Raw genomic sequence first — 118,140 nt, 5'->3', positions numbered from 1 at the left:
TTACTACCCTACCTTTGCTGGCCCAGTGAAGGCACTATGGGTTTTCTTCCCCACCTGCTAACGCAACTATTTGTAACTGCTATACAGAAGCGTGCTTGATGAAGTATTTGCTGCTCTCTGTTATTATTTTAAGCTATATTACATTAATCATTTCCTTTGCAGGCATTTTTGCTAAATTATGCTGAAAATTAGGTTAAGAAATTTAATTTCTCCTTAAAGCATAGATATTCATAGAATTATGAATAAAATAGGAAAATGAGCTAAATTATCATGAACTGTGCTTGTGTGATGGTTTAGAGGGGGTTGCATTCAGAGTAGGCCTCCTGTATGAAAAGGCTGCTCCTCTACCTTCTGAACTTGCCCCGTAGAGGATCAGAAGAACCACAGGAGAGGTCTGGTACGGAATTCACTTCTTAACTAATCTTGCCTTTGCAGTCTTAAGCAACTGGTGCTAGGACTGTGCATCAGTCTTGTCATTTTATATATATATATTTTTTTTTTTTATATATATGTATATGTAAGCCTTGCTGCAAGCATCAGAGGGCTTGAGAGGTTAATCTGGCCAGTAGGAAGGGCACAGGAGGGATCCGAATAATGGATCCTTCCAGAAATTTGGTGGTGCCAGGTCATTCTTCAGCACTTTAGACTACAAAGGGACAACTAATTCCAGATGGTCTAGGTAGCTAGAATCAGACTTCAGCCATAAGGTTTTGTTTAAGAAGGAGGTCTGGAGGGGTCATGCTCTGTTTTTTGAAGTTCTACACTTGAAATAGCAGTTAATTGACTTAAACTCAGCTGTTGTCTTACAGATGCTAGTAGGTGTTAAAGCTAGCAGCCTGGCCAAATTGCAGTCAAGTAGCTAAGTAACTAACTCCTGAAAGCATCTGTGCAACATTACTAGATGTATAGACTATCTGAAGGATGTATACAGTTGTGTTGTTCGTGCATGCTCTCAGAAGATGGTAAAGATGTATGCATGGGGATTCATGGCGGCACACGTTCTTTTTCTGGTAGCTGGGTGCTGAGCTGAGAAATGGCAGTCAGCAGAGCAAAGCAGCATTAAATGGCTTTTATCTAAACAAAGTGCTACAGGCAGCTGGGGTACATTGACTAATGAGAAATAAAGAAAAGGGCAGCACAAATGAGTGTTGCTCTGTGAAAGCTACTCTAAAAGTCACAGCAGCTTTTAACAGAGCTATTGTCAGCAGAGTTTTTACTCTTTCTGGGGGAGACAAGCCTTCTTGGGCCTTCTCTAGAACCTTAAAAAAAAAAAAAATCAAACTACTTCAGCTATTTCATAGCAGTTGCTATTAAATTTCAGGAGATGTGCACTTAGCACCCACTGAGCCACCTGCAGAGTGTATAGCCTTCACTACTGTAAAAGCCTGGGTTTCTTGTTATGGCTTTACGGGATTCATGACAGTGCTGAGAATGTGGCAAAAAAAGTCACCATCAGCTCTGTCAGAGAAAGCGCTTGGCTTGAATCTACTTTTGCTTCCTGAGCCCCAGCACATAGGGAATACATAGAACTCAGACTTAAAATGAGGATTTCTTTACACAGCCCTGCCTTACCCCTATGAGTTGGTGTGTAGCTGTTTATCTAAGTCTATAGGTGGTGCTAAAGCAGTAACAACCTCATTGGTGCCTCAGATATTTTGCAATTTCCTGGTCTGATTTTTTTTTTTACAAGTGTAGAGGCAGTGTGAAGAGAGGTAGGCTTTTTTTCCCTGTAGTCATTATAAGGTGACGTGTGCCAAGGTAAGCAAGATAAATTGTTGAACAAAGTGCGCCTGCAGTTGAATGCTGCTGATTTTCACCAAGGAGCAGGCTGGGGAGAGCACACTTGCAGGAGCCTTGATCTCTGGGGGTTCTGAAGGCTGGAAAAAGCACAAATACCAAAATTTTCACCATGAAGAATTCCAGAAATGTCTTCTATATTCTCTTCTTTCGTGCTGGTAAGTGCCCTCCAAAAACTTTTGCTGTGGCATGGTGTCTTTGGGGTTGACTTGTATGTGATGTGAGAGAGCAGAAGGAAACTACAACCATTTCAGAACAAATCTCATATGGCCAGGAAAAGGAATAGGAAGAAATAATAGAAAAAATAGAAAAGGAGTAGAAAAATCTGTATTGAACACCATGTATGTGTTTTCACTCATTGGTGTCAAATGTTGTATTTCCTCAGCACTGAATCTACTTCTTTTGGTTCAGTGGTGTCTGTTTCTCACAAGTGTGAACAGTTCTATGACACTTATTTTGTAAAAATAGAAATAATTGCCTTATTCCACTTATGTTCTGTGCGACATGTTGGCTTTCTCCTGGCACTCCCAAATTCTAATGGTGAATGCTTTTAATTTCACCGGAGGTGTAGATGCTGTTTCTGAAGCACTCCGCAGTTCTTCAAAAAGAAATGATCCTAGTATATTCTTTTTTTTTTTTTTTACACATTGTTTCTGTTGAAAGCCCTTGATAGTGTATTAATAGCTGTATTAATAGCCATTTGATAAGAAGTTACACAATGTAGTACTGTTACTTTCAGCAAAGGAGTTAACTGGATGGTTGCCAGTGATAAAGTTATATGTGTGTTTAGGACCTTGAGTGTATTTCAAATGGAAGTTGCCAGCTCCTGCCATTTCATGCTTTATGCATATCTACAGATATACAGAAGGGCCAAAATTGTGAATAAACTTGGGTTCAGAGACTGACCTGCTGTTTTAAGATGTTCTTGGTTGGCAATAGGAAGAGAGGCTAACTACAGACCTTGTCTGTGCTGAAGCCCACAAAAGGGTTAACTTGTAAGGAAGGAAATGGGAAATCACCCAGGATCTGGCTTTCCTGTAACAGCAAAGGTTAGCAGTTTGGAAGGGGACAAATTAATTACCTCTTTTAGATGAGTGAGGAAAAAACCCAACAGATTCATGCTGTTTCACTATTTTGGCTGAAATATGGAGCCAAATAAGCTTTGTTTCATGTTTCAGGTTTATATGGCTAATGATTTCTTCATAGCATTCATGTATTATCTCCTGTGGGTTTATATCTAAAACAAGAATGCTGAGGCTGAAGAATGGCACTTAGCCATACATACTGAGATGCTGAGACCCCAATTTAATTTCCATTTGCTTGTGTTTAGGAGAAGAAAAACCTGAACCCCTTTGTCAATGAAAACCTAGGTTCTTCCTCCTGCCCCAAGAAATTAGTGGTGAAAATTTCACCCAGGTAGATGAGGTAGACGTGTAAGTTTCCATGAGGTGCCTTTGTACCATGACCCTGTTGTGCCTTTCTTCTAACCGTCTTGGTTCTCAAAATTCCTGCAACTCGGAGGTGGGCAGTTGTTTCTCCCTCTACTAGCACATGCTGCCATGAAAACTTGCTGTAAGCCTTCCAAGTCTGACTTAATGTTTGTTGACAGCAGTAGAGCTGGCTCCCAGTTGTAGTGGAACAGCAAGCCAAATCCTCTGTTTCAGAATCGGGTGCAAAACAAGCTTTATGGCAACAATGATCTTGTTTAGTCTGCAGCCACTAGGTCAGAAAATGTGCGTGGCTACTATTGAGCACTAGTGGAGTAATTTTAACTTGCAAAGTTAGGTGTGGTATCTCAACTGCGTGGCAGTGGTGGGGAAGTAGAGGGCCAGCTGGAGTTTTTAGAAAACCACATGACAAATAACTTAGAGGAGACTCCAACTTAAAAATCGAAATTGTAGAAAAGCAATGGAATGTGGTGCCCCCTGCTTACAAAAATGATCTGTGCCTGTTTATCAGCATAAACCATACTTGCATATGCATTTTATGTACAGCTGCACCGTTTGCGCATGATGACATATCCTTACGGAAGCAACAACATATTTGTAGCTTTGGCACTAGAAGGGTAGCGTTTGGGCCTGCTTGAACGACACCTTTCTTCGCTGATTAATGGAATCTCCACTACTAAACTTGAGTCTTTTCATTCATGGAACTGCCCTCCCCTTTTCGTGACTGTGGAAACGGCCTCTTATGAAAGTGTGTTTTGAAGGGACAAGTTTATTTTTCTAGTTTTCATAATAAACCTAGTGGCAGGGCTCTTGAGCGCCTAAGATTGGGGTTGTTTTATTCAGACCAAAAAGGGCTGGGGCAGGACTCCAGGTATTAACTAGCAATGCTTGACAGAGTTGTCTTTGGACAGTCTCTTTGTTTTTGTAGCGTATCATTTTAAATAATCATTTTAAAGACTTTTGACTCGAGAAAAGATGATGTATTCTGCAAAGTTTTAAGAATAGTCTGGATGCCCTGACCTATTCCGTGGTACCCATATTTCTTATGTCAGAAACATGCCATCGGGTTTCAGTATCTGAGTCTGAGCCTATCCTGTTTCCAGTCCAAAAAATTTCAGTATTCATGTTAATCTGAATGAAAGTGGGAACCATCTCTAAAGACTCACTGTTGAAAGAGCCCTGATTTCTTTCCGTTTTGGGAGGAGGAACAGAATGAAAGGTTGGCTCTTCGGGAACCTTTAAATAGTAAGCTCTGTTACAAAGGCACCGATGCATTTTACAGTATTTTCTCTTGGTGTTGTGTTTGCAGCTCTCAGCCTGGAACGTATCCGGTGGTGCACCATCTCTGAGCAAGAACTTTCCAAGTGTAATAACATGAGTAAGGCCTTTGGTGGGGCTGGCATCCTTCCCCCTCTGGACTGTACAGAGGGGGGGTCAGCTGCTAACTGTACCCAGATGATTAAGGTGAGTTGTGAGTGACAGCAGTGTCATTGATTCGATATCTCCATGTGCCTAATAACAATCCAGTGGCAATGTACACAGCTCTGCAGTGAATGTCTTGATGATCCAGGCAGTTGACCGTATGCTTCCTGGCGTTCATGTCTCTGAAAAATCAAAGCATATATTTTTTTCAAAAAGACATAGAGGTGTACGTATGAATCTGAATGTCAGAATGGCCCTGTGTCATCTGTTTGGCTAGTCACAGGCGGCCAGTCATTAGGAACACAGCAAAGGTCTTAAATATTTCCTCCCAAATGCTAATCTTTGATTTGGGAATTGTGTCAGATTCATTTAGCAGATATTTAAGAAGGGATGGAGCTATAAGATGCAGACAGTAGTTAAAGCTGTGCTGCTGAGCCTATAAGTAGATTGTATTTCCATAAACTCTGGATCAAACTCTCATTTCAGGGTCCCATCATGGAAATTGCTGTATATACAGATGAGAGGTGTGTAAAGCCAAATCAAATCTCCCAGTACTGGAGTGCAAAAGAGAGACAAAGCAGCAAGTAGGGTGAGCAAAGGGCACGCAAACCCAGTTGTATTAGTTCAGCTGCCCAGAGTGTGCTCAGTTTCCAAAAGGCTCTGGGGAAGGTTTTAAAGGCTGTAAACATGTGGCTTTGCAAATTGATGGATGGAATAGAATTCCCTCCTTAGGAGGGGGTGGGAGTCAAGAAGTGGATATTGAATAAAATGTGGAGGCAGGTAATCGTGGTCATCTTCACTGGCAGAATGTGGGGGAAGGGGATGATGGCTGGCTGTGTTAATAAATAATATTCTTTGTGTATCCTGTGTAGACATGCCCAAAAGTCAAGGTTTTGTGGAGGAGATGCAGCTTGTCAAGGACAAGAGGTTCAGAGCCAGGAAATGAGGCCCGGCAGAGTAGTTTGAAGGGAGATGAGGCAGGTGGTTGTGTGGCCAGAAAAAAGGAACAAATTTCAGAAATTGGTATGTTGTAGTGTTTGTCAACAGAAGCAGAAGGGTTGCCTGACTACTAAAACTACCGCATTGCTTCTTGATAAATACTGTTCTTGAGTGAGGGAATCAAGACTGTATTGAAGAATGATAGGAGCAGATATCGATACATACATGGATCTTACCTTGGGATTAAACGGAAAATACTTTCTAATGTCAGATCTTCTTAAAACTGCTTGGCTTATTGCTGCATTCCACAGAGGGAGACCTGTTAGACTCTGCAAAGCAGGTTATTAAAAGGGCTGATGAGTGTCTGCTTCTGAAATACAGTGCACACAGAATTGCATTTGTAAGCCATTGCAAGCAGCAGGCACCTATCTAAAACCTTAGATTCCTATAAAACTTGATTAGCTGAACTCAGAAACCTGCAGGCAGATCGCGTGAGTAAGTAGCTGTCTGATAAAATGAATCTTCACTGTAAGGCTTCAGATGAGGCTTTGTCCTTGAGACCTCTTTTTTTTCTTGTGCTAATAATCTACTAAATGTTTAAGCCGGCCTGCTCTGTGTAGGACAGTGTGGATCCCCTGAGTCCGCATCCGCACTGATCTCTGCTCTTTGAGACCAAAAAGGGAGTGGGACGCAATGGCTGAAGAGGCAGAGATATGCTGTTTTATAACACTACATAACTTGGACTTAGTCCTGTGAATGTGTTAGCACATGGATAAAGCAAAAGAACCTTTTTCTTTGAAGGTGTTTAAAAATTGAGAAATGTCTAAATATTAAACTAGGGAACCTGACAATATTTAATGTGACCAGAGCTATTCTTCAGCAGGTCTTTAAACACTTCTGTAGGTAATTCTCAACCGTTGTGACACACAGAAATGAAGTCCCTCTGAAAATAATTAACAGGGTATTACCATCGCACATATACTTATCAAAAAATCATACGTGGAATAATCCCGTGCTTTTGCTAAATGTATTGGCAAATGCTTGCTACAAAAAAAATAAAATACCCACACTGTTGCTGATACGCCACCTCAGCAGTTGTATGCATTTAAAGGAGAGGTCTGCAGCCTGTAAACTACTTCACATTAAATACATTAAATAGGCATTTTTTCTGTCTTGTTCTGTAATTTATGCACTGTTACTTATACACAAGCTATTGATAGGAGGCTCTTCTGCTAAACAGAGCTCAAAGGCTCAACTTTCCAATCATAAAAGTGCTCTCTCACATGCACATATGTCCACATAATACAGTCCTTTTTTTCTGTGGCCAACCCTTGCCATTTTATCTGCTCTGTTTCCTGTCCACCACCAATTCTAGAGGCTCATTTTGTTCTCCCTGAGGGGTAAGGTCCTTCTAACTCCCACCTCCTCTTCTTCCTCTCACTGTCAGGTGCCCCTTCGAAACAACAGGCCATATTCCTAAACTGCCGTCCTGTGGTCTGACACTCACCGATGGAGAATCAGATCTGGTTATTCCAGAAAGATTGTGTCTGTTCTTGAAGATGCAAATATTTCCCAACCCCAACTCCTCTTCAGGTTCCCTTGGAGCTTTGTTCAGCTCTCATTCATGAGAAGCAACTCTCAGGACATCTATTGTTTCAGCTAATTAATGATTATCATCTTTTTTTCTCCCTTGAGCCAAATAAGTAAAATATTTCAAATTACATGGGAACTTGAAATCTGATTTAGGTATCAACATCAATGTATTACCTGTGCTCTCACATGACCCCTTAAAAAAATTTTCAAGCTTTTTATGTGGCTCAGCCTGTGGGAAATTGCTGTGGTATACTAGGCAGCATAGTCCTAGCCCTGCCCTAACCAGTGCTCAGCAAACTGCCAAGGGATGGGTAAACTAAATTACTCCCTCCAGTGCCAAACCAGAGGTTAAGCAAACTGGTAAGAAACTTGGAATCAGCTTAGAAATGCAAAATGTCAAGCTGCTGATTATTTTCTCAGCAGTATCTTGTCTCTCTGCAAGATGCCCTCTCCTGGCTTCCGCTAGGTTCAGTACACAGTGAGAGCCAGGTTCAGCTGATCAGAGGTGTGTATAGCAGTTCTCCAGTCCTTGCTGCTGTGGGAAATCCTATTCCATGCTATCCAGAGCAATCCTGCATCTGTAGCAGGATTCCAGACAGCATGGTGTTATGGTCAGCTGAAAAGATACGGTATAGTTGGATACCTTCCCAGCAGTGGATGCCCCGCATTTGTATTCTCCCACTTGGGACAGGCTTTTTAGATGCTTTCCACCTTCTCTGAAATGCACTGCCATCTGCTCCCCCTCTCCCAAAATGTGTGGCTGAGGTACAAGCTAAGGTTGCTTTTGAGTACACTTTGGCATTCAGATTTTGCACCCCCAGAAGGCATTACTTCAAACTATCTGTGTATGACCTCAACAATATATTTACTTTATTTAAATCTTCAAGCTTTGGGGCACTAGCTATAGACATGAATGAAACTCCAAATTGGTGGGCCTTAAGATTCATCACAGAGCTGCAGGATCCGTTTCTAAGATTCCTTTGGACTATGAAGACTAGCGAGGCCATCACGGTCCAGGGCTGGTTTCTGCATTATTTCTGAAGGAAGGCGGTTCTGAAGTTCTCAAATCCCTCTTGGTAGTTGTTTTTCAGAAATTTGAGTGCCTGTAAAAGAACTTTTTAGAGAAAAGAAAACTCACAAATGCAGATTAAGGGGTCTCTTCTCTTAAATTCATGGGTACTCTGCCTCTGGCTTTTGAGAAATACTGATAATTAAGCTTCAACATGTATTCTGCCCTTGTGTCTGCACAGGATGATTTGGCAGATGCAGTGACACTGGATGGCCGTTTGATTTACCAGGCTGGAAAGGAGCATGGTCTGAAACCTGTGGCTGGGGAAGTATATGATCAAGGTATATTCTGACTAAATAACTTCTAGATTACTTAATACGAGCTTTTTCTTACGCATTTTTACTGTTTCCATTTTATTTTGGGGTCCTCCTCTTGAAGACTCTGGACAGTAGGTAATGGTCAGGTTCCCTCTTGGATGTTCCTGCCCGTAACAGAATGTGTGAGGGAAACAGGAGATGCAGGGCTGTGGCAGAGTCTGTCCTGAAGCAGTTAGGTCAAAATAGCTGTTCATGTAATAGGTTTGTTGGGTTGGTTTTTGTTTTGGTGTTTTGTTTTGGTTTGGTGGTGTTCTTTGTTTTTTGGTTTTTTTACTGTCTCACTGTTTACTGTCTTCTCTGTTCCGTACTTTGCAGATAAGTTAATGAATTGCAAAGCATAAACTGCTATTAGGTTTATCTCTCAATCCCATAAATTAGAATAATTTGATTTTATTTTTAATAGTGTATATGATCACCTGCTGGAAGAAAGGAAGTGATAGATTCTGCTCCTTCTCTGGGTGTCCTTAAGCTTTGAGTTTCTTTCAGGACAGAGACAGTAATCCAGTGGTGATTTGTCATCCTGACTGAGGGCTCAGCATCAACATGTTTGTGTAGTTCAGAGCTGGAAGATGTCCCCCATAACTTTCAGAGACCCAGGGGAAGGAACAGCTCTGGAAGCAGTCTGCAGGTAGTGGTGTCCCACCACTGTATTGTGAGATGGAGCTGGATTTGGTTTGCAGCTGGGTCTTGGTGTGATCTGGCCAAGGCATCCTCAGAAGTGCCTGTTGGGCTTGGTCCACAGGGACTTGGATCACCTGCAGCAGCCCCCCGCCCCCCCACTGTTAACCACATCATGACCCTGGTGAGGGAGCTGTACTTCAGTTTCTCAAAACCACATGGGCCTCATGATCCAGAGGCTGGCTATCTCCTTTAGTCAGTTGATGAGCTCAAATCAGAGAAAAGTGAATGAAATTTAATGATTTCTGATCTAAATAAAGTCAGATTGAATGACCTTATGGTCACTTCAGACCCTAAACTCTTGACTCTGAGTTATATCAAACTGTAAAACAAAGAGAATGAAATCAGCTGTGATGCTCCAGTGGTATCAACTTGCTATGCTGTGTCAAAATTAAGAGCAAATTAGTAGACAACTGGGGAATAATTTTTTTTACTCTTAATTATATTGGTTTCAATTCAATCCAAATATATTTAGAATCATAGAAAATTTCTTCTTGGAAGGAACCTCTGGATGTCTTTCATCCCACCTCCCTTTCAAAGCAGGGTGACCTTCAAAGTTAGAGCAGATTGCCTGTGGCCTTTAACTAAGACATTTCACACTGGAAAGAGAATGGAGGACATTGACTCACAGTCAGCATGTTCTCACCAAGGATGTGAACAATGTGACTTGCCTGGGGGTAGGGGAGCCACAAGAGGCCACAAATCAGTGTACCTCTGTAATGCTGCTGCGAGGCTACTTTGCTTGCTTCTCTCTCTCCCTACGCTGCAGAGATTGGAACTTCCTATTATGCTGTGGCTGTGGTAAGGAAGAGCTCCAACATCACCATCAACAGCTTGAAGGGTGTCAGTTCATGTCACACAGGCATCAACCGAACTGCAGGCTGGGATGTGCCAGTGGGTTATCTAATTGACAGCGGGCGCCTGGCAGCAATGGGATGTGACCTTCCAAAAGGTAAGAGGTACAGGGCAAAGATCTGTTCTTCAGCAATGCCTTTCTGTATGGTCCTGGGACCCTGTCTGTGGACAGAAACGTGTGGTTCTAGCTGCTGTTTTGTTCCTTGGCTTTGATGCTCCTTGTAAGATGGAATAGACCTAACGTAGGTCTGATGAAGACTGCAGGGGTTTTTTTTAAACTTGGAAACCATCTTTTAAGAACAAAATGTCTTATCCCTTCTAAATGTTTTTAGAGGTGTACTGTGTAGATGTGTTAAAATGAGATTGTAGGATCTTGTTTATTCATTGCTAAAAATTTCTCATTCTAATTTCACATTTAGCTGTAAGTGACTATTTCAATGCAAGCTGTGTTCCTGGAGCAAATGGCGTAAACTATCCCAAATCCCTCTGTCAGCTCTGCAAAGGGAATTCAGCTGGGCAGAACAAATGTGAACGAAATGCCCAAGAGCGATACTATGACTACAGTGGGGCTTTCAGGTAAAAATCATGGCTCTTTTTCTTATTGTTATGCTCTATCCATAGCCATTGTGTTCAGGCCTCGCTGACAGGAAATTTAAGCTAGAGAACTTCCAGTTGATCTTGTTAGAAAATCTGCTGTTGTGTTAGGACAACCGTGCTTTAAACCTAGAGACTGAACAAAAGTAATTCTAAACCCACTATTTCAGGTATTAATACCTGAGTATTAAAACCAAATGGATATTTAGCACTTATACTGGGCAGGGACATCCCATTGCGGTTTGCTTTGTCCAGCAGCTGTTGACACAAGTCTGAGTGTGTGTTTCAGCAGGCTGTATCTTTCCCAGTAAAACCTGATGACCCTTGGAGTCTGAGAGCTGAACTGCCGCCCTACTCAGCTATTTCAGTCATCCCACCTCGTTGCACTGAATTATCAAGTTGCCCTGCCCTCCATTTTTGCACACCAATCTTTCCCTTATTTTCCTTCTTCCTGTCTGTGTGCTGTATTGCAGCTCCCAGTCCCTGAGTAATAGCATTGACCGAGCAAGGGCAGAATTTGCTCGTGTGAAACACTTGCTCCTCTCTGCATATTCCCCAAAGGAATGTGCGACTGCCTTAGACAGAGAACTTGGACCAAGAAGGTCATGGTGTTTGTCCCAGGCAGCACTGAACATGTTGTCCATGTTCACCAAATGACAGTGATAGTTTACTTCATGCTCTAACAGCCACTAGTCTCTGCCTTGAGCAAAACTCTCAGCACAAGGAAATAGGTCAGTGTCTGTGGCTGATGGAACATAGCCTGCAGCCCTCTGGCTGTCAGCTGGCAGTGTCCGGTGCGTGGGAGCTGTGCTTGGTGATGCATCTTTGTGGTTGGATTTGTATTTATTAGGTGTTTGGCTGAAGGTGCTGGAGAAGTCGCTTTTGTGAAGCACAGCACAGTGCCTGAAAATACAGATGGTGAGTAATCCAGAAGCTTGTTGAATAGTGGCTGCAAGGTCTGAAGTATGGTGCCTGTAATGACAGTATAATGTCAAATGTTTGATTTACTTTGAATTGAGGAATCAGCAAAAAATGCTCTAATAGTGAAAACAGATGTACCCACAGATGTATGCACCAGGAGACAGAGGAGTCCATGTGATCCTTTTTTTTTTTTTTTTAAATGCTTGATAGTTTCAGTAAAGGTTAGAGGTGGAATCTTAAGCTTCTTCTGGAACGAGAGCTTAAGCAGCACTAAACTCTTAGTTTTATACAGACCTGGGCTGTTACATTGCTCCTGCCTACTCAGGGATTTCAGCAGAGCCTAGCAGAAAGTTAGCAAGATGTGGTCTGCCCTATCTGGCACTTTGTGAAGTCTACCTTGAGCATAACATTACTTTAATGTCATGGGCCTGTCTGACCACCATTTACAGGGAAAAAACCAAAAAATGTTGCATGTGATCCTAGACTTAGGGATGCTCTTGATACTGCTGCAGACCCCAGTACAGTCAATGCAGTCTCACAAGTGTTAAGCTGCTTATTGTCTTCCCAGAGATACAAGACTAAAGGAACACGTAGATGCGTGGGATCTATTGTGCGGTCAGGAATAGTTCAGAGATGCTCAGGAGATGTGTGTTCTGCTCCACATGTGCATGCTTAGAGCAGACGTGGAGCCAGAAGCATCAGCCCCACCTGATGTCTGTTCCATAAGCATGTTCCGTCTGATTTCAGGAAGAAGTCTCTTTTCGTGGGCCCAGCGGCTTCGCTCCCAGGACTTCCAGCTTCTGTGCCGCAACGGCAACACAGCTGATGTGACAGAGTGGAGAACCTGCCACCTGGCCCGAGTCCCAGCTCGTGCTGTGGTTGTGCGGCCTGACACAGATGGGACAGTTGTCTTCCAGCTCCTGAACCAGGGACAAGTAGGACACCATTTTTTCATCAGTGCGTTGCATTTTAGAGGGGTTCTCCCACCCGTCTAGCTGAATTGACGACAGGATATCTGGGCACCCTTAGCTCTGTGGGGTTTGAAGGGGTATGGGATGCCACACATCCCAGGTAGAGGGATGTGTGACAGGTATGTCTTTTCTTTCTTTAACATTGCAGCAAAGATTTAATGGGGTAGGCACCAAGTTTCAGATGTTTGACTCCGCAGCCTACAGTGCCCAGAATCTTCTGTTCAGAGACTCCACCACAGAGCTCGTTGCAGTCACAGCTCAGAATTACCAGGCATGGCTGGGTGATGAGTATCTTCATGCCATGCAAGCTCTGAGCTGCGACCCCAACAGTAAGTTGTCTTTAGATTCCTATTCATAACCAAGAACAAAGATAGCTGATAAAAGACCGTCTTTATTCTACTTTATTTTCTTCTGACTCTTGGAGGGTTATGGCAAGATGCCAGTCTAATCTTTGAGCATGGAGAAAGGTCACTTTTTGACCTAGAAACAGTATCACATTGCAGAATACTTTCTGTGCAAATTGGCCCACTTTGTGTTTTAAGATGCAGGCATTTTCTACCCTTTCTGGTGTATGAGACACATTAATCTGGTAAGCTGCTACTGCTACCTGGTACTCCATTTCTTACCTGCTAACAAGGGGAAATAGTAATGTGTTGCTGTGTAAATCCTCAGGTAGTCTATAAAGAATGGGTGAAGGGATTCCTAGCAGAGAATTTCCTCCAGAAGCTGAAGAAACCCTCAGTTGCTCTTTATTGAAGAGTTACAGTCTTAGACTATCGGAAGAATGTAGAAATTACTTGATGTGCATTCTGGCAAAGTCAGAAACACAGGTTGTAAGAACCCCTGCCTTAAGAATTTTAATAATCATGGCAACTGAGCCTCCCAGATGTGCTCTGTGCTGTGGCAAAGCCCCCCACCTCCCGGACTTGTCTCTTTTTGGGGGTTGCTCAGTGACTGTCAGGTATGAGGAAGCCTGTGTTCAGGGTGGGTTTTTGTTGCACTCAACTAACACATTATGGCTGCGCTTAATGGTCAGCAGTCGTAGGAGTTCTTGTTCCTTTGCTACGGATAGGTTTGCAGTGTGGACATACCACCAATCTGGAGAGCTCTGTGGTTCTTAGTCAGGTGTAAGTCTGAGCTGGAGAGATGGAGAGAAACACAGAAGTAAACATTTTTAATAACATGGATGGTACGTATGTGGCAGTGGGCAGTGTGTATCCCTCCTTGTCTATTACAAAGAAAGTGGACTGTAGTATTTGCTTTCCAATTTTGTGCAGCATTGCCTGAAAGCCTGAACTGGTGTGTTGTATCCACTGAGGAGATTTGGAAATGTGGTGAAATGGCCATTGCCTTTAAGAAAAAGAATTTGAAACCAGCAATTCAGTGTATTTCAGCCAAGACAAAGGAGCAGTGCATGGAGCTGATCCAGGTAGGCTGCTACAACCCTTGTGCGATAAACCACATGAACGCAAGCTGCTCTCTGCTGGGATCAGAGGTACACGCACTTGGGTGACCACTAGGAATACTGGATTTCAAGGAGGTGAACTGTAGCTCACATGGTATGGATGGGCCTGAACCCTGATGATCTTCAGTTGTGATGAGGGCATTGTTGCCCTTCTAGCTCAAGCCTGTATGTGTGAAATCTCCTGTCCCCATTTCACTGATGATGCTTTATGCAGGTTTAGGGTTTGGGTTTTTTTAGCAGCGTATTGCTCTTTTGCTGTCAGACTTGCCCTTTGAGATGCAACAAGTGTGATGCTAGAGGTGTCATCATTGTAGCAGGGAAGGTATCTGCTGTTTTTTCACAGAAATCCTAAATTTTATCTTATTTTTCAGAAAAAGGAAAGTGATGCTGTAGTTCTGGGTGGAGCTGATATTTACACAGCTGGGAAGACATATGGCCTCGTACCAGCTGCTGGAGAAAGTTACTCTGGTAAGAAGGTCAGGAAACATAAACAGAGACCTTATTTTTTCAGGTTGTTTGGAAACAGCTCTAAAAGCACAGCCTCTGTTCCCTAGCCCTGCTGGGAAAGCTGTTTTCAAAGGAAATGAGAATTATTATCCTCACATCATGGATAGAGGAGGAAATAAGTATGGGATGGGTTCCTACACTGAGTTTGTGGCAACTTTCATCTGTCCTGCTGCAGGACCAGGTTGAGTCTTCGGCAATCTTGAGTCTTGTACCTCTTTATTTGTCTTTTCAATTCTGCAAAAAAGTATTTACAATGGAAAAAATTAGTATTCACAAAATCAAAATATTTTTAACAGAAGCAAAAATACAGAAATTACACAGTAGATTCTAGTTAGAAACAAATTATTCCTGTCAATGTGGCTGCTTCAGAGTCACTGATGAAAAGAGGGCTTGTGTCCACTGTGTCATTAAGGCAGAATTTCAATATGCTGCAAAACTCATGGAAAATTTAATACAGGTTTGAGGTTTTCACATAAAAATAACTTCTTAAAGCAGTTTTGCTAAATCACTAATGACCCAAATGTTGTTTTTCAGAAGGATGTATTTATAAGAGCTGGTGTTAACGAGAACACTTTCGTGTTTGTCTCTAGATTATTCAGCTGAAGTGCACAGCGGTACCAGTATACAGGCTATAAGTGAATGCAACATTGTGAAGTAGTAGCAGTGAATAGTAGTTACGTGTACATTCATGCTTCCTGACTAGCCGATTGTTGGTGCAATTGAAGTTGGCACCAGATAAGTGTAATGGATCTGTAGATGATCATTAAGCAGTGGGAATGCTGACGGGAAGCTGAAATGTCTTTTGTTTTTTTTCTGCAAGCTGATGACAACAGCAACGCATACTATGCTGTGGCATTAGTGAAACGAAATCTGTCCAATGCATTCACCATTAGTGACCTGAAAGGGAAGAAGTCCTGCCACACAGGATTGGGGAGAACCGCTGGATGGAATATCCCCATTGGTATCCTAATTAAGAGGGGCATTATCAAGACCAGAGACTGTAATATTCCTCAGGGTAAGACAACAGTACTATATATCAAAAATACAGTAACAGTCTAATTATAAACTTTCATTAGGGAAGTAATTTTGATACTTCATACCTCTATATTAAGCTTATCTGTTTGTGAGTACCGATTTGAAATTTTAAGTTTGCTACCAGAGTGGACTAATGGAGGGGTCATACTGAGAATGTTACACCTAACACGAAAGTATTTTATCACAAAATCATTGGCTAATTTAGTTTAGAGGGGACCTGTGGAGGTCAACTAGTCCAGCCGACTGCTCAAAGCAGGTCCAGTTAGATCAGATTGCCCAGGGCCATGTCCAGGCAGGTTGTGAGTAACTCCTAGGATGGAGATTACACACAACCTCTCTGGACCCCTGTCCCAGTATTTGACCGTCCTTGGTATAAAGAATTTTTTTCTTGTATCTAATCAGAATTTTCCTTCTTGTAACTTGGGTCTGTTGCTTCTCATCCTTTTGCTCTGCATCTCTGAGAAGGATCTGGCTCTGTCGTCTTGAAAAACGCACTGTGCAAATGAAGACAGCAATACACTGTTATAGTTACCTTATCTCCAGGCTGACCAAACCCAGCTCTCAGCCTGGTAAGCGCTGTCATGTGCTCCAGCCCTCTGAGCATCCTACTCTCCTTCCACCGTATTTGCTCTAGAATGTCAATGTCTTTCTAACGCTGGGAGCTCAAAACTTGGCAGAGATGTCAGAGGAGAATCATCACATCCCCTGACGGTGCTCCACTAACACAACTCAGAGTGCCATTAGCCTTCATTGGCACAAAAGCACGCTGCTGACTCTTGGTCAACTTACTGTGCTCCAGGATCCCCAGGTCCTTTTTTTACAGAGCTGGTTTTCAGCCTGCCAGCCCCCAGCCTTTCATGGTCTTACTCCATCCTAAAAGCAGGATTCTGCCTTCGCCTTTGTTGAACTTTGATGTTCCTGTCAGCCTGTTTCTCCAGCCTGTCCAGATCCATCTCAGTGGCAGCCCTGGCCTCCAGTGTATCAAACTGTCAAAGTTTACTCCAGTTTTCAGAAATGCATTTGAAAAGTCTGTTGCTTTTTGTATTTCATCAACTTTAAGCTTATCATACGGTCTTGAAAATCCTGCTTTCATACCTGGCTGTCTCAGCTTTTGCTTGAGGATATTGACCCAAGTCAGATATCAATAATAGGATAGTCACAGAAACTCACATTGTCTATACAGACGTACCTCCTCTAGGTGGTACTTCCAGCGCTGGGATATCATTGCAGTAAATGATGTATCCCTGTCCTGAATTTTATTGCATTTACTTTCAAACTGTATTTAGTAATGGAGCAATGTAGCACAACAAGCAAAGGATCTATGACCATAGGACTCCGGATTCGAATTTTGCTTGCCTGTTTCCTATCTCCCAGGAAGCTCTTTGGTTTCATGACATAATCAGCTAAATAGTGCTTTGAAAATATTTTAAAAGTTGTAGTTTGTGAATTCCAGTAAGGCAGCTGTAACTCGTGTTTCTAGTGTTCTACTGAAACCTGTGTTGGTTATAACTTCATGACAGTGTAACTACCTTTCTTGTGAAGAGCTCATGCTTTTCACTCGTTATATTGGTTTGTCTGTCTTTCCCCAGCTGTGAGTGAGTTTTTCTCTGCCAGCTGTGTGCCTTCAGCTAAGCAGGACAATTACCCATCAAAACTCTGCCAGCTATGTATTGGAGATGATAGTGGAAACAATAAATGCAGTGCAAGTAGCCAAGAACGTTATTACAGCTACAGCGGAGCCTTCAGGTAATTAATATATATGGTTGTTATTTAGTCTGTCAGCTTGTTAAAGTGCAAGGAGGAACTGTTTTCCATCCCAGTCAGCAAAAAGCAGGTATTGTTGCTACAGTGAGATGGCACGTGCCGTAAATGAAGTGGGACGTGCGTCCCCAGATGTCTTCAGCAATACAGGTATGTCATAAGGCATTACGCTGGATCATGTCAAAGCCTTTTGCCAGCTTCCTGGCCTGCAGCCAACCAGATGACCAACAGCCAAATCCATATGTCTGTTTACAGAGCAACAGGCACCCTCCTAGTGAGGACCAAGTGGATTGTCATCTGTCTCCAGTCTTGCTTTAATCTAGTGTGACAGACAGTCTGCCACTCTGAATGGTCGGGTCATCCATAAAGAGCTTTAGCAGGGAAGCAGGCAAATAGTAGCCAAAATGTGGCTGCTGTAAGTCCATGCTGAGAGTGGCAGCCTAGACGGGGAGCCAGGAGTGGGTCTTCACTGTCCTTACTCATTGGTGGCTGTATGTGAAGGTAGGTTTCTTAACAACACAAACAACTATGGCCAATGTTCAAATATCAAATCCTCTTCAAAACAAGGTGTGTTAAAGGTACAGGGGGAAAATAGTGTAAAATGGAATAAATACTTTGTGTAACAGCGGACACCTACATATGGGGCCATACGGAAAGACTGTGAAACTCTTGGATATGGAAGTAGCACTTCCTTTTCCTGACTCCAACCTCTGAAGGCAATGGTGCATGTAAGAGAGCTGCCAGTGAGCGGCCTTTTTCCTTCAGGGGAGGAGCCTTCAACAGCAGCTGCCTGGTAAATATTGAAGCGCTAGACTTAGATAACTACTTTTTGCAAATCTATTTAGTTGTGTCCAGCTGCTCTGCTGTGGTACGTGCCTTGCAGGCAAACTCCAGATCCTCAGCTGTACTTCACAGATTAACAGAGCTAGCTACCAGTCACCAAATTGAATAAGCAACAAATGCTGTTACAGGCTGTATGAGCCTTGCCCGTATTCTGAGGTTGTGCATTTGATAATAGTGCCCATACAGCCCAAACTTTATATGGAGATCGCTAGTTTTTTTTTTTAATAGAGAAGATGTTTAATTCATCGAGTGATGTGGAAAGTTTTAGGTGTTTTAAATGTTAGGATTTGGGTGAAAAATGGAGGGTCACAACCTTTTGCAAGGTAGGGATGGGTCTGGCTGTGATACTTAGGTGATCCTCTCTGAAAGAAGGATGATTTATGGAAGGTGACTGACAGGACCTTAAAATTCAGCCTCAGATTTCCAGATTCCTTCAACTCTGGGTATCTTCAGACTAACCTGACTAGAGGTATGAGAGGTCATTCAGTTTGTGTATATCCCACTGCCTGGGGCAAATTAAACTGTGCAGAGTACTGAAAAATCTATTGGGAATAGCCTTTTCTGATGGGGAATGCACCCAACAGCACTGAGTCTTCTGTTCTCTGCATGACAGTGTCAGCCACATGGTGATAAGAACTTTGATTATAACTGCTCGTGTTAAACCAGGTACATGTGAAATGCATGTATTTTTGGTAGCTGTTAGCAATAATAATTTTCCCTCCCATTTTGTACTACATAAACCATGCTCAGCTACAGCTTTACGTCTTCTTGATTGGTGGGTTTAATGGTCTTGTTTTAGGAAATGCTTCTTGAAAACACTTGTAGAAAAAACTACAAGGTACCACCACTAAGCTCTACTACCCACAGATCCTCTGCCAGCACACACTACCCAAAATACCTGGGAAGTTAGATCTCTTTCCTAGCTCAGCCAGCTCTCCGATTTGAGGTTGATTTTATTTATGTATTACTTGCTGTCTGAAGCAAGTGCCATGCGTTTCTTCTATCTGCTGACTTCGTATTTCAAGCCTAGCAAAAATCTCCTAACAGTCTGTGGTGCCTGTTGTATCATGCGCTAGACAACACCACAATATAACATGGGAAATAGCAAATGCTGGTAAAAGTGCGTTGTTCTACACCCTCACCTTGAAAATCTCTTTAATGGGATACCACACTCACAGGAGAGGGGGAGATTTTAGGGTGCCCTTGGCATGTTGGGCTGCTTCTGCTACAGAAAATTAGAGGAACCTGAACTTAGTTCTGGAACAGTACCATTAGAAACTGCAGTTAGAGTAACTAGGTATCTCCAGTGTACAGGGCTGTAAAAGCAGTGTCTGTGCGAGCACCAAGGTCACTCTAACTTGGAAAGAAACAAGAAAAAAAAAGTATACGTGTGAGTGTGCACACATGCACATATGCAGAATCTGATAAACTCTTGGGTTATGCACTCAAATTGTTTTATTAAAAAAAAAAGTCTTAATTACATGTACTTTGTACGTGATTTAAAAAGGAGTGAAAGCGACTGTTAGCAGATGGGGAATACTGCATTGAGTATCACATAATATATCTTCTCTTTCTTTGCTCGTCTAATATTGGCCTTTTCTGTTGTTTCTCACACTGTTTTTAATCAAAATCTCAGCTGTATTCCTCTCTTAAAATACTTAATTCAGAAATTTTTTTAATACTTCACAAAGATGTTGTTTTTTTCTCCTTTCAAGATGCTTCATTTCTCTTTTTTTGCTTATTACCTTAGGGTCCAGTGCATTTGTTTGCAGGAATGTATGTAAGAAAAATTGAATTCTGAACCTGTCAGTCATTAGAAAAAAATGTGGTTCACATAAAGATGCTTTGAATTAATTTTTATCTATCATTTCCTAAAGGTGCCTGGCACAGGACTCTGGAGATGTGGCCTTTGTGAAGCACTCGACAGTGTTTGAGAACACAGATGGTACTTAGCTTTACGTATCTCTTTATTATAATTCAGTAATTTTTCTAGAACCTTTTTGCTCTAAAGCATTCCATGAGTGACAATGACCAGTTTCTTTTTTCAGGTAAGAATACTGATAGTTGGGCCCAAAACTTGAAGTCCAGTGATTTCCAGTTACTGTGTCCAAATGGTGCCCGTGCTGAAGTCACCCAGTTTGCTGAGTGTCACCTGGCTCGGGTGCCAGCTCAGGCCATTATGGTTCACCCAGATACCAGCAGTTTTGCTCTATATGGACTACTGGACAAAGCCCAGGTATTAATAATCCGTTTATGCTATGGGGGAATTACGTATGGTCTAACACAGGCCAAGGATAAAGACAACAGGACCTTACTGCCGCATTATGTCCCCTGCATCATGGGACTGGCAGCACGCGCACTGTGCAGAGCCCTGTTGTTGGAGCGGGACGGAGAAGGTAAAATACAACCCGTGTAATTCTCCTAGTAAAACCGCCCTGGTGCACAAGGGATTTCAACTTTTTGCCCAGCCACTGATTTCAGTAGTAATTTTCCTGGAGCTTAAGGTGTTTTCCCAAACTGCATGAATTTGAAGTCTACAAGAAATAAGAGTACATGCTAACACTTTTCCGTCCTGGAATTTTCCTAGGAATGCAGCAGAACATTGCTGGGTATATTTATGCTGCAGCCACATACGTGGTAAACCATCTAGGCAGACCATGCGTGGTTTCCACAGCTAGGTTCCTGTCAATACTGAAGCTACCCAGGACTGCTTTTAAATTAGTTATCTCCATGCTATGCTTCAGTCATTTCTGTAACTCTTGTGCAGCCAAACCCTATATTACACAACAATATTTAGACAGAAGAATTATTTAAAAATACAGCTCTTTCCAGATAGTAACTAAAAAAACAAAATCACAAATGGTGTTCTTGTAATTGCCAATGGCAGAATTCTGTATCTAATCTACTGGAGCGTCTAAAAGCAAATGCATAGTAGAGATTCTGCAATTTTGTATGAACTTTTCATCTACAAAACAGTTCCTATCGTCTTTCATGTTGTACGAGAGGAACATGGCACTTAATCTTGCAAAATACTGAAAATTTTTCATTGTTTTCAGGTCTACTTTGGAAATAGCAGCAATGGAAATGGATTCAAAATGTTTGATTCTTCAACTTTTCAAGGAAAAAACTTGATCTTTAAGGATTCTGCTGTTGAGATCGTGCCAGTAAAAGAGAGGAGGACATATGCAGAATGGCTGGGGAGTGAATATATTGAGGCCCTTGAAGGGATGCAAACACCACAGTGCTCTGGGGCAGGTAATAAGATAAGACAATACCTACTCATGACTACTGTCGTTCCCCTTCTTATTTTATGTCAGATACAAGGCTTGGACTAGCATGGTCCAAATGGCAACTTCCAGGCCACCGCTGGCCTACCAGCTTTTCTTCAGATGAGCTGCTGTTTGGGTAACATGTTGTGCTAACATTCGACAGCCTCTTCCTGCCTCTCTGCAGGGCAAGTGCTTAACAGCACCTGCTTGTCAGGGGAGTGGGGTGGGGCTGGAAGCTGCCCCTGTCCATGTGGATGGGGTGGAATTTGGGGCAGAAGCCAGCAATACAGTGTCAGCATGGTTTACAAGATCGGTCCAAAACTGGAGCATCTTTGCCATCGTTGCTGATGTTGAACCACCCTGGGCTGGAGGATTCCCAGGTGCAGATGGATACTGGGTTTCTGACCTGTAGAAGAATTTCTGCATCTTGGAAGACAATTTCTGCATCTTGGAAGACAGTATCAAAAATCTTGTCTAGTGAATCCTCTCTGGCCTCCTGGCTGGTTACGTTCAGACTCCTACATCCCTGCTTATCCCATCCTACCCTTGCTGGGGGCAACAGTTTCTCCTGAGCTCCGCTGCCAGAAGAGGTAAGTGCACGGAGGACGGACAGGCTGTGGACAGAGAGACGACCTGCAGTCCGGAATGCAGCTTCTGCCACGGGCAAGGTCCTCCACTTTGCAGTAAGAGAAAGTAGGGGGAATCTCCAAAGTCACTGGATGAAAAAGGCGGCCAGAGAGACTTGGAGGGACTACCTGTTGGCAGAGGAAAGAACAAAGCCAAATGAGTGCGTCCACTGAGCTTGTTGACTTTCCACAACCAGTGCTCTCACTGCTTGAGAGAGATGTCATCTGCCCTGTGATCTTTAATTTGATCCATCAAGAAACTTGTGGCTGTCCTCCTTCTACGCGGGGTTATCTGAGTGCCTGTGCATGAAACTTGTATTTGCTGGTAGTGAAACAAGGTAGTTTACTTCTGATTAACTGTTTCTGTATCTACTGGCTTGTAGCATTCGGTTTTTATTTTTATCCATAGCTGCAATAACAACAAACGTTGCTGTGCTGCTGGCAGGCAGCGTCCTCCTGACTACACCTACGACTTCATGATCCTGGGATGAAAAGACATTTGGCATAATAAAAAAAACCTGGTAAAACTAGATAATAATGTAAATAAATGAAAACTAACAAATAAACACGAGAAGTAATTACAATTTATCCAGACTTTGGCCTGATAGCTAAACTCTACATAGTTTCTGACTTTCCTGGGAAATTAACACTCACTCCTCGCTTCTCTTACCCACTTCCCAGCTTTTCTCACCCATTTAATTTGCTCCAAGGTTACCTGGGTTTAAGAGGGAAAGAGATAAAATACGGCCTCCTGCTGTTTCACTTTAGATTTTAGAGCTGTGTCTGCAGTAGCAAGTAGTGACACAATGCAGCAGCACCCAAACCCACAATTACACAGGATTGACGTCCTTGGGTCTGAGCTCTGCTCCTGTCAGCCAGGGATCCATGACACCTCTGGCCATTTAGTTGAAGCCTCTTGGCCACGGCTTTCTGTCTGTATACCTTCGAATACGCTGTGTTAGATTTTATCTGTCGGATACGTAGCTGATGTATTAGATACGTACACCATGTGTGGTGTGTGTGTCTCTGCCACAATCGGATCCTTTCTAGCTTGCAGAGTGGCTTTTTAAATAGGATATATAGCTAGATCTCCAAGTCCTTTGGTTTTGCGAGGCTGTTAGTGTCCTCGTTACCCCACCGTTACCAGGCGTTGCTCCGTTCCTTAGACGGCTCCTACGTCCTCTTTGTTTTCTTGCATCACTTGTACGAATGTTTGGATTCATCGCCTCTCTTCTTTCATGGAACGATTTTGTTTGCAGGCAGGAATTGCACAATGATTTCATGTTCACATTTTCCTCCTACGGTGGATTATCTTTACGAATACAACACTACGGAAAAGCAGTTTAAAAAAAAAAAAATTATTCTCGAACTTGCTCAGTGTAATAACGAAGGGGCAGTAATGACACTTTCCCTGTTGTCTGTCTCGGTGACAGAACTGCTGTTAAGAGCCCAGCGAGGCTCTCGCCATGCGCAATTTATAGATGTTTTTATATATGTATGTAAAAACATATATATATCTGTGGGACGGAGGCAGAGGGAGCTGGTCTGCTTGGCCACGGCCGTGACCTCGAGGCAGGGGAGTTAATGGTCTCCACAGGAGAAGACAGACCAGGCAGCGCTCTAAATCTCTTCGTGGTTTCCTTATCTCCACCCCACTCGTAGTTTCTGATCAGTTACGAAATAATTAAAATTATGAGGTGCGTTTAATTTCGCTGCCGAACGCTGCCCGGGAGCGGGGGCCCGCCGGGCCGCAGTCCCGCGGGGCGGAGGGCGCTGCGCATGCGCGCCGGGCTCCCGCTGCGGCGCCTCGGCCGGCGGAGCGCGCGCGCGCGCCCCCTGGCGGGGCGGGGCAGGGCAGGGCAGGGCGGGAGCCGGTTCGGCGGCGGGGCCGGCGCCGGCATGTGGGCCAAGGGGCTGTGGGCGCTGCTGGCCGCGCTGCGGGCGGGCTGGTGCCTGCTGCCGCAGGCCGGCTACCTGCACCCCGACGAGTTCTTCCAGTCGCCCGAGGTGATGGCGGGTAAGGCGGCGGGCGCTGCCGGGAGGGGCGGAGCCGGGGCGGGGTGGCCCCGGCGGGGCCGCCGGGTCCCGGCCGCGACCCCTCAGCGGGCAGCGGCGGGAGCGGTCCGCCCGGGGCGGAGAGACCCGGCGGGGCGCACGTCCCCTTGCAGCCCTACAGCGCGGGTTCCGCGGGGGATGTAAAGCTGCGCTGCGCAACGCGTGGGCGCGCATCTACCGTGTACCGCCGTTGCGAGACGCAGCCTTCCTCCCGTGCTGCAAGGTACGATGAGGCATCCGCATCGAAAGCTGAACGAGCAACCCGCTCTACGCCCCCTTTTTCTTACAAAGCGATTCCTGCAAGCGGGGCAGGAGCGGATCCGCAGTTCTGGGGGGTCGCGTTTCTGCTGCGATGCCGTCCGGACTAAGGGGGGCCGGGAACCGCGTCGCCCTAACAGGCTTCTTTTTTTTCTTGAAGCTTCGTGAAGATTAACGGTATGCTCCTAAAAACGTCGGTGTTGACAGTAGTCTCAAAAGTTTAGGGACTGCTCTGCATCGTGATGCCTCTTATACTAAGTTGTATCCCTAACGCTGTGTTACTGAACAAAATATATTATGCATGTATGTATTTTTTTTTCTTTTTTTCTTCCTTTATAGGAGATATTTTAAACCTCCAGGTCTATTATCCCTGGGAGTTCCTTTCCAGCTCTCCTTGCAGAACAGTTGTTTTCCCATTAATGACATCTGGAGTTACCTACTGGGTGATCAAGTCTTTGCAGCAGCTGGACATATGTTCGAGTTGCATCAACAGCTACACCCTTCTCGTATCACCTCGCCTTCTCTTTACAATGTTTTCTTTCATACTCGACTATAGCGTTTATCGATTAGCTCCTCTCTGGGAAGCAGATCCGTGGAAAGCGCTGGTACTTCTTGCTGGATCCTACGTCACTCTGGTATTTTACACAAGAACGTTTACCAACGCGCTTGAAGGACTTCTCTTTGCTCTTCTGATGGTACTGGTTTCCTCAAGAAAGCCTGACGGCAGCTCAGCAGAGCCTACAAGCAGCCCTCTCGTAGGTATCGTAACGACTGCTGGGTTTTTCAACAGGCCAACCTTTCTGGCATTTGCTCTAATGCCCCTGCTTTACTGGGCAGGTTTAATTGCTGACTCTCAAAAGGGCATTAAAACTGTCATAAACCACTTTTTGAAGCTTGTCCTATGTGCATGTTTTACTGCCATTGTTTTCGTCACAGCCGACACCTTCTATTTTACCGCCACGGGCTTAGACAACCTCTACAGCATTAAAAAGAGCAGCCTATTTGATGTAATAGGTCAATTAAATGAGAAAATGATAGTAACCCCTTTCAATTTTCTCAGCTATAATCTTAATCCTCATAATCTTGCACTGCACGGGAGTCACCCACGAGTTACCCATTTTACAGTCAACGGAATAATGCTCTTTGGGATCTTACATATTCTGGCCATCGGTGCTGGTTTTAAAATGTTAAAGAAATACATCTATCAATTAACACGGGTCAGATCATATTGCCATGGGTCATCTGGGCTATTAGTGCATTCTGAGGGCAATCCAACATTACTGCTGTTTTATTTTGTTCCTTTGGCGTTTCTCTCCCTATTCAGTCACCAAGAACCTCGGTTTCTCATTCCTCTCATCTTGCCGTTAGTCCTGTTCAGCACATCACAGAACAGAGCTGTGAAGTGGAAACACGTCATTATTATTTTCAATGTTCTCGGGGCTCTGCTGTTTGGGTGCTTACACCAGGGAGGACTGATACCATGTTTGTTGCACTTGGAGCAACTCATGCATTCTCCGGAGTCCTCAAACCATCCAAGACACTATACTCTACTCTTTGCTCACACCTACATGCCTCCTAGGTCTCTGCTTAATATCAAGAAGAGAGACACGCATGTAGAAGTAATTGATATGGCTGGGTCCGAAGAAGAAACCCTCTGCCGAACAGTAGAGCAGCGAGCAAACAATTTTACCTGCAACGACTGTCATGTTTTTGTTATAATCCCTGGTACGGTCAGAGCCACAATTGCAAAGTGTGGTGTCTCGTTCAGGAACGAGACTTTGATATTTCCACACTTATCAATGGAAGACCCACCACAAATACCCTTCCTATTCAGTGGAAATTGGAGAAGTCAGTTAGGACTATACATCCTTCAGCTAGACAGAGATCAACAGAGCCTTTAGATTTTAGGAGAACAACGTTTTAGGTTTCCACTTCACTTGGGCACTGCCCAAAGGCGCTGCGAGAACTTCCTCTTCACAGACCCACCCTCAGCACAAGCAGTGGCACCGGGAGCTCCCCTGAGTCTCTTCGTTCCCTTTCGTCATTCTCTTGCGCTCACCAGTGTAGCCAGTTCTGGATAGAACCTACTTAAAATTTGAGTTATGCAGCCCCTGTGGTGTTTCATATGAACTTGTGTAATTTTCCTGATGAGAGAGGATGAAATCAGAGCCCACCAAAACTGTGATTCAAGCTTAGCTCTTTCCACGTGAGATTTATTTTTGAAAGTTCTTACCATCTCTGATAGAGGGTTTGTGGATTGTGTGGTTTTTACTGGTAATAGGCGTTAACTTGGCTGCTGGAGAGAGGTTACAGGACTAGACAAAAGCTGGGCGACTCAGTAAGGTTTTATTTTTGTGCTCTTAAAAATTCAGAGCCTCCTCTCTGTCGTTAGATTGCAGTCACAATGTAGGCACCAGCACTGTAATATTGTCTTGGGTGGTTCTGTCTTGAAAAATCCCCAGCGCTGATCTGACAGAATCTGATTTAGAACATGGAAGATGCTTCAGCGTAAGTACTTGTGCTCAATCTCTAAATCCAAGCTTTGCCTGTTTCGTGTTTCTTGCCACGGTTCCATTCTTGTGGATGCGCTGCATATGTATTACATACAGCAGCTTGAGAATGCTGCATTTTGATGGCGTTAAGCCCGCCTGTTGTTTAGCTACTGCAAACGGGGCAGTCCTTCCCGCGCGTGCCCCCGCTGCACGTCTCGCAGCTTTCATCGCTGTCGTGGCTCTAGCACCGGCAGTGGTGCAGAGCAGGCCCTGCGGCGAGCCGGCTCGAGGAGCTGCGCAGACAGAAAAGAGGTGACTCGGAGGGATTTGATCCTTTGTAAGCGTTTGACCAGATGGATCTCCGAACTGGCTTACCGCGGGGTTAGAGATCCACCAGTTCTGCTGCAGGGGAGCGTGTGAGGATCCGAGGGAGGAGCTGCGTCCCCTGCGCCCCCCTCCCCTTTTGGTAACTGCTCCCCATTAAATCAGCTTAGTGAGAATGACAGACCCCACGTCCTGGCTCTCTACTGGAGAGCAGTCCGATTTTAAAGCTGGATACAAATAACCCTGAGCTTCAGCTGAGAATGATGTTTAACGTGTTTAATAGTATAGCACAACTAATGACTTTCCATTTTTGCCTGCGTGGACTTCTGGATCCAAAACATCCTGACACGGAGGGAGACGGTAATTTGGCACATGCATTGTACGTCAAGCCTCTCTCTGTGAAACGAGTCTGACACTTGAATTCTTTCTGCTCACAAAGGCAGTAATGCTTTTTGCAGTTCTTCACCCACACAGCTTTACATAAGGTCTTACGAGCCAGTTTTTCAACAGAGACAATATAGGTTGATGCCAGGCTCTAAAGGGAAGCTAGGAAAAATCCCTGCGTGAAGGATTTTCCCGTATCTTCCAAATTAAACGTACACTCTAGATTTTTAAGGAACATAGCTCTTGCTCTCTTGTAAAGCATTTTGTGTTAAGTCTCCCCTACATGTTCATCCCACATACTTCATCCTTCATTATTGACAGGCCTGTAAATTAAAGGTGCATGTTTTGGGGGGAGGGGGTGCATGTATGCTTGTACTGATGACTTGCAAAGTAGCGGAAGTAGTTATGAAAGCATCGTGACACCAAATGTATTTCCAAGTTAATTTCCTTTTTGCTCTCTTACTTGGGATGACAGCCGTGTGCCACAGCTGGTATTCCATGTCCTGCTTACTGTTTTCAGCTTTCTTAAACAGCTTCTTTTAAATTTTGAAAACTGTTTTCATAAAACTTATGATCTCTGGCAATCTCAGCGGGGTAGATCTTGAAACTCTTCAGGGATGTGATGGAGCACCATTCCCGTGGCGTGATGACTTCTCTACCGCTGCACCCGTAACCTGTGATAGAGCCAGGAAGAGAACCTGACTACAAATACCAATTCAGACTGAAAATACACTGCTTTTGTCTCACCAGCTAGACCTTTTATCATTGACACCATAGATCTGGTTTTTTCCATCCGTGCACACCTAAGTCTTTGTTGGTGGGAGGTTTAATTTTACCAGCGATGCTGGAAACTGTCATCTCGGACAATTTGCAAGGTTCTTTTTACCTGGAGTGATACAAGGAATGGGAATCATCCTCCCCAGTTAACTAAGTATCTAGTCAGCTGGACTAAACAGTGAAACACGCTACGAAGGAAGGTTAACTACTTTACTCTCCTATGTTGTTAGATACAGCAACTTAAGTAAACCCGCTCAGTGCATCACGTATGATGTATACACCTTTTTCCATATTTGTAGTTAGGATGGCTCTACTGGTCTTTCTTTTCTTCCCCCTAAACCCTTCTTGCTACCATAGACTTGAGGTGTGCTTTTAGGACAGCTACTGAATCTCTTTTACCTACCTGTAAAATGGGCGATTATCCTATCCATCACCATCATCATCGACATTTAGAGCTCTTTTTGTACCGAAGTTGCAATACAAATGTAGACTTATTGCTGTTGTATAGACAGAAATTGTTAAAGGAACTCCAGTGAGAAATTTGTTTTTATTTCAAGTTTCTTATCAAGCGCTTACAGTGACAGTCTCGACAGTATTCTGGACGATGTTTAACGTGAGTCCGCCTTCTGCCTGTTACTGAGTGCTGTGGAAAGTGTAAACTGACTCTGAAATGAAACCCCCTCGTACCAACAGGCAGCATGCTTCACGTTTCCGTGCTTGCGCTCAGGAACCGCTCCTGGCTATGGAAAAGCAGCCCACGTCCGCAGCCCGCGATCCGCGTTACGCAGGCCGGGGTAACGCTGGGGTCCTCCGTGGCTGGCGCCGCACGCCCGTGTACCGTGCCCGGTTCAGGAGAGGCTGAGGGGGTCCGGCTGTCACCAGGAGCCCGTCGCCGAGGCCCCGGGGCCCGTTCACCCGCCGGCTCTAACGCGCTCGTCCTCCTGCGCTCGGCGCGGGCAAGCGGTCGCGGTTTCCTTCTCCTCCCCGGCGGGATCCCGCCCCGGCTGCGGCTCCGCGGCCGCCTCCCGCTCGGCGCGGCGGTCAGGGCGCGGCTCCGGGGCGGCCGCCCCGGCCCGGCCCGCGCCCGGGAGGCCACGGCCAGCCCCGCGCCCGGGCGCCGTCCTTGAGCTCCCCGAGGAAGGCGTCGCGCAGGCGGAGCAGGCCGGGGCCCAGGCCCCGCGCCGCCTGGCGGGCGCCCAGCTGCCCGCGGGTGATGGCGGCGGCGGTGAGGCGGGCGGCGGCGCGGACGGGCCGGGACTCGGAGAGCTTCTCGATCAGGCGCGGGTCGCTGAGGAGCGCCAGCAGCACCCGCCGCAGCACCATCCTGCGCCCGCTCTCGCGAGAGCCGCTACCGCCCCCCCCCCCCCCCCGCCCGCTCTCGCGAGGGCCGGGCCCCGCCTCGCCATTGGCTGCCCGCCCAGCGGCCGCGGGGCGCGTGCGCGGGGGCGCCGAGGGGCGGGAAGCCGCTGAGGGGCCGAGGGGGCCGGCGGGCGGGTCGGCCGCCATGTGCTCCGGGGGGACGCTGAGCATCCTGCGCAGCGATTCCTACGCTGACCTCAGCCAGTACCGGGACCAGCACTTCCGGGTGAGCGGGGCGCCGCCGCTGCTGCCGGGGGCGGGGGCCGCGCGGTCCGCCGGGGCCGGGGCCGGGGCCGGGGCCGGGGCCGGGGCCGGTTGCGGGCCCGCCGTGGGGTAACGCTGTCGTTGCCGCTCAGGGGACGCGGTACGACCAGGAGCGGCTGCTGAGGAAGAGCTGCACGCTGTACGTGGGGAACCTCTCCTTCTACACCACGGAGGAGCAGATCCACGAGCTCTTCGGCAAGAGCGGCGACATCAAGAAGGTCATCATGGGGCTGGACAAAGTGAAGAAAACCGCCTGCGGCTTCTGCTTCGTGGAGTATCCTTCTGCGGGCTCGGCCCTGCTGCCCCGCGGCCGCTGGAGCCGGGCGGGGGGAGCGGGCCCAGCGCTGCGGCGGCGGCTGGTTGTGCCGCCCGCAGGCCGCCGCCGCGGTGGGCGGGAGCGGTCAGGGCGTGGGTGAACCGAAATGCGGGTTCTGAGTCGCGGGAAAATTATCCGAGGACAAAACTATTTGGTTGCGAAAGTGTCTGTGGGAGTCCTGGGCGAGAGAGGGCAAACATACGCTGCACGTCCGAGCGGGGGCTAGTAGGTTGCTTTCACTCTGATACTTTTAAGCCAGACACTTTAGATAGTTGGCCTCTGCAGTCAAAGCGTATTCTTAGTGCCCGAGTAGAGGGGTGTTTCTTCTCGTACAGGCATACGCATGAAGTGTCTGTTGCTGTCTTGCATCCCTGTCGCATGTTGACTTCATTACATGCAAGTCTCTCTGAAGATCATCCCGTTACTGGTTCCAGCGAACTCGCCGAAACGGTGGAAGTTTGCAGCGTGAACGGAGCATGCATGGGGCTTCTCATTCTTTCTTTAGTAATAGACTTTATGCTTTTAAGGGTGAGCATGGTTAAAGAACTTGATCCAATATATGCATTTTTAATATACTTGAATTCCTGCACATTGCTGTGTTTCACTAGCAGTTTTCTCAGCCCACATAGCTTCGTAAAAGAGGTTGCTTTTAAAAGTAACCCAGCAGGAACCTGATTCAAGCAAATATTTGGTTTTGTAGCCCATTTGATGCTGATCTTTTTTTCCATGAAAATACAAGCCCGTTTTTTTTTCATTAACCTGTTCCTAAGGTATTATGCAAGAGGAGATGCTGAAAATGCAATGCGATACATCAATGGAACCAGACTTGATGATAGGATCATAAGGACAGACTGGGATGCAGGATTTAAAGAGGGTAGACAGTATGGTCGTGGAAGATCAGGGGGCCAGGTAGGTTGTTGTATAGCCTTAATTTTTAAGGGGCTGGTGACTTTGCCAAATTATTGCTTTTTGCATGAGCACACTCAGAACAACTTCAGAAATAGCAACTTAGAATTATTGTTTAAGATAGCACTATAGTCTGTAAGACATCAATGATGATGTTATCTACTAAGAATAAATAACTTTTTCATATATTTCACTGAAAATACTTTCAGAAACTTCTTGGCTGCCTGGGGAGATAATGCTTATAAAGAAGCCCAGAAAATGTAAGGCTGTCAGGAACACAAAGAACAGCGCTTTGCTTACCTAAGGTTGAGCAGGTAGCAGGTGCTTTTACTGCTGAAGCAGGAGGCTAGCCATCCTCGCTTTGGCTGTCTTGATTAAAGAGTCCCCCTGGACATTATTAAAAAAGAAGTTAGTTTATGTTGTGTTCTGGGCTTCTGCATGATGCATTTTGCCTTCTGTTTTGTCAGTCGGCTCCTTGTGGCCACTTACATGTTGTGAACTCAGTTTGACTATATTGTGATGGTGTAATAGTTTTTGAGAAATTGTTTGTCTTTACTGGACTTCCCTTTTTTCCTCCTTTGTAAGGTCCGAGATGAATATCGGCAAGACTATGATGCTGGAAGAGGTGGCTATGGCAAAACTGTTCAATGCCAGTGAATAGCGAATGACTCATCAGCCTCACAGGAGAACTAAATCTGCCTTGTAAATGTCACCAGGCACAAAGTAGGTCTGTTGCACACAAATTTATGTAGCTAGAAATTCACAGAAACTACTGTCTGTGTTCCTGTGATCGCATAGTATGTTCAATATCTCTTGCATTTTAATACCAGGATCCAAAGCATTGCAGAGTACATTAACAGAGAGGACCTGGGAGCAGGGTTTTAAGCAATAGTATGCGCGAGGCTTTGGTCTCTAAATGCTGCTGTAACTCTACTAAAAGGAACAAAGGTTTAACGGTATGGTGCTTTTTTTCACTGGCAAAACTTGATTATTTTATCACTGAGTTTTGTTTACATTGGTATCACAGGGTGGAGAGTGGCAATAAAGGAGGGTTGGGGTATGTTTCAGAGATGAAAGAAAAAGGCAAAGAGCCTGAAAAGGAAGTGGAATTTCTAGGGAAATTTCCCAGTTTTTAGGGAAGACTTAAAGTTGCAGATTTTCTGGGGTTACTGGATTAGCATCCTTTTACACTGATGCTGTTCCTAGCACACTTACATGAACGGCCACAATAAAACAAGTCAGACTGATGCGACCAGGAATCATGACGTGAGAAGCAAGCCTAGCAGAGAGCAGAAAACAGACCCTTGCAGTCTTCTGCAAAGTATAATGTGATTGCACGACATTGCGCGATTCAGAACCATTTTGCTTTGTGGGATACAGAGAACAGCAAGTGTAAGAATTACAGTAGCAGTTATTTTCACAGTTGGAGTAGTAGTATTTTGCTCCTGTCTGGTAGCTCTCTACAGCCTTAATATTTGAGGAACAGTATGTTTCCTGTGCCTACAAGGGTGGCATGAAGCCAAGTTGTACAGTTACCCCCCAAAAAATGGGACGTTTGAGGAACTGTGTGTATAATGAGAAAGTGTGTTCTCAAAATAGATTTTCTATTTGAGAAACTTGATTTCAGACAAAGGTAAAAATAAAAAAAGATGAGTTTTGGGAGGAGCCTTACTTTCTACTGAGCATGTGGTAAAAATGGTAAAGGAATTGCAGGACTGTATAGATATTTTTTCCCCCTTCTGGATCCTATTAATACTGCTAGTATGTATGATGGGATTTTGATGTACTGCAGACATAGGAATAAAAATTATTAGTGATCCCAAGATCTGTGAAATTGACCTGCTGAAATGAAATAGTTTAAAAGGAACTGTTACAGGGCTTTGGGTTATTTATTTTTACGGACTTCTGAGTTCTTTGGGAATGGCAATTCATAAAGGTGTGTCCAAATACCTTGTTGTCCATGACTCCTTAAAAACCTTTAAAATACCAGGTATGTAAAAGTTGATCTTTACTCACTGAAGATATTGTTGGAAATCTTGATACGTTTCCTGTGTACAGTTAGTCACCACCGTTACTGTAAATTGGAAATACAGTGAGGTAGAACAACTGCAAGGAGACTTTGCTTACTTAGGAAGCGGGTTTTTGGGTGGGCTTTGGTTTTTTTGGCACATAGAGTAAAACTAGATTTTCAGGATCGCTTGGTGCTGGTCTGCAAACAAGACTTTGGACAAAGGTACCTTTTTCTATATAATACATTTGATTATGAGTTTACAGCCTGTAATCTGCTCTAGGAAACATCTGAAGTTTATTTTTTGTTGTATCAATTTTGTATAAAAAATTGTATTACCAAAACTCTAAGTCACTTTCAAATAAAGCTGCAACATTAAAATGGATTGGTTTTTTTTTTTAACAGAATCGGTGAGAGAAAGGGGCTATATTCAGACTCTGGTCCACATCCTTTATTCTAGTGTCTTTTAAGATGGAGAGAATGAATATTCCTTTCCTTTGACTGGACTTTCAGTCTCGTTCAGTTCTTAACCGGATGCTGAAAGATGTTTGGTTAATGCTCTTCATTCTGGTACTTTTTGGATTACAGAACAGAAATTAAATTATTTGCTGATATTGAAGTGGACTTGAAAGTCCTTGGTGTGTAACAAGTAGTTCTCAAGGTGCACTTCCTCATAAAAATGAGCATTAAAATTATTTTTTAAGTGCTGCAAGACAGTTATTCTCAAATGAAATGGAGGCAATAAGATTTTCCCTCAAAACCATCACTGTCTTTTTGCTGAATACGTGCAATGTGTACAGACAGATTTTTGTTTTAAAGCGAGATTTTTCTATTTTGAGAGAAGTCTCAATCAAAATGGGATTTAAAAGCACATGATCTATCATGTAAAGTCTTAGTATCTCAAAAGCGCATATAGAGGAAATTGATTGAACATGGTTTGATTTTTGCCTTCCCTAGCTGAAACTGGACATGGCTCTGCTGAAGCTAGTGCTTAACAAAAGTAACCGAATTAAGTCTTTAAAACTTCACTGGGGGCTTCTTTAGCTTTCTTACATGCCAGTTCGTTGTGATTAGGTTCTCTTGGAAGTACAGGATCTCCTGTGATTTTTTGACATGCCAGTTCATTATGATTATGTCCACTTTCATAGAAGTTTAAGCTCTATATTAGCTTTTCTAAATACTTGTTCGTCATAATTAGGTACTTCTATGGAATTGTATCCATAAAGAAATACAGCAGCTGAGAATACGAGTGGAAGCTTAGATATGCCTTGATGGAAGAGAGGCTGTTAGAAATTAAGGCGGCGAGAGCTTCAGTCTCTCCCTCAGACTGTCGTGCAGGCTCATGGCGGGTTGATTTATATGCCTCCCTTTGACACCAATAGCTGCAAATAAGGTTTGTATTCACAGCATTTGAGTCTTTGTATTACAGTATAAAATCAGTAGAGTGTAAATTGGAGCATTAAAGGTCTTCATTTTCAATGACTGACAAAGTAATACCTGTTACTAATGTACCCCTGCAGGCTTGTTTCAAGGTGGTCTTTATATTAGTCAGGTTACGCACTACCCTGTGCAGCAGCAAAGTTCCTGCTCAGGTTGGTGCCAGTGCAACCACCGTTGGTGTTAATGTAATGGTTCTTTCTACACAGACGAATCTGAGAGACAGAATGATTAAAGTATTTAACCTAATATCCAGCACCTCATCTTCCATATCTTGTCAGATTAGGCTTCTTGTGAAGGTAAAAATTGATGAAGAACTACTAAAACCGACGTGGTTTGTACAAAGGCTTTCATGTATACCGTCAAAGACAATGCTAGTCAAAGGAAAGCGGTCCACAGGGACTGAACATCTAATAACCTGTTGTCCATTTGAGTTTCTCAAGCACGAATTGTACCTCACACTACAGCATATAAACGAGGAAGAATTGGAGTGGGCATTTTTTCTTGGCAGTCTCTGGGATTTCTGCTCCTAGCTGAGTATATTTGGTACTTTCAGGTAAGTGTAGGGCCTGATATGACTACAGGTGAAGTACCAAAAAATTGGTCAAGACTGCGGAGAGAAGCGTCCTGGGCTTCAAAGTGTCTATCATGTTTGGGCTAATTTATTAATTGTCTGCTTTCATATGTCTCTAAATAAGCTTTTGCACAAGGGATTGGATATGCTTGGAGCTGCTCTGTAGTAATGCACACAACTCCTCTGCTCTCCCTTTTGGGATAACCAGGTGGTGTAAATGTTTCTCATGGCTTGGGGGAGGAGGCCTCCCTGCCCTTGTCTGGCTAAGACCGGTGTTGAGTCCCAGCTTGTGACTGGCAGGCATTATCTCCATTACTGCTTCATCTCTTTCTGTCCCATGTAGACAGAGGAAGGTTATTCAAGGTTGGCTGTGTTTGGATCCCAAGGTTTCAGTAATGGTGCAAACTGAAAACAGGCCTTGCTCCTTTCTCAAAAACCTGTGCTCTATCCAGACTGGATGAGAAGCCATAGTAAAGGAAGGGGACAGGTTTTTTTGGGGGGTCATCTACTCAATTTTTAAGAATTAATTTATTATTTGTATGTTGAGGTCAAAGGCTTCTAGCGTAAAGCTCCTTCCAGGCTCATTTTCAGACCTTAAACTGATTGAACGTCTTTCTTCCACCTGCAGACAGCCATCAGCACTGCACGAGGAGACACCACAGAAGTTTAAGAAGCAAATTGGTCATGAACTTGTCTATTCCAGAGCCTTGTACAGCCCGTAAGGGATACGTACTCACAAAGTTAGGACTGTGCACTTCAAGTATCTGAAGTTCCCAGTATAGTGTCTGATTATAGATGTAACTAGTCATGATCAATTCCAGAAAACAGAATTTGAGAGAAAAATAGGTCACAAAAGTCTGTCTTTATCACCTACATATATAATTTACGCTAAGCTTGGCCCAGAGAGGTCTTCTGCAGGTCCTACTTACTTTCTTAATGCTTCACAGTTACGTTTTCTTTTCTGTAGCACATTGTGGATCAGGAGTGAGCAGAGTCTTCTGTGTTCCATTCTAATTTCTGGGCAAATGATCTAGGTCTGGAGAATCCATAAAAATACAGTATTTGTATGTTAAGACCGTATAACTTCACCCAATGTCTCCACTACAAGGGTAGAAAGGATATATTGCGTCCCTGTCAGTTGAAGGCAGAGTCACATGAAGAAGAAAGTTTGCTGACCTTCAGAAGATGCTTTCCGAAAGCAGGAGAAATCCATTCTTGTGTCAGGGTTCCACAGTTTACGAAGATTACCTTCCTGCCACCCTGCTTCCCAACGTGCTTTCAAAGACGAAGATGTACTTTACTTCAGTGAGGTAATGTTCTCCAAGATTATTTTAGCTTCTACCTGAAGGTTATTTGAGTGTCTATTAGGGTTCCTTACAGAAAAAAAAAACCCATAAACAGGTAGCCAAACTCTTCTTTGCAACACTTACTAGTTCGTATGTTTAGATCTGACACAAATAATCTTTCCCTTTAGCAGAGCCATGAAATTTGAGTTTCAAACACTTGAGGAGCGGCACAAGTAAAATGCCAGATGGCTCCCTCTAGTGACTACAAAATTAGTATGCTTTTATATTCTGACATAGCGAAGATGGTTGCTGAAAGCTGTTTTGTGCAGCACGCTGCATGTCGTACTGTCTCAAGATTTTGCTTTGGTTTGTGTTGTAAAAATGGACAAAAAAACCAATTTTCATCTGTAGACCATTTTTCGGAGTGGAGGCAACTAGAGATCAGGATTTGTGGGTTTGTAGCCCATCGCTGTTTCTCTGTTTAGCGACAGCTTAGTTGTCTTTTATACTGGATGTCGCGATATGCTGTGTCTGTGGTGACTTCTTTCCCTACCCCCAGCAACCTCTTCAGATTTTGCCAAAGGCACACCTGTGATATCGAAGGGGGGCTTGCCTCTTAGATGCCCAATCCGTGCTTCACAACCTCCCATTAATTATATTTTGTGTAACTGTGCCAGCAAACCCCCCTGTGCCAAAAATCTGTTTTTCAATCTCTAGCAGGTTATGAAATAAAGTTCTGTATTACACACAAAGCAAATGTGTGCAGCTTGACAAGCCAGTAGGCAGGGTCTTAAACGTCTGATTCATTTCTGTGGAGTTACAGTAGTCCTTCAGGCAGTTTGCAGGCTTTAATGTCTATTGCTTCAGAGTATCTCTGTGGGAAAGTGCCCTTTTTTTTATCTTACACATTTTTGATGTGAGGCATAAGGGGGCTTATGCTGTGTGTGACAAGCCTGTGGTGGATGAGGAGTTGAGCCTCTCGGTCTCCTCGGTCCTAGCTCTGACAAGACTCTTTCCTACCCGTGCTAATGCTTTTCATGACGCAGTAACGTGAGGTAAGGAAGACGCACATGGTTTGGAAAGATGAGGAAACATTTTGTTCTGTTATGCCCCAACAAAGTCTAGACAAAGCCAGTTGCTTCTGCCCTGACAGGAAAATCTACCACTGTTCCAGAAGCTGCGTGAGGGGCTGAGTCAGGGTTTCAGACGCCGAGTTGCACGGAGAGAAACTGAAATACCTTCCACCAAAAAATAGTGTGAATTAAGCATTACTCAGTTAATGACTGGGAAAACATCTTTCTTGAGTGCCTTGAGGATGAGTATGTTGTTGAAAATAAGACTATATCTTAAGTAATTTTGTTGGTTTTATTTCTATTTAATTAGAGCTACCTCTGATTTCCTTTTTCAAGGTGGGCCATTTATTGATTCCTCTGGGACTGATGTTTTTCAATTAGGACAGTATTGAACCACAGTTTGTGTTATTTCAGGTATAATTAAAAGAATTCTTTTTTTTCTCAGAACACAATTTGAAAACAAATGGGAAATAAAATTTGCTATTTTGGTATTTCTCCAGTTACATGCAACATAAATATCAGCATAAATTAGCCTAATTGAGTCAGCTTGTAATTAAGTTTCTGGACAATGAAGCTTTTCCCTTCTGTACCAATCTCTCCCTGCATGCCACAATTTGAAAAGGAGATTCTGATTTTCTAGTTAGAATAAGTAAGAATATATTAAGTATTAATAATACATACTTGTCTTTAGGTCTGTAGCTCACATGCAGCTTGAATTGCTTCAAACTGAACTTGTTTCAGTTTTCTGACTTTACTACTTTAAAATAATGGTCTTATTTTTTTATACTTTGTGTCTTTAAATATTTTTATGGGGAATTTTTCTGTCTTAAAAAGGTGATGCTAGTCTGTTCAGCTTAATTTGATTATAAGTTGGTGCTTTTTGTTGTGTGTTTGGTTTTCTGTAATATCGCTGTTTTGCAACACCTTAAATTACTTTCTGTGAAAACAAAACCCCTGTCAGCTTGTCACGCTGCCACAAGATGTCATGAGAAGCCATGTCTCGCTTCAAGATGAGCGTGCTCTGCGAGTCCTCGCAGTCAGCTAAGTCGAGTGGTTGTTCCGGAGCGCTGTGTTCTGAAAGCATCTCGTTTTGCCACACAGCTAATGCAGTGTCTCAGTTTCTTGAAGAAACTCTTTCATATTAGGATCCTGCTTGAAACAAAAGTGACCAGTGACTGATGAAACCATCTTCTAACATACCCTGAAGCAGCAGAGGTAGAAGCGCCTTAAGGTTGCTGCGATGTAGCATGCCTTCTAACACTAAGCACTGTAGAACTGAAAGGTTCTGTATGGAGCGAACACGATTGTGCATGCTGGCAAAGCACTGGTTTGGTTTTTGTAGGGTTTTTTCCCCCCTCTGAATTTACTCCAGTAAAAGGAGAAATGTGTTTCCAGGAACTGGAAAGGACTTTTTCCCATTAAATCCAGGAATGTCCCAAAGTCTGCACTTTTGCTTCTGCTTTTAAATTCCCAGCTGAATTTCCTCTTTGAAATCTGCATATTAGCTTGATAAAGCCTTCAAGCAGCAACCTCGCAACGTTCCATCCCGCACAACTGTAAGGAGAAGGTGTTCGGTGTTGTCTAAACCTGCCAGAGGGAAACTCAGCAGAGAATTTGTAAGTTACTCAGATCTCACACACACCCCTGGAGTCATGGTGGACTTTTTGATGAACTGTTTTAGAGAGCGCAGTCCTATCAGGAACTTAGTTTTATCTCCCATTGCGTTCGTTGAGATCTGTGTGCATAGTGCTAAAGTACTGAATGTGCTTTAATGAACTTTATCTAACTTATTTCTCCATAAACTAAACAGGAAACATGCTCACATGCCAGAATTCTTGAAAGGTCATGTGGGAGCAGTATTGACTCCTGAGTTCTATATCTCAAAGTGAGTCAGGGAAGTTGAGCAAAACAGCATCACAAAAAGTAACCACAGCTTTTTGGTAGGAAAGATTAAAAATCCCTCAGGGTAAGTGTCCAGAATCAGTTGCAGGACAGTATTTTTCTCAGAATCCAAGGCCACGAGGGCCAACAAATACTACTTGGTCTACAGAGTTTGACAGAGAAAGACCTTGCTTCAGAAGAGCGCAGAAAGCTGGCAGGATGTGGAAAGTGAGGGAAGATTCCAGCTGATCTGTGCTAATCCCGTAATTTGGATTCTAGACACAAAATGGTCACCAAGGCAAAGTTAATAAAACATTAAAAGAGGCCCAGTAGCCTGAATAAATACGTGATGTCCATCAACAGTCCCCAGATAACACTGTTGATTCTGTGTTTGATCATGTATTTTCCCCTAAAGATATTTAATTGAACTAAAACTGGCGTGAGACTGAGTTTGTTATGATTGATTCATTTCCTATTAGAAAACAAAATCACTTTGATGTACGTGAATGAGCGGTGCTGTTTCTCATTGTGCTCTGTCAACTGCCTTCCCAGTTGAGCCAAGTACTTCACAGGCTGGAGTACTCCGTGAGCTGTGCACGCCTCAGCAGGCACAACACAGTCGTCGTTGTCAATATGGAGATGAATAGAACTGACAACTACATAATTTCAATCTCTTTCCAGGAAAGAATGAGCCAGAGCTCCAACTTCAGACAAATCTGAAGGCAATTACTATTCCCACACCCAGAGCTGTCCGGAGAGGAGAGAAAACGTATCATACAAAGCTGTGTGCTTGAAGTACCAAAGCTTTAAGGTGCTCAGGATTGTGATGGAGACTCAGCCTGTAGAGTTTGATGGGCAGCACTGGAGAGAGCACGTTTTCACTGGATATTTGCAGAAGGACATGTCTATCCCACCCGTTGAAGGACGATCAGTGTTCGATCTGGTAAAGGCTTCAGAGCGTGCAGACGGCTGTACTGAGACTGCCTTCTGTGTAGAGGGTCAGGGTGCTTTTCCCGGCACACGTGGCACTGTAACAAAGCTCATGATTTTCCTTTTCTAATGGTTATGGCAGGCACCTACTCTGTTCAGGAAGAGTTTCATTACGGCTGTCAAGTCTAGGACAATTTAATGTTCTATGGGTGTGCAGATACAGAGTTTAGTCTGGGTTGAAGTTAATGTGAGGGTATTGGAATCTTTATTTCAGTTTTTGATATTTATTAAAACCTAAAATGGTTTTAATAAATTGGAAGTGAATATTTTGGTGCACATAAAATGCAGAATTGCCTCTCAATAATTACTTTCCCACTGTTAGCCAGAAGTTTATACTGGGCTATGCAATGTAACAATGAAGTTCTCCTCTCCTATCTGCATATCATTACAATCCTAGGAAATTAGCTTCTTCATGATTTCCAAAATATACAGGTATCTGAACAAAGTCCAGTGTAAGTATAGCGTAAGAGGGCTTTTTTAAAAGCAAGTTTTAATTTCTTTTTTAAGTTCTGAGGTGTAATGGATTTCCTAATTTAGAAAGCGTATAATACAAATTCATTTTAAAATAATTCATTGTTTCTAAACATTTTTTATTGCTGAATATGTTGTTGCCCCAACTGCTGTCAGTGACAGTATAGCATACGGTAGAGATGCGAGAGACTGAAACTGCAAAGGAATAGTGGTGACAAAAGCTAGAAATAAAGCATCATTTTCTATTCAGCCTTCCTTTCAAATGGAGGAAAGGTATTCCACATTTATAAGGATTATATTGTTGCTTTTCAGATGTGATTCAAAGATACATATCGAAAGAGGGAAAGTATAAAACATCGTTGTGTCATTAGGAATTCTAGTTCCATTCGAATAGGAATGTTCTATTTATGATCCTTAAAGAAAGCCTTCAGGTCATGAACAGCGTTTCCATTTGTGGAGAAAAATGTAAGAATAGTTTTCTGAAAGTCTGTATAAAATGAACATACCCTTTTGAACCCTTTATTCATTCAATTTCTGGGCATATTTAAAAAATCATTGAAGAATTAATAGAAGCTATGTGAAAAATAACATAAAAACCCCTCAGTGACTAATTCCAATGTTTTTTGCAGTATTCACAGTTTGGTTTTTGACTGAAATAACTGTTGATTTCAATAGGCCTGAACTCATTAGTTGAATATACCACAAGGATGACCTGCTTTTGCTTTCATTTACTCCGGGGTGGATGAAGAGTGAATTCACAGACCTTGGTGGCATTAACTGCGCATAGACCTAGGAAGAGAATGGGTGAACGTGCTGTCGTATGCGAGGGATTTTTTTTTTTAAGGGAAAAAGAGCTCAGTTTCTGGATTTGAATGTACTATAAACCTGGACATTAGAATATTTCTGCTAAGTGTGTTGAACACTTGAACTTCTAAAACTTCACGTATGTGAGGTCATTATCTTTATGCACACACTCCTATGAAGAGGGACATGAAAATACCAGTGAAAAGCAGGCTTTTTGCATCTACTACTCTATTTCAGTTTCATAATCTGAGACTGTTGCACATTTGCAGTGGCAGAAAAGGGACCATGCTGATGAGTGACGATGATGCAACATACATGTCAACGATGATGTCAGTGCTGCACCACAACATATTTGTCTTTTGAGTTCTGTTTGTCATTTTTAAAATTTACTAGCATCTCTTGATTTTTGTAGCAGGTTGATTAGATTATGAACTAACTCTGGTAGGAACAGAGACGCCCTGAGCTGTATTGCTTCTGGACATGAACTGGTTGATCGTTGTGGCCTCACTCTCTCGTGTCAGCAGCAGCGCGGGGATCTGCAGGGATGACAGCCATTACTCCTGAACCGTTTTCCTTTTTTCTTCATGACAGTCTTTATGCTGGTTCTTATAGCCTAATGTATCAATGTATTAAAGAGAAACATGAATATTTGATTTTTTTCCCCATGAAGCCAGGAAATTGGGAGTTGATTTTATATTAAAGCAATGTGATTCATACTTTCCTTGAAGAACCCCAGAGTTAAGCATCTTAGGTCTTCTGTTAAATGCAGAAAAAAAACACTCCAGTGTTTGCCAAGAAGCTGGGGTGCTTTGTTTAAAAAGATTTGAAGAAAAAGTTTTAGATGTTTTGCAGTATCTCCCTATTTCTTGGCTAAGCTGTATATATTAATTTATTGATAGCAAATTCCCTGTTTTCTGTGGTTGCAATGTTTACTGCAAGCAGCCTAGCATCCTTCCTGTGAAGGACAGGGACGCAATCCCATTCTCGAAAGCGGCGTTCGGCTGTTTCCTCTCCTCTTGCGGTAAAAGACTGTATGCAGCTGTAATGCAGCTGTTCTGAGTGCAGTGGGGAGCACAGAGGCAACCTGCTTCAATGCACGGCCCACATCTGTCCTTGGAAAAATTCAAAGTGACAGGAAGCATGCTGGGGCCATATGTCAGCAAAGCAGAGTTCAGAGCAGGCGTAAGCACAGGTTTAATTTCCAGCGCAGTTTTTGAGGCAGTTGAGTCCGGATCATTAAGTTCAAAAGTTTCCTTCTCTGAATTACCGCTATGTGTCAGCAGCTGCTTGAGAACTTTGAGCAAACTTGGAAATATCTGCCCCAGAGGCACGTGTTTAACTCTCACACAACTGTCAGGACTTACTGTACTTCATTAATTTTTGTGAGTTGCCTGCTTTACGTGTTAAAGAATCAAGAATTTGTATAGTCCTGCCTTTGTCGGGCCTTCGCAGCTGTGGTCTGTACTGAAGGGACATTTCCTCTGTGAGTGGTCTGGTATCTCCTGTATCGCTCCTGTGAGACCTGGCACGTGGACAGTACATTGTCTTTAAAACACTTCATCAGTTCTTAATCCCTTTTGAGTTTTGGAGCACTGAAATGAATTGACTGTTTGAATGTATTTAGCTAAAAAATAGCTTCATATGAGAAAGATGTGATTTTTTTTAATGGGATTCTTAACCAAGAAAACAGAATGCTCCTTTTCTATTTATCTAATTAAAGGAGCGGTATAAATCAAATAGGAAAAACTGAAATTGTTCATCTCGGTCCTTGGTTGACCTGCATCAGGCAGTGATTAATTTCACAGGATCACGGAACAGTTGAGGTTGGATGGGACCACTCGAGACCATCCCGTTCAACCCCCTGCTGAAAGCAGGGTCACCTAAAGCAGGTTGCCCAGGGCCATGCCCAGTCAAGTTTTGAAGATCTCCAAGGATGGAGTCTCCACATCTCTGGGCAACCTGTTGCAGTGTTTGGGCACCTGCACAGTAAAAGAGTCTTTTCGTGTGTTTGCATGGAGTTTCACGTGCTTTAATTTGTCCTCATTACCTCTTGTCCTGTCGCCGAGCACTACTGAGAAGAGCCTGGCTCTGTCTTCTTTACGCCCTCACATCAGGTATTTATACACATAGATAAGATCTCCCTGAGCCTTCACTTCTCCAGGGTGCACAGTCCCAGCTCTCTCAGCCTCTCCTTGTATGACAGATGCTCCAGTCCCTCGCTCATCTTTATGGCCCTTCATTGAGCTCGCCCCGGTGTGTCCCTGTCTCTCGTACTGGGAGGCCCAGCGCTCCAGATTTGGCCTCGCCGGGGCTGAGTGGAGGGGAAGGATCTCCTCCCTTGGCCCGCTGGCACCGCTCTGCCTAATGCAGCCCAGGACACCGCCGGCCTTCCTTGCTGTGAGCGCGCGTTGCTGGTATTTCTTTGATAGAGTCTGCCATTCTTGACAAAATTCCCAGGTATGTCAGGGCCACAGTATTACTCACCGTTTTTTTTCCATGGCTTTTTTTTTTTCTATAAACATGATTATTGTTAAAAATATTCTTACATGCTACAAAATTGCAGCGTGGGCTTACAGTGTTCACAGTAAAGACTCAGCTTAAGCCGTGCGATTAAAGAAAAACCAAAACCACAGATTGTTTGTGAGGTGGGTTCTATTTATATTTTAACATTGGTAAAACATTTACCGTTCCTTTCCGGATTTATTTGGTTGTGGAAAGCAAGAAAAAGCTTCAGTTTGGAGAACACTGGGAATTTTTCTTTAGGGTTATTGAAAAAGTCCACCTTCTACAAATGTCAAAATGTACCCCCATCATCCATATAATATGTTTTTATTTCTTTTCCTGTGTCTCTCCTGGGTCTCTGTAAGAACTATTTCATAACTGAGGAACTGGTTCCAAACAACTACCGTGGCACCTTTGAAAATATGTTATCAATCAGATTTGCATGTGGATTTTCTATGTTTTTTGAAAGCAATGCAGAAATTTGAAGCATTGTGACTTGTTGCTGAACCTTTGCTTCCTCTCCGTGTTTTCTTCCAGTGTCTCTGTCCCAACAGCTTACCTGCTAGCAGAATGTCCTTTCCTGCTTAAATTTCTCCCTGTATTTTTTTATGTTCCAAGCTGCACAGATGATATCTCACGTTTAATTGCTCTTCTTTTCTGCCTCTGTGTAATTTGACCAGAGGTGCCGGTGAGTGCCTTCTGCGGAGAAGGCACAGAAAAACTGCGTATCGCTGCCTTGCCGCGATTTGACTTTGTGACTGTCAGAGCTACCAAACGCGTGCCGCATTCTGCCTCGGAGTCACGGTTTTAAGTTAACTGGGGTAACCCTAACGCTATTGGAGCTGCTGGGTGCCGTGACCTACCCCTCAACTGTATTTGTAATTCTGCGTTCGGTTGCCTGCAGTCCTACAAAGAGCCTTCCTAGTAACGAACGGTGCTGAGTATCAACAATTCACCTTGCAGTCAGTGTAAGGCCTGTGATATTTTCCCAAATAATACAGTTTTAGTTAGGATAGTCCCCCCGTGGTTGTTAATACTTAGTTAAAATTAGCCAAAATATTTTGTATTCTGAGTAATTTATATTCCTGCCCTTTGTGACATGTTTGGCTCTGGCTGGTATGTTCTGCTTGCATCCTGTGCTATTTTTAGTAATGTTGATTATCCTTCCCCCCACTTCTGTTGCAAAATAGAATGACATGTCTTTTTACTGGTACGTGCTACTTTCACACATGGGTTCAGTTTCACCAGTGATCAAAACCAGATGGATCAGTCGTGTGTGAGGACTGGTTTAATCTGAGTGCTGCTGGGCTAATTGGAGTGGGCTAGCGGATGTGTTCCTTTCTTTTTCTTATACGTGTAAATGAAAGTGTCATTTTACATTTAAAGACCTTGTCTTTCTGTTTCCCTCCACAGAGAAGAGGCAAAAAAGGAGAACAGTTTTTGACAGGTCTGAATTTGGTGATTTTCTTGGGCGAACCGTTTCCTCTGTAAGATGCATTTCATGGGCTGTTTTGAGTGCATCAGCTAGGGACCTGCCAGAAATAGTGCTAATTCTAAGAGCGTCAACGGACAGCAGAAGTCTCTGTTCAGAGCTTCCAGCAACGGCAGGGAGATCAGCCAGGCTCTGTGTTGACATAAGGTTTTTCCCCATCTTTCTGCAGAGTGCGTCCCGTATTAGCCAAGCTCTAAACAGCATTAATAAATGCCAAACACATTTTCTGCAGCTGCGTGAGAAAGCTGCCCAGAGTGACTATTTATCACTCTCACTCACTCTGACCCAATCAGACCCACGTTACCTGAACAGAAAATTGATCGGGAGGGGATAATTCTTTACAGCTTCTCATGAAAGAAACAGTTAATCATTTATCACCAGACTTAGTCTTTCTGGCTGTTTACGATTCTTCCGCTCATGACAGTAGGAACATGTGGGGCCCCAGGAAGTACCAGGACTCTGAGAATATTTTGAGAAACGCTACTGTAGTGAGCGTGAGAGCTTTAAACGCAGGGTAGTTTATAGCATCGTTTGTATCAAGTCTTGGTCTTTAAAACTAATAGTAATTATAAGCTTCAGCACCGAGTGCAGACGGGACTAGCAGTGACCTCAGACCCAAACTAGTTTTCAGTAACGGGGCAGATCCAGGGTGGGTTTTGAGAAAATTCACAAGAGCATATCACAGCTAACATCATTTTAAAAGGATGCGATGTGACCTTTTCCTTGCTGCTGTTGCCATACAGGCAATGAATGGCTGGATGAAAGTGCGTTTGTATGAATCACCTGGCTGTTCTCATTCTGTTTAGCGTGCAGGCTGTGTAAGTTCTAATGCTTTGCCTGTTTGCTCTGTGTAAAGATGATTTTAATCATTAAGGCAACCTTTACCTTAAGTTGATTAAGCTTCTTGTGCTCTTTCTTTTTAGACCCCCCCCTGACTATATCAGTTGCCTCAATAAAAGATACAATTTCTCTTGACAAACTTGCAGTTTTATTGACCTATGATGGACTAAGGATATGACTAAGAACGTTAAGTACAGAGAAATAAAAACCTATTGTTAGGGAAGAATAAAAAGGAAGGCATCTTTGAATAAAACCTTCTTTAACAGTTTTTAGAACTCCATTCTAATACAAGTGCTCAAGGACATAATTGGCAATATATTTAACAGCAAGTAGAGTCTCTTCACAGGTTGGCTTTATCTGAGATTCAGGGAGAACAAAACCGTATCTACCAGTGTCTCGGAGCTCAAAAGTGAAACAGTACTTGATGCCTTGATCGTAAGCCCAGTCGTCAGAGCCCCCTGCAGCAGGATCTGTTGATAAAGAAATAAAATTAAGCTTAACTGGAAAAGTGTGGCTACGCATTGAAATGTGATATACTTTGGAGTCAAGTCACGTAGCCAGAAATGCAGAAAGGACAGATAAAAAGGAATATTCAGTGAATTGATTGATTTCTCCTGCTCATGGAAAAGCTTCTGTGATTTTAGGCCATTTGTCAGCTTCCTTCCAGCTGATGCATGCAAGTGAATGTAAACGAGCTAAACCGCTCCCTCCTTGTCAATATTGTGGGGAGACCATGGGAGGAATGTCTAGGGAACAGGAGAATGGCATGCTTGCGTGGGGTTGTTTAGAAAGATTTGGTATCAGAAGCAAATACCTTCTCACTGGGTAGCTTTCTGAGGTTCGTACAGATCTGAAAGAAATGCGGATCTGGGATATCAGCTCCATCTTTTCTTCTGGACCAATGGAACCCTCCCTTTCCAGTCTAAGTCTCTTTTGCTAAGGAAGGAGCCTCCAGAATTGCTAAGCATCACCAAAACATTTTTAAAGGAAAAATCTCCATAAATATTCTAAAAATTGGGTGAAACTGTTTTTTAAAGGTGTTTTAATTTATTTAAGGGAAGAGAAATAGGGAAAAGAGATTAGTTTCCATATTTAAGGAAATTAAGAGATCTTAAATATAGGAGATATTAAAGTTCTAGAAGTCTAAGTTTGGCAACCTCAGCTCGGCTTTTGACGCTGCAAAGGCCATATCCTGACAGCTGAGTTCCCAGGAAGGGTAGAAGAATGGAATTGTAATTAGTACGTTTCTCAGACTGTAATGCAAACTAAAAGAAATAATTATCTGTGTTGCCAGAGTGGTTGAAGCCATTCTTTAGGATTCACATCGTCTTTTCACTTTGACTTGGAGATGCTGGAAATGTAGAAAATCTCAGTTTGAGATTTTTATGTTTAGATCTAAGCCGTGTATGATTTAGGAATTCATGCTACGCACATGAATTCCTAAACACTTTACCATATCACTTTACCTTCCAGGGGTCACACACTCCCTGGGATCCTTAAGGAATACATCATCCCATATTTTAGAAATTATAGATTCCATATATACCTCTGAGCATATGCTTGTGAAGAAAGAAGGGGACTACTTAGGAAGAGGAACAAGAATCGCTAGAAAACTGCATTTGGTAGTCTTAGTAGCAGTTAATATAGATGGCTAGTATATTTAGGCCAGTACTTACAGATTGTTGTAGCTCCTGGGCCGTATGTATATTCGGTGCTATACAAACTGGCCAGCTGTTTGGAGGCGGCATCAGCAATGGAATTCTGTAGGAAAAGAAGAATGATAAATGCAGATTTTCAGAAGCTTTCTGAGTGAATCTAAGCAAATGCATTGTTGAATAAACTGAAAAGCCATGCTTGGGAAGTTTTTATTTGAAAATAAAAACTCACCTCTTGGAAAATAAAAATACACCTCTCGGAATGACTATAGGTGTCAGTAGCTGACAAGACACAGCTTGTCCTGTTGTTTTGAAAAGAGCTTATCAGTAAAGAGCTCATCCTCCAAGCTTTAATGGAGTATAGTCCAGTCCGTGTATTGCTCTATTGATGTACAGCCTGCTGTATAGTCCAGTATAGTTTGGATAGGTAAGGGGACAACAGGTAACAGGATTTTCTATACTTAGAAGAAACTTGTACAAGATTAAAACTAAATAAGGAATCTTATTTAGAGATAAGAGAATCTTAGAGAACAGTAATAACTTGGTAGAGTAAATTGCGAACATACAATAGCCTTTCTTTTCCTTCTATTCATGCAGCTATAAATTCAGAGTAGAGTCAGCTTAGTCAGTGGAGTTGAACACTGATACAAGTGGAAGCAGATTAAGGTCTTATAAATATTAACAGCCAGAAAAAGGCATAAATTACCTTGGAACCATATGTAGTCTCATTAATTTCAATTCATTTCCTGTGCACAGAGGGACTCATTCAACTCCCACTGATTTCAGCGAGGGTTGGATCAGGCCCATCAATAGTAACTATGAAGCTTTGTATGTTTGCATTAAGGAAAATTACAGGCTTTTCCTTGGAACGTGTGGCTTTTCCAGTTCTTCATTATACGGCATGTTGGTAATAAAACATGAAAACTATTACTAACAGATGATAAATATGAATGATTTTTGAAAGCAGATGTTCAGTGTAAGAATAAGTTGCCATATCTTTCTTTATAGCTTGCAGCTGAATGGCTTACTGTTCTAGGAATTTCCTCAAGCCCCTTCTTTCTCTGTAGGTTATACTCTGGCTTACTTCCCAGTGGAAGATATATTGTAAAATATTCTTTGTTCGTCCTTATGCTTCAAGTGTTCCTGTGAATTACTCGAAAAGGCATATTGGACAACATGTTTGGGAAATCTTAGTTAAGTGAGAGAGCTTTCTCAGCTTCTACAAAACAGCATCAAAATACATTTGCATTAGCACTGGCAGCCTACTTTATTGGAGAATTGCGAGTGTTTTCCCATTCGCAAATGTTGGATTTTGAACATCCTAGAAACATGGGAGTTTGCTGTAGGAATTTGTGGTCATTTAGCACATTAAGAATATTTAAACAAGGCAGACCAAAGAGTATTCGAAGCTTGTCCTTCCACCTATAACATTGGCTGTACCTGAACGTGGGGTTTAGTTTCTGGGCTCTCTGTTGTCCAAACACAAGCACTTGTAGGAAGAATGTTGTTGCTTTGCATTTCACAATCTTAGATTCAGAGCAATTGGGGTAGCTGAGCTCTCCCCAGTGTTGGGGTTTTTTTGTTTGGTTGGTTTTTTTTAATCCCTTAACAAGCTGTTTTTTCTAAAATCCATAATAATTTTTAACACATGTTGAGGGGATTGTAGAGGTTGGAGACTACTATCTGCTAGTGATACCTTGTTTTCTTCAGTCATCTTTTGGTTGTAATATATACATTTAATCAGCAGCTGAGATTGAGTCAAATCTTCTATCAGTAGTAAACGAATTTTTAAATGTAAACTGATTCTTCCTCTTTTCAAATATATGCAAAGTGGAAATTAAATTTGTAAAGATAGTCTGATACTGTGTATGGACCTGTTGGTAACTAGTATTTGCTCTCTCTTTAGTAAACTGCATGGTTGGGGCAATAGAACAGCAGAGCTGCTCTTTGGGAAGAATAAGGCATTCCTTTCACTCAGCTGCCAAATGATGGCTTTAAATCATACCAGAACAGATACCAGAAAAAGTATGTCAGGAAGTCTTTTTACCTGAGGGATTTTTTTATTCTTTTTTTTTTATTATTGGCCAGGAAGTTGTAAAAAGAGAGATTTGTAGAAAGAGCAGCTGAGATTTCCAGCTGTTCAGAGCCTGGAATCCAAATAAACAACTTCCTCCAGGTTGGAGATCGAGGTAGTACTTTAAATGACCCTCTCTAAGTGAAAAACATGACTGAGCATTTATGACTTCATCATGAAATGAAACTTTATCAGAAGTTTTGCTATCTGATTTTTTTCCTTTAAGTCACTCTCTACCATTTGCTTTCCTAATAGATTTATAGTCCAAAACCTAAAGGTAAAAAAAAATATTCGACTTCATAGGAACTGAAGTCACCTTTTAATAATAATATAATATAAAACAGCAGGAATAATAAAAATTAAGTAAATACTTGTGAGTATAAATACGAAATATGAGGAAAATTTTTTCTTTTTTTTTTTAAATAGCACAATTACTCAAAACCATCCATAAAAAGGAAATAACATGGAAATTTATGCAGAGGTATATAAATAATGTCCAACATTTTCCAAAAGGGAAAGTGATATTTAGCTTTTGAAAAGTGGTTTGGATTTTCAAGCCTGTATGTTATTTGGAATACAGCTGCAAGGCGAAACATTGCTATCTTTATGACCTTTGGGGATACTCTTTGCTGTTGAGTGATTTTTCTAGATCTCTTTGCACAACTGGCTTAACTGAATTGTTGTGGTTTGTTTGGAGTTTGGTTGGTTGGTTGGTTTTTTACTGTTAAGAATCCCTTTCTTGCAAGGAAAATTTTGCTGAGAGTTATAGTAGCAGAGAAACAACAGGCGCCCTGAAGTCCTCGAAATAAATCCAAATTAATACCTTGTAACTGGGAGTAGAAATGGCTTTTCAGCTTCTGACTTGCAGCTGAACTCGCAGAGCGGGTCATTTCAGCAGAGGTGGTATTCCCTGCGCTGATCACCCATCTGTGTTTGCACAGCAATTACTAATATTTTGCTTAATCTTGTGTACAGAGTGCACGGGCCAGTGAGACAGCGGAGTTGTGTTCTCAGTTGCCATTTCCTTACATAATTCACAACCTTTAAACCTATTTTTTCAGTTATTAGCTTTTGATGAAAGATATGTTACTGGCCTCTCTTTCTCACCACATCTGGAGTTTTGAACTACAAGATAAATTATCAGGCTAAGCATCTTCTGTGTGTTAACTGGTAGTTTTTTGGGGAGCATCTCTGTCATTTTACTCTTGTATCATCAGGCTAGATTTGCCAGCAAAATGTGGCTGTTTAGAAACACTTAAGGGATGTTGATTATGCAGCTGCTGCATGTGGACAACTCCCTTTGCCCTCACAGTCTGACAGTGATCTGGAGAAGCCTTTTCACTGATTGACTGGACCTCTTGCTCTCTTTCCTCACTGGACTGCAGACTGATTTGCCCGAGGCTGAAAACTCCACCTTGGTCTCATGTGCTACTTAAGCGACCCTCAACTTCCTTTGTAATCAAAGTCTGAAAATGTGGTATTTGCAAAGTTAGCTTTAGCCAAGTGAAGCTAAACTTCTGAGGCTTGTTTTGCCAATAAAAACAGACTCCCCTCAAAAGAGTGCAGGACTGATGTGTAATTTAGTTCGCTGTTCTGTTGTTGCTCATAGTTAAGCATCTCCTTCAAGAGTCCAGGGAATCCAGCCAAGTGGGGGACTTCAGTATGATGCTTCTTTTTTCTTTGCAAGCCTGTTTCTCAGTGGCAGTCTCACAGAGTGTTTAAGAAATCGATCCTTGGTGAGAGGGTTTCCAGTGTGACTGAGTTAAGGTGAATGTGCCCTACACCTGTTGGAGACTCTTGTCTTTGGGCCAGACTCATACACGAGCTTCATCTGGAAGACGCTGCTACTAAAAACATCCTTTTCACAATTGTAACTGTCGGTACAGAGCAGTTCTCTTGTGGGACGTCTGTTGTGGCAAACTCAGTGGAGGAGCTGTGAAGCCAATTCCAGATATTGCTTTTCTTGCCCACTTTCCTGTTTGTTGTGCTTCCCAGTTGACTTTACTGATATTTACTCGTAACAAGCAGTACAATCACAGGAGTTTGCAACAGCACAGATACAACAGCAGCATAGGTTGCAACTCCTCATCGGTATGTCCGAATCTCTTAGACGATAGGATTTTTGCTGTTCAAAAATTCTTACCCACAAGTCTCATATATCTTAAACACATTCAGGAATAAAGTCAGGAGTGAAAAGACTTTGCTGCCAGGCATCAGGTTAAATAATCAGACCGATATTCACAAAGTCATGCAATATATTTGAAATTCACTCTTCTTGCAGGCTGCACAGACTCTGGGCATATCTCCACTTTCTGCTATATCCTATTCTAAGCACTCAAGAGGAAATGAAATGCTAGACCAACCCAATAAGGAAGGTGAATTTCGGTGAGCTTAAGCAATAACCAATGTGGCCAGTACGCCTTCAAGTAATAAGAACTGAAATCCCATGTCTAGAAAATTATCTTGGGTTGTAAATTAATATAATATTCTGCAGCCTGCCAAACTGTAATAATACGCATACATTAATCTGACAATGAGTATGAGCTGGCTGCAGACATGTATTTGGCACTGAGTTTGTTGTTTAACTGAGAAATGGAATTGAACCTGGAAAGGAAGGAAGGGCACGATGCACATTCCTTTGCTCTATCAAATCATAGTTCAGAGCCACTTCAAATACAAACAAGAACTGATAAAGCTAGATTTGTCTGCTGAAAATGAGGAAAGTGTAGGGTGACCTAATAGGAAGCTAAGGCCAAAATATGAACTGATTAAAAAATATCGGCTGAACTGTTTATGAAAAGTGAGATTAAATACAGAGTTCTTTACTGCAAGAGGACAAAAATGTGAATAGTAAAATAAAGATGAAAGGAATCTCTTTGGGGTGTGGAGAGATACTGGTCTTGCCAAGCACATTTTTTAATTGTGAAAAGCTAATGCTTCGATTCTTTGTAGGAGATGGATTCAAGTGTGTATTCTGTGTGCAGGAGAACACTCCAGGGTATAGTAAAGAATGAGTCAAGAGAGGATTATGAAGCAGGCAAAATGTGATTCACCAAAAAGGAGGATATATTTCTTTCAGGGTGTCATCACAAGAATGTTGCGTAACTTCTGAGAAATTCCTGACCTAGATTTTCCTGCCTTGAGTGTTTTTATTTTTGTTGTTCAAGTATTGATTGGATAACAGTGAAAGTTTTGTGCAACACCCCAGGAGTGGGGGGAAAAGCAAAACAACAACCCTGAATAAAGGGAGAAAAGTTTTGGGAAAATCCTTGTGGCATCCTCAGAGATCCTCTTGCATCTAAGGAGAAGAGTGGGAAGTTGTGGGAAGGAAGGGACGTGCGTGACTTTCATCATGTTTTATGCCCCAGGGCCGGGGGTGGTTGAGGGATAGTTCTAATCCCCGACTCAAACTAAGTTACAATAACTTTGAGGTTGTTCTGATTTGCTGTAGCAATGCAGTGGAACGTAAAGGATGTCTGGGATTCTCAGAGTGCCCTGTTCTACCTGAGAAACCAAAACCAGAATGGTTTTATGCCTTCTGGTGATTTCTTGAGGCTGCGAACAGAAGAGGTCTTTTGAGCCCCCGCTTGCAGGAAAGGAAGGTACAAGCGTTCTCTAGATCTTTCTCTTCTGCAGACTTAGTGTCTTCAATCTCAAATTACTCACTTTTTGTCCCCTTCTATATCTCAGACACTGGAATGCAGCATAAGCCCCATAGTATTATGCTACCTTTAATTAAATACAATGGAACAAAATGTTGTTAATGATAAGCAGACATGTGAGGTTTTGTTTAAGCACATGTCCAGTTGCTCACTGAAAGAGATAAGAAATTGCAACTATATTTCCTTTAGTTTATTAGATCTGTCAGAGTAAAAATAACATCTAAGATAATGGCACTATAAATTTTGCTTCTTCATTTGCAAAATGATTTGTGATCCTTTTATTTGCCCAAACATTTTCTATTAAAAGTTGAGATTCTCATTCTTCAGCATTTCTTTAAATTCTAAATCTAGACAGAACTTTTAGACATGAAACACAACAATTGGCATACAAAATAATACCTCTTTAGGTAGCTGTCTCATTTCAAGCAAGTACAATTGTTGATTGAAAATCTTAAATTTCCTTTAGTCACAGCTTAAATGAATGTGTTTTAGTTATTTGAAGTAACCTGAAAAGCTGCACTTTCGAACCTGACCCAGAGCCTGTTGAAGTCAGTCTTTCTATTTAATTCACTGACATTGGAGTGAATTAGGCCTTTTCTGTTTAATTATCCCAACTACAGGCAATGTTGATTGGGTGATACTCATTTTCCAAAAGAAGGATTTTTGGCAAGAAGTCTTCCCTTGTTAAAATCAGATACTGCACAAGTTGAACACCTCTGGGATCCTGCTGTCTTTTTGTTGGGATCGCCAATAGAGGAAATATTTTCCCTTAATTAAGACGTGAAAAACACTCATAAGGTCATCTTGTCATGGTGGTGAGATTTGCGATTGCTTTGTAGTGGAAAATAATGGAACTCCCTCTGGGCTCAGTGTGCCGGATTTAAAATACAGGATAAAGTGATGTTGGAAAGACTAACTTATAAAGTGAAATCAAATGGTTGAAGGGAAATATATAGCCCGCATTCCTGAGCTATTTATTTTTTATGCTGAATGGTAATAGCAGAATTGTCCTCCATGGCAGGAAAGAAGAGTTTTTATTGATAAAAATTGTAGAACCTTAGTATGGGTGATTCATTAAATTTTACTGTCTATTAGAATAGAACATTGCTAATATAAAATTTTAATTTAATAAAAGAATTTGAAAACCTAGAAAAGCACATAGGTTCTTTCCTATTGTTAAGGATTGTTTTAAAAATGAGCTGTCAAGGTAAGCTTTTTCCATTTAAGACTGTGAGAAACATGCTGTACTCTTAGTTATGTTTCATCACATTTGCTCTTGATTCAAAAAATTGGGCAGAATGTCATGCAAATTTTTAACACATGGGAACTTTGTGATCTTGACAACAAAGCAGCTTCAAGGGTTTTGTGTTGTTTTATTACTTTAGACTGAACTGCAGTGAGTGAAATGTGAAGCTTTTGTAAAAACTGAAGACAAGAAATTACTACAGTTCCCTGGAGTAATTACAATTAAAAATTTCTGGAATATAAATTCAGAAAACAAAATCTTCATCTAAATTTCATCCTCTCTTTTAAGCTGTAAAAACTGTAACAAACTTCACTGTTGGCCCCAGTTTGTATTTGTGGTTCAGAATCATGACATCTATTTGGGAGCACTCATAAATCTGTCAAACCTGCACAGCAGAGCAACACAGAGTGTTGTTGCCTTGGACTTTTGGCAGCATCCGGGAAAGGGGGGGAATCAAGATTTGTTTGTTTTGTTTTGCTATGTTGCTTTCCCTGACAACAGCTTCTAATTGCTAATATGCCAGAGAACTGAAGTCATTTTATTATTCGTGATTGCTGATTTTTGGCCTTATAAAATGTTTACAACTTTTATACACATTTAATAGTTTTAACCCCACTCTCTGTTTCTAAGGATAAAAAAAAAAATATTGCAGACTGTTGTTATCTTACTTAAATGGCATTAGGGTGTGGCCTTTCTCTAGGATGAATAAAAGAGGCGTTGTCCTTTAAAACACCACATTCATCCTCTCCTCTTCCAAATAAAAGGTGTGTTTGAATCCAGGCCTGTTTAGAAAGGCCTCAGAACTGAAACTTTTTACCTGTTGTGTATCTAACTGTTTTTAATTATACTTTTGACAAAAACTGCCTCGTTGTCCTGAACCTGTAACAATAGGAGTTTCACCGTTTTACTCCAGTGAGAACTAAGGGTCGTTAGGAAGTGGTAGACAGAGATCCTTGTCTGCTGTTGATGATACCAGTTCAGTCATTTCATAGATATTACAATCTATCAAGCTATTAGCTTGACTTACAGGGCATAATGTTTCTATGTAAAGTATTAAAGCTACATACACAGCAACCTCTTGAGTCAGGACAAAGCAGTGCTGCACAGAGTAGTGGATTTCTGTATAGCATGACTGGAAGACAAACCTGACCTTGTGGCAAATTCATTACGTATGTGGAAATTAAATAAGGCTCTTGAGTTTACCCTGTGCTTGAACTATCTTGAAGCCATCACTGTTTCCCTTGTTCTTACTATGAAAGACTGAAGAATTTTCAAAAACTGGCAGTACAGATTCTTTCCAGATGTTAAAGAAACTGCTTGAAGTTAAATGGACCTAAACAGCAAGTGATGATTTTTACTTATTCTTTTCATTATGTCAAAATGACAAAAAGAGACTTACCAGTTCCTCGTAATTCGATGGTAATTTGTAAGTATACGAATAAGGAAACAGTAGCATCTGGGAATAGGAGTGAATCGTCAAGTATGCCTTGATTGTAGGACGATGTTCACGAATAAAATCAGCCAAAGCCTTGGTCTCCTTTTCAGACTCAGGTGCAGAGCCACAGTAAGTGGAATCACAGGAGTTTTTTGAGGCCCCAACAGCTGGGAAGAAAGGTGAATTTAATAAGTATTTAATGAAAAATTTGGTTGTTAGGACAGTCATGTTACACCACTTTTGTAGATAAGCCTTGGAAATCCTACTGACACACATGCCATATCAGAGGAGAGAATATTTTATTGTGTAGTTAAGATGCTGGGCAACGTGACATAGCACTAAATAAATATGCCCTGTACAGTGTGCATAGTTGGAAGAACATGAGTATTGATGTCAAGCCCTATATTATGTAGGTGATTTGGGATATTGATTTGCTTCAGTACTTAACAGTCCCCTCCTGGCATATCTCCCCCATTTCTAGGACACTTCCAGGAAACAGCCAAGTGGAAACCACTCAAAAGAGACCCCTCTCCACTGAGTGAAACCAACCAAAAGAAAACTTTCAGTTTCTGTTCTGAACTCACAGAAGTGTGTGTGTATAGATGTGTATATGTATGTAGATATATAGTGCCTATATATATGCACATGTGTGTGTATATATATGTTCATAGAAGTAGCCATACTGATGATGTGAGTAACCAAAGTCTGTTTTTTGCCCAAAACTGCCCCAAAAATTTAACACAAGCTACTCCACAATGGAGACTGGTGGTCTTCACTCCAGCTTGAGCTGGACCAACCATCAGGTAGGGAAAATCCATAATTAAACATCTTGGCTATTGCACCTCTGTATGATCCCTTGCAGCTATTGTTAGGAGACACTTACTGCACCAGCCAGCATTAAAATTCCTGTTGGGATCTGTACCAATGCAACGGCTACCAGCATTTTTAGAGCGTGTCTTTCTCCACATGCGGTCCTGAAATAGAACAGTGGAGCATAGATCAAAACTAAGAGAAAGTTCTAACAGTTGGCTTTTCCAGCAATACTCTTCTGGAGAAAGAAGAATGTACTGACCTTTGTCCAAGTGTAAATGTAACCATCAATATTAACAACAGGCAAAACATAGAAGTCCAAGCTGTTGAGAAGTGTGGTCATGACAGTATCTTTTCCATAGGTCTCAAGAGCCTAGTTGGAAAAAAGTAGAAAAAGCTGATGATGCCTTCATAGATCTGTATCTCCTGTGTGTATTTAAAGGCCTGGGTCTGGATCGGGAATTAATGAATGTGGTGGGCAGAGTCATCCAGGTCACTCCACCACATGAGATGGCAGCTCTGTGATATTACATATACTTAGAGGATTTACACTGACTCAAACCACACTGCTGTTAGAAAGCCATCTCATTCTGGTAGATAAATTATATGGTAAAGCAATGTTGATTTTGAACAGGATAATAAATCACTGGAAAGAGATTTCCATCTACTAGCTTCTTTTTTAAAGATAGAGCAAAGTTCCTGTCCATATATTCTCCCTACATCCTGTCACCTTAAAGGTTTGGGTTTAATTTATGTGAGAAGGAAAAAATCATTATTCCCATTTTTTATATTTGTTGTGCAGAGAAATTTCATCAATAACCAAAATTATAGAGAATATTTCCAAAGAACATCCTTACACATTTCCAGTCATAATGCTGTGGATGCACGTATTCACAGGGAGGCAGATTTTTCCCTGCACTTTTCCAGACACATACATTGAATAACAAACATAAGAACTCCTGCCATAAACCTCTATATCCCGATTGTTCATGGCCTGGCACTTTGTATACTTGTCCACAGATTTATATCGGTGTCGAGGGAGCCTGCAATGATCATGGAAATTTGCTCTAAGAAGTACGTTGCACCCATGTTTCCTTTACTTTACACAGACATAAAGGACAACACAGGGAGCAATGCAGTGGAGAAAGGCATCCGTTGTCCTGTAACGAGCAAGTGGGAAGGTTGGATGTAGAATCTAGAAAAGCAGTTTCAGATCATTAGAACTTACTTTTTCCTGTTTTGTTTTTTTTCTGCTTGGTTTTTTTGGAGATACATATAACATCCACCTTACTCATGTTTTTCTCCAGGGTTTTTTTTTACTTTTATGTCTAGAAGCAATCCCAAGTAAACCCTGATGACGTTCAGAGGACTGTGCTTTTAAAGCACTTCTGCCTATCCACACTTGGATCCACTGCGCAGAGCCACTGCTGGTGTCAGGTACACCCATGAATTAAGTGACCAGACAGTGAAAATGACAGCTGTAGTGACGTGAATTGCTAAAAGAAAAATGGTAGCACATACTGTCTGCAGCCTTATTAAAAGATAATGAAATCACATTCCCATTGACTCCACTGAGATGTCACTTTCAATTTCCACTGCTCCCTACACAAAACCGCATGGCTGTCTGATAAGACTGAGATTATACTTGCCACCAAGACCTCTGCCAGCATGGCTCACTCACATACTTTGGCTTTCCTTTACTTGGGTTTTAAATCCCAGCTGCTGCTTCTGGGTTTGTTGTTTGTTTTTTTTTTTTTTTAATCCTCAAGCAGGAATTCTTACAAAATTTGAGATTCAATCAGTGAGTTGTTCTGCTAAGTTGATTGATCTCCCCCCGCTGAGGGGGAATATACCTCTTCTCTGTAGAGAAGACTGTGCAGCATTTGATAACTTCCACCTGCTTTATATTGGTGGTGAGGAGAAGGAAAAGACAAAGAGATGATAAAATTGTTTAGTTCAAGGCCTAAAGTATCCCAGCCTGAAGTGAAGCTAATTTCACCTGTGCAGCTCTTTCCTGAATATGGTTCTATGTTTTAGAAACCATTCTGTACAACTTGAAGTGGCAGCTCAAAGGGATGTGTATGCATTTCCCTCTTCCTGAGTGGAGTTTAGGGAGCTTCATCTATAGTCTTCCGCCTCTCTTGGGTGCATAACCTCAGTGCACTCTGTGCTTAGCTGAGGGTAGGTTTCCACCCTCTCTGTTGCCTAACTGAGTAAAGCTGGGTGCAGGGAATACAGCACGTGACGCCGAAGGAAGTCGGCTGTTCTGACGTGCGTTCAGATGCCTTCTGACGTGCCCTTGAATTTCCTTATTCCCTACTCCTTACGACTGTAAAGAACATGACTATGTTTATAGTATTACTAGACCTGTTTGCTTGTCTCTCACCTTTCTCTGACTACAGGTGCAAAAAGGAATTTATAGGCTGTGTAAGTAACCCTTGTAGTTGTCAGTACCTCTTACACATGCTTTTAGGTAGTCTTAAGATGCTGAAAGATTACAGGTCTGACCATTAAGATCTGGTTTAAGTAGTTACACCCTAACCATCTGAGGTGAGAGAAGGGATGTGCGGACAGGTATTTAGAGGTAAAAAGGCAATCTGCAGTGGCCTCAGCTCTTACTGCTCGCTTAAGATTTTCTTAAACATAGCTGCGTTTTGTAAAATATTTTTTCATCGTTAAGCTTACTGTCTTCTTTCACAAACCACTGGCAAAAAGCAGGGGAGATCCACTCTCTTGCATGGAAACCACAATCCATAAAGATGGCCTTCTTATTTGGACCCCTTTTTCCCATCTAGGAAAAAAACAACAGAAAACCGAGGTCTTGAACAAAATAATTTGTATGCAGAACAAGTCAGTCAGCTTGCTGACCTAAAAAGTCAAACTTTATACAAATATAGCATCCCTTGATTAAATGGAAATCTATGAAGTGCTCTCAGCTGTAGCTGACCATGATAGTCAAGCTAAAACAATAGACTCTTAATAATTTTTTTTTTTATTAATGTAGGTAAGCTTCTTCCCCCCCAATTATTTGATTATTCTGCACTGTTGATTTATTTCCTGTAGTGTTGCTAAGAGTTGATCTTGTTTGCTTGACTGATACGTTATTGTAAATGCTTATGCAATTTTGGGCAAGTACTCTTAATCCTTTCACCTTTATTTAAGTCATCGTATCTTAGTTATGCCAAAAAATTATATATGATGAAGATAAGATACAAACAAATTTGTTACCTGTTGCTAGAGGGACTGACATTTATAGATCCTTTCAGAGTAAATGGGTTTACAAACAACAGATGGAGACAACATAAAGGTAGATGATCATTCAAATAGCTCTCAGGAGCGTGGTTAAATTTTTATGTCTGAACTTCTAATAATTCATTATGCCCCTTTTTAAAAAAAAATCTTAAAGGGTGAAAAAATCATAGTAGTAGTCAACAAAATGTATTAGATGTTCTGCAAAATGTATATTACTATCTTAGCATCATTAGTGTTTTAATAGACATCACAATCTTGTGCAGGTTAACAGAGGAAAAGCCTGGCACAAAGAAATCAAAGCACTTACTTTGAGAAGGTACATTGGCCGTCCTTCATATGTTTCCCCAATTACAATGCGAGAGACAAGGGCTGGGTTCTGAGCAGCAATATCAGCGGTCCAAGCAGCTATCTGTTTAATAAGGAGGTTAAGTTTACTGACGTCTCTGTCTTCAGGTCCAGAGTAATTAATTCACAGACTTCAAGCCAGAACGGTCCTTCTGAGCACCTAACTTGACCTAATATTTAATATAGTTGTAGATTTCCAAGAATTAATTCCTACTTGTACTAGAGCTATATGTCTGAATTAAGATCTTCTAGTATGAATTTATCTAAACCCGTCATTGGAGTATGGCTGGGGGATTACAAAACTCTTTGAATGCTAACCCTGTATAGTTATGACCTTGTCAACCCTTAAACTCCCTTAACAAAATAAAACTGTTTTTCTTGTTAAGCTAAGTAGATTGAATGCCTCAAACCTTCTACATGTTGTAAAGTTTTTCAGTTTCATGGCTCTTTTATTCATCATCGTTCTTGAATTACTGAGAGAAGTGCTGGACAGGGATTTGTAGGAACAGTCCACCAATGCCAGATACAAAAGAAAAGAAAATCTCCTTCATTCTATTTATTATTTAAGGGAAGTAGTAACAGCCTTTCTTGTCTTAATATTGGAGCAGATACCCTTTGTTACAAGTGCCTTCAGAAGCTCTCAAAAAAGTCACATGCACACAAAAAAGCATTTCATGCCCAAAGAGCAACCTATGAACTAAGAAAAAGATGGGAAACAGCAGACAGATCTAGACAAACTGGCAAGAGAGTACTAGAAATAATGGTTGACGTTATGGATGTTGGTGGGTTTTTGTATGCCAATAACCTTTGAAAAGTCAGAGGAGCTTTTGTTCTTATTTTTAAATAGCCTTGTAAAAGGAGACTTTTGGGGTTTTTTAGGAGAGTTCTGGTGGAAGAAAATTGATTAGTTCTGTCTATGATCTATAGATACCACTTGGAGAGGAAATACAAATTTTCTTGTTTGAAAATGTAACAGGTGCTTAGTGGGCAATGATCAGCACAAAAATGAAAGATTTTTGCAAGGAAAGACATTAAGGGGAGATTGTCACACTTTTAAGTATAAGAACTGTGATGCAATGGATCATAAGGAGCCACTGCAAAGATGTGAAGAGTGACATGGTCAAGATTACGTGTCAGGTAAAATGAGCATGGCTGCGAAAAAAGGAGCGAGGAGGGGAGAGCTTATGGTGGAAGATGAGTTAGAATTGGGGCAAGGAATGGAATCAATTTTTTTTGCAGAGCAGATGGGAGAAGGAGTGAAAAGGAAAGACTAGCAGCGAAGCATGTCAGCGTGGTCATTGGGTTTCTGCCAGAATTTCTTTGCAGCACTGAGAGCAGAAGTAGAGGAAATAGGTGTAGGGGGATGGGTTATACAGATTAACTGGGTAATGAGCAATAAAGGAGAAAAGGAAGGAAAGTTTGGAGAAGGAGTTATCATATTAATGGTTGGAACAGAAGAGGAAAAGGGAAGAAGGCTTGAAGCATATCAGAAGCCATTTTGACTACAGAGGCTAAGGTACTGAGCTAATAAAGTGGCAAACTTCTAGACTTTACCGTTTCCCAGTTGTTGTACTTTTCATAGCTGTGTCCGGTGGTACGAGCTTTGCTGTCAAACTGGGCGTCCAGTGCAGCCTGCAGGTTGTCAATCAGAACTCTGCAATAAGGCACCATGAAAAGTGTAAAGAGAAGCACAATTTGCTAGCAGGAAAGTAAGCACCAGGTAGACATTTCAGGGGCTTCCTGGAATTAAGGCCGCATGGATTGTGAAGTGAAGCGTGGGGGGGATTGATTTATGCATTTGAAAATAAGATATATTAGGTTCAAGTTTCAACCTACTTCCTGCCTCAGCCTTGCCACGAGAATGATCAGGGAGCAACAGCTTCCTCCTAATTAGCACCTGCCTACTTACTCCCATAGTAACAAACCTCCAGGGTGGCAACAGTTTGCTTTAGGAAGAATGGCAATGCTGAGACAGGGCGTGTGTAGAAAACGAGCTCTGGGCTGACCTCATGTTGCCAGATTGCCTCTGTCTCAATAGGAAAAGGGCCCTCTCTTGAACTTACGGCACTGGAAGACAGTAACAGTACTGCAGCAACGTAACACTCCCATGCAGCAACCCAGAGATGTTTGCCTGATGAAATTCTTTGTCAAACCAAGCTTCCAAAGTTTGGGTGTGGTTTGCCAACTCTATTGCAGGTGGCATTATCCATCCTCCAAGCTCCTTTACCGCATGTGAGGTGGGCTATTAAAGTAGAACACACAATGGCAAGAAAACCCCAGCACCCTGTCAGGATTGGTTGGATTTCTCCTGTTCATCTTTCCCTGGGGCTGACACAAAGGCACAGCTCATCGTCGAGCATACTCTTGAGGACCTTTTGCTTATATTTCAACCTTGGCTATCAAAAAATGAAGTCCTCTTGTTTTTCCAGTGCTTGTCTTAACATTCTTACAAATCTTACTCAGACAGGATATGTCCTTGATCATTTGTGATTTGGATAGAAGAGCAGGAGGCCAGTTTGTGAGGCGCCACCAGCCTTCAGAACAAACAGTGCAAATGACTACGTTGACATGATGTCACGGCACTGCAGCTGCACTTCAAAAGAATTGTAACGGCTTGGGTTGTGACAAGGACGCTCCACTCAAGTTTGTCAGGGACACCTTCCAGACATTATGGCCTTTGTTGCAATCAAAAGATTTGTGCATGGACCTGAAGGAGTTCATGAATATTATAGGAAAAACTAACACATGTAGAGTAACTCCTCCTTTGCCAGAGGAAATTCCACTGAAACTGGATTCCTGTGCTGTATGCGGGCTGTGGCATTATTGAAAATGATTTCTTCTAGAATGTTTTTAGATTCTGTTCCCCCAGCGGCATCCAAATCAGACATGGTTAACATGAGGCCAGTAAGTTTAGGGATGGATCATCCTTGGATTTAGCAGATCATAAAAGTTATGTTTAGTGAGAACTGTGTGGTGTCCAATGAAGGAATTTGGTCTGCTAGCAACAACAATGGGGCTGAGAGACAAAAACTCTGCACTCAGCCAAATGAAGTCATGAGAATTTGATCAAGTAACACTGACTTTCAGTATCTGAGTACATGATGTTGACAGAATATCCATTACACATCGAAGAAGCCTGATAATCAAGCTGGGCCGAGCCAATTTGCAAAGCTCAGGTGGAGCTAAAGGAGCAATGAAGACAGACAGCCCCACTCCACTCCAGCCCAAAGTCAACTTCTCATCCTCGATTAATGCTTGCATAGTAACTGGAAGACACGAAGTATAAGCAGTTGCCCAGTCCTGCTTTTTTCTCCTTACCCTCCCTCAGTGCTACCCACTACAATGCTTCCATTCTCAGGGATGTGTAATGTGGCAGTGTGGTCTATTCCCTCTACTTATGCTGCAGTTGTATTCGGTCATGGAAACTCAGGGCTTTTCTACTTCTGGGTAATATACTTACGAAATATTTAAGCCAATTAAGAGCTCTCTCTTTGGACAAATCCTTGCCATGGATCTGCTGTGTGACTTGAGTAACTCCAAGGCTGTCCTGGGAATCTGTTCTCCCCACTCCCTTGGCCTTCACCTGGCAACTGTCTTCTCTTTGTCACCAGTTGGGTTTTTTTGCCCCTCTAGCTATCGTTCTGCAGCTTAGAGAGCTCAGTGGGGAGCCCCTCATGGTGGCCCTTGGGGCTCACCATTTTCTGACTTCAGTTCCCCGATACTATCATGCAAACCCGTTTGGTGTGCTTTCTGGCTCTTTCTAGACCTTTGCCGCATTTTGTCTGTAGTGGTAAATCTTTCTTGTCCCCTCCATACTCCAGCCTTGTGTACTGCAGTGAGCTTTCACCTCGGGGAAATTCCTGGTAGTGAGTCTTTGCTTCCTGTCTCTTACCTCTATCAACATTTCACCTCACCCCTTTAACACAAAGCAGCTACAGTCCATTTGAACTGCCATAGGAAAGCTGAACCCAGCTTTCCTTGTAGAGGCATCCACAGCAGGGATGAAGTTTGTAACAAGAAGATCAGTTGACAAATATGAAAAGATCAAACACGTTTTCCCCAGTGTTTAATCTCCTTCTATTCAAAATACAGTAGTGAGAACAAACTTACCTATACTCCACTCCACTTTCTTTCAAAAGATCTTCAACCTCAAAAGACTTGTCAGCTTCAACTCGGAAATCAACTTGCATTTGTGGGCTTACCAGTGTGACAGAGTCTGGCTGCCAAAAGTCAACCTGAAGGAAGGCCAAATGAATACATAAACAAATAAAAACATACATATGGCTATGATTTTTAGGTGAGTGTATGTGTGATGGTGATGTTGATTGTGATTAATATACCGAATTTCTTTCCTATCCTATTACACTGACCTAACCTTGCTTGCCAGAAGTATCAACCTAAATTTTAACTGGAAATTGATTAAGAAGATTTTATTAGGCCCTGCAATTTATGTGGCAGAAGTCTGGAGATGGCAGTGACAGTTTCACAAATGCCAAGTATTCTACAGCATCTGAGTGCATACAGACTTGTGAATATTATAATTATCTTTACAACTTCTTTCATTCTTTGTACAGATTTCGTTGGAGGTTTTTGCCTGTAAGCATTAGATAGAAATGGACTCCTGACTCAGCAGTAGAGAGACGCTACATGAATACTTTACATAAATCAGCTGGGAAAGACTGTTGTCTGTACGAGTGCTTTTAAGACTCAGTTCACTAAAGTTGGTATGAGGAACCTGTGCCTTCGGAAGATGTTTAGTTCAGGACGGACAAATGACAGTGCTATTACTATTTCACGTATTTTTGCCGAAGTCAGCTTCCAGACCTCTGGATTTAGCGCCCTATTAAATGCCAATGAAAGCAAAGCTGGTTTGCCAACATAATGCCTTTTCAGCCTTTCATCTCATGAATGGAAAGGAAAATGGGGCTGGTGGGCATATTCATGAACTACGTGTCTTCAAGTGAGATGACTATTCCAGGATATACTACTATATCAGTCCTGACTGGTTGCTTTGTATAACAATGGTAGTCCAGGGATATTTTCTTTGCTTAAAAGAAAAAGAAAACAAACAATCCCTTTATACTACACACTTAAAAGCAAGCATGGTATATTAATTTTCTTAATATTGGCATGCCATTCCAATAGTATATTCTTCTACAGAATACTGTTTCAGCATGCTATTCTAGCCTGTTGATGATAGTTCTCCACATCTGTACTTCGTTAAAAATACCATCCTTTCATCCTACAGATAATGGTGTCTTTTTCACCAACAGCTATTTTACAACATCAAAGCTGAAGAGAAATATTGAAAACACATTTTCTGTCTTTATTGTTTTTTCTCGTGTCATTGTGTCATCATATATCTACATCAAGGTCAGTAAGAAACATGCAGCTTGGTTGGATAGAAAGGAAGCTTTAAAGGAAAGTCAAAGAAAAGATGACATGAGAGACTAGAGGCCAAAGAAAAGTTCAATCTGTTGGGAGTGTGGATTTTTAGATTATTTACATGAGCAAAATATTTTGCCTATAATGGTAAAAGTTCTGGTAGTTGGAATTTCCATGTTTTATCTAATACATTCTTGAAAGCACCCCACACTGAATACAGCATTTCAGATTAACTCATTCTATTAATAAATTCTGGTGGGCACTTCGATATTCAGACTGGGTTAACCAGCCTTTCTAGGAAGGTATTGGAATCTATTTGCATAGCTCTGGCTTTATCACCTTGTCCTGTTCCTTCTGAAGAAACACTCCAGCTGACTTGAATGGAATCAAGATTAGGTCTTTAATTCAGCAGCATGTTTTGGTTTTTTTTTTAAGATATATGTTAGTTGAACAAAAGGAGAAATGTTTCTTTCAAATGCAATATAGCCCCTTCCCCAAGTTCTTTACCTGCATGTTGCTGGCAAGGGAATTGATGATTTCCACCTGCTCATCATTCTGCGGAATCACACGAAACACCTTCTGCCTGAAGGGGGACACAAAGATTGGATTTGAAACAGGTCAGTCAGTCAGTTGAACGGCTTTTGCTCATGCAGAAGAAATGGTGCAACTATAAAATTTGCTGCCTGTTCTTACCCATCAAAGGCAAGATCCTGCAGGTCAGCAGAAACAGCTGCAGCACCTATGAGAACCAAGAGCGCCCACATTTTTCTTAAAGAAAAAACCCCAGGTTTTCAGTTCTTCTATGCTGCTTTTATAACATGTTTTGTCCTGCTTTTTATCAGTTATACACCAGAACAACCCACCGATCAACTGATAGATTATTCCCTTGGCCTTGTTTTATTTGCATACTTTTATAGTGTGTGTTTTACTCCACACCTGTGAAAACAGCTGAAAGTCTCAAGGTGGGCTAAGCTAAAGAATCTTGCTACTTGAGCTGGATAAACTCTTGATATGAGAAAGTGAATTTAATTTACTTTGTTCTTTTCTGTTGTATGTGAATTTTGATTTTTTTTTTTTTTTCCCAATAATTTGGTTGCTGGATTACAAACTTTATAATACTTTATTGTTGCTTTATGTAATGGTAGATGCCTATCAGATATTGTTGCAGTGTGACTGGTCTTGATCACACAGCATTGTCCCTCTTCCTGAATAATATCGGGCTGACTCTGACAAAGGAAGAGGAAACACAGTTGGGATGTACTAATTATCTTTTTTTTTTCCCAACAGAGAGTAAAAGTACTGAACTTGTTCTTTGCTCAGTCACTTCACTGAAACTTATGAGTAAGTCAGATGTCTGCAGAACTGAGAGTGTAGAAATTTCTAGTTGCAGTAGAGTTGTACATATACTCCACATAATACATTCATTGATTCTTGCATATTCCCTAATTTAGTCTTGCGAGGATCAGAGGTAAATATCTTTTAAGTAAGTTAAGCACTACTGTGGGCATTACATGTAGGCCAAGAAGACCAAATGAAATGTAGTCATACAAAAGCATTTTTAGCTTTACCTTTCATGTTGTCCCTAAACTATCTGAGAAACAGTAGTGTGTTTGCATCACTGCCCTTGCTTCTGTTTAGTTTTCATTAACGAGTACCTGGCATTAAATGTAACATTAGTTGTCTGTTGATGCTGTGTCCTGAGGTGACTGATGGTTTCGACAGGGAGCCTCTAAATGAATCAGTATATAAATATATACAGAATGGAATTTATGAGCTCAGTTCTGACTTCTGTTATGCCTAAGTGATCAGACAAATTAAAGGGGTTCAGACGCAGATAATCTTGAAGATGTTCTTTGACTCCATGTCTGCTATTTTGCAGAAAACTACATATATGCATATCATATAATATGTGAAAATTTATTAGAAAATTAATAAATATTCATCTCAGATTAAAAGACATAGTTACGGTTCCAAAGTGCAGAAATTTGAGTTGTCAATGACCATTTTAAGAATGAATGTGGCATCAGACTCTGCACCTAATTTTTTATGAGGTTCTCTGGAGTCAACTGAGTAAAGCTGCAGCATCCTTATATACAGAATACCTAGAAATATATTTTTAAAATCAATGTACCAAAAATGCAGCAGTTTATGCTTAACAATATGACCCATGATGAATATGCTCCTAAAAGGAGACTCCAAGTGCAGTCACTGAGCCTATTTATCCAAAACGGTCTTTGCCAAATCATAGGGTTTGAACTTACAATTAATGACCTAATTTGTAGCACTGCAGGCTCTTGCCCAGCAATAATCTTACTTAGAGTCAAGTCTCCTAAGAAGGATGACAGCAGGAGTTATTCTGAGAGTGCCAAAACAATGCTGCAAAGTCTTCAGAAGTTTTAATTTTACGATGATGGGATCTACAGTATCAGATAAAATGGTCTGATCCCATGAACACTGCTAAGACAATAATGTGGAGATGATCAAGCCCAGATCTTGCAAGGAATAAATGATCACAAGAAGTAATCAAACAGATTGCAGATGTCATCATTCCCTGTTGAGCACTGAGAAGCATCTTGGAAATAGAAGACTGCCAGATTTCAATGCTTGAGTTTACTTTTAAGAAGTTCTTTGCTTTTTCATGCAGTTGGAGATGACAGGGGTTTTTTGTTGTATGGGGTTTTTTTTCACCAAACAGTCACTGACACAGCATTACTGCCATCAGCTACTGAGCTGGCAAGCGTTACTGAATACTATAATCTCTAATGGCAGTCTTTGCTGTTTCTGTCCCAGACTAGGTCAGAAAAAAAACAATGACTCGGAATCCTACTTCAGTGATTTATTTTGCATCTCAGGATTGATGGTTATTTGTCAGATTAGCTCATAAACTAGCTCTAAACATTGTCTTGTTTTTCTAACTGTATAATATAAATGTGTAATACTTGTATGATAAAGGAGCAGCATAAGGATAAATAAAATAGCAAATTAAATTTGGTTAAGCCTTCTGTTCTTTTTAGTGTCTGATTACAAGCCAACAGCACATCAGTTGGCCATGGCTAAGTAAACCTTGGCCTTTGCTACTTAACACTGAGTGCAGAGGCTAGTATAACCTACATCTTCGAAAAGATTCAGAAGGAAGATTTAATTTTTTCAGTCAAGAAAGTAACAAAACCAGCTGAATCTCGAAAGGAGAGTGTGTAGTAATTTCCTTCAGGACATGTACTTTGTCTTATACTTAAGGTGAGCACAGGTGAAAAAAAGTGTCAGCTATTGCAATTTTGTTGCAGTTTTTTGATGATTAAAAATAAAGCCTTCTATGATGTTGTCACTCACAAAGAGTATTCCCTGAGTTCAGTGACATGAGCTGTAAAAAGTTTTGATGCTAATAACTGGCTGTATTCCAGCTGAAATTCATTTTTGTAGTAATTTCTTATTTCAGTTTTAGGAATAGAAATACTCTGGTACTCTGCTTTGAAAAGGTTATGAGGGCTAACCGCAGACTGATAAAGGGAAAAAATGCACATCACTGTTAGCATTTCAGAAGCATCCTTTATCCTATGAAGCCTTTCATCCCATTTGTTATCAAACCAAGTCCAAAAGTCTGAGGATAAACAATGTCTTTTTCTAGGAGTTTCAGTAGATACAGATTTCCTGAATCAGATAGTTTGCTGAGCTATATTTTAAAAAGTCTGCTATCTTTTAGTCAGAAAATATTGTCAGTTCTTATAAGCCTTGATTGACAAATTTATCTTCTTAATATTGTTTGATATTTATTATGTTCCAAAAGATCAGTGAGAAACTCCTCAATGCCCAAATCTTAACACTGCTTATGTATGTAATGTAGCAAAATCCTAACATGCGCCACACCAGCCGTATGTGTTTGAATTATGGGGACCCTCTTATCATCATTTATTTGTTATGGTAGTATGTGCTAACCTTAGTTTTGAAGAGTAATACTACTGAATATATTCTGAAGACTTTTGAGAGTACTTTGAAGAGGCCAGGATCAGCAGAATCTGCTATCCAGCATAGTCTCCAAGCTTTCTTGGTACTTTCTCTGTATTTATATATTGTTAATATTGCATCTTTTAATTCATCAAAGGTTTTTTCAACTTTAGTGCCCTGGGACATGCTCATATCCTACTGTTTTGGTAGCTATCTGTAGGTATCTTCTTTTTATTTTTTTTTTTTTCCACATTTCCAGATGCTATTTAACATGTGAACAGGAACTGGATAAGGAGAGGAAAGAATGGGATTGATGAGATCTAGGGTATGGAGCAAAAACAGGTAGCTCTCATGACTTTCGGATGTTTCTACTTCTGCTATTGACTCATCAGGTGAGAAACAGCAAAACTGTAACTGTTCTTTTGTAGGGTCGGTGGATTCTTGCCAAGGTATCTCCTGTGAAATGGATATCATATTTTTACCATTGACCTCTAGTAGTCAGGATTAAGACTGAATGTATTGCAGCTTCATTATACGATCAATGCACGGATTGCTTAGTGTTTAGAAAGTATTTCACATCCCTATATGCATATACATTCAGATTCTTGTTTGCTTGAAAAAAGTGTGAAATATACTAAAATAGAAGCAGTGAATAAAGGTATTGACAGTGCCGGAATTCCCAGAAACCAAGCACCAAGAATCTGTTCAGTGCCAAACAGAAGAAAGGTACTTTAAGAAGCAATGAGAAGGACTGACCTCACACCCATTGGTTATGGACATCTGCTTATTTAGCATGGGATGGGCTTTCTCTCAGGTACAAGAGTGCGGCGGGTTCTCACACTCAAGCCTGTTCCCTGGCATCTGTAGGGCTGGCAGGGACATGGCAGGACTCAGTGACAGCTCAAAGATACGAAAAAGCATCATGTCCTTCCTCTTACTATTTTTAAGGCACTGAGATCAGCATGTGGTATGTAGTGAGACATCACGCCTACAGTGAAAAGTTCATAATCTAAAAAAGTACACGAGTAACCAGACAGGCAGTACTCTTACTAATAGAAGCCAGTTGAAACTTTCAACTCCCATCTTCTTGCAGTGCCTGATGGGTGTAGGAGTTTCTCTTCTGGTGTAGATCAGCGCAACATTTACACTTATATAATGGCTCCAGCAATGCCAGAACCAGATGCTGCTGAGGCAGCGCTAGAGTTATTCTGTAACGAGATACAGGAGTATCTGCCCACTGTTGAGGCCTCTCCAGGATATCTAATACGGGTTGTTAGCACGTTGTCTTTCTCACTATTCCCCTAGTTCCCATCCTGGGCTTTGCAGGGGCTGAAGTTAAATCAGGCTGTCAGTGTGCAATCATCCACCTCCAGTTTTAATAGAAGGATTTAGACAGACAGATGAATCTCCATTTCATCCAGCTAAATGTGATCCAGATAGTGATGCTATATTGGAGTTAACACAGCACAGCAGGATCACCGTGAGTGGGAGTAAAGACAGATGACAGATAACGGGAGAGTCCAGGATGCGTAAAAAAACATCAGCAAGAAAGGTTCAAGGAAGAGAGTGGACTGAGCAGCTTGATTCCACACTTGGGCCTAACTGAAATTTCTTTTTACAGACTGCTGGGTAATTTATTGTTCTGTTTTGCTTTTTGTTTGTGTTGGCCTTCGTGTATGATGTAAATCATGAACATTCTTCTTCTCCTGTATAGCTTGTTTTTCATCTGTAGACTTGATAAAGTTTGAAGCTTAGTGCTTAGATAGTTACCTTCAACTCTGAATGATTTTGAAATCTGGTGCCCTTTGCTGAGAGGCAGGTGGTATCAACTGCTGTTGTACCTGGGTAAAGGTCAGGGAGTTCTGCCATTTCAGAAAAACAAGACCATTTAGAAATTAATAGACTTTCTCAGTTCGCATTTATTGAAGGAACCCAAATTCACAAGCTGCAGAAGAAAGTAGAACTCCACTGTGATCAAGTAGAGCTTCAGCTAATTCTCTGGTTTCCTCCCCAGCAAAACATATACATTAAAACACCATTAAAATTATTTCCCTTCTTACTTTCTACCAGCGTTTGGAGTTAGATTTCATATGTCATATTGTAAAAAGGAAAAAACAACAAAAAAATCATGTAAAAAACACCAAACCAAAAAGTCCAAATAGATTAATTGGGTATTCTGCACATCAGTTTGTTCATGTAACAATATGTTTCTTTTCAAAAGACTCATGGTTCTTAGTTGATCAGAAGTATTCATAAAACTCTTCCCAAAGCAATTAATTGGACTAATAATCCATACTTGGACAGCATTATTAAAACACACTAACTGCAAAAACCATAGTGAGAGCTCACTCATTGTAAGAGTATGGGGTAGCAAATTAAGCTGAATGAATTAATCTTGGCACTCTCTGTTCCTCTGTGAACATGTAAGTAAACAAAGTTCAAACTGAGCGGAGAACCTGTCTGATTTAAGCAAGTGTATCAACTATTTGTGAGACATCACAGGGAAAAAATAACAAGAAATCAAATTCATGCTACTGAAGTGTGTGGAACCAAATCTGACTGAGGTATGGATTTTTGTCTAGGTGAAAAGTTCCTTTTATTCATAGGAGGAAGTCAACGACTCAAGATAAAACTGGACTTCTCAAGAAATGAATAATTTGCTATTTTTCAGTAAACAGTAGGCTTCATGGAACAAAGAAAAACATACAGAGTGCAAACAATTTCATCACATAGCCATAGTCTAATCTCACTTTCATGATTTTACCCGGAAATTAATTCAGTTGGACACAGCTCTGTTAAACTTGTATGAAAAGGACCTTGACGAAGCAAGCTGCAGAACATAAACCACCACCATTCTTGGGAAATATTTTTGTCTGTACACACGGAAATGTTTAGGCATCAGAGATAAGATAGCTGCTTTAAATTCAGCGTCCAGAATCTGCTGTATTACACCCATGCAAGTCTGGATGTTTAAATTAAATCATTTTGCTTTTTTGCTTGGTAGAGCATGATTGAAACAGTATTATTTTTACCAACTTGATTGGAAACAGTTTGTAAAACTAGTCTGTAATACAGGTATTTCCAGCACTGGGACCACGCAGGTCCAGTTTTAGACAAAGGCTTTTTGCTACTAATTTATCTCTGCTTCTTACTCACATTTCTCTGCGCTTCTCGGCTTCCAACCCTGAAATCAGATCTGCTGGGAAGGGGTGAAGGGGGACGAGAGAGAGAGAGACCGTGCTTTGATCCGCTGCCTCCTGAAACATCACAGCTACCCGAAATCCTTACATTTTCTGTGAACTATTTAAAACATTTTCTCAAAAAAGATATATTTTGATGTGGAAATGTTGCTGTAGGGCTTCATGGAAATGGTAGAAAAGGCATCCCAAGGCCCTGTGCTGTGTTCTGCAGCCAGTATGTCACACCCGTAATGTTCTGTGACTAAGGACTTCAGCCACGCAGTGCAGCAGCTCAGCTGCTGGTTTGGTGCAAATGTCATCGGAAGACCTGGTCCAAGAGCCTGGCCGGATGATAGGAAAAAGATTATGCTAAAATATATAAAAATATGGAATAAAAAATCTATTTGATATATATAAATACTATTTTTTCCCCTATAAAACCCCATAATACTCCTACACTGAGATGTTTCATAGCGAAAGGTGAAGTTCTTTCCTGCTGTGGTTAGCTGGTTTTTACTACTACGCAGCAGAGTGCTTGTAGAAGGGTTGGGCAATTTTTTCCTCTTCTTTTGCTGCCAAAGACTTTCCTACCTAAGCAAAGCTGCCTCTTGGCTTGTTCATTATGTTGCTCACATTTGACTTTGCTTTCTCACTGGAAGGCTTACAACAGAATACGTGAAGTTTAGGATTTTGCTTGTTTCCGATTCATACATAATTTTTAGTTAAGTACTTTGCTTTCTTCAGGCTGCCTTTGTCCCACCCTATTCTCTGAATTAGGTAAATTGCTGGAACTTCTCACATGTTTGAAGAAACTGGTAATCGTTATTCACTCCAGGAAAATAAGAACAGGTCATGATGTTCGATACCTCCCCCTCACTGAATAACAAGCTTCTGGAGCTTGAACTGAGAGGTTTTGTCAGGGCTAAACAATAGAAATGAAATCCAGTAAGGTTGTCAGTCATATCCCAGTACCCTTGAGATGCAGAACCTTTCCCCTTTCCCTCTGGCCATTTTAGGGTCTTTAGATTGATGCTTCAGCATGTGCTAATGGAAATCCCTGTTCTTCATGAGTCATACATGCGGAGCAAGCCAATGGTGTGTACGTTGTATGAGAGAGACGGACCATTCGTATGTTTAGTAGGCATGAAAAGTATCCTTGAGAGGTTTATGCAATCCCAGAATAAGCCTTCCAAATCATGCTAAATATGGAGGTATTTAAGATTAAAGGAGAGGTCATTTTTTTATTACTTGCTTTTCTAGCAGTTACCGTTTGATTTAAACTTGGAAGTTTAAATCTTGGAAGTCAGAGTTGAATTTGTTAGAGAGATTCATCATACTTTTAGTAAATAACACATGCAAGTAATTTATTAATGAAACATATAATATTTGGATTTTAATTTTTAAAATTATTTTATTGATTTATGTTTAAGATTTATGTTCTTGTGATATATAGGCAAAGGCTGTTATATACTCAGTGGCAGTGTAATTTGTAGGTGAGGGGTTTGACTAACAGCACTGCTGAAAAAATACCTGAGCCTAAGGGAAAAAAAATCTGCTTCTCCTTATCCTACTGCTGTTCTCTGATTTCCATTCTGAACGAAAAATCTGATAAGGATTCATTGGTCCTGCAGTGCAGAACTCCATGGTATTTTATAGAGGAATGGATTTATAGACTTTCTAAGACTTTTTACAGATGGAAAGCCCTCAGATGTCTTCAGCGTGAGTTGCTGTTCATACTTTTATCCTGGTAGTGTTTATAGGGGTCTGTTGGGACGGTGACATTTCCAAACCCATATAAACCCTCTGCACTAATAAATGGAGCATGGAGCAGCGATGCCTAATATTTCAGGCTCTTGAGCTCACGAGGCCATGTGGCACAAGGCAAAGCAATGCAGATTTGCTAGCTTAAGTCCTGATGCAAGCTTGCTGCAGGTTTTTCTGCATATTCAGGGTAACTCTTAACATGCCTGCTGAAACGGATATATTAAAGGTTGCTGCATTTCCATTGTATGGTCTGGCACAAGTGAGACAATTACCCTGACTTAGAGCTTTCCTATCAGTAAAATGAGGATATCTGAGCTGAAAAAATGCTGTTTGTGAAACCCAACATTTTATGTAAGATTTGGCTTCAGGGTGTCAGCAGGTTCATGGAAAAGCAATGGTTCAAATTGGGTGGCAAAGCAGTTCAGCCAACACGCTGAACAGAAAAGTTAGAAACAGTCTTTAAAAACTGAAGCTGCTGAGTTCCAGCTGGATTTTCTTTATCCCCTGGCTGATGAGATGTAAAACAGAGATAAGAAATTTTGAAGGCATGATAAGAAGTGGGAAGCCAGGTTGAGAATAAGAGGTGATAGGGAGACTGAGATTAGAAAAGTCTCATCCTGTCTCTACTGCACTATCAGCAGACTTTCAATTCATTAGTGGATCCAGTTCTGTCTAAAGAAATGTGGTTGTCATTAGTAAAGGTTTTACATTTGCATGCTCAGATACCCTGCAAGGTGTGTGTGCTCACGTTTACTTACTGTATGTCTAAGTATTATTTAAATAAATACTCCCTTAAGCTGCCAGAACAGAGTAAAAGCAGGAAAAAAAATGTAATGTTCAATGTACACAAAAATTTGGTCTTATATCTATTTCCCTTGATATTCCAGATTAATGAATGCATCAAAATCAGGAGCTGTGTGATGCAGTTTGCCAGCAGAACAGGAACTTTATGCTTCAAAACCAGGTTTGCTCCTTGCTTTCTCAGGCATCACACTGTGGTATCCTGTTCACAAACGTATCAAGTGCCACCTTAGGTCTGTTTAGCCTGGTGATCCCACTACTCCTGTTGGAAAACTGTTTCTGGTCATCACTCTTCTGATGGTTGGAAACTGCCTTTTAATTTATAACCTTAATTTGTTCATGATAAGCTGATACTCAATTATTCATGTACCAGCATTGTCCCTTAGCTTTAGAAGAGCTTCATTTTCCTATCTGTGATGTATTTATGAGGAATAATCATATCTCATTTTAGATTTTATTTTGCTAGCCTAAACAAAGCAAAGCATTTGCTGGATTAAACAAGTCTTTTTTTTTTTTTTTTTTTTTTTGTAAAAGACAGGCATGCACTCTATTCTTCACTGTCTTGCTCTGTGCTGTTTCAGTCTCAAGTTTTGCTTCTAGCTGCGGCTAACCAAACTAGCATTTCAGAGGAAGAACCAGTAGACGCGTTGCTTAATAGCATCAGTGCTTTCCTAACTCCTGACAACACTTCACGTCACACACTGAAGCATTGCAATGGCTTCCCCATGATGGCATTGCATCAGGAGCTTATGATCAGCTTGTTTTTGACCACAGCTGAAACAAGTATGTTTCTGCAGAGCAACAGCATCTTGATCAGCTGATAGAGAACATGTAGGGCTCAGCGGTTTAGTCACGTCTTGTACTTTAATCTTTCCTCTAGTTCACTGACACTTTGCATAGCTCATTACTTCAAAATGCCACTGGTCACTTTATAACTTCCATTTTAAAATCACATGGACACACAAAGGAAATTTCCTGTAAATGTGGAGTTTAGGCTTGAGAATTTAAATGCAAAACCACCAAAACATTCAAAATTATCGGTACCAAGTGAGAGCAATGGGCATGCAGTACTTCCTTTATCAAATACCTATTTAAAGGCATGTATATATTTCTTTATGAAATGGGAAAAAATATAGTACTTGTGGGGAAAATGTTTGTGGGTTTTTTCAGATTTACAGTCTCAGCCTCAAAGTTCATGAAAGAAAAGTGACTAGTTTGGCTTACTGGAAATAATTCTGGATCAAGTTAAGAATTTTATGCAGAATGAAAGATGAGCGAACGATCTTTTCATCAACTTTCTCCTTCATTACATTCTAAGATGTGACCCTATCATCCAAAATAGTTAAAACTGTGATCTTTCTAACTGTCGTATTTCACGAAATTCTGATGGAATGAGTGGTGGGTGGGTGGGAGGTGGATCACTTTGTTACAAGGAAGATTCGTCACATTTTCCAGGGAAGTTGCTTGGAAGAAAAACCATTGCTTTTTAACTATTTTGTAGCACTTATTCTTTGAAGCTCATTCTTGTCTCTTTACAGCCGCAAAAGAAAGGAAATACCTGCTTGCTCATCCTTCTCACACACCTACTAGGTAAGCAAATCCTGGTTTAGTCATTGCACTCCACTGCAGATGCACAGGAATGCGTGGTGGAGCTGTTCACTTAAATGGCTGTTTTACTGCTGCTTCTTCTCTGGGGCCAAAGAACCACAGAAAATATTGGGAAGACAGATTGGAAGTCAGAGGCATTCCAGACCTACTAACAGCAGCACAATGAAAACTGGAGACCTTGAATGATAATAAAACAACTGAGTTGGTAAAAACTCAACTGATGGAGCTCTCATGTGGAACATATTGTGTCTACGATGTTACAGGTCATTTCCTTTGCCTTTCTCTATAAACATGTTTCTCAAATTGGTTTCAAGTTGGTCCAGCTGCTTCAAGCTCAGTGTATTGAAAGCATATTAATATGACCGATAACTAGCAGCTGTTGCTGGAAAATTGACAAAGCGAAGGGTAGATGTTGCTTCAGAGGATGAACTTGTGCTTTCAAACAAAACATCTTCCTCGATATTTTGCTTCTCTATGAGTTTTTCATTGCAAAGGCTGGGCCAGTGACACTAAGAGGTCACATTCTTTCCAGATATAGCTCTAGCACATGTAGCCATGCCTTATAAGAAGCAGATATGCTGACGGACTCATTGGTCAAGGCACTGGATGACAGAGAAACGGTGTTCTTAATCTCTCTGCAATTGCTCTCTGTTAAAGAGGATACTGTCATCTGTTAACCCTGCCTCTGATTTATTCCTATCCATAGAAGTATTTCTGTATTGAAGATTTGGCAATAGTGTATGTAGTAATACACACGCTCCTGATGAAAATCTGTGTTCCGGAGGTGATCTAATCCATTTAACCATGTCCTACCTCCTATCTCCTCAGTTCAGAGTTTGTTTTAAAATTATTTTTCTTCCCCCAAATACAGTTTGGTTATAACACAGGAAAGCTACACTATTCATGACTAAAAGAAATATCATTTTCCTTTCTAACCATGGGGGTTTTTTGTTTCTTGTCTAAAACACTGCATGCTTGGCCTGAGAAGGAGAGAAAAACACCACAATCCATTTAACTGGCAACATTACATTCTTGTTTTGTATTTAAATCTATCAAGACACATACCGCTTCAAGTTTATTGCTGTTATGATCCTATAAGTTTCACACAATTCACATTGCCTGTAGCTGTCAAATACCATACAGCTTCCTTAATAAGAGAGAATAAACACACACGTACTTTGATCTACTTCACCGCTTCAAAGTTTAGAATGCACTCTGAGACCTTTTCACGGGATTCCAAAAAACAGTTATTGAGAGGAGTAATTATGAAAGTAGTAACTTTCTCACTGATGTTATTTTTCTATAATTGAGAGTTTGGCGGTAAAAGCATTATGTTTCTTTATATTTTTTTCCCACAGTGTAATCTACAAGGACTTTTGATTTATACCATTTTTCTTTTATAATTCACGCTGCCCTGAGGAACTGCAGTCAGGCAGAAGGCTAGGAGACTGGAGGAATGCAGACAAACTATGGAAGCGTATATAAGCAACCTGACAAGCAAAAAGCATTAAAAAAAAAAAAAAATCTGCATTTCAAATAGACTTGCATCAGGAGTTCTTCAGCTTGTTTCTGGGCTAGGCCACATGGTTAGAGAAAGATTGCCTTGTGTAGTCTGTTTTCCCCCATTCAGAAATTGTGCTGACCTTCATTCCTTTCATAATTTTCTAGCATTACAGCAGCAATTACTTACACGGAAAAAGGGTTTAATGTATGTTGTACTTCTTTTAATGCAGTTTAGCATCTGGAAACTTGGAGGAAACAGTCTGTTTCCTAGGGACCACATTTTGAGAAGTGCTGATTTAGGCCACAATCCCATGCAATCACAAGGATGCAACTGTATAGAGCTCTTTGCAGATCATTACAGGGGGGCTATATAATGTTACGAGTTGATTTTTTTAAGTTGCATTAATACTATTTCAGGTACTTATTTGCCTTTTTTTTCCATTTCTCCCAAATTGCACATTAATAAAATAGCTGTTTAAGGTTTATGCCCTTTTAGGAAAAATGTAATCATCTTGTTATGAAGTAGCCCAGTGCTGAGAAAAAAGAAAAAATTGTTTTAATAGAAAAATCGAAGTTCTCAGAAGTGAAACCTTTTATTTATTTTTTTTGTCTTAGCTCCTCTGAAGTCTTGTTTCAATATCATTCAGAACTAAATTCTTTCAGATTGTTGTTTTTAACTCTTGTATAGATCCTGAAAGGAGTAATTTCTGATTTGTTTGCCAGCTAGACCAAATTTTTAAGGCTAGGGGAGAGAAAGGAGTTATATTTTACATGTAGGGTCAAATAACTCATAGGTTTTGTAATCTAAGAACATTCTTCATTGCAAATCCGCAAGGTTTGAAGAATTTTGTACTTTTTGTAGGTCTCTAGCATCAATGTTTCCAAGGTTTTACAAGCTCTGCAGGGAAAATGATGAACCTTGTAAAGCACATGTTCACAATACAAACGGTTCATCATAAATATAAGTCACTGTGACCCATGCCTCTTTCAGAATGTACAAGTAACAGCATCTTTGAACTGTATATCCTGCTATCAGAGTTTGTTAGCTGTTTGGTGGGAGAGACTGCAAGTTCTGAGAGAGTCAAAGGTAGTTCAAGAGTATCGATCTTAATGATTTCCTGTGAAACAACACATATTAGAGGAATACCGTCCCAAGGGACAAGAAGCCGAAAAACATCTCAAATTGTGCTGAAGCTCTGCCAAGGTCTTTTCTAATTGTTCCAAGCTTATCACAGGCTGTATTTGTCTGGTGTAAATTAATGTTGTCAGTATCTTGAACTGTGACCTTAGCACAAGGCCAACACTGTTTCTAATGAACAGCAGTGAGTTTGCCTACTGTTATGAACTGCAGCAAGAGTTGAGAAATCTGAAGCTGATGTCTAATAAGTGAATTATTCCATTAGTTTACCCTCTGCCTCAGAAGTAGCCTCTAAACCGATAGAAAGTTTCTCACAAGTTAGCTAGTCCATTGCTTTGACCCAAAGCTGGACAACCTGTGTCATTCCTGATAGCTGTCCGAACTACCTCTTCTTAAAATTTTCCAGTGCTACAGATGCCAAAATTTCCCCTCATAGGTGTTGCAAAAAGAAACGATAACATTTTGAAAAAAGCTGTTCATGAATGGATAAAATTGGTTGAACTTTGAAACACGGAAACCAAGTCTGGTTTCTAGTCTAACGAGCCAAGAAGAAAATGGTAAAGGAGTGTAGCTACAAGTTCAGGGCTGTACATATCCCATCTGACCTGCCTGCTAAGGAGTTTTATCACTAGGCCAAAGCCTGACTGCGCTGCGCTTCTCTTCCCTGCCTGTTTTTTTAATGCTTGTCAGGTGGACTGTCTAGGTTTGGGAGAAACCTTTGGTTTGTCTTAAATCACCTTAAATCTCCAACTAAACTCAGACTTGCCCTCAGGTAAGACTGAGTCTTAAAAAGCAGCTAGATGCTAAAACATGACTGAAATTATTTTGGCAATCCCCACCAAAGCACTCCCTCGTTATGAATTCTGAAGTGTGATTTATGTAGGATCCGATGCTAGTGTTAGGTAAGCTTGTGTGGAAAACTTTTCTTTCCCGGTCTCCGCTACAGCCAGCGCTCAGCCCCTGAGACCTCTACCAGGCTAATTTCAAACCTCTCAGCTTTCTTCTTTCAGGATTGGGCCCGCTGAGGGGCACCAGGGTCAGACACAGCCTAGGACGGCCAGGCAGGGCCGTGGAGATGGGGACAGGCCGGGCTGGGGCAGGACTGGAGACCAGCGTCCTTCAGCGTCACTGGGGCTAGGACAGACAGCCCCAGGCTGGGCTGAAATGGCGTCCCTGGGCCAAGGGTAGGGCAGAGAGGTCCCAGATGGTGCTTGTCAGGGTCGTTAAGGCCCATAAGTGCCCTCAGGGCCCTGAGGTCGCTCCCCCAGGAGCCAGGCTACAGCCTGATGCATGCTCTGGGGCAGAGCCCTGTCAGGAGCTGTGCAGGAGAGCACAGCACTCAGGCCCCCTCTCTCTTCTGTGGCAGGGCACCCCTGTTTGGGCTGGGGTCTCCGTGAGCCCTGTGCTGGACGGAAAACAAACTCTTTGTGCTGGGGGGAGCGAAAGACTGGTGTAACTGCCTTCCCCTTCAGCTGGGGGCTTGCATCAGGCCACAGGACTAATGCCACAGCTTTGCCGGCCACTGGCTGCCCAGCAGCGAGAGGATGGTGCTGCTTTCTGGGTTAAGCTGATGGTTTGGTGGGCTTTGACACGACAGAATTACAAATTGCTCCTTGCCCTTTGTGCTAGCTGATAAACGAAGTGAACAGACTGTCTCATTTCATGTTTTATTGGTCAGTGTCCTGATGAAAGCGCGAATGTGTTCTCTGTGAGCTGTGTCCGACGCAGGGAACGTGAGCTCTGCCAGCAGTGAAGTTACACCGTGGCCGGGTTTGTCCGTGCATCTGTAAGAATTTATATTGTGAGGATTATGCTTGTTGGGCCGGGAAAGAAAGTATGCGGCCAAATCCTGATCTCAGTCGCACGTGTGCAGCTCCCAAGGCAGTAGGGCTGCATCCTGGCTCAGCGCATGGCCTAATGAGGTCTTGCATGGTTCCAAATAATGTGGATGGCACACTGGAGAGCAAGCGAACAACTGTTCCTTGTTTTGCTGTGCTCTCTGCACTGCAGCATCTGTTTTGCTTCATCATTTTTTGAAAGAAAACCACAAATATTTTTCACTAGGGAGCTGATAAATAACAGTGCTTACATTTAAAAAAAATTTTTAGAGGGTGTAAAAGTGATTTTTCTGGTGTATAAAGTGCTTATGTTTGGATCTGAGCATTAATTCACAGATTGTCTCTAACTGTTTTGTTCCCAGCTCGGGAAATCCTACAGGGTATTATCCCTCAGGAAATCACATGAGGCATTGTCTTAGCTTGACTTATTTTTATTTGTGTATCTAACTTTGCACAGAATTGTCTTTCACAGCAGCATTTTTTAATGGAGATTTGTATTTCTTGGAAAATTTGGCAAACTGGGGAGTATTTAACAATTTGTCAATGAAACTTTAAATGAAATTTGTTGCAACTTTGTGGATGCACTTGATACTGGATTGATGGGTGTGATGTAGTAAACTAAGTAGCTATTTTAAAGGGCTATGGTCGAAAGATTATATTATGTTTTTTCAGCCTTAAAACAGCTGCCTGAGAGGAAATGTATTCTAGCAAATGGCAGACTACATGTATAAACAGAAGCAGGGTTAGCCTGAGTCTAGTCTTAGTACTTCTCCAATATTTTGTATTTCTGTAGTACTTTTTGTCCTTGCTTCTAAATGCATGTTTCATGTGGTATATGACAGTTCTTGTAGAGAATTGGGTTTAGCCCTTTGTCTTTCCTATTCTTGAGATGACAGAAAAGGTTTAAAAATTATTATCTATCAGAAAGGATATTTAAACTGTGGTAGGGTCTTTGTAAAGAGAAATCTTCAAAGGTTCATGTTATGACTGGGTAGGTTCTGAGGTAAGCTCAGCTGTTTTTGTAATAAGAAATTATCTTTTATATATATATATAGTTTTCTAATGGCTCAAATCCATACTGTCTTGTTTCTGAGTGTCTTAAGTAAATGTCAGCTTATTGTATTGTTGTTTATCCAGCATCATAAGTATACAAATGAATTTACAGAGCAAATGCATGGACTCGTCTCCCTTGCCTGCACAACCTTTCATTTTAAGATTAGACATAACAAGTTGGTCAGCAACAAAGCAGGGGAAACAGGGTACACATATGAATTGGAAAAGGACAGAGAAATCGCAGGGCGCTCTGCTCTGGTGGGGCTCTCTCCCTGTCAATCAACTCCATACAACTCTATGCTCTCACTTGGAAGAGCAGAACAGGAAAACCCTGCTGCTTCTAGAAATGGGTGGCATAAGCACAGGAGGAAGGTGGTCACCTCTTCTCCTGGACAGAGAAAGTGGCCTGCAATACTTATCTGTTTGACAGATGTACCCGCTTGGTTGGTTGGGATGGGGACTGCTGCATTTTTACCTTGCTTTATGGTTACATGCTGATGGTGGGCTCCGAAGTGGTGTTTGGAGTAAGCTGTTGTCTGTCTAAAGCTTTGAGCAATTTTTTTAAATTATAGGGTTAGGATTGGACCTTTCAAAGTTCACTGAAATAATGTGATTAAATCAAAGCCAAGATTCTAATAATGTTAGAGAATGCCTCTTGGGTCCCTGCTATGAAGAATCGTAAAAGTTCTCTGTTCTATGCAAGCCTTGTTGTATGACCTTTAAAACAAAAAACCTTTTACATTCCATGACTGAGTAGAAGTAATTTTTAGCTACTATGAGAAAGGTGTATCTTTGTTTACATCATGGTACAAATGTTGCTAAGTGCTTGAGAGACTTCACGTAGACTTGACTTTATTACAATACTGATTTTTCTTTTTATAACATTTATCTTTCTGTCAGTGTTTCTGACTAAATTTATTAAAATTGTTTCACAACTTTCTTTCTCCAATAATTCCTTCACTGTAATTGGATTGTGTATTTTTGCACTGTTGTGCAGCATAATGTAAGTACTGGGTACTGGAGTGTATATTAGAACTCTGATTGGGTGACAAGGACTAATTGCAATTATAAATTATTACATAAGCCTCCTATTCTACAGTGGGAGCTTCAGTGAAATGCTGGCACTGGATAATTAGCTGGTGCTAATCTGTGTCTTCAGTTTTGGATAGTCCAAAGATTTGATGTTTCCTTTTCTCAAATAAACAAAACCAGCTTCCGAACTGTCAGAAAATAACAGTAGTTCTTAAGGGCTAATCATTAACAGCCTTTGTCATGGGGTTGTAATTGTTTCATGAATTCTGCTTCAATCAGGGAAAAATACGCTTAAGTGCCAATAAAGTTTTTATGCTGCTATGATTTCCTCCTGCCTCATCTTCCTCCTCCTAATTTATGGCTTTATTCCACTGCCTCTGTTACTAAGCAACACTGTGCATGGTTTTAATGCAAATGACTTCAAACTCTCTGATAGTGAGGCAGAATAACATCAGGTTAATTTCCTGATTAATATATGCTACAAAGAAGTGCTGTGCACTAAAAAAAACCAAAGAAGATGGCTAGGAAGCTGCCTCATAGCATAAGGAAATAAAGTATTTAATTTTTTTGGTATTTTCTAGATTGTCTTGTCTGTATTTAAAACCACCTTTCCAAGCAGATGGATCAAATGCTTGGTTCCATCATTTTGACTCGATCTGTTCTGTGTTGAACCGCCCAGCTGATTGCACAGTGTATATGCCGTGATGATGCAAGTAGTTTTCTTGTGGTTGCATGCTGTATTTTCATCTCTGTACAAGAGGAGATAAAATGATTGTTCAGATGCTATTTTTGCTCCATTTCTAAACTTAATGGTAGCATGTGAGACTTCTTGGAACTGAGTGTTGTCTTTTCATTCAAGCCAACAGTAAAAGTCCAGCTGATGTCAGTGTGAACGGGATTCAACCAGTGTTCGTGCTTGTTTGATAAATTTCTTTTGCATGCCACAGTACCACTCCTCATATTCTTAAAGCTCTTCAGTATTGTGCATTGCAGGTGATTGCATATTTTTCTCTTTTTTCCATAATCTTAAAAATGCAGTCTCACTTAACAGTATTATGAGGTATTGTCCATACAGCAATACCATTTTAGATGGAAATAAAACAGATTTCAGTACCGCACTACAGAAATCTTAGGGGCGGTGTTTAGACTGCAGTGTTTGCTCACAGGAACAGCTGTGACAGGTTTGTGGCCAATGTTTGCAGAACTGCTTTGACTTTAGTTCTCTAATCAATGGCAATGCTTGCTGTTACAAGGTGGAATCTGAAAGTCTAAATGTAGAATATTAAAGGGTTTAAAGTATACTTAAATGCATGTTTGCAACTTTGATTCCTGTAATGCCTGAAGATTTATACCTTTCAAACAGCCTGAGGTAATATTGACCCTTCAGACAACTTCTGCCTTTTAGATAGGCTTAGTTTGAAATCTACCCATTTTCAATGTAATGAAAGTAATAGCGTGTAATGCAGCTCTAGGAACCGCATCTGCATTGAGCTGTCTTCAAGTCTTTCTTGTTCTGTGTATTTTTTAATTTTTTCCCTCTGCTTAAAAAAATATTTTATCTCCTGTTACTTAAAGAGGTCCTCTGAAGGAGAAAGAAATACTGAAATGACTACAGCAAAATCCTGTCAAATGCACAGTCAGCAGAATGAATACTAGACCAGAAATCTAATTTAAATTTAAAAATAATGTTTAAATCGCGATTCAAAGCTTGTGCACAAGAATGTTTGTTTTCAAATTTGGTAGAGACCTCCTGAGAGAATTGCACTGTGCTTTTGGGAAGTCAAACATTTCCCAAATTTAAAGCATATAGAGAAAGTCTTAGACTCCTTTGTTTTCTGTGAAAACACACATTTAAAAACAATGTGGAATCAACACAGTTATGGAGCACGTCCTTAGTACTGCCCATGTGTTTTTCTCCACTGTTACAGTGTACTTAACAGCTATGCATGAAATACTCTCTGTGATTTAAGAGAATAACATATAGTAGAAAAAAACAAAAGTTAAGTGTAGACACAGTTAATTAAATACAAGGCTTTGCCAAATAAAAACAAGCCATAGTGTATTTTAGCGCAGCACGCTGGTGTGCAGCAGGGGCACATACATGGTATGTGCTAGGTGGCAGTCAGTATTCTATATTATCAGTAAATGCAGTACTGCAGGCATTGCAGGTATTTCACTGTAGGTGAAATTTAGGGATGTCCCCATCCACAGTATTTTTTTTTCAGAATGTCATTGCCCCCGTGGCTGTATTGGGCCAGAGGAGTAAACTTTATTTGCAGTAAGTGAAACTGGATTCCATAAATGTGTGTAGAGCACACTAATATTCTGTGCAAGTTTGAATGTCGGGGGTGATGATCTGCTTGTAGCTGGAAGTTATGGAGCTTTGCAGTGTCAATCAGCTTCTCCTGTGGCACAGGCAGATCATCAATCAAATGATATCGCAGGAGAGATAGAGGCATGTTCTCTCACGGAATAACCTTGTCAAAATATTTGAATTAACTTGGCAGAAAATTTAGCCTTTAAACAGCTCCAAGATAAGCAGTGAAGTGTAAGGAAAATTTTATCTTGCACGTAAAGTTTGCAGTCTTCTTTTGGGCTGGAGGCAAGAGGTCAAAACTGGAATATGCCTTTAGATGGCTTTTTAAATGTACGGTATACTTTTCTAGTGTCTTGACAGTATCGTGATTCAGTTCCACATTTAAATCCAACATGTACTTGGGGGTCACAATAATGAATGTTGATGTTGTTTTGGCACTGATCTGTCAAGTATATGCACATTAGCGGTGAGTCCCACAAGAAAACTGAAGTTAGATGCTTAAAGAGACCATAGGTAAAAGAACTGTAGGAGCATATATATCCCTTGGTAGAATATTATCTAGACTTGAGCAATAAGTACAATGTATTTTTCCAATAAACATTTGAAGTTTTCTTTAATTAACAGGAAATTGAGTCACAAACCCTGTTGATCACAACAAAATTACGTGCAACTTCAGAATTTCTGGGGTATGAGCTGTATGGATAATGTACATTTTCATTTAGAATCCAGTGTTCTCATCAGACTCTGTACTTTGTTCTGCTACCTGTGCTGGGAGTTAAAGCTAAAAACAGTTACTTGTAGGTTTGATGAGAAACAAAACTTGGAAGAAACAATCTAACTATATGGTGAGAAGATTAAGTTAAACCGACACTTATTTAAAGTTATTTTGGATTGTTTAATATTTTCAGTATTTCAAAATACAATCAGTCTGATGTAGATGTTTCTGTGAAAAATGCTTACTTTTTTGCACAGTTATGTTAGACAGAAACCTGTCTAAAATGTGATAAATTTTTCTGCAACAGAGCAGTGCATATCTACTGTCTACTCCCATGTAAAAATTACAGATGACAGTACAGAAAGCTATCATAGATAAGCAGAGAAATTCAAGAGTACCAGAAATACAATTTTGCTGGATTTAACATGTATACACTGCACTGCATAGTACAGTCTAGTATATAATGTAAAGTATGCCCTTCTGCATGCTTCTTTACGTTTCTATCTAGAGTAATCCTATCACAAAACCCAGGTTCAACATTAAAAATCCTCTAGTAGGTGAAATTACATCTCACATACATTTATTTATGACCTGTCTTTGAAAGGTATCCTGCAAATCATACACATTCCCTCACTTTATAGGTGCTCTTACACAGAAAGAGGGCTTTGGGTCTGCAGATTTTTATCATGCTTGGAGGTTTTTTTACAGTGCAAAACTGAATCCTTATAAAAGCTTTAAAAAGCTACTTAAATGAATAAAAACTTGTAAAAACAAACTTATTTCAGATACTTTAGTATTTCATAGCTCTTCGGCAAAATTAAATATGCATAGTACTCCTATAATACATACTATATTTTTGTGAAATTATTTTATTTTTTGCTTGGTTTCTGGTTTGGTTTTTTTGGTATATTTGTGTATCGTGTGATAAACTAAGCATGAGGAGGAGTTCAGACTAGGTAGGCAAAGCTCATGTAAGGCTATGTGCAGTACACGGTCTTCCTTTCCTGGGCATGTAATTATCGGATGGGTTTCTAATGCGTAATTTAACTTTTTTTTCTGAAAGAAAAGTCAATAGTGGCAAATTGGCTGCTAATATCTTCTACACATCCATTGACTAAAACATTTCTGGTTATTCATTCAGTTTCATAAAAAAGTTTACATTTGCTTGAGAACTTTAGTTGGAGATGCTTGAAAGTCTGTGTGTGTGCATGTGCAGGGTTGTTCCTCACTCATAACATAAAATCTTGCAGTATTTTCTTTTCTACTTTTTGCTTTCTTATTTTCAATGAGAGAAGCTTTTTGGCTCACTTTGGTTTAAAAAAAAAAAGTTGTTTTTTTTTTTTTTTTATTTAACAGCAGGGTGAAATATCTTCAACAGTTTTGTATTTGTTCAGTAACAGTCTTTGCTTTCCACCCTATTCTAACAATTTTTCACCCTCCGATTAGGCTGTAAAGCTCCAAGGGATGGTATGTCTCTGTGTATGTATACCTCCTCCTGCACCAGGGCCTCTGCTCCATTGTAGCCTCACAGCACTGCCAATATATGTAAAGCTGAGGAATAATTAAAATACATAGAAAATAAGTTATTCAGTAGATAAACTATAAAATTTCATAGGCCTAGCTTTTAACTGTTTTTCAGTTTTTCCCAGTGTGTGACACTATAAAACAGAGTATGAAGTGGGGTTTACTAGGGATACGCAAGATTAAAATCAGTTTTATTTTCATACAAATTCGAAATGGAAATATGTGATCCATTCTACCATTCTTTTGGCAAAAAAAAAAAAGCAAAGCACCAATCCCCTCTTCTTATGCTGGAACCTGATCCTGTTTCCACTGAAGCCACTGTACAATGTGGCACTGCTTAGAAACAGCAAAGCTTATTCTAAGTAAGTGGATATATTTACACTGAATACTCGGCTACAGGCAGCCTGAGCCTGGCTTTTCAGGGCCATTATTCATAATGTAATACGATCCTGTATTTGACACCATATTCTGGGTAAATCTGTCCCTATAACTTAATTTAGCTTCTAAAAAGTTAAGCCTAAATTCTGCTTTAAACTCTAACCTGTGTATAGGAAAATTAGCAATTTGTTAAGTATCCACTCCAAGGAAACTTTGTACTTTGTTAGCTTAGCCAGTTCTGGGAAACACCAGTGAATTACTGAACTGCGGTTCTACATGTGATTTTGGAGCTAGCCGGGTAGCCTTTCCACTATGAATTGCAGACACAGCCTGTTCATCTCGAGTTTAGGGGGAGCTGGGTTAGACTTTAGATTGAAAGGAATGAGGAATGGTGGCATAAAATATTACAGCATTAAATAGAAATACTTTGGTAAGGATGATATTGTCTAAGATAGATAGCTATAGATATACTGATAATAGTGTAGTACTTACAATAATATAGAAACATATCTCTTTGCTTTGGGTGGGTTAATACAGCAGTGGAGATGGCTTTCACAAAGACATCTATTGATGACGTATATGTTTTTAGTAATGCTTCAGACAATAAAAGTTCTTATAGTAGTAAACTTCTACAATATAAAACTATTTCTATTGAAAGAGAAAACATTAACATCCACCACTTCACAACTTACGACTGCACAAATATATTTAAAAGAAAATAATATCTAGTTCTTGTTACCTAATTTATCAAGTACTTTTAAAGCTGCAGGCCATGGCACTAGTCCACTAAAGATCGCGTAACGCTGTTCTCGAATGTGATCTGTACCTATTTCTTGAGTGTCTAGCCACGTCTGCAGAACTCACCAGTGACAATGAGCTTGACAGCTCTGCCATTAACATTGAGGATTTGTTAGTTCAGCCTTGGTAGCGAGGTCGCTGTTGAAACGGACCCGATGATTGATAGAACCACCTCATCACTTTGCACAAGCTGGTGGGATGATGGTCTGGCCAAGCCTGTAATGTGATGTAGAAGAGCAGAGCTGGAGACCCTGACCTTGTGAGTGGGCTAAGAATGGTTTGGTATGTTCCAAACTGAGCAGGACATTATTAAGAAACTTAAAAGAGCCTCTCAAAACTTTCTGGAAGCTTTTACTACTTAGCTGAAAGATTTAGTCTTTGGGTCTTTTTTTTTTTTTTCTATCATCTGTTGCAAAAATAAAATTAAGTATTTACATTTAACACTAAATATTTCCAAAATCAGCACGTCCCTGCTTTTAGGCCTTCTTCCACCTCCTCCCGAGTATATGTTTCTTCTTTCCATTGCAAACTTCTCCCTGGGAATACTTGCACTTCAGTATACTTAAAAAGGAGGTCAGCAAGATAAATCATTGCTGAAGCTATGCAAGCAAAACTAAACCAAACCTGGGAATCCTACTATATTCTCTGCTGCTGTCACAGTTTCAAGTAGATGATGAAAACCATCACCTAAATAGTAGTTCTGGTAAAGTAAAGGACTTTTGGCCTTGTACTTACTCTGCAACATCTTGATTAACAATGTAAACATGAGGAAATTGTTAAGCTGAGAAGCCAAATTAATCCCTACTGTATCTGTAATTGTTTAATTGGAATTTAGGCTAACCAGCGCAGATTATATAGTATGATTTAGGATAGGCATATAATGGACAAGCAAGTAGAGAGCAGAGCATGAAACATGAGTCATATAAAGTACTACCGCACAATAAATAGAAATAAATATTATGCATGTATATGTCAAACATAATGTGATTTAGTAATTATTCTGCCAGCAGAAAGAAAGTATTCATTGAAATAAGTCAACAGAATATAATTGTGATAGATTAGGAGTAGTGATCCCTGTATTTAGGGCTGGCTATATGCTGTCCCCGTTAATACTGGCTTGAGTTCCTCACACCAGGAAAGTACAGGGACAGACTAAGAGTTTGTCAAGTATTTTACTTTGGTCATCCTGAGAATGAAAAGCACTCTGGATACTTCTTTTTAAAGTAACAGCATAGTACTGCATCTTAATTAACTTTGTGTTCTTTAAGATAGTGGGAGTTTGTTCTTAAACATACATAGCTAGTTCTTATTTTGATATTAAATTAAGATGGCTCAACCCAAAGTTCCCCAAAGATGGCAAAGTCATATAGAGCCAAATCTTACTCCCCCCCTCCTCTGCTGGCAAGGAGTAGGTTCTTGCACCAAAGGATACCCTGGCCATCTCCCACCTGCCCCTCAGCAGGGACCATACAGCCAAGGGTTCACAACAGCGGCCAGATCCTGCACTCTGTCACGCTGCTGCTCTGCCTGCCCCATGCACAGGTCTCCAGCACGGTATTTTCAGCGAGTAGGTGGGCAGAGGAGCGTCAGGCTCAGCAGCAATGCGTTTCTCAGCACCTGCATTGGTTGCAGCTAGATGTGTGATGGAAGTGGTGTGGGTGTGCTGAGGGAAACAGGGACGCTTCAGTTACCTGTCAGCTCGGGGCTTTGTGGGGACGCCTGAAACTGCAGGATGTGGCTGTACACAGTAACTCTGTGCTCCGAAGGAGTTTGCTCTCTGCTGCTGCCCAATTAGAGTTGCTTGAGAGTTTTATCTCTGGATACTTTTCAGTATCTATTGATTTGCCACTTTTTTTTTTTTAAGGGAACACTAAACTAGGATCCACTATATTTGGCAGCTGATGATCATTTTCCTACCCCTTAGGAGAACAAAAATTTCCAAGCACTATTTAACAGCAGCTTTGCCCTCCACTCTCTTTGCCTATCAATTCAAGGTCAGTCTTGCCTTCAAAGCACACCAGCTGCAATCCCTTCCTGCCTTTCCTGCAGCAGCCCAGCCAAATGTGCATGCTCGTGCTTTTTCCCATGACGCAGGTAAGGCACAGGTGGCACCAGCAGCCTGGGTTACGCAGTCTCTTAAAAACGCATGATCTGGCATGAAATGATCAAAATCACTAACCGATGGCTTCTCTTCTGTTTTCCACTGTAATACAGTCATTTTTATCGTTCACGGTCACCACTGATTCTGCTTCTTTTTCTTCTTGGTGATAAATTAGTCCTTTCAGCTAAATACTTAGTTATCACGTGCGCAAATATGCTTTGATTTTTACCTTTATGCACATATATATATTTCTTCTCTTTGGGATGGCTCTTGTAGTAAGGCAATCAACGTTTTGCAAATGAGCTATCTATTGTGGTCGTTGGGGACACTGGGTTTCAGTGACCAAAGGGATCGGCAGGTGATGAGGAAATGCTTGCTTAGCCTCTGTCAAGGAAGTTAACTACCTCCCCGATGGACAAGTTCGTATTTCATTTCTACAGGAGCTTTGCCACAGGTAAGGATCTCCAGATCCATCAGGAAGCAGGGAAATATTGCTGTCTCTTCCTATAACAAATTTTGAGATGAAAAACAAATTTGTGGCTGCATCCAGCAGGTGGCAAGCAGAGCACACTGAATTATGTCTGACGCAGATCTGCTTCTGCCAGGGGAAGCTCCCGATGCTGCTCAGCATGTGCACGTGTGTACATGAACAAAATATCATACAGATAAACGGCAGGCTCTGTCAGTCCTTTGTCAGCTTACTGAGTGCTGAGGCAGTGGTGCTGTTCTGGATGCCATTTATAATGCATGGGACTATTGCCATCTTCATTTTTAACGAATGGCTGTCTCACGTGTAAGGACAGATATAAGCTAAATATGAAGCATTATATGAAATAGGAATAATTTAACTGTGTCTTTAAATGACACATTCAGGTTTCAAATTTTGAGATACTAGCTTGCGATTAAATTAACTTAAACCTTCAATGAAAGAGCATTTTTTTTTAACATGCAGCTTTAGAAGTTTTAGTGAATCCTCACAGTGCCTTGTGACATATGTAAGTAGAGATTGTTCCCATTTTGCAGGTGGAAGAACAAAGGCAAAACTGAAGGAACTTGCCTTAAAATAAGTGAATGAAAGAGCAGGAAGAGGCACAAGATTCCCAGACCTGGTTGTAGTCCCGTTTTTTCTTAAAAAGTATTAAACTACATAAGTAACTTTTTTGTTGTGTTTTGATTTAAAATAATTTCCTAAAGTAAAAAATAATTTAAAATATTATTTGTGTATATGCAAGAGACTGATAATCAGAATATATGGATAATCCAACCACTTGCTACCCAAGACAAAGCCGCATTAGATGTGTATTTTTGAAGATTATAAATATTGCAAATTCTCAAGGGTCATGTAACTATCTACATGATATATGTACAGTTTTGGAATTTTTCTTAAGTTTTACTATGTCAAAAAGTATTTATGAACTCATTTATCTTTGAAGACAATAAATGAGTGTGACTCAAGAATAAATATTTTCTGGAGCTCATTCCTTGAGGTAAAAAGGACATAGGAGGATATCATTAGCTGAAACCTCCTACAGTGCTTACCACCTTTTCCCCCATCATTTGTATGGAGAGTTTAAGCCAGACTTTTGTTCTGATTTATGCTAGTATAAGTTTGAATTCGTTCCATACACATAAAAAAGGTTCTACAGGGAGCAAATACTCTAGGCTTAGTTTTGTATAAATGGAGAACAATTCCATAAAAGCCAAGAGTAAAGTTTGGTCTCGGATGTTTCGTGATGTGACTAAAAGCATTATTAGTTAAACTGTAATACAAGCGTTGTCACATTTTTGCTTATGGGAATTATTAAATGTCCAGGAATTTGAAAAATTGAGTGGATTTGATTAGTTGGTAATTTCTCTCATCGAGTGCACTGGTTATTATACAAAAACAGCTTGAAGTTTTCTGATCACCTCTGTCCCAGAATTCATGTTTTCAAATACAGAATTTTACTTTTAGCCACATAGAGTATGGAGTCAACCCACTCCATAAGTAATGTTCTTCCAAGTCAGTGTGGCAGATCATGAGGAAAGGTTAAGTGAACGCCATTTTTGTGTGTGTGTGTATACATAGATATATATTTTTTTAAACTTCTATAAAAATACCCACTGGGATATAAATGTACATTCATGAAGCAATGTTTGAAATCTATGAGTAGGAATATAAATCTAAAAATACATTTCTTCTATATTTAATAAATAAATCTGCATTTTATTGCATATATTATGAAAAATTTGCCATTCAAAAAAATGAAAAATAGTAGCATAAATCAGAATGAGACCAATTTAAAGTACCTTAAATTTCCATTTGAGTTTAAAATTGGGCCTCTATCTATAGCATATATTTGAAAATGTATTATAAATATGATGATATGACATTTACGTCATTAAAAAAACCCCAACAAAACAAGCAGTGTAGCTCTATCAGCTCCTTGAACAAAACTTGGAATAACTCATGTATGTGCAAAACACGTCCTTCATAATTCAGGTATTTTATACAAGCTTTTCCTTTAAAAAGATCGTTGAACTTAAGTTAGGAGTTTTCTCTACCCTTCTTTTGTAGTTCTGAGTAAACGGCAGGATGCTGACAGAAACTCTGACATGCCTGTCCACCACTTATGTTGCTTTCGGTAAAGAAAAACAAAATGAAAACCAGCAGTCCTCTTCACAATGTAAAATAAAAGGCCACTGCTACATCTTTACAGTGTGATTTCTCTGCGGTGATCTGATGTTTCTGCAATGAGCAGTAAGCTGTGATGTTCAGGACTCCAGATGAATTTTGTCATTCTTGCTGCTTCGTTCACAAGGTTGTTCAAAAAAAAATAAGTGTTGCAAAACGCATCACTCGGCATCGAAAGACCCAGCAGTCTTTTTAGTGGGCAAGCGTATATTTTCTGGTGGCCGATATGAGAGGGAGCTCATTTTTGTTGTTAGGCTTGGATGTGTGCTGACACTTGGTGGAATGTATTTTATTAGCTGCAGGAAGTATTTTTTAAAGTTTTTTCCAAAAAAAACATAAAAAAAGGGATTCAAACAGTTGTTAAAGTAAGCGATGCAAATGGTGAAGGGCATAGCCGTATCCACAATATCAGTGATTTTGCAGTCTGTTATTACGTGTAACTGAATTAATACATCCAGAAAAGTGAACACTTGATGAGGAATCCAGGAAAAGAAGAAGAAAAATACTATTGCCACAATCATCTTAAAAATATCATCATTTCTAGTCTTATTTTTTTGAATTTGATATGCCTTCTTCAGGGTCTTCCAAATTAAGGTGTAGCTTGTTAATATGATCAGAAAAGGAATTAAAAAGCCCAGCAAATTTTTGGATAAACCCAACCCAACCCGGAGCGTTGTGTTATTGTTGTCGTACCGAAAACCGCAGATTGTCATGTTCAAGTTCTCAGCAAAGAAGATATTACGGTGAATGATGACGGGCAAACTGGCCACACCGGCGAGAAGCCAGATGGCAATGCAAGTTATTCTGGCAACGAACATGGTACGTCGAATTCGGGACTTCACTGGATGTACTATGGCCAGGTATCGGTCAATACTAAGGCATGTGAGGAGGAACACGCTGGCGTACAGGTTGAAACTTATCCCTGCTGATGCTAACTTGCATAAACAGTTGCCGAAAGGCCACTGGTACTCCATGGCCGTGTAGGCTGCCCAGAGCGGCAGAGTTATCAAAAAACACAAGTCAGCCAGCGCCAGGTTTAGAAGAAAGATGCTGGCTACTGTTTTTAATTTCATGTAGCAGTAAATGACAATAACGACCAGGCTGTTCCCAAATATGCCTATGATAAAGACGATGCTGTAAACAGTTGGAACCATAATGTAGATGTAACTGTGCCTTCCTGAAACGGGACAGTCGACGTGGATTCTTTTAACGGTTTCTTCGGTAGAGTAATTTGGGACCATCTTGATCTCTTCAGCTGTAACCTAGTTTCAGGGAGAAAATACGAAGGTCACACCTAGGAGGGGAAAAGAGGAAGAAAATATTCACGACAGGGATTTAATTTTTAAAAAGTTTCAATTAAATGTCAAGGTTTTGTGTCTAACACAATGTGTCAATGTCTTTGTATTTAAAAATAAGCCATCTTCAAGTGTTTTCTCAACCAATTTCTATTCTAATATAGACTTCGTTTGCAGCATAAAACAGAGATAAGAATGTTAGGAGTTGACTGAACATTGTTAGATTCTTTTCAACATAAATGAAATCTAACCAACTTCTTTCAATTAACAAGGTTCCAATTTAAAATAAGACTGGTCAGTGAACATATGTCATAAAAATAATAATAGAGACTCAAAATAGCAGATAACTATAAATTCAGGAGAGTCTTTAGGTTTTTTTTTTTCCATAAATAGGTAATATATCTAACGAGCAAAGTTATTGAGATATCTCAGAAACGACACTTAAGCACTCTGAATACCAGTTCATTCTGCAAATACAAAGTGTAATGCGTTAAGAAAGTAAGTGAATTCAGATTAGGTACTCATTTTGATCTCTGCTGTGAATCACTAGAATTTTTTTTTCTATTCATTAAGCTTAATTCTTTGAGACAATTTTTACATCACAGAGAAAGATGAGCATACTTGCACAATCTAGTGTTCTGTTGTACCATAAATACCTTAAGAATTCAGAAGTTACCTAGCTCCCCATCTGGCTTGGAACTATGGTATTTAACTACTAATGAGGAAAAAAAAAATCTGTGAAAATCCAGACGTGCTGATTTGTTGCACATTAATAACTGTAGAAAGAGTTTAAGAAGGGTGCAAGGGGGAACCACAATTCACATTACCTTTTCAGTTACTGACAAGATTTATGTATCCAAGAGTTGTAGTCTTAGTGTACGAAAAATATTTCTGGACTGTATTAAGTATATGGAAATGGTATGAAATCTCCTTTACAGGGCACCTGTTTGGTTTGCCAGGGCTTGTGTGTTCTGCAAGAATGATTTCCTTATTAATGACTTACAAATTTAGGAAGCAGGTAATACGCTGTGACTTTGGTACTAAATCTTTTCCAGAGTCTACAAATAGATAGTCTTCCCTCAAAAATAGTGGAGATTTAAAAGAAGAAGAAGAAAAAAAGATAGTTATTATTGCAGAGTAGTGTTTATTGCTGTCTGCAGGATCCTGACAGCTGTCAGCCACATCCAACTTGTGCTGCCTCAAACACAGATGAAGTGAAATATATTAGCTTTAAAACAAACGAACAAACAAAACCCTTATAAATGTAAGTCACTTTTACATAGATAAATACACACACCTTAAGACCCTGGGCAGAACAGATGCATTCAGAAGGAACAGATACCTGTCATTATAGAAATATGGGCTACGTTGTAACGGAGGTGGTTGCTCATTATTTGCGTTGTTCAGCACTGACCTTCCTGTTAAGGGCAGAACGCTACTCTGTTAAGTGTTTGACATGCTCTTGTTGGGAGACAAACCTTATTCCAAATGGATTGCCTTTTTAATAGGGAAGTGAGGCATAGATATGTCTCGGCAAAGCCCACCCAGGAAGTCTGAAGCGGAGCCAGGAACTGATCCCAGAATATGGGTTGCGGTCAGCACCTTGTGGGCAAGGTCACCCTTTGCTCTCAATTTATTAGCTTTTAAAAGACTCGGTATTTCTCTATCTTAGCTCATGTTCTAGTATACATTTGCATTAATAAGCTGATTCATTTCCATAAAGCTAGCAGGGTAATTTCAGGATTTAGGTTCTTGATAATTCTATCAAGTTTGGAATATGTAGTTAAATGCAACTAATAAACCCTTCGTCGAGATGTGCAATGCGACACTCCCAGTCTCTCCAGTTCATTCTGTGAATTAGTCTTGTTGCCCCAGTTGGTACAGATGCCTCAAAACAACATCAGCTATTTCTGCCATGTTTAAGAAGTTAAAAAGCCAAGCAAATACAGCTGACAAACAAATGTACGCCATCCTGCTCACATGCGGCACTGCGATACATCCTGAGCAAAACTTCCTGGCTTTCAAACTGTGCCAAATCTAGAATACGTGGTGTTTGGCTCTGTGGAAGGTCATGCTATCCAGAGGACAGGGAGAACCACAATAAAAAGATTTCAAGATAAATCTTCTTATCTCATCCCTTGGTTGTGAAAGTGCCCAAGGAGATCTGACAATAACTGATAGGTTCTGCAACATCAAGGTCTGGCAATATTTGCCCTGTCCCAGCTACGTGCTGGGGCTGTGCTGTCTATTCATTATCATAGCCTTTGCTCACTTATATATCCACTGAGATTACAGCCCAGAATTTAGCAGGAAGAAACTGTAGTGAAGTCTCTACTAAGAAAATCACCACTGCAAGTTAGACTTGCAGTAAAGTAGATCAGGGCCCAGTTAGGGCTGAGCAAGACCTTTCTCCGTGACCAGATTAACCAATCGGTGGTACTATTTGGCAAGTGCATCCTGCTCTGTGGGTACTAACTGGCAGATTCAGTGGCTAAGACAAATGTAGCTGATAGTGAATATTCCCCCTTCGATGGGATTGTTTCTGTGCAGCGATAGATGTCAAGGCACCTTTCTTACGGTCACTTCATCCACCCTTCAGTGTAGTGTGTTTCGTTGTTTACCTTCCAATTTCCCTTTTCCACCCACATGGTGGCCTGTACTTTTTCATGCCAGTAGTAGCTTCAGATGATGTAATTAATAGCATATGTGCTTTCAAGAAAGTGTAATAATTATTATATTACGTTTTCAGAAATGTGTTAAAATAAACAAAAAATAATTGAGTTGGGAAACTTGTGTCTGGCTCTCTAAGGTATTGAATTCGCTGAGCTTATTTTGGAATGCTTGGGAAGTAAAAAAGGCAGATCAATTCCCATGAAGAATCAGGAATTTGGTCAAGAAATAGTATGATACTTCAATTCACCTGTGTGAGACTGTAACCCTTCTGGAATTCAAGGTTTTGGTGTAACACTGAAGTCAGTGGAATTGTGCAAAGGATGTGTTTGGTATGTTATCAGTTTTAAATCATACTAAGGAATTATAATTAATAAATAATGAAATCCATCATTATTTTCAATAAATGAAAAGGAAGCAGAAATACCTAATGTGGTTGCTTTGGGGTAAATAGATATGAATTGCCGTACGTATACCTGAAAACAGTTCGAATGTTGCTGTGAGAATGAACCTCCTAGGAGCTTTACATCTGAAGCACAGTGAGGAAGGCACTGCTAATCCCCAGCAGAATTTTTAAATTTCCTGGAAATGTCAAAGTTTCAGAGCTAGCCTCGGGTAGATCTGCTGCCTTGAGGACATCTGTAACTTTAGAGCATTAGGAAAAGCTTCAACACAGGAGAAGAAAGTAATTTGTTTCGGAAGGCATGGGCCCATAGCAGTGCTGAGCGGTGAGACAGGGCAGCCGTGGTGGTGTGAACTCCATACAGGCGATGATTTCTTTTCTGTACCACTGTCATTTTTGCTGTCGTTCTCACTTGCCACAGTTCACCTGCTTGCCCCAGGATCATGGTTATATACATTTTATGCAAAGCAGATACTTCTACGTGGGAAGTACTGCAGATTGTTTAAAAACGTTACAGAAATAGATGGCTGGTACAGCTTTATTCTGCTAGAATTCACCAGAGCAGGTTAAACGACTGGCCAGTTAAATGCAAGTATTGAAATTGTGCACATTGATAATTCCATTTAAAGCATCTCAAATGACCTGAGTTAACATAATGATAATTGGATCATTTCAAGGATCATACACAAGGAGCTTTTTCTAAGAGGATTGAATTGATGCGACTGTGAATGGTGTGGCAGCACAATCTCAAAGCAAATAATCTGGTGAGCAGCAAACCCCTGTTGTATGTTACTGTCCTGTTTGACCTTTTATCTTTTTTAATTACCATGCTTATAATAAGTCACTGATAATGAAATGCTTCTGACTGCTCTACCAACTATTATTTACCACTCCATTCACTGCTTCTGTTGGGTGAACATGCATCCTAATTAAACTGCCTGTGGAAACAACAAGGAATGCTGAGCCCATGCAAGGTAAACAGCACTTTGCTTACCGAAAGATAAGATAGCACTGACTGTGGCTTTCTGTGAGAACTTCATCAGCTATAAATAGGTAAGCAGGCGTCACAAGTCAGATTTTAAACAAAAATGTGGTTTTGATATTTGCTTTGACAAAGACTAAATAAACTCAGGCTGATCAACCCTGCCACAGTTTAGCCACCTCACCATTAGGTAATGTGAGGTTTTTTGTCTTCTGATGGTAGGTGGATTAATTGCTTTTCTTACAAATGAGAAGGTATTTCCATGTTTAAGAGGAAGATGCATTCTGGTTTTATACAAAATTATTGCACAGGGAGAAGAGAGGCTGAAAAATGTTTGGAACAATATGTTCAATATATTAGCTATGTTTATTTCTTTCTGGTGGCATAAGCTTTTTCCCTTTATCTTGAAAGTTTAGTCCCTGCCCCCTTTCCTAATTTCTTCTACCTTCTTTTTCTAATCACTGAGAAACTAATGACACTTTCCACATGCTTTATTTCGCAGCCTTTTTTTTTTTCCCTATCCAGCAGAACAAGCCCCTTTATCCTCATTGCCTTAATGAATAGAATTTCTTCTACTTCATATGCCTACTTCAGCGTCTTCTCTGCTTTCCTGGAGGTCCTGAGCAGTACCACTGTGAAGCCACAAATTTACCTTTCTCCTAGCTCTGATTTCTGCTGCTCCTTCTAGCAGTCTATATTCCCCACTCAAGGCTTTCCTAAGTATTTTTAGTCCAGAGTTGATAGGTGAATTGTGGAGGGTGAGAGAAATGCAGACATTTGGGCAAATAAAGGCACGTAATTCAAACTATTATGGCCTTGCAGCGTGCACAGGCCTCCTGTCATCACTGCCGCTATCCTCCACAGAGGTCAGCGTCTGACTTCATGGTAAATGACAGTAAATCAAAATATTACTGAAATGGAACTGCAATAGGCAGTACAGGACTGGAACACTGTACGTCAGTTCATGAGCACCAAGAACAGAAAGCAAGCTTCAGAAGGTCTGCATTAGGAACTGTCAAGCTGGCTGTGGCTTTTGCCATTTTGGATCAGGAGGTGGTCTGACATGAGAACAAACAGAATTCGCAGGACCTTGTGCTGACCTGTGCATTTTCGCTTAATAGCTGTCCTCCTGGTTAGTCTTTCATGAAGCAACTGCCAGTCTGTTGAAATTGCTGTTAATTTTGTGGTGTTTGCTTTTTTAAATTTTAGAGTAAAGTATTTATCTTTTTAATTCTCTAACCTATACGTGGATTCTTTGTGCCTTTCCCTTGCAAGAGTTGAAGCTGGTCTGCTTCATTTGTGCTAGCTCTATATAGCTGGAAAATAAACTGCCTGTGATCTTTCTAGGATCTGGTTCTTCTGTAACACCAAAACTATTAAATTGCTTATTACTTGTTTTGTGCTAGCAGAGGATGTTATTGCTACCTTGTAAATGCGAACTGTTTTATGTACTCTGACCTTCTCTGTAAGAACTTCTCTGTATTTATTTCCTCCAGCATACTTCAAAAGAGTCTGTCCTTCTGTATGATGGCTTCATAGTTTATTCTGAAAAGAATGAACGTCTCTCTTCTGTTTGTTTTCATAGACTACTCTCATTAATTTTCCCTTCACTTCCCAGGTATCTTTCAACGTACTCAGTTTTAGTTATAAAATTTATGTGAGAAAAGGACAGACGAAAGGACTTTTTCCTCTGTGACAAATCAGTGCTTGTGGAATGACTGAGCAGTGGAATTGGGGGTGTGTGTGATTTTGAATGATTGGGGGGAGGCAAATGGAAAGTAACACAGTTAAGCACAGTGACATTTAAATCGCTTTGAAGTTTAACTCATATATATTTTGACCACTAGAGGTCTGTATTTCCTATTTTAAAATAAGAGAATTGCTGTATGTTATATTCAAAATATTATTTTCAAAATATCCCCCTCCTTCAAGATTATTTAAGATGCAAACACAAGGCAAAATACCTATCATTGAACTTCTGCATTTATGGAAAGTATAATGTACCAGAGTGAACTATTTTAAGTTTATTTTGGTATCTACTAGCTTATATCGAATTTCCTTTATTCTAGTATATTCCTGGTTTTTCTAACCTTCAGTCCAATTCTTGCACTTATAAGTCATGGAACAAGATCCTGATATTTTATTTTTTTCAAAGACATATGCAGCTTAAAGTTCTGAAGTTTTTAGGCCAAAATAAGAAGAATATTTTTAAAGGGAGACTAAAAGTACAGTTTACTTTAAAAATGCAGATGGAAAAATAGTGACACCTACCCATTAGACTAAAAGATTATTGTAAAACTAACTAGGCATGTTGTTAATCATACAACTCTTTTTCCAAATATCAGCCAGGGAGTATTCTTGAAAGTAATTCTAGGTTAACTTGACTCAAACATATATTTTCCTTTTTGGAGGAAGGTATTTTTATTGTTGAAAATGCCACTTCAGAACTATTTTTAATCTTTTAAGTGATTTAAGGGATTTTTGGAAATTGAAAGGCAACATAAGCCTACACATTTTTTGTTATCCAAATGGTGATTTTTAGACCCCAAGTGCTGTATATATTTCATGAATTGTAAACAATTTCACAATTTGAAAATGTAAGCATGTCTAACACTTTTTAGGTCCCCCCCCACCTCTTTTACTAATATACCTGGGTTTGTCATTACCCCTTTGGACAGTGTCAGTGCATGATGATGTTACTCTGTTTCAAAATATTTATTTACCTAAATAGTTCTCTGATGCTAGTAAGGGCAAACAGCTTTCAATCCAGATAGAGAAGAAAGGTTGTTTAGTGTTATGGTGACATTTATTTTATTGAAACTAGTAGATGAGCAAAGGAGAACCAAAAAAAATGATATTAACTATATTGTCTTGTGCCAGATAAGTAGAAATAATCAGTGTCTTGTCCTGTATTTATGTCAAACGGGTTATGCAGTGTCAGTGTATCTCTATGCACTTAAGGGATGTTTGGGTACAAGCATATGACATTTGTATCTTGAAGCTGCTAAAAATAGGAGCATTTAGAGAGAATAGAAGTGATATCTAGAGATAGAAAACTAGAAAGCAGTTGGCTAGATTTAAAACACAGAGTAAAGAAAACTAATCTTTCATTTGCACACTCAAGGACTTTGTGTTAGAAATGGATGTGGCAAAAACTGGCATAAGTGAAAGGCCACCTCTAAAACACTTATTTATGGGGCTGTGGAGTGCTGAATAAAATCTTCCAAGTACTTTTTTGGGACATTAAATGCGTAATAATACTACAATGTAGTATGTGACATGTTCTGCATGCTCTTTTTAACAGCCTACAGTGTAATAATGTCACAGTTTCACTGCTGCTGCAACTGCTAGGATTGTGTGTTTGGACTATTTTTTGCATATACTCTTGTAGTACTTAAGAGTCCAGAAACATTGGAAATATTTCTTCATGCTACTTAGCTCTTTGGCCAAAGTTAACTCTACCAATTCCCTCCTCATGTCTGTTTTTTTCCCAGAAGTTGGGAAATCCTGATGTACATATTGCTGTGAAACTTTACTTGCAGATGTTAGTGCCAAGGAAGGATTGCTCAACTTCACTAGAGTTTCTCAACCTCACTAGAACTTACTGGTTTAGTGAACACTAGCACGACAATGACTGGGGGGGGGGGGGGGGGGTGTGTGTGCAAAAGTTTGTCGACTGATTGATCCACAGAGTACTCATTATGGTTAGCCAAAAGTCTTTCAGTTGGGAGTAAGTTTCAGTATTTTAGTTTATAGGCTTCATTTTTCGGATCCTCTAGGTTTAGGTTTAAAAATAAACATTGTTTTCTGGGAGCTTTTGCTCTATACACACATAATTTTGTTTTCTCTGCTGTCAAGGGGAGGAAAAACATTTTTGGGTTCAATAAATGTAGAACTGGACTCCAAAACGCTAAGGATTAACCATTTTCAACATGCACTGTGTTTATCTAATCTCTTGGGGAAGATCAGTGAGGTGGTGGTTTTAGAGATCACTGGTTCTGGCTTGACAGTGTACCCAATACTCCAGGTATCTTAGATTTTCCACATAATTTCCTGGTCTCTTTCTTTCATGTTTATCCATCAGAGCAATCTCTGTTTTCTTTCTTTGACCAAGACTGCATGAACGTGTTGCGAACTCTCTGGTGTTTAATATGTCTTAGATATTATATATCCTTAAGAGATGTGACTATAAAATTACCCACAGAGCAGTAACTTAAAACTGAGAAGATAATTAAAGAAACAAAGTAAAATATATTTCTAGCTCAATACTTCTAGTTCACTGCTTCTGAAACTAAACATCAAAAGGCTAAGCTTCAGAAGAGATGATGTCTGATAGGTGAATCTCCATGTAATATCCCCTTGTCCCAGTCACCTCAGTTGCCCTGTCTTGACAGGAATGATGATCATCTTTTCCTTATCTAGTTTATTAAACCTACAGCCGAATTAGTTTTTAAATATGAAAAATTAATTGTTATAGCAGGAGGCTGTCACTCTTCCTGTTTATACCACAGGGTAAAGAATTGCCTCTTTTTCTAAAAGAGGCTGAAGACACTTCGACATATTAAGACTTTGAAATGAGGGCTTTAACTATCATCATCAATCCAGCATGGATTTTTGCACCTCTGTTCTAGCCATTAGCTTTACCAAAAAGGAAGATTGGTGCCCTCCTAGGAGATGATAATGATTGATAATCAGCAGGCTAACCTAAAGTCTGCTTATCAGGGACATGTCATCTCCTCATATTACTAACAATGCCATTTACTGCACATTAGGTGCCAGGAAAGAAAAAAATAAAGCTATTTCAGATCAAGGTAGGACTAGAATTTCTAGGGTTTTCAGCATTGACATGAAAAGATTTTTGAAGGGCAACACAACATAAAGTACTGTTTTATTATGAATATACAGCTTACTGCACATTCGTAACTTCAGATTTGATGCCAGTTATGTCGTATCTTTAGGGTATTCAAAAGTACCCGAAAGAGTCAATAGTTAACAAGAATTAAGCCATGAAGTCCCAGAACGAATAAAAGTGAGATTAGTTTGAGCTGTGAAAGGTTACATGCTGCACGGTTACTTTCTCTGAGTGATAGTAAACAAATGGATTAACACATTTCCTTTATTGCAGCTGGAATTGCCTATATAAAATATAGTGTGCCCCATGTGATTGTTTTTAATAAAAGACAGAAATCAAATTCAGGTTTGTTAAGTGCAAGTGAAATTATTTGATGAATTTTAAGTTTCTATTCTGATAGCTTAGTTCCATGGAATAAGAAGTTTTAAAGTATTCTTTTTTTTTTTAATTACACAGCAGTGCACATCCTACCTGGATACCTAACCACACACCTAAAATTTCTGTTGGCATCATTATTTCCATTGGGATTGAACCGTAAGTTTCTACTGTGAACTCCTCCAAGCTGAGGAGTAAGGGAATTTACATTAATTCTGGGCTTGACCCAGATCTGTATTTCAGCCTTATACTAAAAAGGCTGTGGAGAGGCAAGAGAGAAAAAAAAACTTACTGAAATAAAAAACACTGCTGAAAGCCTTTATCATGCCCTCTTCTAACAGAACAGAGATCAGATACAACGTGTGAGGTATCTTACCTCCTTTCAGATCATACATAAAATCGCCATTTGACTTACTGGATATTTCATATACCTATTAATCTGTCTTTAAGGTTATGTGGTCTTCTTCACTGAAGCTTGTGGGTGCCTCCGTAAGTATATGAAAATAGTAATAACAATAACTGTTCTTCCTTCCCAGCTTGTAGAAGAAATACTGTGTTATACTATGGTGATTTCAAGCACGCAGAGCTTAGTGAGGGGTTACAAGATATTTCCCGTGCTGTTTTGAGTATCACTGGTCCCTGGCCATTCTTATTTCTTGCTGGAGTCAATGTCTTTGTGCATCCAACACTGAAAGAGTTCTTAGTTTCGCTGTCCAGATCTTCTCAGTATTAGTCAATGGTTTCACTGGTCCAGTAGAAGGCAGCGATCACCTGGAGAGTGGCCTTTTGGGGGGAATAAAGGCCACTTCCACAAACTGCTCTGAATGCAAGACAGAGCCTTTCTCTTCTACTGCTGTTCAAGGAAGAGACGATGTTCTGAGCAGCAGAGAGACATCTAGGCAATTAGCTTGTTGCTTTGCTGGGTTTTAACAGTATCTGAATTTATAAAGACAATAGTTTCAGCTTGAGATGCAACTTGGAGGTCCCAGTTGTGCCAAGAATTGCTGAGGCCAGAACCAGCTCTGACAGGAAGAAACAGTACATGCACGTAAAGATCCTTTATAGAATTGAGAATCTTTAGGGTTTTTTATGCCCATTTTAAAATTCAAAGCTGTTGAAAAGGTGTCAATATGATTATCAAACTGAGACCATCTCCAGTGCTCAAGGAAAGGCATGTTTTCTGGATTTCTCTTCTTATTGGCATGATCTCATTCTTTGATTAAACCAGCTGACTTGTCTGTACTTCAGCCACTTGCTCTTTCTCTAGTTTCACTGAGGCATCAAGAAACTTGCCTTGTAGCAATGCTGGGGCTAGTCTTTTGATGGAACATTGTTCCCACTGCGAGCTTTTTATCTTCAGAACTTCTTGAAAACAGAAAAGAAGTCTGGAGACTACAAATATCAAAGATCCTGTAGCAGAAACAACGCGTTTCTGTTATCTAAAACACCTGAAAGGATGATGTTTTGGAGTGCTGCTGCAAAAGGCACAGGCACAGGCCGCTAAGAAGGAAGCTGCTTTTGCTAACTTAGAAAAGCACGTAGCTACCATGTGCTTTTACCACGTAGATGTTACAAAGCTCCTGAAACTCAGCCAAATTTTGGGAAACCTACCCCCACTGGAGGGGATGATGCAACTCCTACCGAGGTCACTACAGACAAGGTCAGGCAAATGCTGGAAATCTCTCATGTAGGTTGTTGCTCTTTTGGTGTTGTGTGAATAGCGACTTTTCAAAGCAGCATGATATTAAGGGCACGGGCAACATGGAAGATGCGGGGAGAAACATTTTGAATGGGTAAAGGAAAGGCGGCTGGGCTTTGCTAAGGAGTCCAAACACAAAGGTTTTAATGAATCAGATGCACCAGTGTTGGTAGGAAAGGTAGAGTTAGCCCCTCTTTTGTTAAAACACACAATGAAAATTCACAGCATGTGGAAATTAATTTTATACAGCTGAAAGGAGTGAGAGGTTAGTAACTTCAGGAGTGCTACACAAATCTTTCTTTTGGGAGTCGAATGAAATCTTTGCCTCTTTAAAGGTTATTCTTTGCATTCTGGGATTTATCATTTGATGATCAGGTACGTGTAAGTAATGTTTTGGGGCATTGAGAGTAACAGCTACTCATGTAGACTATGGCTTGTAGACCTGAGCCCCAAAATATTAGTGTCTCATGGGCATTCCTTGATCACAAACTGTTATTCTGTTACTGACTCCGGGACATCAGAGGACACGTGTATGTATCGGCTCTTCCTCACAGTTTTTGCAGCATATAAAACTCTAACACGTTGTTGTATTTTAATTTGAAGCCTAAAATATTAGAAATGTATTTTAATTTGAAGCCGGAAATATTAGAAGTGTGTCTCACTGAACACGGCTGCGCGCCAGAGCAATTTCTGCAACACAGATTCTTTTTCTACAGGGATGTGGTGCTACTCCCACAGGCAGCTGTGAGGAAGCAACAGGTACACAGCTCACTTCTCCTCTAGACTCCCCCGCCTCCCGTGATGAAGACTCTCCACACTCTCAGCTTTTATTAATTGAGATGAGCCAATGACAAAGGTAAATGGTTATATCTTTTAGTTTATTATGGGTAGCTGTCCTGCAACGTAATGTGTGTGAAATGAAACGTAGTGTGTCGTGAAACGTTGGCCTCTTCTGCTTTTTGGTCCAGGAAGAAAAAAATGTGGTAAAGGGTAAAACGTCTCTCAAATTCTGTTAAGAATGTTCAAATAACAAAATGACATGTGTCATTAAAGGATGGAAAATAAGTATTACTATAGGGAGGCAGCCAAAAAAAATGAATATAGCCAGATAAGGACTGGCTATAAGAGGGGTATCACAATCTACTCTGTGAAAGTCCAGATACTGAGTGAGGTCAGTAACTAGACGCTTACCAGCCTCTGGGTAAAAACTGGTAAAATTTACGTAAGTTTAAACTCTTGGTTATTCATATAGTGGTTGTTCATAATTTAGCAGAAAATGGGATTTCGTGCATCTAAATTAGAAATGATAATGTTCTAAAACGGTTAATACATGAGTGACATGCCCACAGCAATATGCAGTCACTCAGAATCTTTTGTGTCACTGGCGGAGATCACAATAGAAAATGGAATGGAAAGGTCAAAGCTGCAATTGTTTCCTCATGAACCAGACGACCTGCTTCTGGGAGAAAAGGATTCTTCTCAATCTAGGTGCAAGTTCTTTGGCCTTTTTCTGTTTTACAGCTTTACTATGAAAGACGCAACTCAAAATCAGTGGTGTTACTAGTACAAAACTACTGACAGTGATGTTTTAATTAGGTTTCTGTTGCTTCCTCTAGGCAAAGATGTTTGCAGGAGGAAGGGTAGGGGACACAGCTAATAACTTTGTAGACAAAGATGGGAAGTGATAGGACTTCTTTGTGGAATTTCAGGTTAGTCCAAATAGAGGCTTCCTTGCTTTGTCCTGGTAGTTTAGTTTATTCAGAGACCACGGTGTCATTTGCCTACCCTCCCACAGTCATTTTACTCTTCTTCTGCTAAGCCAGAAAATGCAGAGGCAAAAGTTAACATTATGTATGCAACGTAAGCTCCTGAACAACTTTCCTTAGTTAAAAGTGAGATAATAACATGACGGGCAATGAACTCTGCAAGGTAACGTTACTTCTACTTTTCTGGTACAAGGAACTGCCCTCCTGTACTTTCTTGTAAAACAGTAAGAAAGGTGCTACAGGAGAGCTTACGTACATAAATTTGCTCCAGGTCGTGCAGCACACCAGTAACATTTTGACATGCATGGGAACGTCCTGATGTGTGTGAGGCCTCACCTATACGTTAATCCTCAAAAGGACATTTTCCTGCCATTAAGCTAAATCACCAGGGTGAAGCCATGACGCACCTAAGAGCTCTACAGGCTTAATACGCAGTCCCTTCTGCAAGATGTGCTTTTTATTTTTACCCCCCCACGCTCCCTCACCCCCCGCAAAAATAGAAGGCAAGTGTAAATTAATGAGTAATAATCTTTAGAAATGCATTGTGCAGAGCAATAGTTATCTTCATCTGCAACAATGGCTAATCTGTCAGAAAGTTCGCGAGAGAAGAAACACTTAATTCTCTGCTTCTGCTCCAGAAATGGAGAGACCCCTGTCAAACAGAGGTGTTTCACTTTCTAATCTAATGGAAATTAGACGAGTTGGCTGAGAGTAGTTCATGTTGCACATTTTTATCTAAAAAGACTTCCCCTCTCTAAAAACCTCGAACAAATCACATCAGTGTTTCTTACCTATCACCAGTGTGGTTGAAGTGACTGATAGAAGCTTTTGCTTTGAGCAACGAAAACATTAACTGAAAAACAAGCACACATACAGATGCAGCATGTCTATGTCCATGTGGACACAGACATAGCAATAACATCAACAGCAAGTATCTGTCATGTTAACTAAACCAACTAATGTGGAAGTTTTATCACTACATTTCCAATACCATGGCTAGTGACTTCCACGTAACTTCCCCACTAGTCAAAGTGTTACGGCTCTGGGGAAAACAAACCTCACATTGAACGTTTTTTTTCCTTTTGACTTCATGCTGAAAAATAGCGTTTGTCTTACTGGGGAATCCACAAATGTATTGTGGATTTCTGTGCAAGGAAATAGACATTAGATTTCAACACCTTCGTTCAGAGGAAGCTTTGTCTTCCATGTGTCATAATTCAGCAGTATGTAATAGGATTTGGTTGACTGTGTCCGACTGAGATACTTGATTATGTTTCTTTTATATAATTAATTTAGATATCCTTACAGTGGGAAAATATCACACTACGCCTCAGAAAAGACTTTTCTTCCTGAAATGAGAATGTTAGGAACAGCCTGGAGGGAAAAGTTAAAAGATTAAAAGCAAAGGATCAGCATGGAGGCTTCTTAATGAATACCTCATTAGGGTCAGAAAAAGGGAACCAAAGGCAGAAAGGAAGGAAAACAGTATGAGTAACTGGTAAAGTACAAGAGTTTATTCAGACAAAAAAAATCTTTTAAAATGGTAATGCAGCTAAGCCCAAGAGAAGTTAGTATCATTGTAACCGTTAGTAAGTATAACATGGAAAACATAAAGGCCCAATTGTGCTTTCACTTGCACAAAACTCCTGTTAAGGGCGGATCATTATGAGGACTAGAAGAAAATTTGAGTAGCCAAATACAAAGACAAAGCAACGTATCTGTGATTTTTGTACAAGTCAATTGGACTAGTGCGGTGCTAAGGGGTTAATCAAAGAGAATGAAAGGTCAAATACAGACACCTTAATCCATGTCAGTGTGAAAAGCATTATCACCCATGAAAAAAACCAGATACTGTGATCCCTAGTGCTTTGTCTGGAAGGCAGCACACTTAATAGAATGATACCAAAATAGATCATCTGCCAAATTTGTACAGCTTGTTTCCTGGTTTTTTTCAAAGTAAAATTTATTGCTCTATTTTGAAAATAAAATTCACTAGTGAACTCTCTTTACTGTCCTGGCTCTGAGACGTTCCTTGTGGGTACTGAGGACCAGCAACAGAGGTAGCAAAACCAAGAGGGCTGTTACAGCTAGAGTGCGAGCTATGCTGCGATGCTGTGAATCAGTGCATCCTGAACCAAGAGCAGTCTTGGTTCTCAAACAAACGTAACTGCGCAGATGCCCAGAAAGGGTAGCGCTGTGCCCTCCAAAAGGTGCCAGGTGAGCTTTACTTTAGTGCTAGGAAAATTACCGATTGAGCTGAACAAATGGTTGGATGTGTGGCTGTCCTGTACTGACATGAATTTTTTTGACGGTATGTTTAAGAACATGGAACAGCATCATAAAATGTATTTAAAGGCAAAATATTTTTGAACCCTTTTCCTTTGAAGTGCTTTTTAGGAAGCACATGGGTAAAGAAATATCTTTTACCTGAAATAAAGCCTGGTTTGAGAAAAACTGTAATTGTCTTATCATGGTAAGCTGCTAATAACAAAGCCAAGAGGAAAATAATACAGAGAGAAATCTAACAGAAGAGCTAGAGTCCCACTTTGAAAACAGGTGTTGATTCCTGCCCCATGCTTTCCATTTCTGATTGTTGTGCATTAAGTAAAGAACCTGAGGAGGGAGGAAATCCCGAGCAACTGCCAGAAATTGAGTGGTAGCAGACTAACTCTTGGGCTTAATGTACCTCATGGTGGGGGGGAAGGAAAATTGTCTAAACTTTTAGGCTTGGGTAACAAGAATGAGGGGAGAATGGAGAAAAGATGAAAACCAATAGGAGTTTATAAAGAAAAAGATGAAAAGGCGACATACATCCTATAAAGTCGGATTGGGAGGGGCATGCACGGTTCCTCAATAAACAAGTTCAGGCTGCATCTTTGTACATTATGTGCTGCCTGCTTCAAGCAAAGGGTCTGGCCAGGCTGTGCCGATGCTAAAGCAGGGTTAAATGGAGGATAACTGCCAACAGAACATTTTTTAGGGAAGTCAACAAGTGCATTTTTCTCCCTTGCGTAAGCCCCCCAACATAAAAGTACAGCTGTTCAGTGGTTTTCTGGAATGTTTTACTATTTGCATGGGTCCCTCTGAGCTAGAAATGCTGAGGCACAGTACTCTCATTCAGCGTTTCCCTCTCAATTTTCAGAAAACTGAGGGGACTCAGGAATGCTGTTTTATTTTCTATTTCAGTTCCTAGACTTCATCTGCTGATTATTAGATTCCACCAGCCAACGATCTATCAGTAACTGACAAACTTGTATGACCTAGAAGTAAAGAAAGAAATAGGTGAATTAGCTGAAATTAGGCGTTTGGTTAAATCATTCTTTGTTCTGGCCGTAACTCTAATTATAGCTTTCACTTCAACAGTGAAATACTGTCTAAATATTGACCTTGCCCAAATTCAGTACCAGTTTCTTTAGATATTGCCAGTTACCTTTTGCTGTAGCCTGCTTTTTATCTTGTCTTCAATCATGCCACTCACTGATGCATTGCCAACCCGATCTTACTTTCCTGCTGTGAGGTTATCTTCAGTTATTACCCATTTTCTGTGCCTATAAGAGAAATGCTACTTAACTACAATAAAAGGAGATAAACACCACAAATAGTAACCAAGCATTCTAGCTAGCATTGTTATATAGCGGATACCTGGACAGTTTTGCTATCAAACAAAAACCAAATGGAATGAAAATTGTAAAAGACACCCGACAGACCAAAATCTGTAGTTCTTCCAGATGATGGTGCAACAGAGAATACTAACAGCATGCCATTTGGAGCGTATTTTCCTGCCCTTAGTTGCAATTCACTTGAAAGCTCAAAGTAATTTTAGTATAATCCATCATTTATCTGAAGATAAGGCCATAAACGATTAGACCAGCCGTTCTGTTTGAGACAAAGCACGTATGAAATAATCACAGCTGTTAGAGGACTTGCAGTCAAGATAACTTCTTTTCACTTGTTTGCTACAGCTGAGGTAAAAAAAAATCAAGTATCATAACTCCCCTTGTTTGTCAGGTTTGTTAAATGCCCTAAAATGTTCGAAAATTACACAGATTCTTCTAGAGTACATCTGTCAATTTTTTTTTTTGGCAAAGGATAAGTTTTAGAAGATGGTACAGAACATGGTATGAGTGCTCTGAGTACAATGACTGTCTGTTGGTGAAAGTGATCTTAAGAGACAAGTTTGTTGATGGAAAGGGAACTAAAAGAAATATCGTGGTTAGCAAAAGCTTACTGGCTTGATTTTCACAGCAGGGTTTTTAGGACAAGAAGGAGGAGACAGAAAATGATACCGTGATTAGTAACTTTCTGTGCAATAGCAGCTGTATGTAAGAAAACAGCTCTGCTGGAGCCCTTCTGATCTTCAGGCTGCAGCGTTTGGACCTCATACATGAGGTCTATACACCTTTAAGCTCTAAGAGTAAATTATGTTGCCACCTACTCAAAACTCCCCAATGTATTTGAACTCACCTTGTGTATGCATGCCAAATTTTAACTTTACATAAAATTTTAATTCCAGAACCCCCTTCTTATTCACCTGGAAAATAGTATCACACTGCTAGAGTGGAACCTGTATGCATCATGTCTTGATAAGTAGCTAGGGTTCAATTCTCAGCAATAGCAGCCTGTTTATTCCTGTTAGCATGGTGGAAACTAACCCTACAATAGTGAAAAGAAAAAAATTAGTCTTCCCTCCACTTTCCCCGCTCTTCATAAATGATCCACATTTTCCATTTTGTGTTCAGAATTCCATGAGATTTCTAAAAATTTCTCTTTGTGATGCTCTGCTATTTGCTCTTACCTAGGTTCTCAAACCTGATCCTAACAATGCAGAGGCTAACTTCGTAAAAATACCACAGTCTCCCTTAGGACGAACTGTCAAAAAATCAGAACTGCTATCCAAGAATACTGCAAAATTGTTAATTAAGATTTAAGAGGAACACATGGTAGAACACAACATCCGCATCACCGCACTTCTGATGGAACTGTTGCACAACTGAGAGCATGAGGCACAAATATCAGCAGTAAGCTAGATAAGGCTTAAAAACTGAAACAGGATTACCCAAAGGCTAGAGATTTAGCTATACACGCAACAGAGCCTACAACACAAGCAGACTGCCGTGGGCCTGTAGTGGCCACGCTATACCCTGACCTAGTCCTCGCAGCTGTAAACTGTAAGTCTTACCAGGCTTGCAACTCTGAAAGGATTCTGAGATTATACTTCTCTTTCTGGAGAGAGATGATGGTTTAAAATCAATGGATCTAAGAATTTGCGAGGGATCTGACGTGTAATTACTCTTTAACTAGCATTGCAATCTAGATTAATTGCGAGGCTAGTGATAATGTCACTTTGTTTCTTCTTCTCTGCTCTCTCATTTGTTGGGACAGGTCTGATCTTACTCCCTGTCGAGTAAGTAGTCTCTTTCACTCAACCTGTGCTGTTTCACTTAACTGCCCAAGTCTCCTTCATTATAGCTAAGGAAACAACTGTTTTTGTTTAACAAGTGGTTTTGTTTAAACTTTCAGACCTCTCTTCACATTAGTACTTTGGGTGCCAGAGGAGGTACGTTGCTGGGTTGCCAGTATTCCTGTCACAAATAGGTGAGGGGTTTATTTTGCTTTGCTGCCCACTCCCCTTCCCCCGACTTGGCCATCTGGCCACTTTCTTCGGCATATCTAATATACTGCCCAAGCAGATCCACTCATATGCCGATGAATCTTGATAACCTTTTTCCCCAACTCAGCTTTAGGTATAACATAGCCAAATTAAATTTTAGTCTATTTCTCCTCTTATTGAGGTGTCTCCTTGAAGATAACCATTAAATTCAGCTAAAAAAAGCACAAGATTAACCATGTAATGTGAGTCAGACATAGTATTTGATTAAAATAATGCATATATATCCATGTTCTCTATCCAACTCAAGACAAAACGTGATCTTTTATGAACTCACCAAGGCAGAAAAGCAGATGACTTGAAGTGCGGGGAACAAGGATACATGCCAACCACTCAGAAACAATTGGATGCTTCTCTCAGTGTGATTAGATGCCCTAAAATTTGGGCAGTAATAGCCACAGGAGAGATTATGAATACACCTGGTGACACTAGTAGCTTCTGGATCTCAAGAAGGTCCAGAGAAAAAGGAGAGGTAGTGAGCAAATGAGCGTAATTTGTGACTGCTTAAAACATTTTCAACTAATTAAACAAGAGTTTAACTAGGACAGTGTAATGAGAGTTTGTAGTTTATGTAACTTTAAATTACCATATTAATTACTAGAGCTGTAGTAAGGCACCATAGGCAGTGCCAGAGAAAAGGACTACCTAAATGTATTCCTTTAACAAACACAGAGAATAAAATTACCACAGTGCAGAAAACTTAGGAGTGTAGGAAAATGCAGTGAGTGCCCATTATCTGACATAAAATTTTAACAGGAATTAACTCTGACACGTATCTCCATGTCTGCAAACAGTCCATACATTTCAACAGAATTATTCTAGAAAGTGTAAATAAATCACCGTGTTTACATTCTGTATCCGCCTCTGTTTTTATAGTACTACAAATAGCAAAAAGAAATGAGAGACATTTTCAGATATTTAATACAATTAAAGAAAATATTATTCATTCAGTGGGTAACACAAATACAAATCATGCATCTTTTTGTTCTAAGCGGACTGTAAAAAGCAGGTTGTGGAGTTGTGACGTTTTAAACTGAAGGGCAGCACTCTCCTCACTTCTGCAGTGCTGTGGATACCGGCATTTCAGGCTGGTATTTACTACCTTTTACACCAGGAACTTCTAGTTGCAGTTTGCACATGCCGTCCTACCCAAGCAAGGTACTGTTTCCAAGCAGGAAGGCAGGACACCTGACACCATCAGAAATGGGCCCACTTCTGCTCTCCTCCAGTGTAAGAATTAACTGTTTCTATCTACTACCTTGACAAAAGTAAGGGGAGAATGAAGCCAACTATATTCAAATTTAATGATAAATGTAAATTCCCTCTCTTAATCATACAGGATCACTTTGCTTTCTCAGTTTAGCAACATAAACCGGGTAGCACTCCGTAGTCATAACTGATTTTTCTCTGCTATGTAGTTCAAGTTGTAGAGAGGAAAGGTGTACAGAAATACTACGTTCCTGCTGGAAAGGCATATAGTTAAAATTCTTAATACATGAACGAAAGCTTAATTTGTAGGCATTTCATCATATTTTTTAAAGAATCTGTAATTTAAAAGATTATGGTGGCAACAAGCAAAATGGACTCCCATAGTCAGGAGCGTGAAACATTCACCTGACACTAAAACAGAGCTAAAGAGCCTTTCTACATCACCATGGTAATTACCTGCTTCAAGCCATACTCAATCCTCCTATTCAGGCAAAAATCTAATCATGTTAGTGGTGTGGGTTCATGCAAGTGAAAAGAGAAGATGCACACCCCACCCCCCACCAAAAATCCCTCCTTACCCTCACCCCTTTTTGGGGTTTGTAATTTTACTGAGCCCATTTACTAGCCTGTCCCATGCTATGCAACACAAAACACTCGAAACAAGTACTGCTACTTATGGAAGTGATGGAAATTTACAGTGAACTGGAGCCTGCTCTGGACAGAATCCCGCTGTCACTTATTGCCATACATCTTATTAATTCCAGTGGGTTTGCAGAAATACAGAAACAGCCGGAACCGAAATCATGCAAATTTATTGCTTGTACATACTGTGATCTGATTGACTTATTTAGTTACCCGTACGCCTGTTGACTTGCTCGGAAGAATATAGGGCTTGTGTGCCTGTAAATAACTGGTAACATTTTAAGTGTTTTAATGTATGGAGAGGAGGAGGACAGTAAGTATGTTACAGGATTTCACCTGCACACCTTGAAGAACTCTAGTCCAGTTCCATTTTCAAGAGTCCAAGCTAAGTTTACAAGCTGGCTGATGCCAGGAAAAAAAATAAAAAGAGGGGGGGTATTTGAACTTTTACTAACTAAAATTTCATCTCTGGTTGCAGATCACTCCGCATTTTTTTTTTTCCTGTAGAAAAGGGATACGTCTGGTAATGGAGAGTGTATGCTACACAATTTTGATGAAACCGGGACTAGCTGCTAACTGGTGGAAGCTGTATTGCTTGTTAGACTGAAAAACAGAAGCATTTGCACAAGCCTCAAAAATCATCAGTACTGCCCTTAGTGATTTTTGATTAATTTTTATCACGAGCTTAGCACAACAATACAAATCTCAACTGCTCATCTGATCTTGACCAGAGGTAAGAGGGCTGGCGCTTGTAGGCTGTTTGGAACAGCCTCGATGGCGAGAAGGTGTTACTGCTCCGAGTGCTGTGCCTCTGCCAGAGGGTGCCTTTGCTTTATCGCCAAGCTGCTGACACGACACGAGAGCTGACACACGGGGCTTGGCTGTGAGCCTGTGGGACATTTAGCTGCCTCCAAAATAAGTATGTGGTGTGGGCTCAGCGAGCGGCCCTCGAAGGGCGAGCCAGGGCACAGGGCTTATGTGCCTGCGTTTTGTCCAGAACTGAGACTTCCTCTGCCAACTTCACCTAAACCAGGTATAAATTCGGCAGGAGGCTCTGTCAGAAACCACACACGCTTTCCTTCCCCCCCCCTCCCCGGGGCCAGGCAGCGTGTTCCCGAGGTGTAGGCGAGAAGCGGCGCGACGGCTGCCTGCCGGCCGGGCTCCAGCGGCAGAGCCCGCGGCGGGCGCGCAGGGGCCGCCCCGCGCCCGCGGAAGCCGGGGCCGCCGGAGGGACGCGCCTTACCTGGCTCCGCGCGGGGCCGGCCTCGGAGCGGCCGCAGCCCGGCTGGGGCGAGCGGCTCAGCCCCGACGGCGCTCGGACCGCTCCATGCTCGGCTGGGCTGGGCTGGGCTGGGCTCTGCGCGCTCTCCCTCCCCGGCCGCACCGCTCCTCCCGCTCCGCTCCGCGGCCCCTCGATTTATAGCGAGGGGCGTTGCGGCACAGCCCAGCTCGCCCGCTGTCTCTCCCCACCCATCTCCAGGGACAGACCCCGCTGACCCGTCTCCCTCCCACTTCCCCCCTTTCCGCCACAGCCCCCCCGTCCGTCCGTCCGTCCGCCGGCACGCCCGCTTGCCGGCGCCCCCTCGCCCGGTGCGGAGGCGGCCGGTCCGCATCGCTCCGGAGGCAGCGGGGGGGGGGGTGCCCGAGGCGGGGTGACGGGCAGGACGGGTGTCTCTCGGCGCTGGGCATCGCAGTGCAGAGCCAGCGCCCAGGTACTTGTGGTTACTTCGGGGGAGGGCGAGCGCCA

The 118,140-nt window shown here is 40.9% G+C and overlaps 5 protein-coding genes across 9 annotated transcripts; 3 read left to right on the top strand and 2 right to left on the bottom strand.

The window, feature by feature from the left end:
- The first annotated feature begins 1,600 nt into the window (after positions 1–1,600).
- Positions 1,601–22,692, top strand: MELTF (melanotransferrin). Of its 2 annotated transcripts, XM_076341023.1 has the most exons (16): positions 1,601–1,955; positions 4,555–4,709; positions 8,450–8,549; positions 10,033–10,215; positions 10,538–10,694; positions 11,563–11,630; positions 12,381–12,568; positions 12,753–12,933; positions 13,882–14,033; positions 14,441–14,537; positions 15,397–15,591; positions 17,201–17,357; positions 20,093–20,160; positions 20,264–20,451; positions 21,272–21,470; positions 22,520–22,692. In XM_076341023.1, exons 1-16 carry the CDS (start codon positions 1,910–1,912, stop codon positions 22,588–22,590), a joined length of 2,205 nt encoding a protein of 734 aa, XP_076197138.1. In that variant the 5' UTR covers positions 1,601–1,909; the 3' UTR covers positions 22,591–22,692. The 2 variants fall into 2 exon arrangements, with proteins under 2 accessions (XP_076197138.1, XP_076197137.1); XM_076341022.1 differs by lacking the exon at positions 22,520–22,692 and having other exon boundaries at positions 21,272–21,915.
- Positions 22,693–24,009: 1,317 nt separating this feature from the next.
- On the top strand, positions 24,010–29,096 carry PIGZ (phosphatidylinositol glycan anchor biosynthesis class Z (Gwada blood group)). Its single transcript, XM_076341024.1, has 2 exons — positions 24,010–24,127; positions 24,763–29,096. The coding sequence occupies exons 1-2, from the start codon at positions 24,010–24,012 to the stop codon at positions 26,322–26,324; spliced, it is 1,680 nt and encodes a 559-aa protein (XP_076197139.1). The 3' UTR covers positions 26,325–29,096.
- A 780-nt stretch (positions 29,097–29,876) lies between these two features.
- LOC143161778 (nuclear cap-binding protein subunit 2) lies at positions 29,877–33,638 on the top strand. 2 transcript variants are annotated; one of them, XM_076341021.1, is made up of 4 exons: positions 29,877–29,985; positions 30,116–30,297; positions 31,110–31,248; positions 31,831–33,638. In XM_076341021.1, exons 1-4 carry the CDS (start codon positions 29,905–29,907, stop codon positions 31,900–31,902), a joined length of 474 nt encoding a protein of 157 aa, XP_076197136.1. In that variant the 5' UTR covers positions 29,877–29,904; the 3' UTR covers positions 31,903–33,638. The 2 variants fall into 2 exon arrangements, with proteins under 2 accessions (XP_076197136.1, XP_076197135.1); XM_076341020.1 differs by lacking the exon at positions 31,831–33,638 and having other exon boundaries at positions 31,110–31,824.
- A 13,192-nt stretch (positions 33,639–46,830) lies between these two features.
- Positions 46,831–67,231, bottom strand: CPB1 (carboxypeptidase B1). Its single transcript, XM_076340630.1, has 11 exons — positions 67,161–67,231; positions 66,975–67,050; positions 65,193–65,317; positions 62,637–62,736; positions 61,045–61,146; positions 60,177–60,276; positions 57,748–57,860; positions 57,559–57,649; positions 56,640–56,842; positions 48,280–48,364; positions 46,831–47,073 (listed from the first exon to the last, which is right to left on the bottom strand). The coding sequence occupies exons 1-11, from the start codon at positions 67,229–67,231 to the stop codon at positions 46,886–46,888; spliced, it is 1,254 nt and encodes a 417-aa protein (XP_076196745.1). The 3' UTR covers positions 46,831–46,885.
- A 20,008-nt stretch (positions 67,232–87,239) lies between these two features.
- AGTR1 (angiotensin II receptor type 1) lies at positions 87,240–117,740 on the bottom strand. Of its 3 annotated transcripts, none has more exons than XM_076341018.1 (3): positions 117,637–117,740; positions 112,305–112,422; positions 87,240–96,126 (listed from the first exon to the last, which is right to left on the bottom strand). In XM_076341018.1, the coding sequence occupies exon 3, from the start codon at positions 96,071–96,073 to the stop codon at positions 94,994–94,996; it is 1,080 nt and encodes a 359-aa protein (XP_076197133.1). In that variant the 5' UTR covers positions 96,074–96,126; positions 112,305–112,422; positions 117,637–117,740; the 3' UTR covers positions 87,240–94,993. The 3 variants fall into 3 exon arrangements, 2 of the variants coding, with proteins under 2 accessions (XP_076197133.1, XP_076197134.1); XR_012995594.1 differs by lacking the exon at positions 87,240–96,126 and adding an exon at positions 111,974–112,134; XM_076341019.1 differs by lacking the exon at positions 112,305–112,422 and having other exon boundaries at positions 117,637–117,658.
- Between the last annotated feature and the right edge of the window lie 400 nt (positions 117,741–118,140).

Source organism: Aptenodytes patagonicus, chromosome 6, assembly GCF_965638725.1.
Source record: "Aptenodytes patagonicus chromosome 6, bAptPat1.pri.cur, whole genome shotgun sequence".
NCBI classification, from domain to species: Eukaryota; Metazoa; Chordata; class Aves; order Sphenisciformes; family Spheniscidae; genus Aptenodytes; species Aptenodytes patagonicus.
Note: the sequence above shows the minus strand (reverse complement) of the source record. Positions and strands in the feature narration are given on the sequence as shown.

Bases quoted from the DNA above. Each gene is read 5' to 3' on its own strand.
- MELTF (XM_076341022.1), top strand. From the start codon at position 1,910: ATGAAGAATTCCAGAAATGTCTTCTATATTCTCTTCTTTCGTGCTG. The intron at 10,216-10,537 runs GTAAGAGGTACA...TTTCACATTTAG, and splicing joins GGGATGTGACCTTCCAAAAG to CTGTAAGTGACTATTTCAAT. The intron at 12,934-13,881 runs GTAAGTTGTCTT...AATTTTGTGCAG, and splicing joins TCTGAGCTGCGACCCCAACA to CATTGCCTGAAAGCCTGAAC.
- PIGZ (XM_076341024.1), top strand. From the start codon at position 24,010: ATGTGGGCCAAGGGGCTGTGGGCGCTGCTGGCCGCGCTGCGGGCGGGC. The intron at 24,128-24,762 runs GTAAGGCGGCGG...CTTCCTTTATAG, and splicing joins GTCGCCCGAGGTGATGGCGG to GAGATATTTTAAACCTCCAG.
- LOC143161778 (XM_076341020.1), top strand. From the start codon at position 29,905: ATGTGCTCCGGGGGGACGCTGAGCATCCTGCGCAGCGATTCCTACGCT. The intron at 29,986-30,115 runs GTGAGCGGGGCG...GTTGCCGCTCAG, and splicing joins ACCGGGACCAGCACTTCCGG to GGGACGCGGTACGACCAGGA. The intron at 30,298-31,109 runs GTATCCTTCTGC...CCTGTTCCTAAG, and splicing joins TGCGGCTTCTGCTTCGTGGA to GTATTATGCAAGAGGAGATG.
- CPB1 (XM_076340630.1), bottom strand. From the start codon at position 67,231: ATGTGGGCGCTCTTGGTTCTCATAGGTGCTGCAGCTGTTTCTGCTGAC. The intron at 65,318-66,974 runs GTAAAGAACTTG...GCCTTCCTTCAG, and splicing joins CCCTTGCCAGCAACATGCAG to GTTGACTTTTGGCAGCCAGA. The intron at 57,861-60,176 runs AAGACAGTAAGC...TTTTTTCCAACT, and splicing joins TTGCCAGTGGTTTGTGAAAG to AGGCTCTTGAGACCTATGGA.
- AGTR1 (XM_076341018.1), bottom strand. From the start codon at position 96,073: ATGGTCCCAAATTACTCTACCGAAGAAACCGTTAAAAGAATCCACGTC.